This window comes from Pogona vitticeps, chromosome 2 (assembly GCF_051106095.1).
Source record: "Pogona vitticeps strain Pit_001003342236 chromosome 2, PviZW2.1, whole genome shotgun sequence".
Lineage (NCBI taxonomy): Eukaryota > Metazoa > Chordata > Lepidosauria > Squamata > Agamidae > Pogona > Pogona vitticeps.
Genome location: NC_135784.1, coordinates 246,974,428 through 247,107,455, shown reverse-complemented (window position 1 = coordinate 247,107,455; position 133,028 = coordinate 246,974,428). Strand labels below are relative to the sequence as shown.

Below are 133,028 nucleotides of genomic sequence, written 5' to 3'. Positions count from 1 at the left end.
TTTAAAAAACTGGTCATATCATGCAAAGGCCGACTTGAATCAACCTGGCCCTTTTTGCTCCTGAGGTGGATGATTTTTCCCCTGCTGTTGAGACAACTTCTTTTTTTCAAGGGGGAGTGATTTGAATGGTGTCTTCCCCAGGGTGATCAGTTGTTATGTTCTCCAAAAGGACAGGAGGCATGACTATGAGTGATTTTCTCGTGATGTACTAAATTATGTGTGGTGCTTTGGACAATGGGAACACCCACCCCTGCAATCTTTCTCTCTGGTCACCCCCCCAAATTTTTTAAAGAAAACAAATTACTGAGTTTAGCACTAGATTGCTTTATCACTGCACTGATATATTAATTTAGCTCTAGATCACCTCTACACAGAAAAAAGAAAAAGACATACAAGTCAAGATGAAAGGGAAACGACTCCGACAAACTACAGCAGACTACTGTGGGCTGTGGGTCTAGTGTGTATGCTGGTAGCGAAACAATCTGCAGTTTCCGTGCGATCATCTAATCTGAACAGAGTTGTAAAATAGTTTGGGAATCAAGCTGCAGCAAAGCCGAAACACTCAGATCCAGCTTGCCAATATAATTGTAGTTAGAGATGGGATGTTTGTATTCGTATCCCTGGGGATACGAATACAAATATTGCAGAAACAGGTGGCAGGCAAGTCCAGTCCCTTTCCCCCAGACCAGCCCATCCAATTATGGGTCATTGTGCATCGTGCACTGCCAGCAGCAGCCCCGTCGCACCAATTGTGGAAGCAGCCTGGCTGGCATGTCTGTGCCACCTCTCTATGCTGCCGCTGACCACTCGGCAGCTGAGTGGAGAGACTCATCATTTTGCACACACACACACACACACACACACACACACACACACACAAAGAGGACTTGGTCATAGTTCTTCACCTTCTCTCATCAGCACAATGCTTTTGACAGTGAATCTAGCTTTGATTTTAAGTTATTTGCACATCTCCCTTATATCTCAGGAAGGCCTCTAGCCTTTTGTTTTCTTGAAGTGTTTCTTAAGAATGTAGTCAATTTAATGTGTGTCTGCACTTTATTTGCTCTTTTTAAAGAGCACTCATATGTGGAGGTGAATTGGTTGCATCAGAATTTGGGAAGTGGAGTTTTAAATCCCCACTGAGCCTTGGCTGAAAAGTGGGCTACCATATATCTACTACCGTATGTTATAGCCACCCTGGTGTAGTGGCTTGGGATTGGACTTGGGTTCTGAGAGGTCTGAGATCTTGCCCTCACTGAGCTATGGAAGTTGCTGGGTAACTGTAAGCAAATCATTGTCTCTACGCCTGACCTGCCTCCAGGTTTGTTGTGAGGACCTGCAGGGTTCTTGTGAACATATAGTGGAGAAACATATCTACACCTGGAAGTTGCTGAAGAAAAGGCAGAATATTCAAGGAAAAAACAAACAAATAACATATGCTGTGCTGTTACATATTGCAGTGGTGCTGTACATGGATAAAATCAAGACAAGGTGGGTCCCAATTTCCTCTAAATATAAAAACTCATTTATAGGAACATCAGAATTCCCCCAAAAGTCCTCTGAGAAAATACTATAAAGTCACATTTCAGATGTTCAGCTCACTAGCTGATACTGCTCTGCTTGTCCAATTATGCCCATGACTCATTTTCTCTAGAGCAGTAAAACACGCTGTTTCTTTTATGCATTGCCCTCACCATCTATTGTTGAAGAGTCCTTATTCCACAGAAGCTAACCACTTTTGCAGATTCTATTTAGGGGAAAATGGCAACAAAATTGCTTTAAAATGGTGCATCAATCCTTTGTGTCAGCAACAGGTCACATAGAAAGTAAAATGTTGGTACGAAACCATCATGTGAAAAACTCATATTAATTTATTCAGGTTATTTGCTGCCTTCGTGACTTTACTGAGATATCTGGATGTGTAAACCTTATTTGCCAATTGCTGTGAGTGCGGAGAAAGCACAAGATCTGATTTCTTCTAAAGCAAATACAGTGGTGCCTCGCTTAGCGAATGCCTCGTTTAACGATGAATTCGCATAGCGAGGGGGTTTCCCGGGAAAATTACTGCCTCGTATAGCGAGGCTGTCTATGGAGGAAACTCACATAGCGATGTTTCCCCCATAGGCCCCCGGCGGGCGCTTCGGAGCGGCCGCGGGAGAGGTCTCCCCACGGCCCCTCCGAAGCGCCGGCCAGCCTGCAGGCATTCTCCGGGCGGGCGCTTCGGAGTGGCCGCGGGAGAGGTCTCCCCGCGGCCCCTCTGAAGCGCCAGCCAGCCCCAGCTGGTACCCTATCCGCGCCGCCTACCCGAGCCATTCTCGGACGCCTGGAAGTCCGAGAACGGCTCGGGTAGGCGGCCCGGGCAGGCTACCAGCAGCGGGGACAGAGGGGGGTATCCGGAAGGTTTCCAGGCGAAAGCCTGGAAACCTTCCGGACACCCCCCCACCCTGCAGCCGCCGCTTGAAGCCTGCCCGGGCCGCCTACCCGAGCCGTTCTCGGACGCCTGGAAGTCCGAGAACGGCTCGGGTAGGCGGCCCGGGCAGGCTACCAGCAGCGGGGACAGAGGGGGGTATCCGGAAGGTTTCCAGGCGAAAGCCTGGAAACCTTCCGGACACCCCCCCACCCTGCAGCCGCCGCTTGAAGCCTGCCCGGGCCGCCTACCCGAGCTGTTCTCGGATGCCTGGACGTCCGAGAACGGCTGGGGAAAGCAGCGCGGGGAGGCTTCAAGCGGCGGCTGCAGGGTGGGGGGGTGTCCGCTCCCAGCATCCCCCCACGGCTTGGATCCAAGCTGTGGGGGCAGGCTGAGAGGGTGGTGGGATTGGGATGCCTTTCAGGCATCCCAGGCTTGGATCCCACCCGCCGCCGGTTACCCTAACCGGCGGCGGGTGGGATCCAAGCCCGGGATGCCTGAAAGGCATTCCAATCCCACCACCCTCCCCCGCGCGGCTTGGGTCCGAGCCGCGGCGGCTACCCCAGCCATGGCCGGACTCTAGGGAGTCCAGCCACGGCTGAGGTAGCCACCGGGGGTCAGATCCAAGCCGCGCGGGGAGGGGAGAAAACCAGATAATCCATTCCAATAGGAACGGATTATCCGGTTTTCAATGCATTCCTATGGGAAATGGTGTTTCACATAGCGATGGTTTCACATAGCGATGTGTTTTTTTGAACGAATTAACATCGCTATGCGAGGCACCACTGTACAATGTCCTTTTCTCAGAAAGTTGCACAAACCTGGCAGTTGTGACTTACAAATAAAGGGCCATAATACGCTATGTTGTATTATATAGTGACCCAGGTGTAGTGCGAACAATAAATATTTTTAACTGATTTGTTTAAAAGACTGACACTGAAAATCTGTCTTGCTTATTTATGTATGTTTTTGTTGCCAATCACATTATAACATTAAGCAAGGTGCTGTTCATTGCCCCCCCCCAAAAGGAAATAAGAACTGGAAACCTACATTTTACTCATACTTTTTAGTTAGTTTGGTAGGAATTTGATGTAAGGCCTATAAAGATTTTAATAACTGACCCTTGGTTTAAGGAACACCTTGTGTGGACTATCTTGTGCTGGACCTTGTTTTGAAAATCTCAAAATAGAAAATAATGCCAGCAAGGGCGTGGGGGCAGATGGACACTTTGTAGCAAAGCAGAAACAGATGGGTAGCTTGGAGCAAAGAGAGATTGGTAGATTGCAACTTCAGTCATTGTTCATATGAAATGATTGGCATTGATGACTAGGGTTTGGGAGAGTTGCAATCTAAAAACCTCTGGATGACTACAGGTTGCCCATTTCTGACGTATAGAATTTTTCTCAAAAGACTTTGAAAACTGAGAAAGGTGCAAATACAGTTTGAGTGAAGACATGGAAGTTGTCTCTAGAGCAGTGGTTCCCAATCTCGGGTCCCCAGATGTTCATGGACTACAACTGCCAGAAATCCTGGCCAGCAGAGCTAGTGGTGAAGATTTTAGGGATCTTTAGTCCAAGAACATCTGGGAACCACTGCTTATCTTGGTTATCTGGTTTCTGCGTATCTTGGGCAATGGGGATGGGAAGGGTTCTGTTGGGCAAAGGCCAACCTGTGGGCCAGCCTAAAAGATCCTAGACCTAGTAGGGCAGCTGCAAACAGCTAAAAGCTATGAATAAATTATCTCCATTCCAAATGTTGATCAAAATCAGAGAAGTAGCTGAGTAATTTTGGACCCTGGATTTGCCCACAAGGTTATGGGGGTTACCTTAATTATGAACCCTATGCTTAACATTTCTCTGCCCCCACACCCATCCACCATCATTTACAAGTACAGTGGTGCCTCGCTTAACGGGCGCTCCGTTTAGTGACGAAACCGCGTAGCAATTAACTTTTTGCGATCGCGATGTTTCCTATGGGGTTTTATCACATTGCGATGATTGGTTCCCTGTTTCGCTTACAGAGAATCACAAAACGATGATTTTTAAACAGCTGATCGGCCATTCCAAAATGGCCGCCGGGTAAAAAAGTGGCCGCCCGCTATGTTTTCGTGCCGATTCCTCACTTAAGAGGCAGCGAAAATGGCCGCCGTATGGAGGATCTTCGCTTTAAGGTCAGTTTTTTGCCCATAGGAACACATTAAACAGGTTTTAATGAGTTTCTATGGGCTTTTAAAAATCGCATAGTGACGAATCGCTTAGCAGTGATTTTTGCTGCACGGATTAACGTTGCTATGCGAGGCACCACTGTATACTTTCAATGTTTTTCAGCAGAGAAACTACATTCAGAAATGTTAGCACATGTACACAAACTCCTCCCCCAAAACTGTGTGAATTAAACAGAATTTGCCTTTGCTGTCCTGATAGCAAGCACATGCATAATAAGTACAGTTGTGTTGTAGAAGAAGATCACCTGTGCTTATTCATAACCATTTTTTTGTGTAAGCATTTAGAGAGGGAAATTTTTAATCCTCTGCTAATTGCTTTAAAGATTGATGTTCATATTGTTGAGAATGGGGAAATTGATGTTAATAATAATAATAATTTTTGAAAAAGATATGGGCGTGTATAACTAAGAATTCCCTAGTATTTAGAGACAGGATGTGTAGAGGTAAGAGAATGGATACACAATGTTTCGTGCTTCTTTCAACTATATATTTAAAGTGTAATGTTGATAGGGTGCAACCTTTAAATATCTGCAAGATTTTGGGTTCCTCATATCTTTTGTTTATATTAAAAATAACCTAAGCCACCTGGCACTTTCATTAGTAGACTGTATCAGTTTGGAAATGCAAACAGTGTGTGACATGATAAAAATGTAAATAAATTTCAATGACTTCATCTTGGCATTTCACTCATAGAATTTCTGCATAATGTAACATGTTTCTTTAAATATAACTCTATAACTGGTTCTCAACTGAAAATGAAAACACAATGTGGTAGATACGGTGACCTCATGGCATCTACTAGAACTTGCAGAGCTCAGTAATTGACAATAAGTTTCAAATATTGTTGAAATAAGGTAATTAGAAGAACATAAGTATATCACTCTGCAGTTTAATATACTTATACAAATTCTTTATCAGTTTAATTTCCATAAAAGATTATGTCTAACAAACATCACCTATCTATAGTTGATACTTCCATATTATTATAATATAATTTGCCCTAAATAGTACAGTATTCCTTTCCATTAGTTTGAGAACACATCAGACAATGACTTGAGGGACAGGATGCAAAATAAAAAGGTGAGTTTAGGGCTTTATAGGTTAGAACCAGTACTTTGAATTCAGCCCAGAAATGGATTGGCAGCTAATGTAACAGGCTGTAACAAGCTGGTTATGTGATCCCCCAGTTAGCAATCTTGCTGCTAGATTTTGGACCTTCTGAAATTTCCTGACACCTTCCGTATGACATTACAGTAACCCAGCTGTGATATAACTAAGGCATGTGTCACCATGGCCAGATAAGACCTCTTCAGTAATGGGTACAGCTGGCACACTGGTTTCAATTGTGTAAATGCACTCCTGGCCACTGCTGAAACCTGGGCATCCAGGCTCAGAGACAAATCCAGGAGCACCCTCAAGCTGCACATCTGTGTTTCCAGAGGGAGTGTATTCCATCCAGCATGGGCTATATCCCTGCTTCTTGATCGTCTTTTAGACTGACCAGGAGCACTTTTGTTTTGTCTGAATTAAGTTTCAGTTTATTTACCCTCATCGAGACCATTACTGACATTAGACACTGATCTAGAGACGAAACAGCTTCCTTAGATTTCGATTGCAAATAGAGATAGAGTTGGGTGTCATCTGCATTCTGGTGACATCAAACACCAAAATTCTAGACAGAGCTGCTAGAGTTTGGCCGCGCCTCTTGAGAGGACTACCATATCTATGGGCAGTGGCTACTGGCAGAGACTGGGGAGGTGTAGTTGGGGGGAAGGTGTTGTGACAACCCCAGACCTACTGGGATATGCCACAGTTTCACTAAGCTGCCACCAACCATTCCCTGTAAGGAGTCACACAGACCAGGAATGGATTTTTAACAAACAAAGGAATAAGGTTTATTTAAATAACACACAGGGAAAATAAAATGATCAAGTGAATAGGATACAGTAACGTGGCTTAGTCTCAATCATACATACACCAGTTTGGTTCACACAGAACACCTTTAAATAAAGCACAGACCCTGAACCTATCAGTTCTGGCTACCCATACAGACACCTGAACCTATCAGGTTGGTACTGACTGACACACAGTAGTACCCTGTCTGACACACAGACTCCCACACCAGCTCCTTCTCTCAGCTTCTCCTCCAGCTTCTAAACTTCTCCACACAGGCTTCACATATATATACAGTACAGCCCCTCCTCCTGATGTCCCGCCTTCCACTCCCCATAGGATGGAACTTTCCCTCCAACCCATGACAGACAGGTAACATCAGTGCTGTATGTAACACCTCCCCTCTTTATAAGTTGTTTTGTAGGGGGAAAGCTAAGGTGCTTTTCTCCAAAAAACAACCTGGATCCAAAACATACAAAAACAGTTATACAATACCATACAATACCATACTTACTTTAGGATAAACATATCAATTAAGCATTTAAACATTTACCATTTACAATACATCAAGTTACCTTTATTCATACCAACCAAGCATGTTTAATAAACAAGTACATTTAACCTTTTGGTCACCAAAATATATACATAGTCCATGTTTCTTTCGCCGTCTTCATTCTTCGGGTCTTCTTGACAAGGCGTCAGCAACACAGTTCACTGACCCTCTGACCACCTTCACTTCAAAGTCATAGTCCTGCAGGTTTAAAGCCCACCTCATAAGTTTACTATTGTGGGATTTCATTGTCTTTAACCATTGCAGTGGTGAATGGTCAGTGCACAGAACAAAATGTCTTCCCCAGATGTAAGGCTTGGCCTTCTGGATCGCGTAGACTATGGCCAGGCACTCCTTTTCCACGGTTGCCAAATGTCTCTCATCTTTCTGGAGTTTCCTACTCAGGTAGGACACTGGATGCTGGTCACCATTTTCATCCTCCTGGCAAAGAACTGCTCCTACCCCGCTGTTAGACGCATCGGTGTAGATGACGAACTCCCGGTCGAAGTCTGGAGCACGCAGCACTGGATAGTTGATGAGGGCCTCCTTCAACCTCTGGAACGCCTCCTCACAGTCGCTGGTCTACGGGATGCGGTCATCAGTCTTCTTCCTCGTCAGATCGGTCAGCGGAGCCGCAATCTCGCTAAACCTCGGGATGAACTTTCGGTAGTAGCCCACCAACCCAAGAAATGATTTGACTTTTTTCTTGGTGTTGGGTCTAGGCCAATCACGAACTGCTTCTATCTTGGCCTCTAGGGGTTTTATCACTCCTCCCCCTACTATGTGACCCAAGTATTTTATTTCTGGGCTACCCAGCTGCAGTTTGTTCTCTCTGCAGAGCCTAGGCCAAAGCACTCCCTCCCCTGGGTTAAAGTGCCTCTCCCTGCCTTCCTGGTCATCCCAAGCTTTCTTTCTGACCTTTTGAGCTTGCAGGTTTTCTGCTGCTAGCTCTAGGTTTCTCTTTAGGTCATTCCTTAAAGAGTCTATATATGTCACAACATCTGGTGGGTCATCCTGGGTGATCTGCTCCCAATTTTGTTTGATTAAATCAAGGGGCCCTTTCACCCTTCTCCCAAACAAGAGTTAAAACGGACTGAACCCGGTACTGGCTTGTGGCACTGATCGATAAGCAAACAAAAGGGATTGCAGCTTCTGGTCCCAATTGTTTGGATTCTCTGCCAAGTAAGCCCTAATCATGCGCATCAGAGTCCCATTGAACTTCTCAGTTAACCCATTACTTTCAGGGTGATAGGCAGTGGTTTCCTTGTGTTTAATTCCACAGATTTGCCATAACCGTTTCATGAGCTTCGATGTAAACGATGCGCCCAAATCTGTGATTATTTCTGAGGCAAATCCCATCCTGGACATATACCCCACCAAGGCATCTGCCACTGTGTTAGTTTCAGTGTTAGTCAAGGGAATGGCTTCAGGGTACCTCGTGGCATGGTCCACAATGGTGAGAATGAACCGGTTCCCCCTCTTTGTGGCCTTGGGCAAAGGTCCCACAATATCCACCCCTATACATTTGAACGGAGTGTCAATCACAGGCAAAGGGCACAACTTTGCTTTGGTCCTGTCACGGTTATTCCCCTGCCTCTGACACACATCACATTGTTTACAGAACTCCTTGATCTGCTTCCGTTTTTCAGGCCAGTAAAAATTCTGTGTAATTCTCTGTTGTGTTTTGTTCACCCCTAAGTGCGCAGCAAACATGTCAGAGTGCCCCCTTTGTAAGATCATGGGGCGATACTTTTCAGGTACCACTAGCTGACTTCTGATCCCATCTCCCCCTTTTGAGATATTCCTCAGGGTCTCTCTATATAAAATTCCCTTTTTCTCACAAAATCTCACTGGGGTTTCAGGTGTTAGCTGAGCGTCTGTCACCTGTTCAAAACACTTCTGGAGAGTGGCGTCTGCCTTTTGCTCTTGGCCAAATCTGCTGTCCGTGGTCAAGGTTTCCACCACAGCTTTGGAACTCCCCCCACCTGCTTCCGTCTCGGGCTCTCCAATACCCCCTTGAACTGTCCCCGTGGTGGCTTGTGAGCGTGTAATCACTAGCACCCGTTTCACATGTTCAGCCAGGTCATTTCCCACGAGCACGGCTGCTGGCAGAGTCGATGAAATCGCTAGCCGCCAAACTCCCCTCCAGCCTTGAAAGTTCACAGGTACCTCAGCTACTGGCAGCGAGATCACCTGTCCCTCAATCCCTGCCACCTTTATGCTCTCATTCGGGATTATATACTCCCTAGGAATAATATCTGGATGGCACAGGGTCACCTGGGAACAAGTATCCCTTAGCCCCCTATACTGATGGTCAAGTATTCCTACGTCCACCCCTGCGGTCTCAAACAACTGCGAATCTGTCCTCACTAGCAAGCAGCGCTTGACCTCCACAAGAGGACCATTTTCCTCAGCCTGATCAGCAGATGTAACTGTTCCAGATTGAGTAGCCATGGCAACAGGCTCCCTCAGTGACAAGGAGCTTTGCTCTTTCTGGACACAGAACACAGCTTTTGGCTTGGTTCCACTCAAATCATGAGGCACATTTCCTTTTAGCTGCTTTAATTTCTCACACTCTGAGATTAGATGGCCCTTTCCTTGACAGAAATAACATTTTCTGCTGTATTTTGAGTCTTTCTCATCTTGTTTTGGTTTTCCCTCCAAAATCTGAGGTCTTGGTTTCGTGTCTGAGGGCTTCCCTTCACCATGGGCTCCTCCCCCTTGCTGGTTTTTTCCTGGTCCCTGAGAGTACTTGCTGTAGGTTTCTTTAGGTTTACCTATAGATTTCCCCTCACCTAAGGGCTTTCTTATTTGGGAAATAAAATCTGCGATCTCGGCCGCCTCTGCCACAGATTTCGGTTTCCTTTCCCTCACCTGGAACTTCAGTTCCCCATGCAGGACTGAATAAAACTGTTCCAGCGCTATCAAGTCTTTGAGCTGCTGGAAGGTCTCTGTTCCCTCCTGAGATAGCCATTTCTCTAGCAGCCTCACCAGTTGGGCCCCCACTTGAGTAAAAGTCTGCTCTGGTTTTTTGGTGAGTGACCTGAATCTTTGCCTCAGCTGTTCCGCATTTATCCCATGTCTGGCAAACACCAGTTTTTTAAACTCTGCAAAATCTTTTAACAGCTCCTCTGGCATCTCTGCATAGACTTCTGCCAGGCTGCCACTGATTAAAGATCGCATGATGGTCATCTTCTCAGTTTCCCTTACTGAGAAGTCCACAAACGCTCTTTCCACGAGGGAAAAGAACACCTCAGGGCAATCTCCCTTGTGGTATACAGGGAATTTCTTCAGGTCAGTTTTAGACAATTGGCCTCCCTCAGAATCCCTATTGTTATTATTGTTCTGATTCATCAGTTCCAATTTTCTTAACTCAAACGCCATTTTCTCTCTCTCCAATCTTTCTTCTCTTTCCATTCTCTCCCTCTCTAATCTTTCTTCTCTTTCCATTCTCTCTATTTCGAATTGTCTTTGCCTTTCCCTTTCCTCCCTTCTTTCTCTCTCTAATCTTTCCTCCATTTCCCTCACCCTCAGTTCATGCTGTTGGGCTATGAGCATTTTCCTGAGTTCTGGGTTCTGTTCTCCCGTGCTGTCATCCTGCACTGAGCCAAATTCATCCTCAGAACCTTGGTCTACCTGGGGTTCCCTCACTTCACCCATTTCTGCCATTTGGCTTCGAGTCAAGGGCATAATCCCCCCCCAGAACAGGCTGCTTTCAAAAGTCAAGCCTCAAAATAAAGCGACCACTTTTTTTTTCTTTTGCCTCAGAACCAGCCTTCTATAGATTGCTGCTGTTCTTCAGCACTAACTTGCAACTGTTGCCAGCCAGAGTCCACCCCCCTCTGCTAGGCCTCTCAGCAGACAGGCTAGATCACTGCTATTTCACACAGTTTTGCCTCAGCTTTTTTTCCCGCCAAAACAGGTTGCCTCAGAGCTCCCTAATCTAGTCCCACCAATCTGAGGTCACACGTTCTTCCACTAGCTTACCTCCCCGTGAGGTAAGCCTAGAAGATTACCTACGCGCTCTCAGATTGTCCCTGACTAGACCCCCCTTGCTCTGGGCACACTTGCCAAGGCTTTGCTGGACCACTGGACAACTGGACCAGTCGTATCCCACACGCTGGACACCAATCAATGTGACAACCCCAGACCTACTGGGATATGCCACAGTTTCACTAAGCTGCCACCAACCATTCCCTGTAAGGAGTCACACAGACCAGGAATGGATTTTTAACAAACAAAGGAATAAGGTTTATTTAAATAACACACAGGGAAAATAAAATGATCAAGTGAATAGGATACAGTAACGTGGCTTAGTCTCAATCATACATACACCAGTTTGGTTCACACAGAACACCTTTAAATAAAGCACAGACCCTGAACCTATCAGTTCTGGCTACCCATACAGACACCTGAACCTATCAGGTTGGTACTGACTGACACACAGTAGTACCCTGTCTGACACACAGACTCCCACACCAGCTCCTTCTCTCAGCTTCTCCTCCAGCTTCTAAACTTCTCCACACAGGCTTCACATATATATACAGTACAGCCCCTCCTCCTGATGTCCCGCCTTCCACTCCCCATAGGATGGAACTTTCCCTCCAACCCATGACAGACAGGTAACATCAGTGCTGTATGTAACAGGTGTCTTTGCCAACCTCCTGCAAGAACAGCTGACTGCCCATATACAGCAGCTTTGTTGTGGGACCCCGTGTCTGGCACATCTGTGCAGTGTCCTAGAAGTGGTAAAGGAGATGGGGCTTTGCTCCTCCCAGTGAAGAGGCTGTACAGGGACTCAGTTCTCACCCACACCCACACCCAGGACAGTAGGAATGACATGAACACCCTGGTGTTCTAAAGTTTTAAGTTTTATGATTCAGCCTGGTTGGCCCTTTAAAAGCTCTGTTGCTCTAATAAAGAGCCTGTTCCAGCAACTACTCTTTGTGTTGTTCTGGGGGAGCTGAGTGTGCAGAGGTGTGTGCTCACACTAGCTTATCAAGCCACTTGAAGACGATTTTGAAAATGGACCAAATAGGGTTGCTTGAACTCCAACACATGATTTAGATGTGAGGATTGCACAAAATGCCATATCACACCTCCACCTGATCCCAAGCAACCCAATTCAGCTTGTACCACTCCGCTCCAAGAAGCCAATCTAGATGAATCCTAAATTGTACTTTTGAATAAATAGGATCTTAAAAGGTAAAAATTTTGAGGAGAAAATAAAGTGTTGTAATTAATGCAGGTTTACTTAATCTTAGAAGTTCAGTATTGTACTAAACAAAGAGAAAAGACAATTTGAGGAAACATATGCTTTTGAAGTATACTACAGAGGCATAATGCCAAGGGGGGGGGAATGCCATGCGTTCTACTTGTTTATGAGTGATTGATTACAATTAGGGAATATGTTTCTGTCACAGCATTGTTTAACAAAGAAAACAGAAGACATTTTAAAAATTTGAAAACACGATCGGGAACTGCCTGTTCCCAAGGCAGTGAGATACAGCTGAAAATCAGAATAAACACATTTTACTCTTTATTTTATGCATTGATAGCAAACATAACCAGGTATGTTCACTGAACAAAAGCTTCAGGTGGGTGGTATGATACTGAAAACATTCGTAAGCCGAAGTGGGCAAGAAACAGCTCCTGAAGTCCCCTGATAAAAAGAAAAAAAAGAATCAAGAAGCCACAGTTTCACAAAGGCACTGAATTTACACATTGTGATGTATGCATGAGTGGCTTCATCTGAATAGCAGGGACTATGATTCATGGAACAAGCATTTCAAACTATAACATATTTTTAATGACCTTTCTCTCCTCAGTGTCTATTAACATGTGTTCATTAAAGGGAAGAGGTACAGTAATAATAGCTCCAAATTTCTTTGACAAGCAGAAGGGGCTGATGTCATGAGAAGAAGGAAGGAAGGAAAGTCACATTTGCCCCTCTCCCCTATATTCTGTATCCTGGCAGGACTGCAGCGAGGAATATTATTTCTTTATTTCTTGAATCTTTATTGAACAAACATAGAAACAACAACCACAAGAAACTACCACAGATTCCTCGCTAAAAATTTATACTCGTATGTAGTACTTTCACATCACTGTAATCTGCATCAGATTAGAACATCACATGGGAGATTGGTGGAAAATAAGTCTTGCTGTTAGATACTTTCCCGTGCTTTCCTAATGCAACCATTCATAGCACAAATGCCACCATGTGTTCTGCTTAACTTCTGTGCTCCAACAATTACATTTAAAATCTCTTTTAGTGCCATGTTCTGCGGAAGTGTATGGAAAATAATGGTGCTCCAGTTTATATTTCTACCAATTTTTGTAGGAAGAACTAGACAAACCTGACCTTATAATGTCAAACATTACCATTTAACGTGTTTCATGTCTGACAAAGTCTTTGTTTAACTCACCATATGATTAGTCTTGACTAATGTCATTGCTGTCTATCTCAGACATCTCACTATATGTCAGGAGATAAATATCTATTAACAAATAAGGTAAGAGCTATAAATGTAGACTAGACTGGGGTGAGTGGGAGAAAAGATTAGTAGCAGATGGAATAAAGTGTGACAGTGAGTTTCATAGGCTCTAACTTTACATTAATAGTTACATGACAGCGGTATATTTAGCCAGTGTTTCCCCCCTCTTACTTTAGCAATGTGACCTGGACAACATAACTGTCTCTTTGCCAAAACTATTAGACACTCTCTTGATTCAGAAGCTGGAAGCCCTATTGGATACCTCTTGTTTCAGTAGTATTTCAAATCAGTTTCTATAACTTCAAAAATATTTAGAGTGAATTCTGTTCTCTTTGCCATTCTGTCTCTTAAAATGAGTGGGATGAAATAAACCGTTGTGAACAATGAAGGAGTTCTGTATATGGAAAACTTTGCTTTCATCCAAATCTTCTGACTCATACTTGAAATGCCATTGCAAAGGGAAGGAGTCACTGGGCATTTTGAAAACTGTACTGTGACACTAAAAAAGCAACACACAGTAGAACTTTTCCATTTGGTTATTCTATAACAAAGAAAGGTATTATTCAGACAGAGAATTATGATTGAGAAAAGCTACGTATACACACAGAATGTTATGGTTTTTATTAGCCACTTATATTACTATTATGTAGTGACCGAGATCTACTAGTAATTCACACTAGAAGTAGGCCCACTGAATCAGTGGGCATTTGCTAAGTCAACACATCCATAAGTTGCATACATTCAAATGGGCCTACTCTACTGAAATCCCTTACCATTCTGCCTTTTTTGCTTGCCACTTCATCTCTGGAATCCTATTTCTTAGCATAGTAAGTCACAGTTAAGGTAGGCTTATTTGGATCAATAGGACCTATAGAGGAGTTGAATCACTAAATCCTTACTGAGTCAATGGGCCTACTCTTGTGCTATATAACAGGATTTTGGCCATTAATTTCTTTAAATAGCATGTTTGAAGCTATGACCAATATGGTATTCAGTATTACATGCACAGACCTACAATTACAGAAGTTGCCAAGGAGAACTGACAGGGCCATATGATCAGGGATACAATTGTGTATGCCTGGGTCTTTTTCTGATTGTAATGGCAGTTTCCACAGTTGGAGCTCCGTGACTGTAAATATTGACACTGACATTCTTAGTTAGATTCAACCATTTTCCAACAGTGCATGAACCAACTCCCTCATCAAGCACAAGAAATATACAGTATATAACATTAAAGTGGTAAGTAGTCCCATGAACACTGACAAGCCTTCTCACTACATGTTCTTCATTCACATTCAAATAAGTTTACTTGGTGTTAAATATGACTATAGTTATTTTACTAATCCAGTTGCCATTTAACATTGCAACAACGCTCCCTTCTCTGCTTCCATTTGTCACCAACAGAGTCATCTGTTCTGAGACATTTTATACTTTCAATTAAGAAAAGGAAGAAATTCTGAGAAGTTATACTGTTCCTAAACTTTTCATTAAAAGGTCAGCATGAGAGCCAAAGTCATCATGCCTAATTTCAAAATGACCCCCAAAGCATTTACAGCCAACATTCAAGATGTTTTCAAAGACTATAGTTCATCTTTCATTTTGGATTTACTCATCACAGGGATTTCAAGGTAAGAAACATTCAAAAGTGGTTTACCACTGCTTTATTCTGTGCAGTATTCAAAAGAGTTAGCCTGAATGTCACTGCCACTGTGAAAGATCCCCCACCTTCTGATGGCACTACTACCAGTTTTCTTGACAACAAACACATTATTTCTTCCAAGAAGTAAAAAATGCCCTTCCTTTATCATCATTTTAAGGGCAACTACAGATAATCCAAGAGTGGTTTGGGACTTCACACACCTGTTTATGCTAAGTGGGTACTTGTAATCGTTTCCCATGCCCAAAAGAGAAGAGGGAAGATGAATGTACACACCCTTACATCTTTCTATTCTTCTCATCCTATTTGTGTTCACATTCTCTCACTAGCAGATAAGCATACATACATACTCTTTGTCTCTCATGTCTACATATACATAGCTATGTAGGAGAAATGTAATGACATTTCAGCTGTTCAGACACTTAACTTCTTGAGGGGGAGTCTGGGATCTCTTAAGCCATTTCAATGATGGACTACCATTCTTTTCCTTCAGAAAATCCTGATACTTGCCGTGTCTCCAAATTTAACTTCCTCATTGGCACATTTGGAGATGCTGCCTTTCTATATAATACTGTAGTGTGTGGATAATGATTGTGAAAACAATAGTGGCAACTATTGTAGGGCTGCTGAAACTTCTCACTTCCATTTTCCTCTTCATGCAGTGAATGTGTGTTGCTAGAATAAACACTAGACTGCCTTAAAAAGTTGAAGTCTTGCCCTAGTAATGAAAGCAAAAAGGGGCATGAAGTCTGAGAGAGCAAATATGTTGACAGTATAGGTGGTCTCAGACTGGAGCTGGAGTATAGTTCCAGTCACAGACTGCCCCATGGTGATAGCGAGACAAGTTAAAAAAAGAGAGAGAAGTATATTGTTAAAAACATTAAGAATATGACTTTGAATATACCAAAAATAAATAAATAAATAGTAAGATTGTGGTGAATAGTTGCTCCAAAAATACATTAGGGCTTATTTTCAGGGGATGTTTTATTTTAGCCATATCTTCTTATGGTTGCTGCACAATGTTGGGTGGCAGAGTTTCACTTAACTGGGACTTATTTTGGGGGTAGGGCTTATATTACCAGCATTCTGAAAAATTACACTAGGGCTTATTTTCAGGTTACATCTTATTTTTGGGGAAACAGGGTATTTGACATCATAGCCATAAAGTCATAAACACCCATTTCTTTCAGAACTTTCTTTAGCTTTTCATAATCCACAAAGTAAAAGGCTTTATAATGATCTATAGGGGCAAACAGATTTTCTTCTGAAATTCTTTGGTATACTCCAGTTGCAGTAGCCAATGACTGGAATCCTATTGCTTGCGCAACTTTCCATTGCCAATTGTAGCTAACTGATGAGGTGCTGGGGTGCATCTCAGTTGTGTAAGGAGTTCATGAGGAGGCAGGCAACTGAGATGCACCCAACACCTCTTCAGTTAGCCTCAGCAATTCATGCAAACCTCATGTGAATACCAGTAGGATTCTGTATTTATTACATTGTATTTATTAGCTTTTGTTTTTCTGAATTCAGCTTGAACTACCATCTGGTATCTACCTGTGCATGTATTTTCTATCCCCTATTGGGTGGTTCTGGGATCACTGGTATTTCCTAAACTATAGTCAAATAGGCTTTGGGTTTTCCTTGGAATTGAGTCCGTCCAAGACGCTCAGCGCTGTCTGGCCCAGGGAGAGAAGCGTCTGGCTCCCCGCTTTGGCAGTTGGTCTCGCGCCCCGTGTGGGGAACCGGTGGCGAGAATTTTGTCTTCGCGCGCGAGATCACGTGTTCGATCGATCCTGAAGCACGCTGCGGAGCCGGCCCGCGCTCTCCCCGCGCGGATGTCACGTGACGGCGCGTTCGGGGAAGGAGGAGGAGGAAGCCACGGATTCGGGAAGGGGGGGCAGCCGCTGGGTTTGGCGCGGGCGCGTAAACAGGTAACATGGCGGCGGCGAGATGGACTGTGAACCTCCTCCACCGTCGAGGGGGCTTCGCTGCAGGAGCGTCCGTAGCTATTGCTACCGCGGGCTCCTCTTCTTCCCCCTCGTCCTCCTCTCTGGGCCGTTTGACCCTGAGGAGTTTTGCACACGGGCGCCGTTCGACCCTCTTCTCAGCTATGAGAGGTTACTCTTCGGAGGCGAAAGGCGGGGAGGAGGAGCTGCGGGTCCGGTACTTGGACGACGACCATAAAGGTAACCGCCGTCTCCGCCGCCTGAAGGGGCGCCTTTTACCTCCCGGCTGGCACGTGCTTGGACTGTCATGGAGCCACTTCATCTGGGGAAGGATATGCCCTCCCTCCCCAAACAGAGTCGCTCGGCGCCGCATTGGCCGGCGCTGGTTAGCTCTGGGTAGGGCTGAGGAGACTCCTCGCCGTGACGTATCCCCTCTCGTTGTCCAATCAGCTGCCCGTTTCCCAACGAAGGGATGACGTTGCGCGCTGCCCGTGGAGCCCGAGGGTGGGGGGCGCGGCTGCTACGTAGGCTCGTGCTTGTGGGAGCGGCTCCTCTGCTTGGGAGGCTGTTGGAATCTTGAGGGGGAGCGCGAGGGTTTCGTACCCGCGCCCCAGCGAATTGCCTGAGGGAAATATCCTTGAAAGTGCAGTCTCTTATTCTCACACTGAACTATCGTGTCTCGGACGGCTTCTGACAAGACAAGATTCCCCCCCCCCCCGGAAGCAGCAGTAAGGCTAGGAGAAGTGGAAGGACCTGGCAGGTGGATTGACGTGCTTGGGCGCTGTTAATGATTAGACTTTGGGGGTGATCATTGATTCATAAGCTTGCCCTAAGTGGGAGGCAACTTGGTGGCTTATCGCAAAATAGCATCCTTTGGGCTGTTCCTTAATTCTAGCCAAACCTGCACATGACCTTAAATGCATAGGGAAGAGTACATTTCATTTTTTAATTATTATTTTTTTTTGGCTTATGGACATGTAGAGGTTTACCGCCATTCAGTTTGTTGCACCCTTACATTTGACATCCATTCCATATCGGAACTAAAATAATAATAAAAATAAACTCCTGCACTTGGCTTATGCACTTGCAATTCTTTTTTCAATGTAGTGTTACGGGAAATTTACAATAGCATCTAGTTCTGGAAAATGATGTGGTTGTCTGGAATATAGTAATCTTGCCCACACTTTCAGTAGAATAAATGATTTTGGACTCAGTGCCTTAGGTACTTTTACTTTTGAAAGTTTGATCTAGTTATTCTGTAGCACATGTGTGGGAATCTGCTTAGTACTTCTGTATGGTTAGGGCTGCTTGGCAGTTTGGTTATGTCCACATTCAGAAGTTATCCAATCTAATCAGCAATTCTCAGAGGAATATATGGGTTAAAATGCTATTCTTCAGATTTCACACTTCACTAAAATTTGCAATGTATTTCTCAGTTCAAAAAACATATCAGTTCTAGCTGATAACTTACTGCACAAGGTTGTTGATAGCATGCACAATGATACATGCTCTCCTGAGTTCCTAGGAGAAAATATTTAGTAATAATTCAAGGTTGTATGAATCATGATTCCTAAGTAACATTACTCTGTTAAGTGCAACATGATTTTAGTTCCCTTCGTATAGCATAATGTATTCTCTTGCTCCCTTTGATCATTTTATTGCTTCAAGCATTAGAAAAAAAAAACAGGTTCTGTGCCTACATCATAGTTAAAATGGTTCTTCTCCCTCTTTTTTTCAATGGCAAGCTTAAATGTTGTGTGAAAGTTCTGTGTTTGGATCACTTGACATTTTTTCTTTGCCTAAAAGTAGCTGTGGAAAGGGCACTTGGATTGGAGCCACAACAGATTGTTCCCACTCAGCTGCTACTACATGCAGAGGGGGAGGAAAAACTTTGTTATGGCCACATTATTAGTTGAATTGCTAGTCTGTTAGTATGTATATGTATACGTTAGGCTATGATAAATTTTAAAAAATTAAGTTTAAAACGAAGTAAGCCAGCTGAAAAAAACTGTCTATATACAATGACATCAAATCTCTTTCTCAACATGTGGCAATTAAAACAGTGAACTATTGTGTAGCAGCTGTGAAAATTACATATCTTGTGTTAGAAATTAATGAGAAACAAACTTGCCAATACTATAGTTCCTTTATAGAAGTCTGTGGTGCAAACACATTTATGGCACTGTATAGTTTTGGTTACTGCTCCTTAAAAAGGAGACTGTTGAACTGGAAAGGATGCAGAAAAGGGCAGTTAAATAAATGATCCAGGGATTGAAAAAACTTGCAAATAAAAAGGCTATAAAAAGTCAAGTCAAAGGTTATAAACTTACATATATTGTGTAGAAAATATACAGATATATTTTTCTCATTCACTGTACTTATAATCAGTGAATCTGAATGTGAGGAAGTTCAGGAATTAAGGGAAAAAATTACTTCAAATAGCACTGAGCTAAACTTTTATAAAATGTAATCTTGGCCAATGTTAAAATGAGAATGAGGCAGATTCATTGATATTAAGTTTATAATTAGTCACTAGTCATGATGACTATAGAAAGTACTGTATGTCTAGTGTCAGAGACAACATTCCTCTGTATAATGAGTCGCTGGTTAAATGTGTATAGGAGAATTGTATTGTATGCATGTCCTGTTTGCTTATGGGTTTCCCATTTGGTGGAATGTTTGACTGCAGAGCCTTTGGGGAAAAAGGGAAATAATCCCATCTATTAACTTCACTTACCTTCATCTGCATTCTTACAACCCAAACTAACCTCCCATTGTTCCTGTTAAGTCATGACAGATGTTATGGGTTTTAAAATGTCTTCTATGATTGAGCATGTTGACATTTAATTTTCTCTTCCTTTAAAAGGAATGTTTTAAGTGTAGGTGTTGCATAGCTCTTTAATCTTGGCTATAGAAGAGCCTCGTGGCGCAGTGGTTAAATCGCTGTACTGCAGCCAAAACTGTGCTCACGATCTGGGGTTCAATCCCAGGTAGCCGGCTCAAGGTTGACTCAGACTTCTGTCCTTCCGTGGTCGGTAAAATGAGTACCCAGCTTGCTGGGGAGGCAATGTGTAGCCTGCATAATTAACTTGTAAACCGCCCAGAGAGTGCTTGAAGTACTATGGGGCGGTATATAAGCAGCACACTTTGCTTTGTTTTGCTTTGCTTTAAAGTAACTTAGTCTATAGTATGCATTACAGTTCCCAAATTAATAAAAGATAAACTTTATATATATTCAGATATTTTATGAGCCAGTTTCCAATAATTGTGTGATTTGATTTTTTCAGTAACAATGTATACACTACCTAATTAAAGCAGTTACTAAAGCAGCATCATGCAGCCTTGAAGGGCCCAAATGTAGCATCTATAAGACTCTCACTCTCTCATGATTTTTTTTAATGGCCTAGAAAGTCTTCCTTTGCTCTAAAGGGCAAGAGAGGTAATTTTCCTATGCTTTGGAGCTCCCAGCATTCCTGTATTTGGCACCTTCCCAAAAGGAGTATGCAAATTATTTTTGTTTTAACTGTTAGCGGGTGTGAGGAGACTTCTTTAGTAAGAACAAAAATCTTTAAAATATTTTGAGGGTGGGTCCATGGGAACAGGTGGGTCATTCTTGTTGGTATATATAATTGTACAACACTGGATGTGTATATACTCTCTCTCTGTATGTACAGTGGTACCTCAATTTACGAACTTAATCCATATTGGAATTAAGTTTCTACATCGAAAAGTTCATAAGTCGAGGCAAACTTTTCCATTGGAATGCACTGAAAACCATTTAATCTGTATCTGCTATTTTCCGTTCATAGGTCAAGGCGCTGTTCGTAGGTAGAGGCATTAGTTCCCATAGGAACTAATGCAAAGCCGGTTAATCCATACTCTACCACTAGGGGGCGTTTTTTTAAAATTTTTCTTCTTCTTTTGATCTAAGGTGAACTTAGGTCAAAAAAAGGGCAGGAAAGTTTTTTTCTTTTTTTTCCCCTGGTTCGTAAGTTGAGGCTCTGTTTGCAAGTCGAAGCAACTTTTTTTCAACGGAGCCATTCGTAACTGGAATCGTTCGCAAGTAGGGACGTTCGTAAGTTGAGGTTCCTATGTATGTATTATGTATGTACCCTATTTCCCTGAAAATAAACTTGAAAATAAACCCTAGTATGATTTTTCAGGATGCTCGTAATAATACCCCTACCCCCAAAATAAGCCCCAGTTAAGTGAAACGCCACCCTCCACCATTGTGCAGCATTGTGCAGCAACCAGAAGAAGATGACATGACTATTTGAATAAATGTAGATTGTTGTACATGAAAAAAATAAAACGTCCCCTGAAAATAAGCCCTAATGTGTTTTTTGGAGCAAAAATTAATATAAGACCCTGTCTTATTTTCGGGGAAACACTGTATGTATGTATGTATGTATGTATGTATGTATGTATGTATGTATGTATGTATGTATGTATGTATGTATGTATGTATGTATGTATGTATGTATGTATGTATGTGTATACATATACTGTACATGTTTGTATGGAAAGGACTAGAATGTAGTATTTGTATAGTGAAGCACTGTGATCAATTAGAATGTGTCTGGCGTCAGCCAGGTACAGTGGTGCCTCTCTTAACGGGCACTCCGTTTAGCGATGAAATTGCTTAGCGATGACTTTTTTGGAGCGTTTTTGCACTTCGTTTAGTGATGGTCCCTATGGGCGATTTTCGCTTAGCGGTGGTTGGGACCATGCTTCGCATAGCGATTAAATGTTGGGTCCCCTGTTTCGCTTAACGATGGTTTAAACAGCCTCATGTTTGCTGTTTTTTAAATGCTTTTCTGTTGTTTATAAAGTTAAAGTTTACTGTTTAAAATGTTTGAAATCATAAAGTGCACTTAATAAACCCTTTGTTAACCAAATTTGACTTTGTTCTGACTCTTTTTTAATTTGTTGTTGTATTTCCCCCCCCCCATTGAGATGCATTGAATAGGTTTCAATGCATTTCAATTGGGGAACCGCGTTTCGCTTAGCGATGTTCCCTATGGCGATTTTCGCTTAAGGATGGTAATTCGTTCCTATTGGAACGGATTATCCGGTTTTCAATTCATTTCAATGGGAAACCGCGTTTCGCTTAGCGATGAAATAGCTTAGCAGTGATTTTTTCGGAATGAATTAACATCGCTAAGCGAGGCACCACTGTACATATATAAAGCAAGTGTTAGCAATCTCTCAGATAGGGTCATAACATGAAATAGAGTCAGATATGTAATAGAGTTAGGATAGGGACAAATATGTGATAGCTTTAACTACAAGATTTCTGTGCTCATATACAATACATCTTGATAGCAGGTGAACCACTTAAAAGATGCCATTATTGTTCAAGTTTCTGAAGAGTTGTGAATCTTCTCTAATGAGAACAGTGGAGAACAGTGAGCTGACATGCTGTTTGAAGGAATGAGGGGAACTGGTAAAACCACTGCTTAAACATGTCACTTACCTCAGAAGGTAATAAGGGACACTATAAATTTGTTTTTATTGACAACAAATAACTAATTCATGATGCTTGCATAGTAATAACTATCTATACAAACCAGGTTCTATTTCTGTTGGTCAATACAGGTGTAGTTTTGAAAATACGGAAATAAGTCATCTTATGTAGAGAACTGATTCCCATAATTTTCTTTCTTCTTGTGTACAGGAATTGTTGTACTTGGATTAAACAGAGCACATGCAAAAAATGCGCTTAATAAAAATCTTGTAAAAATGGTAAGTTGAAGATTCTCTAATTCTCTAATACCTATCTGAAATATTGAAAGTCACATTTGATAACTTCCACACCTTTTCTCTGTAGATATCAAAAGTTACGGAAGCTTTGAAAACTGACAAAAAAGTACGGACGGTTATATTCCGAAGTGAAGTTCCTGGGGTATTTTGTGCTGGTATGCAGATTTCATTTTTACTATGCATTTGAAAATCCATAAACTATTAAAACGCATTAAAGGTGACTGAAAATCCAAATTTTATTTCAGCAAATAAACCTAAATAACTTATAGGTTTAATTCATATTAGGACAGTAGCTTTTATTAGGCCAGCTTGATGGTCACAGAATATTTTAAGTTTCTAAGTTCTTCAGATAGGCAGAACATTTTAAAAAAGAGGAAGTGGTGAAGGTGAAGGCAAAAGGGACAGATGTTTATGATGTGCAGTTTGCATCTTTTCACTATCTTGAATTGGAAAGTAGGAAAAAGCTACAGACATTCAAATTAGATTTTACTTGCTTCCTTTTTCCCAGTAGTCATTGGCCCCTTGGGAGAGACCAATAGATCTAAAATCATGTCAGTTCTTGTTAGAGCATCATTTGACACTGTTAAGGTGCTATATTCAACGTGCCAGCAAGTTTGGAAGACTCAACAGTGGCCAGAGGACTGGAAAAGATCAGTCTACATCCCAATCGCAAAGAAGGGCAGTGCCAAAGAATGCTCCAACTACCGTACAATTGCACTTATTTCACATGCTAGCAAGGTTATGCTCAAAATCATGCAAGGTAGGCTTCAGCAGTATATGGACCAAGAACTCCCAGAAGTACAAGCTGGATTTCGAAGGGCAAGAGGAATTAGAGACCAAATTGCCAACGTGCGCTGGATTATGGAGAAAGCCAGAGAGTTCCAGAAAAACATCTACTTCTGCTTCATTGACTATTCAAAAGCCTTTGACAGTGTGGACCTCAGCAAACTGGCAACTCCTTAAAGAAATGGGAATGCCTTACCACCTTATCTATCTCCTGAGAAACCTATATGTGGGACAAGAAGCAACAGTTAGAACTAGATATGGAACAACTGATTGGTTCAAAATTGGGAAAGGAGTATGACAAGGCTGTATATTGTCCCCAGGCTTATTTAACTTATATGCAGAATACATCATGCGGAAGGCTGGACTGGAGGAATCCCAAGCCAGAATTAAGATTACCGGAAGAAATAACAACCTCCGATATGGAGATGACACCACTCTGATGGCAGAAAGTGAGGAGGAATTAAAGAACCTCGTAATGAGCGTGAAAGAGGAGAGTGCAAAAAATGGTCTGAAGCACAACATAAAAAATCCCACTAAGATCATGGCCACTGGTCCCATCACCTCCTGGCAAATAGAAGGGGAAGATGTGGAGGCAGTGACAGATTTTGCTTTCTTGAGCTCCATGATCACTGCAGATGGTGACAGCATCCATGAAATTAATAGACGCCTGCTTCTTGGGTGGAAAGCAATGACAAACTTCAACAGCATCGTAAAAAGCAGAGACATCACCTTGCCAACAAAAGGCCACATAGCCAAAGCTATGGTTTTTCCAGTAGTGATGTATGGAAGTGAGAGCTGGACCATAAAGAAGGCTGACCACTGAAGAATTGATGCTTTTGAATTGTGGTGCTGGAGGAGACTCTTGAGAGTCCTCTGGACTGCAAAGAGAACAAACCTATCAATTTTGAAGGAAATCAACCCCGAGTGCTCACTGGAAGGACAGATCCTGAAGCTGAGGCTCCAATACTTTGGCCATCTGATGAGAAGTGAAGATTCCTCGGAAAAGACCTTGATGTTAGAAAAGTGTGAGGGCAAGAGGAGAAGAAGATGACAGAGGATGAGATGGTTGGACAGTGTCATCGAAGCAACCAACATGAATTTGACCCAACTCTGGGAGGCAGTGGAAGACAGCAGGGCCTGGCGTGCTCTGGTCCATGGGGTCACAAAGAGTCGGACACGACTAAACGACAAAACAACAACACTTTTAAAAGTGGACGAAAGCACGCCAGGCCCTCCTGTCTTCCACTGCCTCCCAGAGTTGGGTCAAATATATATATATATATATATATATATATATATATATATATATATATATATATATATATATATATATATGACCCTTCTCCTTTGACCCAGCTAACACTACTTTTATCTATATTTCTGTAACATTGCTCCGTCTTTTTTTTGGGGGGGGGAGTGTTACTACAAGCAGTCAGCTACATAAAATAGAAGAGCTTTCTCATATATATATATGTTTATGTACTTTATTTGTAAAATTCTGTTATATAGTCAGTAGTATAATTTAGAGAGTGCATAAGACTTGATTTTCAGTAGTTCCAATCTAAGCTGATTAGTATCGTTATTGGCAATATCAAGTACACTATATCTTGAAATGTGTTCTTATTTATTTTATCCTTTTTAAACTAAATCTACAGTTATCTTTAAAAATCTGGCTTGTCATTACATTTGAACTTGTTCTGGTGATTATCTGCACTTTACACATGGAAACTTGTGATCCTTCAGATGTTTTTGAATTGCATTTCTCATCAATCTTAGTCAGTGATGAAGTGTAATGGAAGTTGTAGTCTGCCAGCATCTGATGGGCTGACATTCTATCTTTGATAAAAGTCTAAAAAGTCATATTGTTGTGACTTGTGTTGCTGTTGATCAGAGGAAGAGTTCTTATAAATACCATTTGCAGTTTTTCTGTGCATCTTCTTGTAAGGTGTATCCCCCAAGTAGCCACTTATCTGTTTATGGGGTATTTTCTTTGGGATCATTCAGTATCTGTTCTGTCCCATAGTCTGGCTATCCAGCAAAATCGTAGTATTTGAAGGGGGAGATATTTTAATTAATTAGGCTCCCTTCTTTCCCTTTCAGCTGCCATCAGAATGTGCAGTTAGTTTTCAAGCTTTAATAGAGGGATAGATTTGAGCTTTTTAACTGAACACTTATCTAATAACATTTGGCGAGTTAGGCTGAGAGTTCGATTTTCCCCACTGTACCTCTTGGGAGAAGAGTCAACTTGTGTAGTTTTAGGCAATCAGCGTAGTCCCAGAGTGTCCACAAAAAACTGGATTGTTAAACCACTTCTGAGTACTCTATGCCTAGAAAACCCTGGGAAAAATAATTGACAGTACATAATTATTATTTCATCTAGCAACACTGAAGTAATAGTGATCTCTGTTAAGATAGGTTTTTCACTGCTTGGATTAACTGGACATATGGAGTAGTTTTGCTGTGGTATGAGTGGTTGGTTTATTTTGTTTCTTTTAAAATTTCAGTTTTGTTTCAGTTTTTTCACTTGTTAAGCATGCTTTTTATGTTCTTTTGGCAAAAGAAAAGCATACTTAGTGCATCACCAGATTTTTGTCGTCTTGGGTTTTTAATATACGTCTTAGCTATTTTTGTAACATGAGTGGGATGATTATATGAAACATTTGAGTCACATTTAATTATGCATACACGTACATTTGGTCTACAAAGTATAAAGCTTCCTCTCCCCCCCCCCCGCCTGCCCCATGTGGACAAGTGGTTTGTTTTTAGACTAGATAAAAAGATTTAAGAACTATTATAGCTCAGTGGGTAGGATTGCTTGGCTGCAGAATCAGTGGTAGGGAATTCAAATCTTTCCTGTTTCTCTTGGGAGACAGGCAACTGAGATTACCTGGAGTGTGTATGGTCTTCGGGTTATGCCCTTGCCACCTGGGTGGCCTTGGGCAAGCTACCCAGTCCTGGAATGCCATTGGAAGGAGAGATTGGTATACCACTTCTAAACGCAGAAAATTGTATGAGCATCACCGTAAGTCAGAAATGACTTCCCAGCACATAATTATAGGGCTTCCATACGTGGAGGTGATTTAACAGTACACAACAAGAAGACTTAAGTAACTGTCTTTTTTATGCATTAAAGATATAGAAGTTTGTAACAGCTATAATTTACTGCAGTTTCTGAAGTGAAAAATAAACATGACATTTGATACAAAATCTATTCAGTTGGATAAATGTTTTCAAGTTTGACACTCGTCATCATGCTGATTCTTTGGGAAGGCCTTATTCTTTCCCTCTTATGTTTGTATTTAAAACTAATTGTTCACAGGTTTATTCTGCCACATTAACAGTTCAGGAGATACATGGACATATTTATGCCATCAAGGTTTTCATGGTTGTTTTCAGTTACTTTAGACTAAGAAATATTTTCTAAATGAACAGCAACACCCATCAGGTAGACAGTTTTGTTCATATTCTGATCACCTTTCCCTGTCCCTATGTGTCATTCTTTTAGAGACTGGCTAAAATAAATGCATCAATGCATTGGTGTAACTTGGAGCAGCAAGTAGCTGCTGATTAATAGTGCCCACTTAAATTCCTGGTTGCGCTCTGAACTACACAACACATTTCCCCCTAGGAATTCAGTCAGGGACTTCTTAATTAGCAGCTCTTTGCTTCTTGGAGTTACTCTAGTGCACATAAATATTCACTTAGCTTCTGGCCTGAGAATAGCATATATCTGTTCTATCAGTATGTTTCCTTAAAATCCGTGTTTCTTAGGGTAGGTAGGTCTGACAGCATAAGCCAACGAAAAAAAAAACAATACTGTATTTAAAAGTTGTATGCTATCAAGTCAATTCTGACTTATATAGACTGTTTCCAGGGTTTTCTAGGTAGAGCAGTGGTCCCCAACCTTTTCCAAGCTGCAGTCTGGTTGGAGGGGCGGGGTCTGTGTGTGTGTGTGCTCTCATGCATGTGCGCATGGACGGGGCACCCATGCACGCAGGGGCACTCATACACACATGGGCGAGTGGGTGGTGCACCTGTGCGTGCGGGGGGAGTGCGTGCAGGGGGGCTGGAGATCTATCTGCACAGCCCGATCCTGCCAAGGCTACAGCCTAGTACCAGGCTGCAGATTGGAGGTTGGGGACCCGTGAGGTAGAGAGTACTCAGAAGTGGTTTACTAATCCCTTCTTCTGGGGGGGGGGCATCCTGGGACTGTGCAGTTTGCCCAAGGCCACACAAATCGGCTCTTCTGGGATGCAGCCAGTTATCAATTTGTGGAAGTCGTGTTGTACAGTATAGTGGTGCCATATATTTTGCACAAACACAGTAAACAAGATTCTACAAGCAAAATCAAAAGATGGGAGGCCGAAACAAAAACTTATAACTATTAAACTAGACCTCAGATCAGTACAGTGGTGCCTCAACTTACAAATGTCCTGACTTACGACCATTTCGAGTTACAACCAGCTCTGGCTGCAAAATTTTGCTTCGAGTTGTGGCTGGAGCTTCCAGTTACAAACAGAAAAAGGCGGGAAATTCAAACTGCTAACCGTTGGTAGGAGAAGAGACTGCTTCTTTGTAGCTCTTTCGCCCCAACGGTTAGAGTGAGGGTGACCGGAGGAGGCTTTGGACTGCCTGGTAAGTTAAGGTGCTGCTTTCTGCTTTTAAAAAAACTGTTCTGGGTGGGTTTTGCAGTGTGGTTTTGGGCTGGGGGGTTATGTTTCTGTGCTGTGATGAGTCTTGTGGGGTTTGGTTGTTGTGGGTTTTTCGGGCTTCTTGGCCGTGTTCTGAAGGTGGTTCTTCCTAACGTTTCGCCAGTCTCTGTGGCCGGCATCTTCAGAGGACAGCAAACTGTCCAGTTTGCTGTCCTCTGAAGATGCCGGCCACAGAGACTGGCGAAACGTTAGGAAGAACCACCTTCAGAACACGGCCAAGAAGCCCGAAAAACCCACAACAACCATTAGATCCCGGCCGTGAAAGCCTTCGCGAATACCTTGTGGGGTTTGTTTCTTTGTTGTTGTTTTTTCTTCCCATTTCTGATGGGCCTTGGGGGGTTTGTTTGCTTTTGGGGGTTTCCCCCCATTTCCGATGGGTCTTCGGGGGATGCTTGCTTTCCCCTCAGTTCCGATGGGTCTTGCATGCTTCACTTGCTTTCTGCTTTGCTTTTTTGCATTTCCGATGGGTCTTGCACGCTTTGCTTGCTTTTCTCCCCCCCCCTTCGGCCGGAACGGATTAAGCACATTTCTGATGGGTATTGCAGTGATTTGTTTTTAGGGGTGGTGGTGATTTCTTTCTTCAAACGGAACGGATTAATTGCATTTCAGTTCATTTCAATGGGAAATGATGTTTCAATTTGCAACCATTTTGAGTTACGACTGGAGTTCCGGAACCAATTAAGTTCGTAAGTCGAGGCACCACTGTACCAAATTTGGCACAGATGTATAGAAGGTTTGCTCTTGCCAAATTCAGGCGTGTGCAAAGGGTTTTCAGGTTGTGAATTTTTTTAAAAAAAGAATGCTATTCTACATCCCCCCCCACACACGCAGAACCAAGCTTGCTGAAAAACAGCCCTGACAATTGCTTTGTGTTTGGGTAAGAGTGGTTAAGGGCCTCCTTGAGGATTTTTAAAAGCGGGTGGAGTTGGGTGCTATCAGCACACTGGTGGTACCAGACCATAAAATTCTGGACAGCCTCTTTCAGGTTTTTCATGTACAGTATATGTGAAGTAGTACGGGGAATCATGGAACCCTGAGACACTCCACAGGTGAATGGTCAAAGTGTTGAACAGGAGTCCTTCGGTACCATTCACAAAGTGACACCATGCAAGGGAAAATCCCAGAAGCTGACTCCTTTTTTCATCAGTTAACCACTTCTCACCCAAACACAAAGCAATTGGCAGGGCTGTTTTTCAACAAGTGTGAATAGTAGTGAGCAGAAGAGGGGGTCTTGTAGGCTGTCTTGACTGCTGCCATTAGTTTTGTCAACATTCAGGCTGTCCCCTGCTACCATGTTTCCCCGAAAATAAGATAGGGTCTTATATTAATTTTTGCTCCAAAAAAAGTATTAGGGCTTATTTTCAGGGTATTTTTTTCATGTACATTTATTCAAATACAGTCATGCCATCTTCTGGTTGTTGCACAATGGTGGAGGGCAGGGTTTCACTTAATTAGGGCTTATTTTGGGGGTAGGGCGTATATTGCGACCATCCTGAAAAATCATAGTAGGGCTTATTTTCAGATTAGGTCTTATTTTCAGGGAAACAGGCAATGTAAAGCTTGGCATCCTTTTTCCTGCTGGCATTGTGGGCATGATATTTGCAGCAATGTTGGGCCATCTCCTAGCTTTTTGAATTGTCGACATAGAGGCACAATATCCCACATTCATAAAACATTTTTAAACAATTGAATAATCTTCCTTTACAGGCAACAGGTGAAAGACTTGTATATACTGTATATCCTTAGGCCTTCCCTATGTGATTTATCATCTACCCTTTTGAGTGTTTCAGTGTCAAGAGCATGCCAATCTCCTTGGCTGCAAGCTGGTTTGAAACCAATTGTTAGTGCAGGTATAATGGTGTGGTATGTGAATATGAAAATGGAGGGGAAGAATGCATTTTCTTGATAGGATTAGATGGGTGGAGGAAGGACTGCATGAGATATAAAAGACACATTCAATATCCTAACCACTTCTAGCGGATTTGAATTATGATTGCATTAGGATTTTAAATACAATATCAATTATCTCTTTTTAATCTGTCTTAAGATGTCTAGTATGTTTTAGGTTCTTGCTAAATTATTAATATATTTGTTTATTATTAACACATGTATGATTTTGTGAAGCGGATAGTAGCCATTGATGGTATAAAGAGGGCTAATCATACATGTAGGTTTTGCTGAAAATGCCCATACAGTGGTGCCCCACTTAATGATTACCCCGCTCCACAACGAATCGGCTTAATGATGAGGTTTTTGCTATCACTTTTGCGATCGCAAAACAATGTTTAAATGGGCAAAATCTGCTTGACAACGATCGATTCCCTGCTTCAGGAACCGATTTTTCGCTGAACAGTGATCTAAAAACAGCTGATCGGCAGCTCTCAAAATGGCTGCCCGCTGTGCAAAACAGCTCCCTGCTGTGTTAAGGACAGATTCCTCGCTATACAGGTGCCACAAAATGGCCGCCCTATGGAGGATCTTCGCTGGACGGTGAGGTATTTCGCCCATTGGAACGCATTGAATGGTTTTCAGTGCATTTCAATGGGCTTTTAACTTTCGCTTGATGACGATTTCTACAGTGATTTTGCTGGAACGGATTATCGTCGTCAAGCGAGGCACCACTGTATTGCTTTTACATAAAGTATGAATGATGCCATTATTGTTTATTTGCATGGGTGAAATTTGATTATGTGTATAATCAGAAAATGTAACTTACAGGTGCGGACCTTAAAGAAAGAGCCAAAATGCACTCTAGTGAAGTAAGCTCTTTTGTCTCAAAAGCAAGAACAACGATCAATGAAATGGGTAAGTGAGAATCTCATTAGCATATTAATAATTGTCATTAAGTCTTGATATGTTATGGACTAGCCAAGGATGCTAGTACTTAGTTTTTAAATAGGGATATAGTGGTGTTTAAAAGTAAAAGTTATAGGTAAGGTAGTTACATGCAGATAGTTTTTTTAAAGTAATGGCTGTAATGAAATTACATTTCAGGCATAGAATAAAAAAGTACAGTAGTTAGTTCATGGAGTAAAAAGTCATTCCAGTGGTTTAACACATCACGTTTTCGACTCACTTAAAAAGTTACTTTTAAAAATGATTTTAAGGCAGTTTTAGAGACATTTGAACAAGACCTTTTCTAATTTCCTTCTATTCTCTTATCACTCCTTTTTAAAGAAAAAGATAAGAGTAATGAAACATACTGAACAGCACAAGAACTTATACATTAAGTTAGTTTTTCAACTTTGCAGTGTGTGGCAACAGTGGATTAATTTTCAAACTATCAATTAACAAAAATGAACTTTCTAAATTCTGGGAAGTAAGAATTATGACATTTCTTAAAGAGAGTTAATTAATTAATTAATTCAATTAATGATTTGAAAGTGTGTTTCCCCCCTGCCAGTATAGAGAGTACAGTGGTGCCTCGCAAGACGATTTTAATTCGTTCTGCAAAAATCGTCATCTTGTGAAAAAATCGTCTTGTGAGGTTCCCTATGCATTGGTCTAAAAAAAAAGTCTTGTGAAGCACGGTCATAGAAAAAAAGTCTTGTGAGGCACCATAGCGATTGCAAAAAATAATCGTCTTACAGGTTTTTCGTCCCACAAGGTAATTGTCTAGCGAGGCACCACTGTACTGATTTTGCCAGTGCACTGTTTACACATATTTCTATTGGTCTTTGACAAATGAAGTGGACAAAACTCTTGAATGTTGCTTGTGTTCCATAAAAGGATAGATGTGCTGCTGTTCAATAGAAAGTCCAGCCTAGTGGCTGGATCTAGCCTGTTTTAAAAGGGATTGTGCACCTGAAAAATCCTTTGTATAGTTTAGAAGTACTATATAACTCTACACTAGCCCAGGATTTCTATGTCACAGACATCAATGCCATAGTTAAAACTTGTAGAGACTACAATAGTCTGTTGTGTGGGACTACTTTTAAATATCCTATGAAATTTTCCTCTAGGGTGGATGCAATAGCTAGGCTGCTAACTGTAGCACCATATAGAGATACGTATTGTTACTTTGATACTGAGAGATCTGCACTGGTTGCCAGTTGCTTTTTGAGTCCAACTCATGCTGTTCATTTTAACCTTTAAAGCCGTAGTATGTTGGGGCTTGGCTGTCTAAATGTCCTGTTTTGAATTTGTCCGTATAATTCATATCTTGAAGCCAATTTGAAAGATATACAGGATAGGGGCTTTTCCTGTACTGCTCACAACTTGTGGAATGAACTTTCGTTGGAATTACATGTAGTTCATGCTCTCATTGCTTTTACAAAGGATGTGAACAGACACATTTTCAATTTTGTTTTTAAACATATTTAATGATTGTTATGATTAAATAGTTTTAATTGTTTAGCTGTTTTCCAGATATTAGTTGACTGCTTTGAACACTCTTTTTAATTGGAAAAGTCAAATAAAAATAAAGAATAAAATATGTAAATGAACTTTCTGGGAAGTTCTGGGAAGTAAGGATTATGGTATCTCTCAAAAAGAGGAAATATATTTAAATAATTAATTCTCTCTTATGAGTAAGTGAAAACAGCTTCACAGAATTCTCCATGTTGCTTATAAGCAATGAAATATGTGTGTAGGAGACAGTTTTCTAATGGAGACAGGTGAAAATTTTGTGTCTATTTGAATTGGAGAAAAAGTTTCTCAGAAAGCATTTTTGATGTTGAATGAAACAACTACCAAAACGTCCTGTTCAGAAAGAAATTTCCCAGCTAGCACCAGGGCAGGAACTGTAACCAGGGGGTGAACCACTATAATAATGAGTTTGGGTGGAGGTAGGCTTGTAAGGTGTGTATAAGTCAGGTAGAAGTCCCAAACGGAGGAATTATGGGATTTATAGTCCAGGAAATCTGAAAATCCCGTTTCTACTACTTGCCAAGGGCATTGCTTGGTTCCACGATATTAAAACAGTACAAAATGGTTAAAACAGCCCCAAATTTGTATTATCTAGTTGTTGTTATATTTTCTGATTTCATTCTATTTTATTACTACTTTTTACTACTATTAACAGCTCTGAGTCACATGTAAAAATTACAGCAGCATACATCTTTTTTCTAAAGATAAAGAATAAGCCAGCATATTGAATAAGCCATATGTTGATTTATTCAATTTGCTGGCTTATTCTTTATCTTTAGAAAAAAGATGTATGCTGCTGTAATTTTTACATGTGACTCAGAACTGTTAATAGTAGTATGTATGTATTATGTGCTATAAAGTCAGACTCTAATAGGATTTTCCATACAAGTGAGATATTTAAGGAGTGATTTTACCAGTGCCACCCCAACCCCCAGTGAGTCTCTATGGTGGCATTTTGGAGCCAGGCCTCCTTGATCCTAGTCTATCATTCTGTTCATTATACCACATTGGTTGTTGCACTGGGTCCTATCAATATAATTTTTATTTAGTTAGTTCTATATTTAAAACATTTATAGCCTACCTTACATAAAAAGAACTCAGGCTAGATTGCAGAGCCCAATAAAATGATTTCAAAGTTTTTAAAAATTAAAATTTATCAGTTTAAAATGCAAAATTAAAACCTGTATGGGCCATGATTCTGAAGCCCCAAAGGCTCTAACAAATAAGTATGATTCTGATTTTGCACCAAAATGATGCCAATGTTGGCACCAATTAAACCTCCAGGGGCTGGGCATTCCACAGTTGGAGATGCTACAGCCAAGAAAGCCCTCCCCTAGTGAGCTGTTCTCAATTGTGGGACATGGAGGTGGGCTTCTCCAACAGATCTTAGTGATCAGGCAGGTTATATATAGAGAGGTGCTTCTTCAGATATCCAAATCCCAGGTTATTTAGAGGTTTGTAAGGCATTGTCAACATATTGAACTGAGACTGGAAGCATATTGGCAGCCAGTGTAAATCCTTCAGAACTGCTGCATACTGCACTTGTTGCAACATCTGTGTCATCTTCAAGGGTAACCCCACATCTCCCAATGCTACTCTCCCTAGATAGGAGTGGAGGCACTCCCATTCCATGGTTCCTGTCCAAGAGGTTATTACGATTGGTGGTATCAGAAGCTGCCAAGAGGTCCAGGAAAATCAGCACACTCTCATTGTCTTTAACGTGGAGCAAGTAATCTGTCAGGGCAACTAGAGCTGTTTTTGACACCAAACTCTGGCATGAAACCAGACTGAAATGGTTCCAGAGAATTAGTTTCCCCAAGAATGCCTGAAGTTGCCTGGCTGCCACATACACAAGTACCATGCCCAAAAAGGGGACATTTGCAATGGAGTGGCGGTTGTCACATACCTCTGAGTCCAGAGAAGTCCTCTTCATGAGAGAGTGCATCACCACCTCTTTCAAGATAGGTGTTTCACTATTAGAAAGAAGAAACTTGTATTTCCGGAGTGAACAATGGAATGGCGTGAGGAGAGGCAGTCACAGAGTAATTAGCAAGTCCTTTGTTTGGAGTTTGGGATGGAAAATTCCAATCATGCTATAAGGAGGATGGTTGAAACCACATCTCCTTAGCTGACTTTGACTCACCCCATAGAAGCAGACTCAGCACTGATATCTGCCAGGATTTGAGACTCTGACCTACAATGTTTCTGCAATATCCATGAAAGGATGATGCCCCGCCTAGGAAGTGAGATTTTACTCACAGAAGCTTGCAGTTTCTGTGATTTTTTAAGTGGTTCAACAAAGGTATCACCTTACTCCTGCACTAATAGAAAGAGTTTCTCTTTGAATGCAATCCTGGGTATAAGCCCACTGAAATTAGTAGTACTTAATTCTGAATTAAAATGTAGAGAATTGTACTGCTGTAGAGTTTGAAAATCAGGAGCCTTGTGGTACAGTGGTTAAACTGCAGCAAAGATTCTGCTAACAACCTGGGTTTGATCCCAGGCCCAGGTAGCCAGCTTGAGGTTCACTCAGGCTTCCATCTTTCCAAGATCAGTAAATTGAGTGCCGAGTTTGCTGGGATGGCAGCAATGTATAGCCTGCATAATTAAATTGTAAAGCATCCAGAGAGAGCTTTAAGTACTATGGGATGATATCAGCACACTTTGGTTTTTTCCCTTTTTTTCTTTCCTTTTTCTTTCTTTTTTAAAACTTTAGTAGTATTTTAATGTTTGATTCATATAGTTGTAGCCATACAAGTCAGCTGAGCAAGTAGAAAATTTGCAAGATCCTTATTTCCTATGGAATATGTTGAATGAATTGACAATCAGAGAATGGAATTTCTCTTTTTTGGGGGTTGTTTAAGTGGTTCATGCTTGTAATTAGGTTTAAAATTAGAAGTATATTATAGTGATTTTTTTTAAATAAAGTAGTATTTGAAGGTATTACTTTTGTACTATGGCCAGATTATCTTTAAAGATGGTAACTTCTCTAAAAGTGTGGTCCTTTTTCTCTTGCAATGTAGACCATAGTTTAATGTTTTTTGCAATTCTCTAAAAATTGATTAGTTATATATTATAAAACAGATAATATATAAGTGTTCAAAGGCTTTATGTTACATAAAATAATGTGTTTTAAAATTATGAAGTTGTAATATGACAATGAATGCTTGTCTATATAGAAAACTTTGAAGTGTCTGTTTTAGGAGTAAACCAGACTCTCAAATCTGTTTTCGAAGGTGTATGTAAAGAAGTAGCCATAAAGGCACTATTTAGTGCTAGTAGTTTGATGTTTGAGGCCTGTGTTAAGAATGTGCAGTGCAAAGCATGTTTTAAAAATTAATTTATAACTCAGTTCAGTACTTTGTCCTAAACTGAGAATACTAGAGTGCATTCTAATGTTGAGAACCACTGTAGCAATCACTATTCCGTAGTCAGAGATGTATAGGAATGCTCCCAGAATATTGCCTGACCAGTCAAAACAGCATTCCATAAGCTGTTACTGATAAGAGTTTATAACTTTTTTAATAAACATTTTATTAGTTTTTCAATCTATCTACATTAGTTTGTGCTTGTCAAACATCGTGTTACATATTTTGCTTACAATTATTTGTTTTTTACATCTCAGTGTCTTCCCAGTTATCTCCCAAATTCCAAACATCTTTCAAACATTCAAACCATTCATATACAGTGGTGCCTCGCTTAACGATTGCTTCGTACAACGAAAAATTCACTTAACGATGGCTTTTTCAGAGTGATCTTGTGCTTCACTTAACGATTTTCCCTATGGGTGATTTTCGCTTAACAATTTTGGGACCATGCTTCACTTAACGATGACAGTTTTAGGTCCCCTTGTTTCGTTTAACTTTTTTTTTACAGCCCCGTTTTTGCTATTTTTAAAATATTCTAAAATGTTTAAAAATGTTTAAAATGCTTGGAATCATTAGTGCACCTAATAAAACCTTCGTTAACTTAATTTGGCTTTGTTCTGAGTCTTTTTGAATTTTTTTGTGAATTTTTCCCCCCATTGAAATAGGCTTCAATGCATTTCAATGGGTTTCGCTTAACGTTTTTTCCTATGGGGATTTTCGCTTAAGGATGGTAATCCGTTCCAATTGGAACGGATTATCCGTTTTTCAATGCATCTCTATGGGAAATGGTGTTTCGCTTAACGATGTTTTCACATAGCGATGTTTTTTTTGGAACCAATTAAAATCGTTAAGCGAGGCACCACTGTACATATTTTGATATATAATATGGCTATTATCATAAAATTACTTTCATAATATACAATATTCTCAAGTCTTCTAATAGCATTCTTATTAAAGGTAGTTCCAGATCCATACTCCAGCTCTATATCTAATTCAGTTTACCCAAAATGAAAGACCACCATATTACATCTTTATCCTGATCAGGGCTCCCTCATTTCAATTCAATTCTACTTTTTAATATAAAGAATACTGTACAGTATACCCTTTTACAATTCTCGATGTTAAACATATACATGTTTTCCAACATTTAGGGACCCCTTCTCGTTTTTCCCTTTTTCATCTTTCTAAGTAATTCCCTCTCATTTCCTTATTTTCACTTTGTGTTTTTGTGTCTCTAAGCATTATGCCATCTTTCATGTCCTCTGGAATTATTTTGTGCGTCTGGTTTATGTCCACTAGCTCTTTAAGCACTTGGTCTATCTTTGATGGATTTTCCAGGCTTTTTTTGGTTAATTTTACTATTTTTGTCCCCTTGTCTTCCCTTAGTACTCTCCTCTGGTCCAAAATTGAGGTTTCTTTTAGGTTGGTTTCCTCCAGCTCCTCTTTTGATTGGCATACATCATCTGGCACATTTCCTTCTTCATTGTTCTCAATTGCTTGTTGACTATACTTTTCCCGATGTTGATTGGATAATTTTGCCTCTTGGTAGTGGGATCTCACTATTTCTAGTATTGTTTGAAGAACAGATTTTGTTTCCTCCCAAAATTGTCCTTGTGCCATTCTGTTCCAGATGCCCAAAAGCTTAAGCCAAAGTTCAAGGCCCCCAAGTCTCACAGTCCAGTTCGATGTAGAATGCAGTGGTTGATGGCCTAATTTCCATGGGTTTATGCCAGCTAGTCAGTTTGACTAAATAGGCCTGGACCAAAATTCAGAAGCACCAAGTCTTACAGTTTGTAGCCATGTCCTGGTAGCCTAATTCCCACATTTCTGCATCGGCAAAAACTGAGATTCCAAATCTCTGGAGATAGTTCCAAAAGGTTCACTTTGGGCCAAGGTACCGTTTAAAGAAAAATCCACTTTAGAGTTAATTTTATCCAGCCGGGCATAAAAAAAATCAAAGAGAAATGAACAGGAATGTTCAAGGTCAGTGTTTCTAGGCGTTATGTCAAAAGAGTTCAGGTAGACAAAACATGAGTCGAAACTTATCTAGTAATAACTTATGAGAAAATTCCCAAATTATAATGTTCTTAAAGTATTTTTAAATGTATTTGAATGAGTACAGTAGTTAATTCCAATTAATCTTCATAATATTTTTAATATCAACTATCCTCTCTCCAGATTATCTGCCGCTAATAATTCATGAGAGTGATAGAAGGTTCTTTTTCCTATATATAGGAATTGTAATGTCCAGGGGTAATCACAAGCAATTAGTTATCTCACCCGTAGTAACGTTGATGTTGTATCGCTTGATTGTTGTTCTCATTAGTCGGCTGCCGACGACTTGCAAGCAAAGGTTTGCTTGTTTCTGCCCGTTGGCTGATTAGGGAGGTTCCTGGATTGAACGGAGGTGACCACCGTCTCCCCCGTGATCAACAGGCTCCCCCCCCCAGTTCACCACCTCTCCGGGGTGGTTCCGACACCGTATAGTGTCCCAAGCAGGTCAGAATTTCAGCCCAGGGGACAGAGCTCTGTCCTTCTGCTGCTGTCTCATCGCTGCGTCAAGCCGGAAGTCGAGAGTTGATAACTTTTGAATAGGTTTTTGAATCAGGACCATACATGCCAGAGTAATAATAGACAGTATGGACATCTCTGTGCCAAATTTGTAGAATGTTGGACAAGTACTATATTTTACCATGTATAGGCCCCCCAATGTATAAAATGACCCTAATTTTGACCCTTGACGGAGGCGGAGGAGCAGTTAATGGGCAACTGCTGCTCCATCTCCTGCTGCTGCTGTCTCCGTTGCCTGTCCAATTACTTCCTCCAGTGCGATTGCTGACTGCCTGCCGGGGCTCACCTCCAGCTCACGTCGCTGCCTTGTCCCCTGCCCTAAGGAGATTGTGGGAGGAGGTGTTCTGGCAGTGGCAGCAGGAAGAGGCAGCCGAGCGCGCGTGTGTGCTTGTTTGCCTCCGCCTCTGCCTCCTCCACCAGAGGGGACAAGGTGGTGACATAAGCTGAGCCTGTCAGTCCCAGTGGAGGTGGTGATCGGGCGGGTGGGGAAGGCAGCAGCAAGAGGTGCCCGAGCGTGTGTGAATGCTCCTTCAACTCTGCCTCCTCCTGCTGCTGCCTCGGGGCCACCAGAGGGGACAAGCAGTGAGCTCCAGAAGAGGCAATTGGGCAGCAATGGCGGCAGCAAGAGGCATCCGAGCGCATGCGCGCAACTTCTTCCTTCCGTGTATAAAACAACACTCAATTTTTCCTCCCATTATTTTAGGAAAAAGTGTCATTTTATACACAGAAAAATACGGTACTTTAGATTTCTAATTTCAGTCTCAAAAACCTTTCTAATCCTCCGTGACCTCATTTTGCTTCCATTATTTCATGGCTGCTAGCAATTTGGTAGTTATTTTTGAAACACCTACCACTTCTTCCTGAAAAGGAAATGATTCCTGTGACTTTAAAAAAAAATTCAAGCTGATTTGTTCTGTTTTTTTAAGAAGATACAGGACCTTATAGGTGTTTGATTTATATATAAAACCTTTTATATACTCTGGTTGTTCTGGGCAAGATGGTTAACCGGACCATCATCCTCACTGCAGAGGGGGAGAGGGAGAGAGGAACCACAGAGGGAGGGGAGGAAGCACAAAGAGCATAGGGCCATAAAAGAGGGAACAAGAGAAAGGAGCCATAGATAGAGATGGAGAACTTCTCTGGAACATTTTGTGGCTGCAGGAATCCAAAGCAACTCTTCTCCTTTGTACATTTCATTCTTGCTTCCTCAGAGGAATTGTAGCCTAGGCCCTAGACCACCCACTGGCCTCTTCCAGTCTAAATCTGGTGTATTACATGTTGTTAATCATTTGCTTTAAAAGCCAGGAAATCCAATCCTTCAAAAACTCTGGTTTGAACATGGGATATTGGTTCTGTATACACCAGGAAACAGTTCAATAGTGCTTTGCAATACTGTGCCTGAACTTCCAGCAGGAAGAAGGATGCCAAGCTTTACATAGCAAGCCAGATTGAATGCTGACAACACCAATGTCAGTACTCAAATGGTTTGCAAGAACTTGTCTCGTGCTCAATACCATTCACAGACACCAAGCAATTGAAAACCCCAAATCCTGACTTCTTTTTTCCATCATTTCACCAAAAACACAACACAATTGCCGTGGTTGTTTTCCAACATGTTCTCTAGCTATTTACTGCTTGGGGCAATCAGGCTGCTTAAAAATTTTTTCTCTGTTAAGTATGGATACTGTATCTGAGCTAGCATCAAATGTCTGCTTGTAGTCAGTAAATCACATCAGCTGATTCAACAGAACAATCATACATGTAGGTATACTGATCCTTGATCTGACTTCAAGTGTGTGCAATGGGGTGACCTTCAGATTTCAGTTTGTGTGCTTTGTGGCTTCAGAGAACAACGTGCTTACTTTCCATCTGCACAAAGAACTCTCCTTCATTTAGCTCAGTGGTTCTTAACCTTTTTGAAAGAAACGCCCCCTTGAGCCATTGAGGAAGTTATCATCGCCCCCCTCCCTGAGGTGATGAAATCTTACCCACCCACCCACCCACCTACCTACCTACCTACCTAGTCTTCCTCCCCACCCGGGTGTGAGGCAGCGCTTCACGGGGCAAGGATGAGGACCCAAGAGACCCTTTCCTTCCACCTGATCCACACTCAATGTTCCCCTAAAGGAGGAAGGCGAGACATGGCAGGTAGAAAGAGCTGGATCATCTGGCAGCAGCAGCAGCACCGGATCTACTGCCAGCACTGCGGCTGCAGTTGCCTTCACAGGTTTGGCTCACTCCAGCGCCCCCTACCGCCCCCCTTCTGTTCTTTCGCCCCCACACCGCCCCTTTTCGTTCTACCGCCCCCCTGAAAAATGAAATCGCCCCCTGGGGGGCATTATTGCCCACGTTAAGAACCACTGATTTAGCTGACCATTGGTAGCAGGAGAACTTGACTTTAGTAGGCTCTGGTTGGTAGCTGTTACTACTGATCTAATCTTAGAATCTGAAATGCCATCCATGTGCCAAGCAAAAAGGGATGATGCATAGATTTCTGTGTTAGGGAGGAGTCCAGGGGAATAATTGACATTATTTGTTACTGTATGAGACTTTTCATGGTAAAATGGTAATTCAGGAAGGGGGAAATACATCATAGATGTCAACAAAGACATAGGTTCCGCAATGCCAAAGTCTCTGACCATCAGCCAGCATAATTTAGAGGATTTGACTATCCTTCCAATGATTCAAGTAGAGCACCAATAAACATTATTTGGCAAAGAAAGATGCGCACTGCACATATCCCATGGTGATTTAAAATCAGAAGGTCAAATATATTGCACTATCTCCATTACATAAATGATCTGCCTTAAACATGATCCCAGCTCAGGTATTTACTGGGAATAGAAAGTTTGTCTACTCATGTGACAAATTGTATGTCTTCACAGCACCTCGGTATTGTGAGGCATGACAAAATGTGGAATATTATTCGTTGATATTCCTCAGATTGACACGAGCCATATTATATTAATAACAGTAATTTAATAGTTAATAACTCATAGTTTTTATAAGTGGAAAAGAATAGGCTCCTATTCTAGAATTTCCTTTAAGCTTCTTAGAACTGAGGTAAGAATAGTTGTCAAACAGTCTAGCTGATGGTTAATTGAGGCTAACCATCAAACAAAACTAAATCAACTTCAGTTTCATGTTTGATATTTATTCCAGAGCCAGGTAAAGATAAGTTCAGAAATAGTCAGTTGCTTTAAAAATTAATTAAACTACTATGAGGTATCTAAAATCATCTTCAGGATTCTCAGAATGACTCATCAGTGCAGCTGGCATGTAGGGACTTTACCCTGGTCTAATCTTTCTTGGGTTATTACAGTGTGTTAGATGACAGAGATATGAAGAGAAATGCAATGAAGATTTATACTTTTGCCACTACTTTTCTGTCGGTACTCTAAGAATATCTTTAGAAAACTAGTTGCTAATTGAAATTGGAAGTACCACCTCAATTGTGCTGTTACAAACATCACCCAATATTTATTTATTTTATTTTATTTATTTAATTTATATGCCACCCACAATATCCGAAGGTCTCTGGGCGGCTTACAACAATTAAAATACAGTAAAAAAGATAAAACAATTAAAATACAATTAAAATATATACTCTAAAAATTGCCATCAGGACTCACAGTTGATATTATTTCAATTAGAAACCTTCTGGAACAGGAAGGTTATGACCTGGCACGGAAATTTCATCAGCGTTGGCGCCAGACGAATCTCAGTTGGGATGGTGTTTCATGGTCTGGGGGCAGCTGCAGAAAAGGCCCTTAGTCTACAAGCCATTCTTTTTACCTCCTTGAGGGATGACTCTTTCAAAAGGGCCCCCTGGCTAGATCTTAACTGCTGGGTAGGTTCACATGGAAGGAGGCGGTCCTTCAGGTATCCAGGGCCCAAGCCGTTTAGGGCCTTATATGTCAAAACAAGCACTTTGAATTGGGCCCAGGCAGAAACTGGTAGACAATGTAATTTAAACAAAATTAGCCTGATGTGTTCCCTAGCAGCCCCACCACTCACCAGCCACGCAGCTTGATTCTGAATCAGTTGCACTTGCCGGACCATCTTCGAAGGCAGCCCCTCATAAAGCGCATTGCAGTAATCTATGTGAGATGTTTCCAGTGTGTGTGTAACTGTCATGAGCCTCTGCTTGTCCAAGTAGGGCCATAGCTGGTATAATTTCCACAGCTGAAAGAAGGTGCCTCTGGCCACTAGGTCCACCTGGACTTCCAGAGTTAGATTGGGGTCCAGGAGCACCCCCAGGCTGCAGACACTGTCCCTTAGGGGGAGTGCAACTCTATTCAGGGCAGGGAAATGGCCCTCTGGCCTGTCTGGTGAAGCACCCACTAACAGCACTTCCATCTTGTCTGGATTGAGTTTCAATTTATTAACCCTCATCCAGTCCATTATCAGGTCCAGACACAAGTTCAGCACCGAAACCGCCTCACCTGGATTGGTGGGAAATGAGAGGTAAAGCTGAGTGTCATCACCATATTGCTGATTCTTCAGCCCAAATCTCCTGATGACCTCGCCCAGCGGTTTCATGTAGATGTTAAACAGCATGAGGGACAGTATCGAGCCCTGACGAACCCCATGACATAAACGCCTTGGGGCAGAGCAGCTGTCCCCCAGCACCACTCTCTGGACATGGTCAGTCAGGAAGGAGCGGAACCACCGTAAAGCGGTGCCCCCAACTCCCAACCCAGCCAGCCTATCCAGAAGGACACCGTAGTCGATGGTGTTGAAAGCTGCTGAGAGGTCCAGGAGTATCAACACACTCCCCCTATCTCTCTCCCAGCAAAGGTCATCGTACAGGGCAACCAAGGTAGTCTCCGTACCAAAGCTGGGCCTGAAACCTGATTGAAATGGATTCAGAAAATCCATTTCATCCAGCAGCGCCTGGAGTTGCCCAGCCACACCCTGCTCCAACACTATGCCCAAATAAGGGAAGTTCACCACTGGTCAGTAGTTAACCACCAGTCTTGGGTCCAGGTTAGGCTTTTTAAGGAGTGGCCGAATTACTGCCTCTTTCAAGGTGGTAGGGACCGCTCCCTCTCTCAAAGAAGCGTTCACGGCCTCCTGGACCCAGGTGTGAACCCCCCTGGCAGATCTTCCAGTTAGCCAAGATGGGTAAGGGTCAAGTGGAGTGGTGGTAGAACGGACAGATCCAAGCACCCTGTCCACATCCTCAGGTCTCAACAATTGAAACTCATCCATTAATGTTTGACCTAAGCACAGCACACTGGATACATCCTCTGATTCTGCAGAACGATGGAGTCCAACCCACTGCGCATTTGAGTGATTTTTCCCTCAAAATGAATGGCAAACTCATCACAGAGAGCTGATGAGCAGTCTGGGACCTCCACTGGATTTCCTGGTTGAAGAAGATCCCGAAAACAGCTCTGTTGTCACCTGAAACAGCTCTGCTGGACGACATTCTGAGGAAGCAATACAACTGGAGAAATATTGCCATTTCGCTAGCTGTATTGCTACAAAACAGGCCTGATAATGGATAGTGTTCAATTGGACTCCCAGCAGGATTTCCTCCACCTGCGCTCCAGCAGTCTCCCCTCTCACTTCATCGCCCTCAGTTCAGAAGTATACCAAGGAGCTGTCTGGGCTCTGCGGGCGAGGAGAGGGCACTTAGGTGCAATTGTGTGAACCGCCTGGGTCATCTCCCTATTCCATAGGGCGACCTGAGCTTTGACAGGAGCGCCGACTATATCAGACAGATAATCCCCCAGAGTTTTCAGGAAGCCATCCGGATCCATTAGTCTCCTAGGGCGGAGAATCTTTATAGATTCCTCACCCTTGCACAGGGGAGAAGAAGCTAATAGACTAAACTTGAGCAGGAAGTGGTCTGACCATGACAGTTGGATCACAACCAGCCCCTCCACATCCAAACCACCATTTTCCAGTCTCATTGAGAAAACCAGGTCCAAGGTACGGCCCTTCTCATGTGTTGGGCTGATGACACATTGAGACAGCCCCATGGTTGTCATGGCAGCCATGAAGTCCTGAGCTGCCCCAGTCAAGGCAGCCTTGGCATGGATGTTGAAGTCCCCCAGCACCAACAGCCTGTGAGTCCTCAACACCAGGTCCGAGACTACCTCCGTAAGCTCAGGCAGGGAGATTGTTGGTACGCAGCAGAGTGGGCAGTACATCAACAGAATCCCTAATCTGTCTCGTAAGCCCAACACACAATACAGGCCCTCAAGACCTCTTCTCAAAGGGATAAGAAGTCTGGACAAAGAGATATAACTCCTATAGACTATAGCGACTCCCCCTCCCCAACTCTCGGAGCGACATTGGTGCTGGACCAAGTACCCAGGCAGACACAGCTGGGAGAAGGGAACACTACCCTCCTCTCCCACCCAGGTCTCAGTAACACATACCAGGTCAGCACCCTCATCCAGAATTACATCATGGGCAGTCTTATTTTGTATTGACCTGGTGTTCATAAACAGCACCATGTGGCTCAAGAGTTTGTTGATACGGTTACCTGATACCATCTGGTTGGGGATAGGACTAGAAGAGAGGATAGATATAAGATACCTAACCTCTCTTCTCCTACATGGGCATGTTCTACCCCCACCACCATTCCTTCCCCTACCCAGCACTACCTCAATGGCTGCCTCCTCCAACACCCTCCCCACTTCCTGTTCCCTCAGACCCACTGTCTCTACTGTATATAAGCTGATCGCAATTGATAATCACAATAAAAACCCCTTCTAAAGCCCCTCCTCCCCCTCCCCAGCCTGTTGAGGAGGAGGTGGGGCAGCCAGAGGCAGCAAGGGCCCAGTCCTGCAAGTCTGAGGGAATCCAAACCAATCTCCCCCAGGAAGGCTGGCAACTGGCAGCAGCACAGCCACACTGTCTCTCACTCAATGCCTGAGGGACAGCAGATGATGAAGACTCCCCCAAAGGTAGGAATGCAGATCTGGCAGGGCTCTGGCTTATAAAGCCCTTTATCCCCTTTGAGCCAGGTGGCTGATGTTGAGGAGGAGGTGGGGCAGCCAGAGGCAGCAAGGGCCCAGTCCTGCAAGGCCGAAGGAGTCCAAGCCAAACTGCCCCAGGAAGGCTGGCAACCGGCAGCAGCACAGCCACACTGTCTCTCACCCAGTGACAGGGACGGCAGATGAAGACTCCCCCGAAGGCAGAAATGTTGGTCCTGCAAATGATACAGTACTATTGTTAACTAGCAGTTTAGAAGAGCAGCAAAAGTTACTCAGTAAAGTCAGTGAAATTAATGATGAACAATATAAACATAAATGTTAATGAAACAAAGTTCATGGTAATCAATAAATAACAAATACCTCAAGAAATGCAATTAAAGATTGAAAATCAATGTATAGAGAATGTTGACAAATTTCACTATAGCGGCTTGGAATTTGGTTGAATGGTCATAATAGTAATTCAGTGCTGTCTAGTTAATTCTGACTTACAGTAACCCTTTTCGGGGTTTTCTAAGTAAAGGATACTCAGAAGTGGTTTACCAGTCCTTTCTTTTGGGAGGGATTTTTGGGACTGTGCCATTTGCCCAAGGCCACACAGGCTAGCTGGGCGGTGCACAATGTGGAATTGACCTCCCATCCTCTGGCTCCATACCCAGATGCCTAAGTCACTGATCGTAACATGCAATAGACGGATCTAACTAGAAAAAGGGCCCCACATAGGGTAATTTGGAAGGAGAATCAAGAAAAGGCCTTTAAAATGCTTAAAACTATTATTTGTGAGTTACCCACCCGGTTCACGCCTGACTTCTCTATACCCTTCACTTTATACACGGATGCCTCCGATCGGGGTCTAGGGGCGGTATTGGCACAAATTAGGGAAAATGTAGAGTACCCCGTCCTTTATCTAAGTAGAAAACTTACGCCCAGAGAGCAAAGGTATGCGGTTATAGAAAAAGAGGCCCTGGCCATTAAATGGGCCACTCATAGTCTACGGTATTACTTGCAAGGGGCTCCTTTTCACCTGGTGACGGATCATGCGCCGCTGCAATGGTTGGAGCGTATGAAGGATACAAATCCCCGGCTTACCCGGTGGTACCTGGCGTTACAACCCTTCTCTTTCTCAGTAAGGTATCGAAAGGGGTCGGCGCATGCTAACGTTGACTATTTTTCTCGGCAGGGTCCGTGGGCGCGCGAGGATGAAGAGAGTGCGGCCCTCTCGGATGGGGGGGTATGTGAAGGGAAAGACCAGAAGCTCCGGGTCTTTCTCGTAGAGCCGACTCTCTTAAAGACTTCCAAAATGACCCAGACTAGTCCTCCCACCTCCCCTGGTAGTAAGAAAGAACAAGGGGCCGTCGCACAGGAGTCAGGAGGAGCACCACCGGAAGGGAAGGTGTCATGTGCGGTGGATACCAGTGACTTGGAGGAAGCACTCAAGGGGTTAATGGCACCCGGTCCGTATAAGGAAGAATTGGAGGGAAGAAAGGAGGAGGGGTTAAAGAGGGAAGAAGGAGGGCTGGGATATATAACGGTGAAGCGGGATGATATCCCCGGTGGTTGGGAGATGGTCTGGATAGAGGATCTGTGGACCAAGCGTTGGGAGCAGGTGCGTGTGCCTCGGGAGGAGGCTGAAAGGAGACGTAAAAAGGGTCTGATGCAGAAACCTTCTTACTGGGGGGAGACTGAGGCCAAGCTCTGGCGTAGGAAGCTGGCCGAGGCGAAGGAGGCGAGTGAAAGAGAGAGGGCGGCCAGGCAGGCATGGCATATAGAAGAGCTGAGGAAGATGGGCTGTTACCTGGTCCCTGGAGTGCCTCGCCAAGAGAAGGAGACCTCTCGTGGGGGTGGATTGGAGATGAAGAAACCCTCCCATTGTTGAGTCCATTTGACCGAGAAGAAAAGGACAAGTTGTTGGGGGAGGTCCCTGTTGGACCTTGAGACTCTGAACCTGTTAAATCTGTTTTTGATACCTCATGGATACCCTTGCCCGAGCCTGTTGCAGGACAAGAGAACAAACCAGAATTGCCGGTAAAGAATGACGTTCCGTTTATTCCAGTTATTAAAGAAAAGTTAACAGCAGAGAAAGCAGTGTCGACTCCTTCTTGGGAAGAGCGGGAAGCCCCAAATAACGAACCCTCACACCAGGTTGAGGATTTTGTGTCTTGTAACAGGACCTTTTTGGTAGTGGCACCTGTTATTGAACAGTCTTGTCTGGGAATTAGTCATGTGTCATTTCAAGTCAGCTTTTGATGGCTGCTGAAAACAATTTTTTTAACAGAAAGTTGGACTGTGTATCAATAGTTGATGGCTGGTGCAATGATTTGGGTTTTTCCAGAAAAAGTAAAACTGGAAAAATTTCTGATGCTCTAAATAATGTTATCTTATTTAGCATGTTTGGTTTAAATATTCAAACACATAGTTTTATGTAGAAATTGTTTTATTAGAATATTTGTAATATAGCATATATTTTCTTTACATTTAGCAAAAAAAAAAGTGACCACCTGACACACGCACACTACTTTTAAGGACACATATCTAAAGAGAGTGGTACTTGATATATCTTACATCAACAGTTTAATTCTATTTTGCTGAGTTGTAACTGTAGTACCTTCAGCTTGCGCTAACTTTAGAGATCCATGGGTTTTTGGAAGTGAGCCATCAAACTTGGTATACCAGTTGCTTGAGTCTGTTACCTGTTTTTCTCCTGTTCTTCAACCGTTTTTTAGTTATGCATACTTGAGATTGAAATACAGTGGTGCCTCGCTTAACGGGCGCCCCGTTTAACGAAGAATCCGCATACCGATGCGGATTTTGCGATCGCAAAAGCGATCGCATTACGATGTTACCTATGGGGAAAAATCGCTTTGCGATTTTCCCCATAGGCACCATTTTCCCCCAGCTGACCGGCGGGGGCATCAGAAGGACCGCGGGAGAGGGCTCCCCTGCGGTCCTTCTCAAGCTCCCGCCGGTCAGCTGGGGGAAAATGCAGGTGGGAGCTTGAGCGGGGAGGCCTCTTCCTCCAAGGAGGCAGCGGCGGCCGCTCATCCGAAGGCCAGGCTCGCTCCTCCCGGGCCGTGGAGGGGGAAGGGGGAAGAGAAGGAGCCCCGGCGCGGCCGGGCGCTTGGCTCCTCCTCCCCCTTCACCTCCTCCTCTTCAAGCCGGCAGCCGGCTGCCTTGTTGCTTCTGGGCTGTGGAGGGAGAAGGGGGAAGAAAAAGACCCAGCACTGCTGGGCGCTTGGCTCCTCCTCCCCCTTCACCTCCTCCTCTTCAAGCTGGCAGCCGGCTGCCTTGTTGCTTCCTGGGCTGTGGAGGGAGAAGGGGGAAGAAAAAGACCCAGCACTGCCGGGCGCTTGGCTCCTCCTCCCCCTTCACCTCCTCTTCTAGCCGGCAGCCGGCTGCCTTGTTGCTTCCTGGGCTGTGGAGGGAGAAGGGGGAAGAAAAAGACCCAGCACTGCCGGGCGCTTGGCTCCTCCTCCCCCTTCACCTCCTCCTCTTCTAGCCGGCAGCCGGCTGCCTTGTTGCTTCCTGGGCTGTGGAGGGAGAAGGGGGAAGAAAAAGACCCAGCACTGCCGGGCGCTTGGCTCCTCCTCCCCCTTCACCTCCTCCTCTTCCTCTTCAAGCCGGCAACCGGCTGGCTTGTTCCTCCCAGGGCGGTGGCGGCGGCGGCAGGGGAAGGGAAAGGGCCTGGCGCTTGGCTCCCCCTCTCCTGCTTCTGGCTACTTTTGAAACACCCGCCGGCGAGCTGGGGGGAAATGCCAGCTGATCGGCGGTTCCAAAATGGCGGCCCACTGTTTTCTGGAGATTCCTCGCTTACCGAGGCGGCGAAAATGGCCGCCCCTATGGAGGATCCTCGCTGAACAGTGAGTTTTTGCCCCATAGGAACGAATTAAACAGGGTTTGATTCGTTCCTATGGGGTTTTTCTTTCCGTTTAGCGATGTTTTCTTACAGTGACGTTAATCCTGGAACGGATTAACGTCGCTGTGCGGGGCACCACTGTATTTTCTAGCAGTGTCTTATATTTCTTTGCTGCTTTTTGTCTTTTTTGCATGATTGTTTATCCTTAGTTTGTATTGAAGTATTGCCATTTTGTTAAATGTCACTTTAGAGTAAAAATAAGCCTCTGACCTGATTTGGAAGCTATGGATAGTAGGCATGTTGAAATGGAAATAGCAAAACCTGCTATTTTAACATTGCTTTCTCATTCTGAAATTATAGTTATGTGTTTTGCTTTGCAGGAATTCCAAGATTGGCTTCTTCCATATTTTACCTTGAAATTTCTGTTGCAGGCCTTCATTTACGTTGAATGTACTTGCAGAAAGAAAACATTAATAGACTTACCCTTTTATAAAAGCCACTAGAAACTTGTTGCTTATTTGAAATTGGGGAAAAATAATGTTTAAAATCAGGTCCTTGATTAATATAAGTATGTCAAGGCATTTTTCATCTTAGGTGATAAACCTGTACAATGCCTTGGATCCATTCCAGTCAGGCTTCAGGCTTCGCCATGGCACGGAAACGGCATTGGTTGCCCTGTTTTATGACCTATTGAGGGAGGCCAACAGGGGCAAAATGTCTCTGCTGGTCCTCCTCGATATCTCAGCCACCTTTGATACTGTCGACCACAGTATTCTCCTGGGGAGGCTCTCTGAGTTGGGAATCGGTGGCCTGGCTCTTACCTGGCTTGGATGACTGTCCTTCGAGAGTGCAGATTGGAGAGAGTTTTTGGCTCCGAGGAGCCTCAGTTGTGGGGTTCCACAGGGCTCAATTATCTCTCCAATGCTATTTAACATCTATATGAGGCCACTGGGAGGAGTCATCAGGGGATGTTGGGCTTCATGTCATCAATATGCTGATGATATTCAGCCCTACATCTCCTTTTTCCCCAAAAACAGTGGATGCTGTTTCGTCCCTTGAGCGCTGCCTGGGTGCTGTTCAGCAATGGATGCAAGTGAATGGACTGAGACTGAATCAGGGCAAGACGGAGGTCCTTCGGGTGGGTGTCCCAGACATCAGTGGTCTGGGAAACTCCCACTCCTTTGGATGAATGACTCTTACCACCAAGAGTGAGGTTCGCAATTTGGGTGTACATCTGGCCCCGCTGCTCACCATGGAGACCCAGGTGTTGTCAGTGGTCTGTTCTACACATTTCCACCTTCGGCGGATTGCCCAGCTGCATCCCTATCTTGATGTGGGGGCACTCACCACTTCGGTCCATGTGCTCGTAGTCTCAAGATTAGACTACTCTAATGTGCTCTATGTGGGGCTGCCTTTGAAACTTGACACCAAAACTTCAGATGGTACAGAATGCGGCGGCCAGACTTCTTACAGGGGTGAAAAAGTACCATCATATTCCCCCCACATTGGCCGCCTTGCACTGGCTGCCCATTCAAAAAACAGCTGGAATGGATTAATCGGTTTTCAGTGCATTCCTATGGGAAATGCTGCTTTGACTTAAGAACATTTTGACTTACAGCCACCGTTCCAATATGGATTAAGTTCTTAAGTCAAGGCACCACTGTATTAGTTTTAACTGTGCACTCCTGGTCACCATTGAAACCTGGGCATCTAGGCTCAGAGATTTTTCCAGGAGTACACTTAAACCGTGCACCTATGTTTTCAGAGGGAGTGTAATCTCATCCAGTGAGTTCCTTGGTGTGCCTTTTGATAGACCATGAACACTTCTTACCTTATCTGGATTAAGTTTCAGTTTCTTCACCCTCATCCAGTCTATTACTGATTTCAGATACTGATTTAGTATTGAAATAGCTTCCTTGGATTTTGATGGGCAGGAGAGTTACAGTTGGGTGTCATCTGCATATTAGTGTTACCAAACCCTAAAACTCCAAGCAACCCCTCCTAGCAGTTTCATGTAGAGGTTACATAGTATAGGGGATAAAACAGAACCCCCAGGGACATCAAAGGCCAATCAATGGCCAGGTTGTCAAACAGAAGTCCTCCAGTACCACTTTTCATGTTCTCCTCTCCAGCAAGGACTGGAGCCATCGTTAAACAGTGCCTCCAAGTCCCATCCCAGAGAGATAACCCAGAAGAATATTGTGGTCAATGATATCAAAAGCCACTGAGTGGTCTAAAGGAACTAACAGGGACACACTCCCCATGTCCAGTTTCCTGCATAGGTCACCCACCAAAGCTGTCTAACCAGGCTTGAAGCTAGATTGAAATAGATCTAGATCAGGGGTCTCAAACTCAATTTACCTGGGGGCCGCTGGAGACAGAGTCTGGGTGAGGCTGGGCTGCATCAGATTTTCCGCCAAGCGGAGCAAGAGCCCGAGGAAGCTGCCCAGGAGTTTCCTTAGCCTGGCTGGGGCTCTGAGGAGGAGGAGGAGGGGCGCGCAAGCCCTCGTCACCAGCCACGATCCCCTCTGGCTCCTTCTTCACTACTACTACCACCACCACCACCAAGACGAGGACGTGGAGAAGAGAGGGAGCGCCGGCGACTACCAAGCCGGGGGGGTTGAAGGGCACGACATAATTTATTTTAAAAACCTTCACAGAATCGCCTTGCCAAAGGAGAAAAGCCCCCATTGGTACCTGTGAAATTAAACAGAATGGGGTGGGCCCCCCACAGGTGTGCACATCACACACACGGAGGTCCGGCAACCTTCCTCTGAGAGCCTCCCTCAAAAAAGGCGCACTCAGCAGCAGCAGCTACCCCCATCACAACAGAGGAGCAAACTTTGCGAGGCAAGCCCAGGCAGCCTCCAGAGCTGAGGCAGCTGAAGCAGGATGACGAGGAGGAGGAAGCACTGCTGGGTGCTGAAGCGGCCGCTGGCCGGGCTGGTGCTGCGGGTACCGAGTGAGAAAGAGAGCCAGAGAGCCGCTTCCCCGGAAGAGGTGGTGGCAGCAGCAGGTACTGTTGGCGGCTTGGAGGTGCTCTTTGAGGACAGGCCGGGAGCGAGCTGTGCTCTCAGGCATTGCTCGGCAGTGGATCGGGCGCTTGGGGAAAAGGGCCAGCAGCGCGCCTCGCTTGCCGGCTGTCTCCCAAGACAGTGCCTCTTACACCCTCCATCCGGAACTGCAGCCTGCCAGCTGGCAGACAGGCGGACTGGCTAGCAGGCTGCAGTTCCGGATGGAGGCGAGACTTGTTTTTGACTCTTGACAGCAGAGGACACATGGGTGCTTCAGGGGGAGCAGGCAAGGCGGGAGGCACAAACTATTGTCCAGCGGGCCGTATGTTTTGAGACTTCTGATCTAGATAATCTCATCTAGCAAGGAATCCTTGTTGCTGAGAAACCACAACTCACTCTGTCACCAAGAACGGAACATTAGAACCTGGCTGGTATGTGTGTGTGTGTGTGTGTGTGTGTGTGTGTGTGTGTGTGTGTGTGTGTGTGTGTGTGTGTGTGTGTGTGTGTGTGTGTGTTTGTTTGTTTGTTTGTTTGTTTGTTTGTTTGTTTATTTGATTGATTGATTGATTGATTGATTGATTGATTGATTGATATCCCGCTCATCTGGTCGGATTGACCACTCTGAGCGGCTTCCATAAAAATATACAATAAAGCATTAAAAAGTATTACAAATAAAAATTATTACAAATAATTATCTAATACCATGTGATCCGAGGAGGGCTTTTTCAACAATTGTCTTACTACTGCCTCCTTTAAGCATGCAGGCTCCTATCCTGCTGCACTGAATATACTGTATTCTAAGCTTTATTTGGATATAAATATTTTGATGCATATCTTATTTGCATATACCTTTCTGACATTTCTTAAATCTTAAAATAGAAATGTACAGCTTTAGCATACCCGTGCAATTGTACATGAGGTCTCTGCTTCTGTAAATCAAACAAAGGAAGTTATACAACTTCTCAATTTGCTCAGTGTGGTATTGATTCACAATGTTACAAATTAATTTTATGAAGTATTTTTTTTAGATGGATTTTGTTGCACATCATTGAAAAATTATTCATGGCAGAGTGCTCAACAGTATATGCTTATATTTTTTCACATTTCTATTATGTCTGCAATCTAATGATGCCAATTTAAGATTGGGAATAAACTCTTTCACCACCAAGTTAATTTGTTGGTTCACTGAGATATGCCTCCAACTTTGCTAGCAAAATATTCGTATTATATTTTAAATAGAGAGTTACAGTTTTGAATCTATAACGGATTAGAAACAATTGCTAACTAAAATGAATTTATTTGTGTGATGTTCCATAAAATGAAATTCACCTTTACACTGAGCCTTAAGCTGCTGTATGGATCCCTAGTGTGCTCATTTTAAACATGTAGTAAGTGAGGCCTCGGTTGAAACATGAATATTGTGTAATATATAGGTAATTGTTGCTTAACTAGTGTTCTACATAAATAATACAGAGAGATTTAACTGCAAAATTACAGTTTGAGATGTCATACTTTTTCTTATTTGGATCAGTTGAGTGTTGTGAAATTAGAGCTCCTAACAGCCAAAGCCCTACTGACCCAGATTCAAGCATATCTGCTCTTATATCTGTCCCCAGGACCATTTCCTTTCTACTTCTGGATATATTATTGCTTACTGAAGCACTCCCAGATTGAGAATAAGTTGGCATCTGGCTTGACAGTGTGTCCAGGGCTCACAAAAGATGTGCATTCACAATCTGTTCTGGCATACCTACGTAACCTCTTTTAAAATGCCAAAAAAGAACCACCAGAAAGTTTTTACAGTGGTATGGTTAGAAATCCAAGATGAGACATCTCCTTCTGAGAACAGACTTCTATGTCCAGTCTTGCAGGAGGTGATCTGATATATCCTATGTCATGTGGAAAACACCCCTCCCCCCCCCGCCAAATTGTAGTCTTAATTGTAGGATTGCATTTAGATGCAAAGGAAGTGCATAAGGGTTTGAAAGCAGCTTGTCACGATTTGGAGATATGCTTGTGCTGGTGGTTTGAGCAAACAAAATTCTTTTTTTAAGCCAAGATGATTATTTAAGCTTTCATCTTGTGCTTTTATTACCATATAGCTAATGCAGCTGTTGCTGTTGAAAAGTGAATGTCAGCTATCCATGGGAATAGCTAACATAGTCAGACACTGTAACTGCAGAGTAAAATTTGAAGTGGAATTTTTCAGCTGTTTTCCACTCATGGCTCTGACACACTGTTGCTTCTAAGTTGAATGTAATTTATATTATCCTTTTAAATATATAATTAAGTATTGTTGATTTATTGAGTTTTTCTGAGAAGAGTAGTCATGTTAGTTTATTGTAGCAAAAATAATTAAAAGCCTTATGGCATATTATCAACTAACACATTTAGTATTAACTTTTGTAACTATAACAGATGTTCACTTCACACATGCAAATTGTCAATTGTAAATGTTGATGTCAGAGAGAGCTGAAATACAGAAAGTACAGTGATAATTATATTTACAGCGACCTTACATCTGTACAGTGACCTTTTACAACACATTTTTGGGTAATAGATTCTTGGATTGATGAGCTGATTAATGTATATAGTGTGACAGAAAGACATTCTACTTGTTCAAAGCAGTGGAAATAGACTTAAATTTCTTAAGAGCAGAATAACAGCTGTTCTGGATCAGATCTATTTGTTCAGCATTCCTATTCCTTTAGTGACCAAATGTATGCTTACAAGATGCTAGGGAGGTTCCTAGGAGGAAATTAGTTCAGTAGTACAATACCCTGTTGCTTGGGATGGAGATGGGAAAATTAACATAAAACATTTAAACTGTTAGTGAGCACAATATCTGTCTCATTAAGATTTCAGAAAGAGTTAACTGTTTAAGGTAGCTATACCGCATGTCTCGAGCCTGATTTGCAGTGAGAAAACTGGTAACATTTTTCTACTGAGTTTGCCATTTGCAGTGTGGAAACTGGTAACGTTTTTCTACTGAGTTTGCCATTTCTCCTAAGTCTTATAGAGAAGGATCTTGATAAATTCTTGTTCAGCTGTTTCACATTCAGATGTATCTTGGAAATTCCTTTGCTTGAGAAGATGCATAAAGGTCAATGACAAGTGTCCTGGGAGCCTGAAGTGTTCCTCTGCTTACTAGAAGATCATGGTGTCTGTTGCTTTAAAGAATGTCAACATGTTAAACCTATATTCATATTTCTAATCTCAGATTTCTGTTGGTTCTTTAGTACAGTGGTCTCCAACCTTGGGCCTCCAGATGTTCTTGGACTTCAACTCCCAGAAATCCTGGCCAGCAGAGCTGGTGGTAAAGGCTTCTGGGAATTGTGGTCCAAGAACATCTGGAGGCCCAAGGTTGGGGACCACTGCTTTAGTATAAAGACTGTTAATTTTATGTAAGATGCAGTGGGATGTTGATGGCGATTAGTAGTGTCTTAAAAAGCACGATTAAATTAGTGTCCAGTTCTAATAAACAGTAATGGTCCGTAGATAAATATTATTCGCTTACCCAGCATATAGAGAGAGATGCAGGAACCGCTCCCTGATGACAGCTGCTACTCACAATGGTAAAAAGTAATTGTTAAGTAAGTGTTTTAAATAACAAAATCATCAAGCCATTTAGTTTTTCTTTATCATTAATATCCCAAATACTGTACCAGATATCTGTGACAAGAGCTTAGATTACAAGAGAGATGCTGGGCAAAATTGTGTGTGTTTATAGCATATGTATGTAAGTAAAATTATGGCAGCATAAACTGGGCCTACACCAGAAACAATTAGTTTAAACAAATCAAAAATTTCATATCCTCTCCCTTTCAGGTTGAAGCTTCCTCGGGCTCACGTGTCCTGATTAAGCCTTTTGTAGCCTTGGGATGGAGGGGAATGAGTGAGTGGGAGACTTTGACAATCAGAAATTGCTGCTGCAATTTTACTATTAAAATGCCCCCCCCAATCCAGTTAATGCTGGCATAACCTTACAACAGAATAATTTTGTCTGCTTTCATGGGGAAAGCATGGGCAATGTAGTATACTTGCAAAGAGTACTGACAACCAGCTGAGGGCTAAAAGTAACATACTAAGCAAATGACTCCAGTATCTTTGTGGTGCTTATTGCTGCTTTCCCTTTCAGCTAATCTTCCAGTACCAACTATTGCTGCAATCGATGGCATTGCATTAGGCGGTGGCCTGGAATTGGCTTTAGCCTGTGACATACGAGTAGCAGGTAAGACTTGGTCCTATGTTTACAGTTGCAGCACTTGTAGCTGGACGTCTTGTCTTAAGTCTTGCTTTGGAAAGTGATTTTAATTTTTATTAATCAACTTTTAACCTGCACATGAAGTAATGACACATTGACCTAAATCGTATTGCAAAAGTTACTCCTGATGAAGTATGATGATGTGATCAGGGGTGATTTCTGGTAATTACAGACTGGTACAGTGGTGCCCCGCATAGCGAGGTTTATCTGTTCCGGATTAACCTTCGCTATGGGAAAACATCGTAAAACGGATCCAAAAAACCCATTGGAACTCATTAAACAAAGTTTAATGCTTTCCAAATGGGCCCAAAACTCACCGTTCTCCGATGTTTTCCCTTGTTCCGGCAGCCATCTTGGGTGTACTGGCGGCCATTTTGAGCGTCCCGGTGGCCATTTTGGGTGTACCGGTGGCCATTTTTTGTGTTCCGGTGGCCATTTTGGGTGTACCGGTGGCCATTTTTTGTGTTCGGGCGGCCATCTTGGTTGTACTGGCGGCCATTTTGAGAGTCCCGGCGGCCATTTTGGGTGTACCGGCACCCATTTTTTGTGTTCCGGCGGCCATTTTGGAACCGCTGAACAGCTGTTCCCCCATCGTAATGCGAGCATGCCCTTGCATTAGCGATGGGGAAATCCTCATCGCAATGCGGATTCATCGTTCAACGGTGCACTCGTTATACGAGGCACCACTGTATTTGTATGTGGTTCTCAAAAATCTAAGCAATGAAATGATAGTATTTTGAGAGGCATCTTTAAGAGCCTAATGAGCAAAGAGACTATGGGTCTCCTATTCCTTTGGACTTCTGTAGAGCTTAGCCACTCCGACATATTTCCTTCTCCTTCAGATGAATAATGGTGGCTCCAGACTCAGACTTGCACATGTGAGCATTGAAACTCCTCTGAGGATTTAAATTTTTTTGCCTGCAGCTCCCAGAATTCCAGCTAAAGAAATTCCTGGCAAATTCTGGGAGCTGCAGTAAAACAATATCTGAAAGTCCTATGTCTATCTTATGTACCTCAGAAACTAAAAATGGAATTATTCAAAGCTGCTTTCAACAACAGACCCTCCAGAATGCTGTAATTTTTTCTCTTTTCTTTTTGTAGGAAATTTCCTCTTTCTGTTATGTATCTCTGTTATTTATCTCTGAATGTATGTTATGGGGGAATCCTCTGGGGTTTTAAGTTGCACAATGTTGCCTTTCTATATCCTTCATGGATTGCTGCCTTGTTATGGTGAAGGGGCTTGAGTAATTCAGAGAAACTATGGGCTATGTCGTGCAGGGACACCCAAAACGGACAGGTCATAGTGGAGAATTCCGACTAAACGCAATCCACCTGGAGTAGGAATTGGCAAGCCACTCCAGTATCTTTGCCAAGAATACCTGATGAACATAAACAAAAGGCTAAAAGATATGATGCTGGAAGATGGCCCCTCAGGTCGGAAGGCGTCCAACATGCTACTGAGGAAGAGCGGAGGACAAGTACAAGTATCTTCAGAGCTAATGAAGTGGTTGGGCCAAAGCCGAAAGGATGCTCAGCTGTGGGCGCACCTGGAAGTGAAAGGAAAGTCCAATGCTGAAAAGAAAAAGACTCCATAGGAACCTGGAATGTAAGATCTATGAACCTTGGGAAGCTGGACATGGTCAAACAGGAGATGGCAAGAATAAACATTGACATCCTGGGCGTCAGTGAACTAAAATGGACGGGAATGGGTGAATTCAATTCAGACGATTAACATATCTACTATTGTGGGCAAGAAGCCCATAGAAGAAATGGAGTAGCCCTCATAGTCAACAAAAGAGTGGGAAAAGCTGTACTGGAATATAATCTCAAAAATGATAGAATGATTTCAATACGAATCCAAGGCAGACCTTTCAACATCACAGTAATCCAAGTTTATGCACCAACCACCAATGCTGAAGAGGCTGAAATTGACCAATTCTGTGAAGACTTACGACACCTTCTAGAACTGACGCCAAAGAAAGATGTTCTTCTCATTCTAGGGGACTGGAATACTAAACTAGGGAGTCAAGAGATAAAAGGAACAACAGGGAAGTTTGGTCTTGGAGTTCAAAACAAAGCAGGGCAAAGGCTAATAGAGTTTTGTCAAGAGAACAAGCTGGTCATCACAAACACTCTTTTCCAACAACACAAGAGGCGACTCTACACATGGACATCACCAGATGGGCAATACCAAAATCAGAATGATTATGTCCTCTGCGGCCAAAGATGGAGAAGCTTGATACAGTCAGCACAAACAAGGCCTGGAGCTGATTGTGGCTCTGATCATCAGCTTCTCATAGCAAAATTCAAGCTTAAACTGAAGAGAGTAGGAAAAACCACTGGGCCACTCTGGTATAACCTAAACCAAATCCCTTATGAATACACAGTGGAAGTGAAGAACAGATTTAAGAAACTAGATTTGGTGGACAGAGTGCCTGAAGAACTTTGGATAGAGGCCCATAACATTGTACAGGAGGCAGCAACAAAAAACATACCAAAGAAAAGGAAATGTAAGAAAGCAAAGTGGCTGTCCAACAAGGCCTTACAAACAGCAGAGAAGAGAATGGAAACAAAATGCAAAGGAGATAGGGGAAGTTACAAAAATTCGAATGCAGAATTCCCAAGAATAGCAAGGAGAGACAAGAGGGCCTTCTTAAATGAACAATGCAAAGAAGTAGAGGAAAATAATAGAAAAGGAAAAACCAGAGATCTGTTCAGGAAAATTGGATATATTAAACGAACCTTTTGTGCAAAGATGGACATGATAAAGGACAAAGATGGTAGGGACCTAACAGAAGCAGAAGATATCAAGAAGAATACACAGAGGAATTATACCAGAAAGTTTTGGATATCCCGAACAACCGAGATAGTATGGGTGCTGACCTTGAGCAAGACATCCTGGAGAGTGAAGTCAAGTGGGCCTTAGAAAGCTTGGCTAACAACAAGCCCAGTGGAGGTGATGGCATTCCAGTTGAACTATTTAACATCTTAAAAGATGACGCTGTTAAGGTGCTACATTCAATATACCAGCAAATTTGGAAAACTCAGCAGTGGCTGGAGGATTGGAAAGGATCAGTCTACATCCCAATCCCAAAGAAGGGCAGTGACAAAGAATGCATCAACTACTGTACAATTGCACTCATTTCACATGCTAGCAAGGTTATGCTCAAAATTCTCCAAGGTAGTGGACCGGGAACTCCCAGAAGTACAAGCTGGATTTCGAAGGGGCAGAGGAACTGGAGACCAAATTGCCAACATGCGCTGGATTATGAAGAAAGCCAGAGAGTTCCAGAAAAAATCTACTTCTGCTTCATTGACTATGCAAAAGGCTTTATGTGGACCAGAGCAAACTATGGCAAGTCCTTAAAGATATGGGAGTGCCTGATCACCTTATCTGTCTCCTGAGAAACCTATACGTGGGACAGGAAGCAACAGTTAGAACTGGATATGGAACAACTGATTGGTTCAAAATTGGCAAAGGACTACGACAAGGCTGTATATTGTCCCCCTGCTTATTCAATTTATATGCAGAATACATCATGCAAAAGGCCAGACTGGAGGAATCCCAAGCTGAAATTAAGATTGACAGAAGAAATATCAACAACCTCAGATATGCAGATGATAGCGCTCTGATGGCAGAAAGTGAGGAGGAATTAAAGAACCTCATAATGAGGGTGAAAGAGGAGAGTGCAAAAAACGGTCTGAAGCTCAACATCAAAAAAACTAAGATCATGGCCATTGGTCCCATCACCTCCTGGCAAATAGAAGGGGAAAATATGGAGGCAGTGACAGATTTTACATTTTTCACTCCATGATCACTGCAGATAGTGACAGCAGCCACGAAATTAAAAGATCTCTGCTTCTTGGGTGGAAAGTGATGACAAACCTCGACAGCATCTTAAAAAGCAGAGACATCACCTTGCCAACAAAAGTCCAAATAGTCAAAGCTATGGATTTTCCTGTAGTGATGTACGGAAGTGAGAGCTGGACCTTAAAGAAAGCTGACCGCCGAAGAATTGATGCTTTTGAATTGTGGTGCTGGAGGAGTCTCTTGAGAGTCCCCTGGACTGCAAGGAGAACAAACCTATCCGTTCTAAAGGAAATCAACCCTGAGTGTTCACTGGAAGGACAGATCCTGAAGCTGAGTCTCCAATACCTTGGCCATCTCAGTTTGACCCAACTCTGGGAGGCAGTGGAAGACAGGAGGGCCTGGCGTGCTCTGGTCCATGGGGTCACAAAGAGTTGGACACGATTAAACGACTAAACAACAACAACAACACCTTTCTATAAGTTGCAGCTTTTCATTGGCAACTCATTGCCAGCTTTAGGAAGAAAATGGGAAATAAATAAATCCACTTCAAGCGCTATATTCACAAATTAGTCTGATAAGAAAAGGCTAACTGATTGAAAAAACTTTTTCCAGGCAGCTGTTTTTCATACAGAAGGTACTGAATTCTTCTGGTGTTGCTTAGTGATTCTGGAGAAAAGGAAAAAGAAGGCAAGTAGTGAGCAGAATCATTGTCACCTGTTTCTGCTCTACTAGAGTCTGTTTCCTCACAATGAGCCACTCCCATCATCTTTTGTAGCCACCACTGATAGCTGTTGCTCATCCCATTGAAGGCATAAGTTTAGGGGTCATGTATATCATGTTTATTAGACCTTTGTTGGAAGATGTGGAGGGGTCTTTTTGCATCCGTTTTGCATTCTTGAGTAAAAGGAGCTTGAGGAAAAAAATGGGTTCACAGGACATATATGTAAGAAAAAGATTAATAGGTAAAGAAAACAAGGGAAAGGAAAGGAATTGGCATACGTTAGCTCATGTTTTGTTTTGGCTGAACAAAACCTACATAACACAATTTAATAATTTGAATTTTATGTTTGGTAAGCATTACTGATACATGTTCCAATGAAATTATCTGAACGTGGTGTTCTTTAATAATTATTACCATGTGCTGTGGATTCTGATATCTGATTACCCTTTCCTGAATTTTCAAATTATAGAGTACTCAAAGTAGTTTATTGTTCCCTCCTTGAAGTGTTTTGGAATTGTGCAGTTTGCCCAGGGCTATATGGGCTGTCTTTTCTCCTGAGAGACACAACTGAGAATTGAATTCCTCACCTCTAGTTCCACAGCCTAGCTCCTTAAGCTAACCAGCCACCAAACCTGGCCTTTAGCCTGTACAGTAGGGCAGACTATAAATGTAATAATTAAATTGCATTCCTGTTTTCAGTGTCTTGTTGTGTGACACTTGGGGTTTCTTCTTGGGGACCCTATCTTATAAACTCCGATCATAATGTCAGATAATGAAACAAAAATATGTGTATAAGAATAATATTTATCCCACTATTCCTACAAGACTTTTGCAGTTGTCTTAAATGAGTTCATTGCATTCAGAACTTTTACACAAGTTCCTGTTTATTTTGTTAAAATCGATTTTACAAGACTTAACTTGTTCCTTTCTTTCTTTTTAGCTACTTCTGCAAAGATGGGTCTAGTTGAAACAAAATTAGCAATCATTCCTGGTGCAGGTATATAATTTTCTCATGTAATATAACAGTTTTTCATGGTGTATGTGATTTTTATTGTTAATATATTACATTTCCCCAGTGAGGTATCCTGTCTGTCTGTTGGTCAGTTTGAGGTGTTTGTACCTTGTTCTGGGTTGTAATGTGAGTTCAGTTAGATGTCCATTCTGCTGTCTAACAATCTTCCTCCCTGAAGTAACAGAGGAAGTCACATTGATGATGTTGGAGACAGAGGTCTTTGGTTTTAGGAGGATTTCAACACTGATGCCAGGTCTACCATGTATAGTTAAGCTCAGGAGTTCAAAAATTATTTTACCGTGAGATCAAGTTAACTCACAGTAGGATTCCTCTAACAATGGAGTTAGGTTCAGGTCCTTCATTAGGCAGTAGAAGGGCAAACACAGTGGAGCATTTTTGCTGGTACCAAGCATCTATTCTTGCCATCTAGATTTGGGCTTGAAAGACTAAGTGTGATTGTGTGGGGTTACGTTATATATATAAGCATGAAGTGTGACATTTGTGCAATGTTTACTATGTTTGTGGATCTGGAGCAACATGAAATAGCTTTAACTCTAGGCTTAAACTGATAGGTTTTTAAAATAGTTATTCTTCAGGTTATTGTTCCCATTGACTGCATTGAAAGCAATTACTAGTGGGGAACTTGCCTGCATTCAAAGTTTCCTCTAAAGCAGTGGTCCCCAACTGTTTTTGGTCCGCAGACCGGCTGGGGAAGGCAGGGCACCCCTGCGCTCGCGCGCATGTGCGAACAGCGGCACGGTGCTTGTGCAGGCGTATGCGCTTGTGCGTATATGCAAATGGCGCGGCTGCAGTTTGCAAACAGCCTTTGTGGCGGTGAGTGCGTGTGGGGGTGGGAGGTCTGTCTTTGTGGCCCAGCCGGGTTCAGGCCACGGACCAGCACTGGGCTGCGGACAGGGGATTGGGGACCTCTGCTCTAAGGCACACATGCCTCTACCTCCTTCTGTGCAGCTTTCCTCCTCCTCCACACAGCCATTGTTTTCAACTCCTTTGGTTCCAGTTGTGATGGAACCCTATGTCCGTGGGGGGGAGTCACACATGTTCAGGGGTGAAGTCGCACTAAAGAGAGGCAGAGCTCTACCCAGTAGGGCTGAAAATTAGAGGGTACTGTATTTTTCCGTGTATAAGATGCCCCCATGCATAAGATGCCCCCCACTTTTCGAACCCAAAATTAAGAAATGTAAGTGGGGCTTAGCAAATGTAGGGTAAAAAGGATCAAAGTACTGCAGGATGGCTTTGATCCCTGCTTTTTCCCTTTGTTCTAAGCCCCGCATGGCTTAGCAAAAGGAGGGGGAACGGGATCAAAGCAATTCCATGACTGCACAATCATTTTGATCCCTTTCCCCCTTATACAGCCACAGGATTGCTTTGATCCTTCACCCCTCCTTTTGCTAAGCCTCATGGGACATAGCAAGCAGAGGGGAAAGCAGGGATCAAAGCGATCCTGCAGCACTTTCATCCCTGCTTTCCTTTTGCTAAGGCTTAGCAAGTGGAGGGGAAAGCCCTGCAGGATCACTTTGATCTCTGCTTTCTCCTCCACTTGGTTTTTTCCTCTTCAGCTTACTTCCGTGTATAAGAGGACCCTCAAATTTTAGTCTAAAGATTTTAGACAGAAGTATAATCTTATACATGGAAAAATATGGTACATTACATGCATTGAAAAGACATGCTACTAGTTGCTCTGAAAAGTTCCAGTAAGTTGACAGAAGGAGAAGGGGCAAGGAGAAGAATACTTCTCCCTCTCTTTGCAGATTTCATGTCAGCCCCACTTTTTCTTCATTTATTAAATTAAATTGTTCTTTTGTAAGCTACAATTGCTCCTCTTGCTGATCTTTGTGTAAGCTTCATTCAAATTAATGTTTTGAATCTTGATTAAGCTGGATAGTGGCAAATAGGGCTGCTGCCAAAGCTGACTACTGTTGGGTCATGTTTAGGATTAGCAAAAGAACAGAGAGGGACTTCTATACCAGAAAGAAGAGGAGAGTGATTATTTTCTCAGTGGCTGACTTCTGAAATACAAAATCTGGCTTGTGAGGAGACAATATTATGTATCAGCAGGACCTTGTTATTGGGAAATTTGTAGTTGGTTGTTTTTCTTCCAGAAACATTTCAAAAATTCCTATTTATTGCCAGTCTCCAACAAATAGTAGACTGCTAAAAATACTAAAACATCTCCCTCCACAAAGTTTTTTTTCCTAAATAAATGTTGCATTGATGAATATGACTGATAGTTTTCAAATGAAAGTAAAAAATCTAGATAAATTCAAACTTTACTTCTTGTAAACATGGAAAATTTAGGTAACTAAAGTAGAACTGGATGTGGCCCAGAATCAGTTGAACAATTATGATAAATATGAAGGCTTACTGTGCAACCTAATTATTTCTCAGCATTGCCAGTCTGTTGAAAATTTAGTTTTATTTGCATTTTACAATGGTTGATGTTTGTTTTGTTTCTTTTTAAATAAATAGCCCCAAGAGAAATTGTTAATAGTGTAGAAAGCAGATGTTTTAACAACCACTCTTGCTTCCAAGTAATTAAACAAAGTATGCAGAGTGTTAATGGGAATAGGTGGATTAGTTCTGCTTCTGTAAATTAGGGTGAATTGTGGTTTTTGCATGCTCCCTTCTGTGTTTTTTTAAAGTAAAAATAAGACTTAATTCAAATGAATTTCTTTATAATTGACGATATATCTAGCAATGATGCTTCAGAGGCAAAATATGGAAATTTTATTCAGTTTGCGAAGTTGTGGAAATTATTGTTGTATGTTAGAAAGCCTAATCTAATGCTTAATGTCATGATCTGTTGCTTGGTATACTAACCATAATGAATTAGGGTAACTTTGAGCAGCTACTGTAGCTACCTACAAATCTGGTAGCAAATGGTTCTGGCCCTCTGATAAGTTGGGCACTTAGCATGTTCTGTCCCTAGGATGCTCATTTGTCACTGTTGTTAAGATATAGCAGGGGTCTTTGCATGCTGTCCTTTACCTTAGAGCAACTGAAAGTAAACTTTGGCTCTTTTCACAACTCATTGCATATCCCGGAGGATTAAACAGAGATATATTTGTGTCGAGATTTTTAAAAAGTAAGAAGTAGCAGGATTTGCTCGTTTTTATGTTTTGAACACAAAAGTAGAAATGAAAGAAACCTCTGAATCATCCACAAGAATGCCGGAAGACTTGGAGAAGGGAATAAGTAATAAGTAGAAATACTTATTAGAAAACATGTTTGCTGAGAAAATTTGTGTACCTCTGATTTTTAAGCTTTTAATATATCAGCTCATAGAGTGAAAGGGAAAACTACTTTGGGTTTGTATTACTGAAATAAAAAGACTTCCAAGGAAGCACCTGCTAATGTATACAGTTTCTGCTAATGTGTCTAAATAACATCTTTGAATTGCAACTCAATATAATGCCATGCTGCAGATGACTGTGGCAGACCTGTGCATGTAAATACAGTAAATAAGGTATGTGTGGGCAGCATACAGTTAAACCTGAAAATGGTATGCTAATGAAGAAGGTTGATATGCTAGTGAAGGACGTTGAGCCCTCTACCATCACCTAGCTTACTTCCCTTAGAGAACCTCCCCATCATTTTGAAAAAATTCCATGCCCATGACACCATATTTAGCTTTAATTTGACAAATTGTTGAAATAAAGATCAGCATAACCCAAAATATCCATGTATATCTTTTGTGTGTGTGTTAAATTATGTAATTACATTAAATGAAAATCCTCTTGTAATCACCTGTAGCTAGTAAATACTGGGCTTTGCTTGAAAAATTTGGTGTCACATACACGTGTTTGTGGTCTCACTGTACGTAAAGAATTCCATTAGTCTAATCTTTTTTAAAAATACAAATAATCAACTAAAACATTACAATCTACCAAATAACATAAGCTAGAAATAACTATAGAATGAACTATTGATTGTTCAAAGGTTTCACTTGCACAGAATGAACATTTTTTCCATTATAGACCAGAATCCTGTTGGTGTTGACAAAAGGTTTTTCATAATCTGCTGCAGCTAATTGAAAAAGTGCCAAGGATGTGCCTGATCATGTGCCCCAGCTATGCAACTAAGGTGCACTCTGGAACCTTGTCAACCACAGTTAACTCCAGCAAGTTACTTAATATCTTATTCAAACACCAGTAGGGTCTGAAAATCACATTGATTCTTGCATTTTTGTTCTGACAGTGTCAGTTGAGTCAAAGTTGGTAGTAACTCTAGCGTTGTCTGAGATTGCTATAAGGTTTTGCATGAATAAGCCAACTCAGAAAAATAATTAAAAAACCCCATAGAAATGTGGATGATTGTATTGCTTCATGATTTTTTCATAGTTAGCTGCAGCAAATGTGAAAATGTGAATTCCAATTTTGAATATTCTGGTTAAATATTTAGAATGCCATTGTATTTTAGTGGCCTGTGTATTGCTTTAGAACTCAGGAGAGCTGTGTTCAAATCCCCACGTTGCCATGAAAACTCAGTGGTGGAAATGGTAATCCTCTCCTTGAAAATCTCCCATACCTTGAAAATGCTATTAGGGTTATAACTTGACAGTGCATGACAACTGTGAAGAGTATACCCCAAACACACAATTATTGGAACAAAACAGTCTCAAATTAAACCAGTAGTGGCATTGCCATAATTATTTCCACATAGGCCCATTTCTATTAATATCTGATTTAAGTGCCAGGAATTAGTATTGTTCTTTCTGTACTGCAACAAAGTCCAATAGTCATTATTTTCGTTACAAAACACCGAATTTTAAATATGTAAATAGAAATCAAATGTTTTCTAAGAACTAATGAAATGAGAATGCCAATGTCAGAAAAATTCTAAATATTTCCATCTGTTTATTACTTCCTCCACCTTTTTTTTTTTGGTATGGACCAGTTTGGCTCATGGCACTGACTCCTAGCCTTGCATTCTCATGAATTGTTTGCTAGCTTTTGAGTAAAGAAGAGAGAGAAAATATGCTTCATTGATTCCATGTGTCATATAATTAAAATTTCATCTGCATAAATCTTACATTGCTTGATTTCTTAGAAAGTAGCATTGGTTTGGTTCCTTTATTGTTGATCACGTCATGATGTACAGTGGTGCCTCGCTTAATGACGTTAATTTGTTCCAGCGAAATCGCTGTAGAGTAAAAATGTAGTAAAGCGAAATAAAAAAGCCCATTGAAATGCATTGAAAACCCCTCAGTGCATTCCAGTGGGCTGAAAACTCACCGTCCAGTGAAGATCCTCCATGGGATGGCCATTTTCACTGCGGGGAGCCATTTTAAGCAGCCGGCGGCCATTTTGAAACCCGACGATCAGCTGTTTTTGATCATCGTAAAGCGAAAATCGGTTCCTGAAGCAGGGAACCGATCATCATTAAATGGAAAAAAAAAACAATTTAGAACAAAAGCAATCGCAAAAACCTAATCGTCAAGCGATTTCGTCAGAGTGAGGCAATCGTTAAGCGAGGCACCACTGTATTTTGGGTTTTATTTTCATAGAGGATATGTTTAAAATTGTTCTTACATTCATTTACAAAAGAGTATGTTTAAGTTTAACCTTGAAATAATTGTGTGCCATCAAGTTAATTCTATAAAATTTGCTAATTTGTTCTCAGTGTCTTTAGTGTTTAATTTTTATCACTGTGTGAGGTTTTATCTATTGTAAACCACACAGAGTAGTGCCTTGGTACTAATGGAAGCAGTGTACAACTTAAAAAAAAAACACAAATAAAATAAAATAAAATAAACCTTCCTCCACACCAGTTCTCCCTCTACTACTAGCACCCTCCACCTTGATCCAGCAGTTGTGGTTCATGCTGTCATCTTTACCCTTTTATCATATACAGGAAGAACACATACAGTACTTCCTATTCCAACACCCTAAGCCTGATTTGTTCATCGTAGAGGCCTCACAGACTAACAAAAAACAGAAGCTTCACTCCTACCTAGTGGATAGAGAAGGTTGAAAATCGGACATAATTGTCGTTTTTACTCCTCCACCTCCCTGGCTTTTGTATTAATAATTACCAGGCCACTACCGCTACCTACTAACAGTTTCTTTGGGAGAAATGAGAAGATTTGCTAAATTAGTTTTCAGATTGCAATGTCTTTCCATGCTGAGGCTCATAGATTAGTGAGTCACCAGATAAATTCTGCTTGTCATATTGTTGACATGCATCCAAAGTCACCCACACAGGGGTCCAGGGGAGATGATTGGTCTGTCAGTCATACCAATATTTTACAAAAACTCCCTCCCCCAAAATCATTACATGACTAGACTTGAAGATGTTTGTAGGTCTTCCAGCATTTAGAGCCTAGTGTCAATCACAGTACTTTAAAAAGGCTATTCATGTTTATACATTATTTTAGTATGTCAGCATCAGTCCTGCCTGTTTGTACTCTTAGTGGGGGATTTTTAGTGGGTGGGGAGTGTTTGGGGAATTTGTATGTGTGTGCATGTGGGTCTGGTCTCTGGGTGCCTGTATGAATTTCGTTGTATGGATATGCCATGAATATATTTAAAATGACAATAAATTATTGGAGGTATATAATATTCTACCCCTTGGCCACTACAATACAGAATAGCATATGTGCTATTATCTCAGCAGCTCTAGTGTCATATGGGCAGACCCCCTGACTGCAGGGTATGCCATGGAATTGCTCTTCAATTATTGCAAAGGGCATTAACCCCTGCTAGAAAGAAGGATTTCCTATACTTGGACATGGACCATATGCTCAAGTAGGGACCATGTGCATGACTAGATGAATGGGGACCTAAAGCTGTAGGGGAACATGATTTGTTGGACATAGCTAACAAATTCTGCCTGTCAGAATCTTGGGTCCTTCACTTCAAGATCCCACAAAAGACAAGGACAGAAAATTTTGGGGTTATAACTTTTCTCCAAGAGGAGGTAAATGGATCACTGAATGGTGAGAAATAGTTTCAATACCAAAGGCCAGTACCCCAAGCCTGACTTGTCAGTGAGCACAACCACCTTCCTCCAAGTTAACGGGTGGTTTAAATGCACATTTAGAAGCATCCAGAACATATCTAGGAAAATAGTCTTAAATACATTTGATGAAAGAATATGAATCAGTAGTCCACAGTAGGCCTCCATATAAGAAATGCACAGCTAGTTTGACTTTAAAGACTACAGCTACAATAGGGACAAACCTGCCCCCTTTTGTGGCAAAGGAACAAAATAGCTGTTTTGCTCTAAGTTCAGCTGTAGCTGAAATGAATTTCTTGTGCACCACAGATTTAGTAGACCTGTGTGAATGCCTTAATATTTATAGTACTCAACTTGATCAATTGGATGACCTGTCTTTCAGCGGTCTCTAATTTTTTTTAAAGACCAGCAGCATAGACTCTCGGTAAGAGAGTGTTTTTAAGTTCATTGCTCCCACTTGAAGTCAGTGGTGCCCTGTGAACTTCTGAGAGACCATGCACCAACATCATCTATAACAGGAAGTAAAATCCAGTAAAACGTCAATAAGAATAAAAAGAATTACATAGCTGTGTGTGCTCATAAGTCTTGATGGGTAGAGGGGTGCCAAAAGGTCACACAGGTCTAGACATGATAAGTCTGAGATGTTGTTCAACTCAAATGTATTAACCAAACTAACACTAAAACAACACTGTCTCAACTGCTTACACACTTTCTGGTCTCCCCTGGGCCAAGCCTGGTTCAAACCTGCACCTAAATTACAGGCTGGGGAGTGGTTAGCTCATCCTTTCCTGGTGTTTGTAAAGAGGTTAAGTCCTAATTGTGCCCCCATAAATGTCCTTGATCACAGTAGGAAATTGACAGCTCCCAAATGACCAGCACCTCTGCTTCCATGTGTCAGAGGCATTTGTACTGCCTTTGTCTTCACCACCACCATAGTTGTGTTGAACTAGGGGCCTTTGGCATGGAGTCGGCAGGGGGCTGGCTGCACCTCTGTTGCACTGTGGCATCCTTCAGCCAGCTAAAACATGAAGCTTTAGAACTTCTTTGGGTTTCGCGAAGGCTTTCACGGCCGGGATCTAATGGTTGTTGTAGGTTTTTGGGGCTCTTTGGCCATGTTCTGAAGGTTGTTCTTCCTGACGTTTTGCCAGTCTCTGTGGCCAGCATCTTCAGAGGATTTCACACAATCTTCATCTCCTCTGAAGATTCCAGCCACAGAGACTGGCGAAACGTTAGGAAGAACAGCCTTGAGAACACGGCCAAAGAGCCCGAAAAACCCACAACAACCAATAACTAAGTCTGCTTGAAGCTAGGCTAGGAGTCCTCCCTCTGCTCCTCCTCTCTACCCTTTATACTTTTGCTGTCCCCTCCTCCTTTTTAGACTCTTCCAACCTCTATGTCCTGTTTTGCCTTTTCTTATCCTGCCCTCCTTGAGCCTTGATGTTTCCAGAAAACTCATTGTTGTCTGAACTCGTAAGGCAAGCTCCTCTCAATTACTTCTGCTCCTCTACCTACATGGATGACCCATGGGTGGGCAGTATCGATGCAGCTATCTGCTATATTACTGTAGTTTTTCCTTCCAGCCCTCTTGTCCTTAGTGTGCTGCTGCTGAATGCTCAGTTAATTGAACAAAAAAACCTATATAATTCAGGGCTTAGTGTTATTCTAGCATGATGGTATGTAATGCATCATTAGTACCTTACTAGATGAAGCCAGACTGATTGATCTGTTCCACATAAACTCTTCTTGGTGGTGCAGCAGCTTAGACCACAAGGTGGACACGAGGACAATAATAGCAAACAGAGGGCAGATTGGTTTGTTGTACCGCATGTTCCACTGTTAAAAATCTCCTTACCAGAAGTGGCAGAGGTGATATTGATATCAGGTGTGCTGTTGAAGTATCCCCGGTTTGTGATTCTGGATTAGAGATGGGGATGAACTTCAGTTTGGGGGTTCGTGCCAGTTCATAAACATGGCACTGTGTTCCCTTCTTCCACCTCCCTGGCTGAATCCTCCACTCACCAGCTGGCATGTGCTCCTTATCTTTAGCTGTTCAGCCAGTCGCTGCCAGGAGCATGGGCTTACATGACCCATCTCATTGGCTGATCACCCACTCAGACAAGGAGGCAGGGCAGGGCAGCTTGTGCTCCTGCTGGGGACTGGCTGAACAGGCAAAGAGAAGGAGGAGAGGAGCACATGCTGGCTGGTGAGTGGGACATTGGCCAGGGAATTGGGAAGGGAATTGTGCTGTGCCTACAAACTGGCATGAACTTCTGAACCAGGGTTCATGCTTATCTCTATTTTGGACCTTGGGTAATGAAGCCCCTCAGGGCTCAGGGGAAACCATGGGGGTTGTCTTAGTAGCACCATGAACATGCATATGATGGGATCTACTTTGTACTTAATTTTCAGTTTGGTTAGCAGGATGCAGGGGTGAAGAGGCTAAATTCTTCTGATTCTATTTAGTGGACATTGATCAAAAAGTATGCTTTCAGTGTGCCAGTGATGACATATTATACCATCTACTGTAGAAACTGAATTGTCTGGAGAAAATGAAGATAGGAGACACTGGGCTACAGTGACTCATCATTACTGAATGATGGATTTCAGAAGGTTATGATTTAGGGCTTTTGCTCATATTGTGCTGCCATTATCTATTGAGGGGCCCTCTGATGCTTAATATCTAAATGAAACTACAGTACTAGGAGAGAATGTCCAGAGCTTTCTAGTGCAGTGTTGCCATATGGCTTCCAGTATATTTCTCACTAATTCTAAGGGAGGCTTGAATCAGTACACCATTGAAGTTTTCCCTGGAATTAGGGACTCTTGAAACAATGCATGATATTGACTGGATGTCAGACAAAATAATTAAGCTTAATCTAAACAAGATGGAAGTGCTAATGGGAAGAGGGAAACTGCTCTGGAAAGAGGTATTCCAACAATTTTCTAGTGGGGAATCTTTTCTTTCAAAGAAGCCTGTTTACCATTGAAAGTGCTTTGTTTTATAGACCGCCTTTCTCCTGATAAGAGGCCCATGGCGGCTCGCAATAGAATTAAAAACATGATGAGTTGAGCATTAAAAAACAATTAAACTATATGCTAACTAAAATACAATTGAATAATTAAAAGCAAGTAAACATTAAAAGCTATCTTAACTTTAAAAAGGCATTCAGGGACTCAATCATGATTGTTAAAAGCCTGCCTGAAAAGATAGGCCTTTAGCTGTCGGTGGAAGGATAAAAGGGAAGGAGGCCATCTGATCTCCTGAGGGAGAGGTTTCCATAACCTAGGAACTGCTGTAGAGAAGGCCATCTCTCATGTCCCCATGAGCCATTCCTTCATGGGCAGTGGGACCGAGAGGAGTTCCTCCTTCGATGATTTTAAATGCCAAGAAGGCTCATATGGGGAGATGCATTCTTTCAGGTAGTCTGGACCTAAGCTGTCTAGAGCCTTATAGGTAATGATCACCTTTTAGATAGATGTGCAAGCCAAAATGGCTGGGAGGGCTTTTCTTCAGTTTCATTCTGCAACTTGTATAGAACAGCCCTTGAGCTATGCAGAAACTAAAGTCAGTGCAAACAAACAAACGAACACCTCCAAAAAAAGACACCAACAGCGTGGATGTTGGCAGTGGCCTAGCCATATCACAGCAGTGCTTTATCTAGGTTTGCTGGACGTCTTTTAGCCTAATGTCCTCCATCTGGCAGGCAAAGAGAAAAACCTTTAAAATGTCAGGCTTTTGTATATTTTATGTTATAATTTTGGATGGGAGGGGGAGAGGTGGAAGGACTCCGCCTCCCCCTGTCTTGCCACGCCCCGCCCATTAACCTGCTGCTGGCACTGGAGTGCAACCCTCACCCCCTTCTGCTGCAGCTGCTCAGCGATCCGCCATGCCCGCCCAGCCCACGTGGAGAAAAGCAGCGTGAGCAGAGTGCTGCCTGCCAAGCCAGGCAGGAGCAAGCAGCGGCCAAGTGCATCGATGGGAAGGCGAGTGCCTGAACTGTGTGTGTTCAAAGTCCCTTTCAGGTACTCCAACTCCCATACTCCCCAGCCTTAAACTTATGACCCTCAGGGGAGGGGAAGCTGCCTTGTTCGGCTTTGCCCGGTGCCTCTTTCCCCATGCCTGTGCCAGAGCCTTGTTTGGGTGTCCAGATTAGCAAGGTTGCCTCTGAGCCTGTGTAGAGTGCAAGCATCCAGTGGATCCCACAGCCGGGCCAAGGTGGGTTCTGGTACAGTTGGTTGTTTAAATAATGTTTTTTGGTAGTTTGAAAAAAAGCCTCCATTGAATTTATTTTTATTTTTTAACATTGACTGTTTCTTGGTCAGTTCACTGTGTGTGTGTTTAGTCGTTTAGTCGTGTCCGACTCTTCGTGACCCCATGGACCAGAGCACGCCAGGCCCTCCTGTCTTCTACTGCCTCCCGGAGTTGTGTCAGGTTCATGTTGGTTGCTTCGCAGACACTGTCCAGCCATCTCATCCTTGGTCGTCCCCTTCTCCTCTTGCCATCACACCTTCCTAACATCAAGGTTTTTTCCAAGGACTCTTTTCTTCTCATGAGATGGCCAAAGTACTGGAGCCTCAGCTTCAGGATCTGTCCTTCAAGTGAGCATTCAGGGTTGATTTCCTTTAGAACTGATAGGTTTGTTCTCCTTGCAGTCCAGGGGATTCTCAAGAGCCTCCTCCAGCACCACAATTCAAAAGCATCAATTCTTCGGCGGTCTGCTTTCTTTATGGTCCAGCTCTCACTTCCATACATCACGACAGGAAAAACCATAGCTTTGACTATTCGGACTTTTGTTGGCAAGGTGATGTCTCTGCTTTTCAAGATGCTGTCAAGATTTGTCATCGCTTTCCTCCCAAGAAGAAGGCGTCTTTTAATTTCAGGGCTGCTGTCTCCATCTGAAGTAATCATGGAGCCCAGGAAGATAAAATTTGACACTGCCTCCATATCTTCCCCTTCTATTTCCCAGGAGGTGATGGGACCAGTGGCCATGATCTTAGTTTTTTTCATGTTGAGTTTCAGACCGTTTTTTGCACTCTCCTCTTTCACTCTCATTACAAGGTTCTTTAATTCCTCCTCACTTTCTGCCATCAGAGTGGTATCATCTGCATATCGGAGGTTGTTGATATTTCTTCCGGCAATCTTAATTCCGGCTTGGGTTTCTTCCAGTCCAGCCTTCCGCATGATGTATTCTGCATATAAGTTAAATAAGCTGGGGGACAATATACAGCCTTGCCGTACTCCTTTCCCAATTTTGAACCACTCAGTTGTTCCATGACCAGTTCTAACTGTTGCTTCCTGTCCCACATATAGGTCTCTCAGGAGACAGATAAAGTGGTCAGGCACTCCCATTTCTTTAAGAACTTGTCATAGTTTGCTGTGGTCCACACAGTCAAAGGCTTTCGCATAGTCAATGAAGCAGAAGTAGATATTTTTCTGGAACTCTCTGGCTTTCTCCATAATCCAGCGCAAGTTAGCAATTTGGTCTCGAGTTCCTCTGCCTCTTCGGAATCCAGCTTGTACTTCTGGGAGTTCTCGGTCCACATACTGCTGAAGCCTACCTTGCAGGATTTTGAGCATAACCTTGCTAGTGTGCGAAATGAGTGCAATTGTTCGGTAGTTGGAGCATTCTTTGGCACTGCCTTTCTTTGGGATTGGGATGTAGACCGATCTTTTCCAATCCTCTGGCCACTGTTGAGTTTTCCAAACTTGCTGGCATATTGAATGTAGCACCTTAACAGCATCATCTTTCAAGATTTTAAATAGTTCAACTGGAATGCCATCACCTCCACTGGCCTTGTTGTTAGCCAGGCTTTCTAAGGCCCACTTGACTTCGCTCTCCAGGATGTCTGGCTCAAGGTCAGCAACTACATTGTCTGAGTTGTCCAGGATATCCAAATCTTTCTGATATAATTCCTCTGTGTATTCTTGCCACCTCTTCTTGACGTCTTCTGCTTCTGTTAGGTCCCTCCCATTTTTGTCTTTTATCATGTTCATCTTTGCGCAAAATGTTCCTCTAATATGTCCAATTTTCCTGAACAGCTCTCTGGTCTTTCCTTTTCTGTTATCTTCCTCTATTTCTTTGCATTGTTCATTTAAGAAGGCCCTCTTGTCTCTCCTTGCTATTCTTTGGAAGTCTGAATTCAAAGTCAGCTCACTAAGAGAGATTTATTGGCAAATTTTATTGATTATAGATTTAATTCAGAACGATTCAAATGAAACATTCAATACATCCTCCTCTGTCCTCTTTTTTGTCTTTCTATGTCCTCCTTTTGGTACCCATGTATCTGGCAACCTAGCTTTATCAGATATACTGGCTCTCGCTATACCTCCAGTCACAATGAAGACAACTTGGTCAAATCTTATAATTCTAAATAAGTTGGGACCTGGGTATCTGAAGGATTTCTTCCTTTTTCACAAACCTATCTTTGTACATCAGGATAAATGATTTTGCATGTCCTTCTGCCTCAAGGTGGGCAAAGTACACCCCATGGGCTATATATGGCTACTCCAAAGCATTTTTTTTTAACTCCAGGACAAACATACCCCCCCAATGGTAAGTTTCTGCTCCTGGAAGCCTCTATAATCTGTGGGTTTTTAATTAATTATCTTGGGGAGTCTCCTAAGTCTCCCCCATTTGAAAAAAGGGAGCCAGAAGTGCCCATCTAGTGTTTCCAGGCCCTGTGCAGTTCTCTGAGGGAGCTGGGTGCATGAAGTTGCCCATGCCTATTCAGCCTTGTGAGGCAGGACAAATTGTGGTGTATGGTTGGGCTTTTTAATCAACCATGCCATGGAATCCTTTAGCATGGAAAAGTTGGCATTCTTCACAGGCAGTTTTGTCTGAACACATTTTCTGTGATAGAATTCAAGGAGTTTTGCTGTTTATGTTACTTGGGGAGGGCATGCTGCAGTTTTTTCATATATATATGTTTATATGCTTGTGAGCCAGTCTTAAGATTCTTGTGGTAGATAGTGTGGGAGAAAAGTAATGTATAATGGGAAACGATTAATTCAGAACACATTTCTCTTGTGTTTTTTAAAAATATTTAAATGCAAAAGCCAAAAACGTTCAGATAAAATAAGTAGTAGATGTTAACAATTGCGCCTATCAAAGATATGTGTCATAATGAGGAGGAATAAGGGAAAAGAGACAGCAAAGGGTGGAGGGAGATAAAATAATTCATGAACATTTAACAGAGAATATTTCAAGATTTCTAGTTTTATGAGCCCTTCTTCCCAAGTTTAAACTGGGCAGGTAGGAGAGCCTGCCTGTTATTTGTTCTGTGGTGCTACTTGATCTGGCTAAACTATAGCAGAAGTAATGTCTCAATTCAACTCCTTTTTTCTGGTAAACTACAGGAGGAACGCAAAGGCTACCTCGTACAATTGGAGTGTCTCTGGCAAAGGAACTTATATTTTCTGCCCGTGTAATTGATGGTGAAGAAGCAAAATCAATAGGATTGATCAGTCATGTGGTGGAACAGAATGAAGCAGGGGATGCTGCCTATAGAAGAGCTTTAGCCCTGGCAAGAGAATTTTTACCTCAGGTACAGTCCATCTGTTCCATTGCAGTAAAGGATGAACAAGTGATGAAGAAAAGAATTGTGTAAATTAAGAAAGTTACAATCACAAACAGTAGGTAAATTCCATTATAATTTAACAAATAGAAGATAACCCTCTTTGGTTTATCTATTTAAATTGGTAGTACTAGGGCATAAAAGGCCTCCACAATATCATATTTATATTTTGAATACATCTTTTTTGTTATAAATTTTGACATAGAATTAAAGTGAAACTTTTGAGGTTTCTGTTATTGCTAAAGCTCAGTCCTTCCAAATTTGTGTTTACTTCTATTCATTTATATGAATATCAGTAGAACAGGGCATGCTTTTTTTTAAAAAATGTCACCATGGTGAATTTTTTTTATTTCTTTGTCTCTAGACTCCCCAGTTCATTTTTCCAAACTAAACTCTACAGATTCTCTGCATGAACAAACTGTATTGAACAGGCACTCTGTAGCTGGAGGCTCAAATTCTAAACACAAGCAAATTCCATTAACTGATGGGATTTGCATGCATGTGTATGTGTTTAGGTATGTAGCTTTACGTATTCTTGAAAAATAATGTATTTATAAGTGTTTGTACTGAACTGTGATTCGGTTGCTTTCTGATCTGGGTGTACTGACACAGTACCAAGCTGATCATTTAGCTTCTCAATGCTACTTTGGTATGGGATGGTGAGGAAGTATTGCTGTTGTTTGGCACAGTTGAAATAATCCATCACCTATTTGGTTTGTTAAATAAATTAATAGAAAAACAAGAACTGAACCTATATGTAAAACCTATATGATATGTAAACAATCAGCATTAATTAAACAAAAGTTTAAGTAAACAAGTGGACAAAAGTTTGTCCACTTGTTTACTTAATGCTGATTGTTAATTCCAGCTAATGCTAATCTCAGGGTGAAGTTTTATATAAATGCATGTGGTTTGTTCTATGTACCTTCCTGTTTTATGGAATTTCATATGCTTTCAAATGTAAAGAAAACAGGTAAGGAGTACCTCACATAAATATATTATGAATGCAAGAAATAATTGAAGAGGAAACAGTGTGAAACATGCCCACAATCCAAAAACTTCTCACTTATGGGAAGAGGGGAGTGGATATTTTGTGGAATTTTGGAGAAAAGCTGTGGAGATGATATAAGAAATTAGAAATATAGAATATACTTTATTTATTTATTACTTTATTTATTATTTATTTATTCTTAAACTGAAACATAAACATAAAATACATAAACCAAAATACAAATCGACTGTGTTTCCCAACACCATAATCGGGATCTCTTGCAGTAATCCTCTTCTTCCTCTATCTTTATTCTTCTTCTTCCTTTATTGTCCTCTTCTCCAAAACTGCATTGATTCTTGATTTGGAGCTTTCCCTTTTCCACTTGTTAGCACATATTCAAGAAATCTGTTCCATATATCATAGAAATTATTCTTTTTGATCTCTCCTTTCTTAACTTTAAATTACAAGTTAACTTATCATTTATAGCAATGTTCCATATTTCATTATACCATTGTTCCATTCAAAATTCAAACTTTGATTTCCAATTCCTAGATATTATTAATCTGACTCCTGTTAATAAATTGGTAATCAGTTCTCTAGTCATCTGATCATATTCCACATTCTCAAATATTGATAACAGAGCTATCTCAGGATTAAATTCTGTATCTTTTTCACATATGTCATTTCTTTTAAGATTAGTTTCCAGAATCTTTGTACTTTTTCGCATTCCCCCCACATATGAAAGTACTGTATGTACCAATTTCCTTCTCACATTTCCAACAGATATTCAGATAACTAGTGTTAATTTTATTCAATGTTGTCAATGTCAGATACCATCTTAAACCCAATTTGAATTCTTTTATCTTATTCTCACCAATATAAATTGTAAAACCCTCATTTTCCACATCTTCCTCCATTCTTCATCTATTCTTTTTCCAGTTCGTGTTCCCACACTAACTTCAATCTTTCTTTCTCAGTCTCTTCTAGATCAAACAGGAATTTATACGTTTTACGCAATGCACCCTTTACTGAATCAGTCATCTGAATATCTTCATAGAAATTGTTCATACTTCATATATTCTCTGCCTTTATTATACTTCTTTACCCATTCATTAGTCCATCTTTCTAATTGCATATAATTCAACCATGATATATTCTTATTTTGAAAGGTTTGTTTCATTTGAGCTATCAATCTCATTTTATACAACCAGTCTTTTAATCTAATCACTTTTTTCTTTAAATTATTCTGCGTAAACTTTCATATTGGCAGGAAAATCCTCTATTTCACTAGTCCTAATGGAGAGTTCAACAGACATGCAGTGGTGCCTCGCATAGCAACGATAATCGGTGCAGCAAAAATCGCTGCAAAGCGATTTCGTTGCTATGCTATACTAAAAAGCCCATAGGAATACATTGGAATGCGTTCCTATGGGATTCAAACTCACCTTTAAGCAAAAATCAATGCGTTCCTATGGGCTTCAGACTCACCTTTAAGCAAAAATCCTCCATACGGTGGCCATTTTCGCTGCCTGGTAAGCGAGGAATCTGTCCCAGAAAACAGCAGGCAGGCTTTTTGGAACTGCCGATCATTTTGGATCGGCAGCCATTTTGGAACCGCCGATCAGCTGTTAAAAAATCGCTTTGCGATGATCGGTAAGCGAAACAGGGTACCGATCATCGCAAAGCGATTTTTCCCCATAGGGAACATCGCAAAGCGATCACAAAAGCAATCGCAAAAAGTTAATCGTGATGCAATTTCATAGTTAAATGGGGCGCCCGTTAAGTGAGGCACCACTGTAAATTCTTTCTATACTTGTTCCAGACGTTTAACATAGTCTTTAAAAATGGGTTATTAATTTTACTTATTTAGTATTTGTTAATCATATCAAATAGATGTTTTTCAATATCCACCTTAATTCTGATGATTCCATTTTCCACCAATTTAACCTTTCTGAGTTGTATATAATTTCCCCAATGAACAACTGATTAGCCTCCTTTTTTGTTGTTTTATACCAATACATTTTATTTATTCTGGCTCTCTTCCCTTCATTAGAATATTTATTAATCATTCCTTGACAAAATTAAAATCATCTTCTATTAACTGTACTGGTAACATTCTAAATAAAAAATTAATTTTTGGTAGAATCTTCATTTTTATCATGCAATCCTTCCAAACCAAGAAAGTTTTAAGTTAGTATATTCCTGTAGTTTCTTTTTAATATCTCCTTTTAATTTATTATAATTATGTTCCTTTATTTTTGAGTATCTTTTACTAAATCTATACCTAAATATTTAACTGATTTACATATCTTAAAATCATATTTATCAACAAACATTTCTTGTTCTAGTTTATTATGATTAAACAACATTATTTCAGAATTTTGCCAATTTACATGTAATCCAGTAATTTTTTCAAATTTTTCTAAATGAATTTTAATTTTATCTATACTTTCTAATGGGTTTTTCAGTGTCAATAGGGAATCATCAACAAATAAATTAATCTTTATTTTATTATTTTCATCCATACTTTTAATTAAGTCATTCCTCATTGCAGTTGCTAATATTTCAATAATCAAACAAAACAGAACTGGAGAAAGAGGGCAACCTTGTCTGGTGCCTCGGCCTAGAGCTATCTGCTATGTCTTACCATCATTAACAATTACTGCAGAAGTGTTCTCCAAATATAATTGGTGTATTACCCCCCTAAATTTCTTTCCAAAACCCCAGCCCTTTAAAATAATCTTTAATGTTGGCAATTCTACACAATTGAATGCCTTAAAAATAACTAATGATAAAATGCCTGCCTTTGATATATCTTTTTCTATATTATATATAATATGCAAAACCCTCCTAGTTAAATTTTCCATTTGTCTTCCCTTTAAAAACCCATTTTGATCCTTTTAAATATATTTTGTAATAAACGTATTCATTCTATTTGCCAAGATTGCAGTAAATATCTTTGCATCTTCATTTAATAATGAAACAGGTCTATAGGAACTTGGGTCTGTCAGATATTTATTGGGTTTTGGAATGAGAGTTGTTAATGAATATTTTCAGGAATCTGGTATTTTCTCTCCTTCCAATATTCCATTATAAAGTATTTTTAACTTGGGGATCAGTATTGATTTAAAAGCGTTATAATATTCTGATCCCATTCCAACAAAGCCTGGAGTTTTACCATTTTTTAGTTTGTTAATAATCTCTGTAATCTCTTCATCCTTTATCTCTTTTTCTAATTCTCGTTTATCATTCTCTAATACTGTAGTTTATTCTTTAATTTTTCTTTAATATAATTTTCTATACCTTCTTTCAATGTACTCTTACCTTTATATAAATTTTGGTAAAATTCTTGTAACATCATTAATTTTTCCTTTATTAGGCTACAATTCTTTCCTGTTTCTGATTACTTTAATTGTGGTTTTTGATCTTTAGTTTGAGCTACCCTAGCTAGAAGCTTTGAGCTTTTATTACTATACTCAAAAAAAAAAAATCCTCTTCCAGTACATCAAATCCCTCTGGACCTTTTCTAACTCTGTGCTTTCTAACTCTCTCCTTTTGGCTTGAATCTCTAATAATTTCTTATTACCTCTATCTATAAAATATTTACTTTCTAAATCTTCTAATGATTCTTCTATTTTTTATATTTTCTTCTCTCAGTTTTTTATTCTAGATGATTCTCTAATGATAATTCCTCTCATAACTCCTTTCATAGTGTCCCATAACACTCCTGTTTTACTCCCACCTGCTTCATTTATTGACCATATTTCCATCCATTCTTTCTTAGCTCCATCCATTACTGTACATCTGTATACTGCAAAATATTGGAATCTATTCTTCATCTTCTAACTTCTCTGTAATCTTTCTTAACTTTCACCTCCATCATCATCTATGCATGAGCCGTTATTTTTATCACATTAATATTTGTATTGACTACTTTAGAAATTAAATGTTGAGATATAAACATGAAATCTATTCTTGAATACCAAATGTCCTAGTATCCCATTTTTCCAAGATATTCAATAGACTAGAGAAATCTTACTATATGCACCTTAACAAAATACTGTTGTATGATTATAAATGTTAAATGGAACATTTGAAGTCACAAATAGAAATGTGTGTCTGTTTTTAATTTTAGGGACCAGTAGCAATGAGAGTTGCAAAACTGGCCATCAATCAAGGAATGGAAGTAAGACAATTTGTTTCTGCTTGCTGTCTAAACTTATTGTTTAAAGGACAAAGTAGATGTGAGACCAGTATAACATGATGTGGCTTGCAGTTGATTTTGAAGATTAAGGGAAAGTTTTAAAATATAGTTAGAGGAGGCATGGACACCGAACCTTTTTCATCATCCTCTAGAAGCTTTTTAGCAATTCTCCTTTGACTGGGAATTGTTTCTCGTCTGAAAAGCCCTCTGGGGGAAAAGAATCTAGAAAGAGGGGTGGCAGAGTCTGTACCTGTGCCACAATATATGCTTCTTGGTAGCTGGGATCAAATTCTGATGAGCAAGTGCACCATCACATCTAGTTTTGTCAATTTAAGGGTTAACATGTAGAATTTGTGTTTCCCTCATCTCTTCAGCTTTTCCCTTTAGCAGCTTTTAGCAAACATAGAGCGGCTGGGAAATTTTATACCCTGAAGTGTGATTTCTTCATACTGTATAAGCAAGAATTACTCTTTTGTTAATAATATCTTCTTATCAAAGACTTACAGTTTTCTGTTTGATGAAAGATAACCTAATTATTTTCTTTCCTAACCTTCTGTGCCAAGGGTAGCACAAAAGTGCCTTAACACTCTGCACATAATTGGAGTATTGAAAATGTGTTTTTATGCATAAGAATTGAAAAATGTTGCCCCAAATATTAATTGAACAATACCCTTTTCACTGTTTCTGAAAGGCAGTTTGTTAAAATATTGGCATATTCTATCATACAACTGTATGAAGTTTTGTTAGTGGTCAGTGTAATCTCATATAAATACAGTGGTGCCTCGCTTAACGAGCGCCCCGTTTAATGAAGAATCCGCATAGCGGTTTGTTTTTTGCGATCGCATTGCAATCTTTTTAATGGCAAAAAATCGCTTTGCAATGATCGGTAAGCGTTTCGCTTACCGATTTTCGCATAGCAATGTTTTAAAAAACAGCTGATCAGCGGTTCCAAAAATGGCCGCCCGCAGTGTTTTCGCGCCCTTTTCTTGCATACCAGGCAGCGAAAATGGCGGCCGCATGGAGGATTTCCACATAACGGTGAGTTTTTTGCCCATAGGAACGCATTAAATGTGTTTTAATGCGTTCCTATGGGCTTTTTTGCCCTGCATAGTGACGAATCCACATAGCGATGATTTTTTCGGAACGGATTATTGTCGCTATGCGGGGCACCACTGTACATGGAATCTGTTTAACTCATAAGTGAACTATTGGCATGGGGTGTCTCAGAAATGCCTTTATAAATAGATCTCTCCAGTTGTAACTTTCATTTCATGTGTGTAGGTTTAAATGGGGACTGCATGCTGTTTATTTCAGAAGTTGGCAGAAAACTTGAGCTGCTTTGTAGACTTGAGGAAGGTTTAGGACACACTTTAGATTTCAGTATTCTTGTCACATATCATTTCACTACCTCTCATCATGGGCTCAGATTTTATTTCCTTTTTTTAATATAAAACACAGATTTTGTCACTTCAGACAAATATAATTCAGTAAATTGGATGTAGTATGCAAATAAGGAAGTTTTGAAATGGCATCTGAAAGAGAAAGATACAGAAATATAAGATAGCCACTTTTAATCGCCTAAATCAATTTGCAAACTGATGTTAGAGCTGTGTATGCTGCTATAATTTTAACATAGCGAAACACAGAATGAAAAATGTTGATAATGTAATTCTGCAGTGATAAAGAAAACCATATAAATGTATGAACCTGGTATGTTCAAAATCTTTTAAAATAAATATGAACATTTGGCTTAGTGTTGTAGAAGTATTTCTCAAATAATTTGAGTTAATTTTTAACTGCATTTCATATTTTTGTTCCACAGGTAGATCTGCTAACAGGCTTGGCAATTGAAGAAGCTTGTTATGCTCAGGTATGTAACTGATACACTTTTCAATAACCAGCTCCTCACAACAACCTTTCTCAATCAAGGATTGTGAGTATTCCTCCATCTCAGATGATCTGGTAATTTGTGACTTACAGTTTCATTCCTAGATGTGTGACATTATGTTCTTGGTAGTGCATATGTTTGCTTATAGAGATCTGCAGATGTTTCTTTGGGAATTTTGTATTTTTGTCAGAATGAAGAAAATAATTTATTCATGCACTTTGCACAGTTGCTGGATGATGCATCATCCATTTAGTGTCTTCATGTTAGAAAGAGTGGGAAGTATCCCCATGATTAGTTAGAACAGCTGCTAAGCTTTCATTAGATTGAGGAACAATTCAACAGTATTGTGGGTGCCCAGGAGAATTATATATTTCAAAAATATCTGAAAAGTTCTGGAGAAGTACAATTTCCAATAATGTCAAGGCCCAGGATATTGTTGTTATTGTGTTCCAAGTGTGGGTGAGGGTGGGGAGTTGGAGAGGAAGAGAGGTAACCAAACTTCTTTATATTCTTGATAGTTTCTTTAGCATAAATTAAGCCTGAACTTCAGACAAATCTCTTGGCCTATGCTGGGTAAAGTCCAAATTTTTGCCTGCTTTTGGCAAATCATTTCCAAATTATCCTGGAAAAGCTTACCTATTAATAATCAGGTGCCATATAAGTTTTTTAATTTGCTGTGAATTTACCACAGAATCTTTTCTACTCCGTGTCTAATAACATAAAGAAATTACTGTAGAGCTATTTTCTTGCATTGAGATGATCTCAGTGCACAAAGAATATACTAAGTGAAATTGCCCTCAGTGCACTCTCACACCCTTGCACTGACAATCAGCAAAATATTGGCTATAGAAGATCATGATTGATTTACAGAAACTGCAGAATACTTTGCAGTCATGGCTCAACTTACAGTTTTTTCTGAGCTTTATGTACCCATATTTTTCGCACCATAAGACGCACCTTTCCATAAGACGCACCATTTTTTTAAGAAAACAGGAAAATATAATCTGTTTTCTTCGCTCCATAAGACGCACAGACTTTCCACCCCCCTGTTTTGTGGGAAAAAAGTGTGTCTTATGGTGCAAAAAATACAGTATATATGGTATGAATGGAATTTAACAGTTCTAGGCAGATAAAAGTTTGCATGGAAATGTGACTGACTTATAATGTGGCAACTCAAAATGACTTTCTTCATTTTAGACAATTCCAACAAAAGACAGAATTGAAGGTCTTCTTGCTTTTAAAGAAAAAAGACCCCCTCGCTACAAAGGAGAATAGAAAAATCAAAAACAGATGCCTTTTAAAATGCAAATGAAATAAACATACTGCTGGAAGGACTTTTCAGCTGCCTTTTGCCTCAGAACGTGGAATATTGTTACCATGAAAGTAAATGTAATCATCCATAATTAGATACAGCAGACACCTGCACTCATGACTTAATTGGTTCCCCAATGATGCTTATTTAAAAAGCCATTATTAAGTTGAACCCACTTTCTCGTTGGGGCCAGTGTAGAAATATAGGTTTAGTTCCCGGGCAGTTCTCAAGCCCCAGTTCCAACATCCTCTTTGCTCTCTTGTCAACTTCTGCCATCTTGTTTGTGCCTCCTGTTCCCTTATACAGTCTTCTCTATTTTCCCATCCATCTTCCATGGACTTGTTCGTTCCTTCTGTCCCTCTAAGCTATCTTCTCTATTTTCCTATCTGTTCTAGGCTGCCTTGCTTGCACCTTCTCTGCTGCTCAGTTACCTGTTCTGTTTGCTCTCTTGTCATCATGCTGGTCATAAAGATTGTAAAACTGTATTTTGGACTCTAGTGAGAGGGCATTGGGTAACAATGAAGTGGTTGTTGAAGCAAGGAGTTGCAAAAAGAGTCATCAGAAGTCTGGGTCTGCTGTATCTATAATGTACTCAATTTGTATTTAGTCTTATGGTTTCTAAAGGCTTCTCTGTATATTTTCAACAACATTCAGTTGTTGAGCACTTTAATTCCATATACTGGATTTGAACTGCATATTTTATCAGTTAAAAATTTACATTCCTAATGTAAACAGAGCTTAAGGTAATCATAAGAAGTGTAAATCTTCTGCTGTTGTAACAGAATAATTTAATCCTTCACACCAAACATATGAGCTGTATCACATAAAGTTTCTCAATGAGTCTTTAATATATATTTTAAATCATGTTTCTTTTAATTGAATTTATACATTTACTAATAAAGTTAGCTGAACTGACCAGAGGAAGTGGCTGAAATTCTATTGCTTTTTAGTAAAAGGCATAATATTCACACCTTCCCAGCCAGTAATTAAAGAGTCTTTGTTAGGATTCTCAAGCCTGCCCCAAGCCAGTGAGTTGGTGCACTCCACAGAACCACAGTAGTGGCTGTTTAATTACTAGCTGGGAAGGAGTAAATGTTAAACCTTTTGTGCAGAGTATCAGGATTGCCGCAGATATATGAAATATCATATTTGTTCATGACTTCCATTGATACATTAAATTCTTTTGGAAACCTATTATATTGTGGTGTTGCATAGTTGAGGAGAATTAGTATATTAATCAAAGAATGCTTAAATTAGGCCTCCAATATCAATGGGATTTTAATAATAAGAGGTGATGTTAGATGTTGCCTAGAGTAACATGGCATAAATTATGTTTTTTTTCCACAGACACAATGACAAATGCATTTTAGAATGAAGTACTGTCTTCCTAGTTGTGCATGTATGACTGTTGCCTTCTTTTTATGACCATGATATTATCATCTCTGCATTTTCTCTAGCAGCTACATAGCTGAAGTGTATGACTGTAAAATTTATATCTACAGTTGTGCTAAATGGGTCTTATTATAGTGATTTATGAATTAGCTCCACTTATTTTAATTTCTTTAACCGTTCGAAATTTGGCCCTTTACAAGTTCTAATATATTAGAATTCAAGGTTTACCCTGAATGGTTTGTATCTTACCCCCTGAGATTTAAATGCCCGTGGATATTCCAGCAATGCTAATATTTCAAACAATCACAGCTAATACGCACTTCAGAAAGCATATGTCATAGCAGAAATTCTGTAGGAACAGAAATGCCACTCAGTAGCCACAACATTTCTGTAAAAGATAGTTTTTCATTGTCTCTGGATGAAACTAGATTATACACTCATCATATAATCAGAAGCAGGATTTCCTTAAGTGCGAAGAGACATCTGTTTGTCTTAGCATGACCATGTCACTTCCTGTATCTTGCAAATTACTTTGCTTTGTTTGGGTAACTGGTTGTCAGGAAATAAATATGGGTTTCAAATGCTCTTCTGATTGCTCCAGCCCTGAGAAGCACTCATTGTCAGAACACAAACATGCTATCACCTTTTAGTTTCAGGCACAGCTTCTTGTATTGCAGATTGACCCTGATTCTGCCATTTCAGATCTCAAAAGAAAGGTTGTTCCTCAATCTTGAATAATGTAAATAAATGAAGGAGTGGAACTAGCCAAAAGAGAGTACATTAGCAGCTGGCTTAAAGGGGGATGATTTGTGTCTGAGATTGACCTGTGTGTCCTTAGTCATCAAGTGTTTTAAAACTGGAACCTTGAATTGGATCCAGAAGATTATAAGTACAGTGGTGCCTCGCATAGCGAGGTTAATCTGTTCCGGATTAACCTTCGCTATGCTGAAGCATCGTTGAACGGGGCAGGGATTTCCATTGGAACGCATTAAACATGGTTTAATGCGTTCCAAATGGGCCAAATACTCACCGTTCAACGAAGCTTCATAATGGCCGGCAGCCATTTTCGCGCCCTCGCCTCGCTTAACGAGGGCGCGAAAACGCTGCACGTGGCCATTTCCGGGCTTCCGGCGGCCATTTTGGCCGCCGAACAGCTGATCGTCGGGCTTCATTTTGCGAAGATCGGTAAGCGAAACGCTTACCGGTCTTCGCAAAGCGAATTGTGCCCTATAGGAAAAACGTTAAGCGATCGCATTAGCGATCCAAAAAAACGGATCGCTATGCGATTTCGTCGTTATGCGGTGCGCTCGTTAAGCGAGGCACCACTGTAGTCTGTTTGCTGCAGTGCAGGATGAATGTGTTCTTGCTTCCCCCATATCTAATATTAGGCAATATGTACTCACTGAAGCTTCTACAGTCATCAGTCACATATAAAATACATTGCACTAGAGTAATATAACTCCAGTGTGGCAAGATCCCTGTCTTCTGGAAGGAGTGTGGAGATTTAATAATAGAATGTCATTTTTATGAATCTTTTTAGTCAGATTTACAGAACATGAATCATTCCTGGAATTTTGCTGAGATCAACCTTTATTACACTAACTAAGAAGGAAAAAGCCAAAAGCTTGCAGTAGCTACAGAACAATAAGCATAATGAGCGATTTGCATAAAGTTTTCATTAAAATAATGCTCCAAGAAATTTACAAGTGAGAAGAAGGAAAAGAAAACATGCAGTTGAAGAACCAAGTTGAGAGCGTGGAGCATGCTGATAAATATAAACATACCTTAGAATTTGGTTCAATGAACAGTTGATTCATGGCCATATAATAAAAGTAAGAATAGAGATGGCCGGAGAAGTTTTCTTAAGATGAAAGCATAATATGCAATAAAAACTTCAAAAAGCTAGCCTTGAGAAAGTGCTTTGTATGAGGCCATAGCTCTGATGTATGGTGTAGAATTACAGACTTTTAACACAGGCAGTTATGGAGAGGATACAGACATTTGGGTGGTGTGGGCCTACCACAAGATGCTAAGGATTCTTGGATTAAGAGGTTGACCAATGAAGATGCACTAAGACAAATTCATAACAGCCAGAAATCATAAAACACATAAAATTCAGAAAGCTATGTCATAGAATGTGAAACACAAAATACAAGTTGTTATGGTTCATTATTCAAAGTAAAATGGATGGGTAAAGAAGTTCAAGAAGGAGAAGAACCTGAGACACAGCACAACATGATTGCAGGCTAATTCACACTTGTCAGAAGGAGAGCTGTGCTGACGAATATCCACACTGGACACTGCAACTTTGGGGAAGCAGTTGACAACAATGTCATTGATTTACATCCACCTTAGCATTGGCTCTTGCATGAGGAATGGATCCTAACATCAGCTGATGTGATTGCCAACTGATGGACCACCACCACCACTGAGGAAGAACCCCAAACGACAGGAAATGGGGTTCACTTTGTAGATGCAAGCCATCTTCCATCATTGGGGAGCAAAGAGGGTGCAATAGTCCCTGAGCTGAATGTGTACCTGGTCTCTGTGCCCCATGATACCTTAATAGGACTGCTGCTTGGAAACGACCATAGATTCACTGTCCTTCCCTCATCCTACAGTGGGGTCTTGACTTACGAACGGTTCTACATACAGACTTTTCGACTTACGAACCCGCCCAATAGGAAATTACATACTCAACATACGAACTTCCCTCGAGTTACGATCAGGAAAAAAGTACCCCCTCCCTCCCCTTAAAGGCTTCTGGAGGGGGAAAAAAGGTCAGAAACTTAAAAATAAATAAAAGTCACTTACCAGGCCTTGGTAGCCCCCGAACTGCAGGAAAAAGAGCAGCAAACAGATAAAAGCCGACATCCAGAAGGGAGCCTGGCAGCCATTTTCTGCTTTTCTCTGCTCCTGCCCCCTCCTCTCCCCACCTAACAGCTGATCGGCTGGCTCTGAAGAGGCTTGGGGAGGCTTGCTCAGCACCTAAGAAGCCTTCCTGTGTGTCTTTGTTCTGAAAAAATCAGCACAACATGCTTTAAAACATGGTTTAAAATTGGCCTCGTTGAAAAAAAAGATTTCAGAAGTGCTTTTAAAACTGTTCCCTGCCTCCCCCTCCTTTCCTGAACTTTTCTTGACCTAAGAAAAAAAGAAAAAATATCCCCCTCTAGTGGCAGAAGGCGGAATAGCAGCTTCCCATTAGTTTCCCATTAGTTTCTATGGACGGAAAAGAGCAGATACAGATTAAATGGTTTTCAATGCATTCCTATGGAAAATGAAGATTCGACATATGAACTTTTCGACCTACGAACCACCTTCTAATACGGATTAAGTTCGTAAGTTGAGACCTCACTGTATTTGGATGCGTCCTCATAGCCAAAACTTCATACCAAAATTGTGACAATAAAAAAGAAAATGTATACACCAAGCCCTCAACCAATAGGATAACACTGTTCTCCAAAGGAGCGCTGCATTGGGCTGACACTAGTTGGGGACAGACCACTTTTTAAAGTCTGCTGGGTGGACTGGAAACTTCCCCACTCCGGTCATCCCAAGAATGCCCAGCACTAGCTGTTCTGCAACTGGCCTGGGAAAATACTGATAAAAGGGGTGAGGTTTGCTGCAAAGGCCCCTGAGGAGGGCTGCTGTTCTATGCCTGCTACCTGAAAAACAGTCCTGGGGTAAGTCCTGGGCCCCTGCTTGTTTTAAGCTATCACATCCAAAGGCAACACAGCCATGATAATGTCTAGCCTCCAGTAGGGGAGGAAGAACAAGAAGAGTAGAATCTATTTTCCAAAAAGTGTTGTTAAGTAGCATTGTCTGCTGTTACAGCAATATTATATAGTTATACTCCATTTGTACAGTGATAAAAGGACAGATCGATATAAAACAGCAAAAGCTTATTAAAATTAACCTTAGACCATCTACTTATATGAACCTTGATTGTATATGCTGCAGTGGCTTTATCATATTTCTGGATGAAAAATCTGTGCAGATACTAATGTTATGCTTTTATCATGCCCCCCTTATATAAACCTGACAGATTGTTTAATGCTCTTAAATCACTGATAAGGCATTATATGGGAGTGGAGGTAGTAGAGCAAAGTTATGTAACATAAGCAATAGTGATTTACTGTATTTTTTGCACCATAAGACTCACTTTTTTCCCACAAAACAGGGGTTTGGAAAGTCTGTGCGTCTTATGGAGCTAAGAAAACAGATTATATTTTCCTGTTTTCTTCTCCTAAAAAATTGGTGAGTCTTATGGAAAGGTGCGTCTTATGGAGCGAAAAATACGGTATACTCGTACTGAAGGATCTTTGAATTCAAGCTTGTGTGCTCTCTATTGAAGTGAACATTAACACCTGGTTTACAATGCTTTAAATTATTTCTCTCTAGATTAATTGTCTCAGAACATGAATGACTAGCGCTTAATTTTCCAACTGTATTGTTGTATTATTACATTAAAACATCTGAGATATGACCTGTTAACTGTTGTGAAGTGCTCTATTTTCATTGGAAATCAGGGTGATCTGAACATTGTAACCAGATGTTACATCTTGGAATTTACTGCTTTCTATAGTTAGAAGTGACAGCTTAGAAAGTTGCTTTTACAAAGTGCGGAAATAGTGGCATGCTTTGAGTCCCAAACATCATGTTACCATTGCTTAATTATGAGTGGCTTCAGCATGTTATTCTATTACAGTATATTCTACAACCAAAAAAATCAACCTTTCAATCCCAATCTTGTGGGGATTCTGCCTTTTTAAAAAACTCCATGTATAAATATGTCTGTAACTAATTAACTTCAATTTTTTTAATGACTGACTGCTGATTAATTAGTAGGATTGGACTTTTTTGAGAGTGGAGTCTGGTCTGCGTGACAATTGGAAAGTTAGATCTGAGAATTTGATAAAGAAGAAATTCTGTTTTACAAGTTTGTCAGGAGAAGGAGTCATGCGCTGGAGCCTGTATAGGGAAATCTGTCTAGAGCAGCGGTTGCCAACCTTGGGTCCCCAGATGTTCTCGGACTAAAAACCTTACAAGCCTTCACCACTAGCTGTGCTGGCCAGGATTTCTGGGAGTTGTAATCCAGGAACATCTGGTGACCCATGGTTGGGAAACCACTGGTCTAGAGAGCTTAGAATGTGTGTGTCAGAAAGATTGAAAGTCTGTAAAGAAAATTTAAAAACAAGAGAAATGTATTTACATTTTCTGTTCTTTTAACCATTACCATCAGCATCCTAGAACCTATCTTTCACTTCATATCTATTGCCTATGGTCCCTCAGTAAAAATCCTATTTGTTTAAATCAGACTCTCTCACTTTTAATTTGTATGTAACTAAAAAGTAAAATAGACAATATTACACTCTGGGCCATGAAAAGCTACATTCTACCAGTAGGAACAAAGTGATGAATTTAAAATAAAATAAAAACCCTTTGACTAAACACCCGACTAATCTAAGTTGCCGGCTTGGGGCTTAAAAATTAGGACCGGATAGAATGGGCAACCCCGAAATACTTGGCTGTAGTTTTGGGGAGTGATTGTCTCCTCAGGTTAATGCCTTCCCTGGTGGCACCAAGGTGGGATGGCAAAGTTTTAGAAGTTTATCAAGGTGGTGCTTTGCTGCAACCCATCTCAGGAGTGTATGACTGCTTGTGTAAAAACTACTGAATAAGGTCATTGTCTTCTCACTGGGAAAGAAAAGTCATGACCCCCCCTCCCCATATCCTTATATTTGCTTGTTCTCTTTGGTCCAGGGACTGGGGGGAAAGGCTGTAGTGTAAATCCAAATAAAAATAATGCATTGAGTGTGCCTCATGAAATTCACAAAGGGAAGTTTTTGAAGCTACAATAACCCACACATTGTTTTTGGATGCTATTGCTAATGTGAGGTTTCTTGATTTGCTGTGGGTCTGTGATCTCTTCCCCTTCATGGATTGCTGCCTTGTCGTGGCAAAGGGGCTTGAGTAACTCAGAGAAGCTATGGGCTATGCCGTGCAGGGACACCCAAGACGGACAGGACTTAGTGGAGAGTTCCGACTAAACGCAATCCACCTGGAGTAGGAAATGGCAAGCCACTCCAGTATCTTTGCCAAGAACACCCCATGATCAGAAACAAAAGGCTAAAAGATATGACGCTGGAAGATGGGCCCCTCAGGTCGGAAGGCGTCCAACATGCTACTGAGGAAGAGTGGAGGACAAGTACAAGTAGCTCCAGAGCTAATGAAGTGGTTGGGCCAAAGCCGAAAGGACGCTCAGCTGTGGACGTGCCTGGAAGTGAAAGGAAAGTCCAATGCTGTAAAGAAAAATACTGCATAGGAACCTGGAATGTAAGATCTATGAACGTTGGGAAGCTGGAGGTGGTCAAACAGGAGATGGCAAGAATAAACATCGACATCCTGGGCATCAGTGAACTAAAATGGACAGGAATGGGCGAATTCAATTCAGACGATTAACATATCTACTATTGTGGGCAAGAATCCCGTAGAAGGAATGGAGTAGCCCTCATAGTCAACAAAAGAGTGGGAAAAGCTGTAATGGGATACAATCTCAAAAATGATAGAATGATGTCAATACGAATCCAAGGCAGACCATTCAACATCACAATAATCCAAGTTTATGCACCAACCAGCATTGCTGAGGAAACTGAAATTGAACAATTCTATGAAGATTTACAACACCTTCTAGAACTGACACCAAAGAAAGATGTTCTTCTCATTCTAGGGGACTGGAATGCTAAAGTAGGGAGCCAAGAGATAAAAGGAACAACAGGGAAGTTTGGCCTTGGAGTTCAGAACGAAGCAGGACAAAGGCTAATAGAGTTTTGTCAAGAGAATAAGCTGGTCATCACAAACACTCTTTTCCAACAACACAAGAGGCGACTCTATACATGGAAATCACCAGATGGGCAATATCGAAATCAGATTGATTATATTCTCTGCAGCCAAAGATGGAGAAGCTCTATACAGTCAGCAAAAACAAGACCTGGAGCTGACTGTGGTTCTGATCATCAGCTTCTCATAGCAAAATTCAAGCTTAGACTGAAGAGAGTAGGAAAAACCACTGGGCTACTCAGGTATAATCTAAACCAAATCCCTTATGAATACACAGTGGAAGTAAAGAACAGATTTAAGGAACTAGATTTGGTGGACAGAGTGCCTGAAGAACTTTGGATAGAGGCTCGTAACATTGTCCAGGAGGCAGCAACGAAAACCATCCCAAAGAAAAGGAAATGCAAGAAAGCAAAGTGGCTGTCCAAGGAGGCCTTAGAAATAGCAGAGAGGAGAAGGGAAACAAAATGCAAGGGAGATAGGGAAAGTTACAGAAAATTGAATGCAGACTTTCCAAAGAATAGCAAGGAGAGATAAGAGGGCCTTCTTAAATGAACAATGCAAAGAAATAGAGGAAGATAACAGAAAAGGAAAGACCAGAGAGCTGTTCAGGAAAATTGGAGATATTAGAGGAACATTTTGTGCAAAGATGAACATGATAAAAGACAAAAATGGGAGGGACCTAACAGAAGCAGAAGACGTCAAGAAGAGGTGGCAAGAATACACAGAGGAATTATATCAGAAAGATTTGGATATTTTGGATATCCCGGACAACCCAGACAATGTAGTTGCTGACCTTGAGCCAGACATCCTGGAGAGTGAAGTCAAGTGGGCCTTAGAAAGCCTGGCTAACAACAAGGCCAGTGGAGGTGATGGCATCCCAGTTGAACTATTTAAAATCTTGAAAGATGATGCTGTTAAGGTGCTACATTCAATATGCCAGCAAGTTTGGAAAACCCAACAGTGGCCAGAGGATTGGAAAAGATCAGTCTACATCCCAATCCCAAAGAAAGGCAGTGCCAAAGAATGCTCCAACTACCGAACAATTGCACTCATTTCGCACGCTAGCAAGGTTATGCTCAAAATCCTGCAAGGTAGGCTTCAGCAGTATGTGGACCGAGAACTCCCAGAAGTACAAGCTGGATTCCGAAGAGGCAGAGGAACTCGAGACCAAATTGCTAACTTGCGCTGGATTATGGAGAAAGCCAGAGAGTTCCAGAAAAATATCTACTTCTGCTTCATTGACTATGCGAAAGCCTTTGACTGGGTGGACCACAACAAACTATTGCAAGTTCTTAAAGAAATGGGAGTGCCTGACCACTTTATCTGTCTCCTGAGAAACCTATATGTGGGACAGGAAGCAACAGTTAGAACTGGTCATGGAACAACTGAGTGGTTCAAAATTGGGAAAGGAGTACGGCAAGGCTGTATATTGTCCCCCACCTTATTTAACTTATATGCAGAATACATCATGCGGAAGGCTGGACTGGAAGAAACCCAAGCCGGAATTAAGATTGCCGGAAGAAATATCAACAACCTCCGATATGCAGATGATACCACTCTGATGGCAGAAAGTGAGGAGGAATTAAATAACCTCGTAATGAGGGTGAAAGAGGAGAGTGCAAAAAACGGTCTGAAACTCAACATGAAAAAAACTAAGATCATGGCCACTGGTCCCCTCACCTCCTGGGAAATAGAAGGGGAAGATATGGAGGCAGTGTCAAATTTTATCTTCCTGGGCTCCATGATCACTGCAGATGGAGACAGCAGCCCTGAAATTAAAAGACGCCTTCTTCTTGGGAGGAAAGCGATGACAAATCTTGACAGCATCTTGAAAAGCAGAGACATCACCTTGCCAACAAAAGTCCGAATAGTCAAAGCTATGGTTTTTCCTGTCGTGATGTATGGAAGTGAGAGCTGGACCATAAAGAAAGCAGACCGCCGAAGAATTGATGCCTTTGAATTGTGGTGCTGGAGGAGGCTCTTGAGAATCCCCTGGACTGCAAAGAGAACAAACCTATCAATTCTAAAGGAAATCAACCCTGAGTGCTCACTGGAAGGACAGATCCTGAAGCTGAGGCTCCAGTACTTTGGCCATCTCATGAGAAGAAAAGAGTCCTTGGAAAAAACCTTGATGTTAGGAAGGTGTGATGGCAAGAGGAGAAGGGGACGACCGAGGATGAGATGGCTGGACAGTGTCTGCGAAGCAACCAACATGAACCTGACACAACTCCGGGAGGCAGTAGAAGACAGGAGGGCCTGGTGTGCTCTGGTCCATGGGGTCACGAAGAGTCGGACACGACTAAACGACTAAACACACACACACACAGTGATCTCTTTTGTTAAGACTGTTACTAATGTGATGAACAAGTCTGTATCCCTGTGCATACTTACATAGATTTCCAGTGTAGTGCCCCTTGTAACTACGGAACTATTCCTGCAACAGAAATTGCCAGGCCCCCATGCAAGGTACAAACAAAACACCTCAGGGTCACTATTCCCTTGGAGCTGGGGGGAAATCTTCATAAATAATTAATATGGTGATTAGTCACATGCTGGCTGTGGAAATTTTATTGTGTAAATTCTGTCTACACAACATTGGATTGTAGCAATTGCAGAGCACCACGAGATCAAAGAGGAGAGGCTAAATTATTTGTGTATCATTCTGAATTTCCAGGCAATGCTTTTCTCATGAGGATTATGACTATAAGTGGAATACCCTTTGTACATTTTTCTATCATTTTGTTGAATTTAGGAATGTTCTTGGCTCTCCTAATTGTACCAGAAAGAAGATCTCAAATGTTGTAGTGATAATGTTCACTTTAGTCAATATCTAGGGACAATCTCTAGGACCAAACCCAAAGCACAAACCCCTAGACACTGAACTTGACAATGAGGAAGGAAGTGGTGAGAAGGAAGGGACACTCAAGTATAAAACACGAGACACAGAAGGCAAACAAAAGGTCAGCCATAAAGGGCTCAGATGCGTGTACACTAATGCTCAAAATATGGGGAGCAAACAGGGAGAACTTGAAGTCCTAGTATGTGAAGGCAGGTATGACATTGTTGCCATTACCGAAACTTGGTGGGACAAAACCCAGGATTGGAATATGCTGCTAGAAATATATAATTTTTCAAAAGAAACAGACCTAACAAAAGAGGAGGAGGAGTTGCACTATATGTAAAGAATTAATACTCCTGTACTGTTAAGACCAAAGATGAAAGCCTTCCTGAAGCTCTTTGGGTGAATACTAGGGGGAAAACGAATGACATAGCTGTAGGCATGTAATACAGGCCACCTAACTAAGCAGAGGAAATAGATGAACATTTTGCAAAACAATTAGCTGAGATGTGTAGGAAACACACCACTGTAGTAATGGGGGACTTTAACTACCCGGATATAAATGGGGAAACCAACTCTGCAGTAAGTGGGAGATCCAACAGGTTCCTGACGTGCCTGGCTGACAACTTTATCATCCAAAAGGTGAAGGAGGGAACTAGAGGGTCAGCCATGCTGGACTTAATACTTACTAATAGTGAGGAAATAGTTGAGGGAGTGGAAATTGTAGGAACTTTAGGAGAAAACGACCGTCTCATATTAGAATTCAACTGTACCAAGTCAAACTAATGTTCTAGATTTTAAGAGAGCTGACTTTAGCAAACTAAGAGATATAATAGGAAGAATTCCATGGATAGAAATCCTAAAGGGAAAAACAATTCAGGATGTGTGGGAAACCCTGAAAGGCGAGATAATAAAGGCCCAAACCAAAACAATACCACAGAGAAAGAAAAACAAGAGACGTCTGACAAGATTGGCGTGGATGCACACAGAGCTCTCTGACAAGCTAAGGGACAAAAAGGGTAAGTATAAAAAACTGAAAAAGGGGCTCATAACTAGAACAGAATGCCAGCAAATAGCTGAAATCCGCAAGGATGGAGTCAGGAAGGCTAAGGCTCAGAATGAGCTAAGACTTGCAACAAATGCCAAAAATAACAAAAAAATGTTTCTTTCAACATGTAAGGAGCAAGAGGAAAGTCAAGGAAATGGTTGGTCCACAAAGCGGAACTGTGTAAATCTTTTTTGCATCTGTATTTGTGCAAAAGGAAAAATTGGTCCACCCTGTCAAAAGCAGCACTGTGGGAGACAGGAGAAGGTAGTGGTAAAAGAACACCTAGCTGCTTTGAATGAGTTCAGGTCTCCTGGACCAGATGGTTTACATCCCAGGGTACTAAAAGAACTGACAGAGGTGATCTCAGAACCACTGGAAGAAATCTTTGAGAGGTCCTGGAGCATGGGCAAACTGCCAGAGGACTGGATGTGGTTCCAATCTTCAAAAATAGGGGGGAAAGTGGATCCAGGAAACAACAGACCAATCAGCTTGACATCAATACCTGGGAAAATCCTGGAAAAATAATAAAGCAGCAGATTTATTAGAAAATAATAAGGTGATTACTAGAAGCCAGCATGGGTTTGTTAAGAACAGGTCATGCCAAACAAATCTTATTGCCTTCTTTGATAAAGTGACTAAATTAGTAGACCAAGGAAACGCAGTGGATTTAGTATAGTTAGAATTTGGTAAGGCATTTGATAAGATAGACCACAACCTAATTAGAACAAAATAGGGTAGCACAACTACCAGATGGAATTGCAGTTGGCTGACCAACACGATCCTCAATGGAATCACATCTGCGTGGAGGGAAGTGTGCAGTGGGGTCACTCAGGGTTCTGTCTTGGGCCCAGTGCTCTTCAAAATCTTCATAAATGACTTGAATGAGGGGATTGAAGGAGCACTCATCAAATTTGCTGATGACACAAAGTTGCGGGGAATTACTAATACTTTGGAAGATAGACTCAACATTCAGAAGGATCTAGACAGACTTGAACATTGGGCCCTATCCAATAAGATGCAGTTCAGTGGTTTCTCCTGCAGTTAGGCAGGATAGGTGGTACCTGTCTCAACATCAGTACCTGTGAGAGGGATTTAGGTGTCCTGGTGGACCACCACCTAAGGATGAGTCAGCAGTGTGCTGCAGCTGCCAACAAAGCCAACACAGTCCCAGTCTGCATCAACAGGGGGATAGCATCAAGATCATGGGAAGTGATAGTACCACTCTATACCACGCTGGTGAGGCTGCACTTGGAGTGCTGTGTCCAGTTCTGGTCACCACAATACAAAAAAAGACACTGAGGCTCTGGAAGGGGTGCAGAGAAGAGCAACAAAGGTGATAAGGGGACTGAAGGCTAAATCCTATGAAGAATGACTAAAATAACTAGGTATGTTTAACTTAATGAAGAGAAGACTGAGGGGAGACATGATAGCAGTCTTCCAACATCTGAAAGGTTGTCATAGGGAAGAGGGCATCAATTTATTCTCCACTGTACCTGAGGGTAGGACAAGAACCAATAGGTGGAAACTCGTCAGAGGGAGATTCAACCTGGAAATAAGGAATTTCCTGTCGGTGAGAACCATTAAGCAGTGGAACAGCTTTCCTCAGGATGCTGTGGATGCCTGATCGCCGGAGGTTTTCAAGAAAAGATTGGACAGCCAGCTGTCTGGGATGGTATGAGGTTTCCTGCCTTGGGCAGGGAGTTGGACTAGAAGACCTCCAAGGTCCCTTCCAACCCTACAGGATTTTATGATTCTATGATAGTCCTTGATTTTTTTTTCCAGAATTGTAGCTTGCTTTATTTGCTTGCTTGCTTGCTTGCTTGTTTTGAGCTGGCAGTTAGTGTATATGTGCTCATGTACCTTCAACTGAATAAATGCATGGGCCAAAGCTACTCATTCCCCATAAGGAATGATGGGGACACTTATTGCCTTCCCAGTTGAGAAACAATGGGAAAGACTGGATTATACATTTACCTTCAAGATGTATCTGTGCAGTGATCTCCAGTAATGAAATATGCTACAAGGACAGACACATGACCAAGACATACCCCAGGAATTGCTCAGCCACAATTATCTATGGCAAATTATGCTATCCTTATGCTAACACAAATAGGATTCTGCCCATTAAATCTAAACAGTAGAGATGAAAAATGGAGAGAAAACCAATATGTTCATTGAGGTCAACCACTGCTTATTTTTAGTGGGAAAGAGCTAAAATTAATGGAGGAAAAGAGCTAAAATTAATGGAGGAAGCACACAGAGTGAGAAGAAATCCTAAGGGCTGTGACAGATACACAGCCAAAGAAATATGCTGATGTTGTTTAGACAGCAAACCTACATATGTGTACATACTGAGAAGTAGCTCCTACTGAGCTGCATAGGTCCTACTCCCAAGTAACTTGATACAGGACTGCATCCTAGAAGAATATCCTTAGGGCACCTGTGTAAACTAATTCAAAGGGGGAAAGGTAGGTTCAAGAAAAAAAAAGAGTTCTTCATGTGTGCCTGTATTGTGTGTTGGGCTTGCGAGACAGATTAGGGATTCTGCTGGTGTACCGCCCACCCTGCTGCTTACCAGCAATCTCCCTACCTGAGCTGACGGAGGTGATCTCAGATCTGGTGGTAAGGACCCCCAGACTTTTGGTACTGGGAGACCTCAACCTCCATGCTGAGGCCACTTTATCAGGGGCAGCTCAGGACTTCATGGCTGCCATGACAACCATGGGGCTGTCTCAACATGTCATCAGCCTGACTCATGAGAAAGGCCATACACTTGACCTAGTATTCTCTATGGGACGGGGGGATGGTGGTCCGGATGTGGTGGATTTATCTTTGACTCCGTTGTCATGGTTGGACCATTTCCTGGTAAAATTTAGACTTTCTGCCACTACTACCCTCTGCAGGGGTGGGGGATCAATTAAAATGATCCACCCCCGGAGACTTATGGATCCTGAAGGATTCCTGAACGCTCTAGAGGAGTTTCCAGCTGATATGGTCGGTGCTCTTGTCGAAGCCCAGGTCGCCTTGTGGTACAAGGAGATGGCCCGGGCGGTTGACATGATCGCACCTAGATGTCCTCTCCCTGCCAGCAGAGCCTATAAGGCTCCATGGTACACAGAGGAGCTTTTGGCCATGAAACGGTTGGGGAGGCGGCTTGAGTGCAGATGGAGGAAATATCGCTGCAACTATGACCAAACACAGCTTAGAGCCCATTATCGGGCCTACTCTGTGGCAATACGGCTGGCGAAATGCCAGTATTTCTCCAGCCATATTGATTCCTCGTTGTGTCGTCCAGCACAGCTATTTCGAGTGGTCCGGGACCTTCTTCAACCTAATGGTTCGTTGGAGGTCCTGGACTCCTCATTGGCTCGCTGTAATGAATTTGTTACACACTTTGAGGGAACAATTGCTCAGATTCGCAAAGATTTGGACTCCACTGTTGATGCAGAGCCCATGGTTGTGTCCAGTGCTCTGGACTTATGTCATAATTTATTGGATGAGTTTCAGTTGTTGCGACCTGAGGATGTGGACAGGGTGCTTGGATCGGTTTGTGCCACCACTACACAACTCGACCCTTGCCCATCATGGCTAATAAAGAAATCTGCCAGGAGAGTTTGCACCTGGATCCTGGAGGTCATCAACTCCTCGTTAAGAGAGGGAGTGGTTCCTGCCCCATTAAAGGAGGCAGTGATTCCCCCACTCCTAAAAAAACCCCTAATCTGGATCCAGGTCTAGTGAACAACTATCGTCCAATAGCAAACCTCCCTTTTCTGGGCAAGGTGTTGGAACGTGTGGTGGCTGAGCAGCTCCAGGCTCTCCTGGATGAAACGGATTATCTAGATCCATTTCAATCGGGTTTCAGGCTGGGTTATGGGATGGAAACTGCCTTGGTCGCCCTGTTTGACGACCTTTGCCGGGAGAAAGACAGGGGTAATGCATCCCTTTTGATTCTCCTGGACCTCTCAGCGGCTTTCGACACCATCGACCATGGTGTCCTTCTGGACAGACTGGCTGGGATGGGAATCTGAGGCACTGTTTTACAGTGGTTCCGTTCCTACCTGGCTGATCGAGTCCAGAAGGTGGTGCTGGGGGACAGTAGCTCTGACCCTTGGCGGTTGCATCATGGGGTTCCTCAGGGCTCTATACTGTCCCCCATGCTGTTCAATATCTACATGAAACCGCTGGGGGAGGTTGTTAGGAGATTTGGGCTGAGGAGTCAGCAATATGCTGACGACACCCAGCTCTACCTCTCATTCTCTACCAATCCAGGTGTGACAGTCACCGTTCTGAACTCGTGCCTGGACTCGATAATGGTCTGGATGAGGGTCAATAAACTGAGGCTCAATCCAGACAAGTCTGGAGTGCTGCTGGTAGGTGCCCCGCCAGATAGGTTAAAGGGCCATTTCCCTACCTTAGATGGGATTACACTCCCCCTAAAGGACAGGGTCCGCAGCTTGGGGGTGCTCCTTGATCCTGGTCTGACCTTGGAAGCCCAGGTGGACTCGGTGTCCAGGGGTGCCTTCTTACAGCTGCGGAGAATATATCAACTCTGCCCTTACCTGGATGAGCAGAGCCTGGCAGCAGTCACTCATGCACTGGTAACAACCAGACTGGACTACTGCAATGCGCTATACGTGGGGCAGCCTTTGAAGATGGTCCGGCGACTGCAACTGGCACAGAACCAGGCTGCGCGGCTGGTAAGTGGTGCCACCGCACAGACTCGTATCATGCCGGTTCTGAAAAATTTACACTGGCTGCCGGTTGCTGCTTGGGCCCAATTCAAAGTGCTTACTTTGACATATAAAGCCCTAAACGGCTTAGGACCTGGTTACCTAAAGGACCGCCTTCTTCCATATGAGCCTGCCCGTCCTCTAAGATCAGGCCAGGAGGCCCTTCTGAAGGTGCCATCCCTGAAAGAGGTGAGGGGAATGGCATGTCGAAATAGGGCCTTCTCGGTTGTTGCCCCCCAACTTTGGAATGCCCTCCCTAGAGAGATCCGCCTGGCTCCAACACTCTTGGCTTTTCGGCGCCAGGCAAAGACCTTTCTGTTCAGCCAGCATTTTAATTAAACAATATTCCCTAGCTGGCCATATGAGCAGCAGGACTTATTAATTTTAATGTTTTAAGAATTATTTTAATATATGCTATTTTATATTGTCTTTTAAAATGTTTTTAATGTTTTTAAATTTTAATGTTGTACGCCACCCATAAGCCACTGGCAATGGTGCGGCTAAAAATATTGTAAATAAATAAATAAAATGTGGATCATCATCAAGATACACAATCTTCTTTATAATCTTGTGGGTGTGTCATGTTCATTTCTATGGAAAGTTTTAGGTCACTGCAGAATTTCAACTGTAATACCATGTACAGTATGCCAGTAGTAAGTGGTCTTGAGAAGATAACAATTGAAGGTTGTAGTGTGTACATATGGACAGTATGTCCTGCAACATCCTGTAATAAGATGGTTCACTGATGCTTTAAGAGACATTGTTCCCTTTGTTCTTGCTAATTAAACCATGGCTCTACAGTTACTTCTGCAGAGTGCTCTAGAACTGTCATGCACAGCAAAAGCCTTTTTATTTCTTATCTTTATCGTGTGCTTGCTTATCTGAAAATTTCCACAAAGTTTCTTTTTGATAGTACTTGCAGGAGATTAAGTAAGGGCTCCTCAGTAATGTGACTGCTCAATACAACTTCAAATGCTTTTGTTATGTGGTGAGATTTGATGTGCCATGGATTCCTTTGGCTGACTTTGTTCCCTTGACCTTTATACTCATTTGGCTCATCAGGCAATCTTATAAAAATGCATATGTTTTCTCTTACACGAATGCCAGGAATTGTTTTATTTCACTCCAGCTGAAAGAGAGGCTTTTCTAACGGACAACAGAAATATGTCTGAGCCAACTTGGCCTGGTTATGTTTACTATAGCAGAAAGTAAAAACTTCAAAGCTTCATCTTCAGACTTGGAAAGAAAGCAAGTTTGTCTTCTTTCATATCATCAAGTTTAATTATTGCCAATAAGCAACAGTTGGCAGAAGCAGCCTTTCATATGGTTCCATTACTGTCTTAGGAAAGGTCGGCATATGTTACACAAACACTTTTTCCATATTCTGTAACCTTGTACTCTGATCACATAACACATGTTTTAGAACACATTATGCAATGTTATGCTCCTGATTAATGGCTGCTTGCGCAAGACGTTTTTCATTAGCTTGAATGATTGTATCCTGGGAATGATTAACTTTGTGACATAACTCTCATTGCATAAATATGGAAGAGTCAAATTTAACTCCAAACCCATGTTTCAGGAGCAACTGAGCAATTTCTACTGGGTGATATACACGATTAACAAGAGCTTTCAGTGTTGGGGATGAAAGCAGCGCCCTGTTTAAGGCAACAGCATAGATTTATTTTTGGGGTGTCAAAAGTGTCCCACATGACTAATATGCAGAGTTGGTAACAGCAGCAGTGCATTGAACCTGCCTCCTCAGCTATAAATACGTTATCAATCTAGGAAAAGTCTGCATTTGTTCAACGCCCACACTTCGCAATTGGTATCCAGTGTTCAGATCACTTTGCACAGAGCCAGTGTTGACTTCACTGACTTCCTGTTTGTTTCCAAGACCAGGATATAGATGGCAGTCGCCTGCTGCTCCCAAACAAAACTACCCATCAGTTGTAGTCATTTGAAGTCCTACTTGGTGTTTGGCCACTGGGGAGGCACACTTAGTGGTTAGACATGACAGACCTTTCTTTGTGGCAACATTCTACTTGTAGAACCTCTTCCACAAACACTTAACTGGTCCTGTAGTTTTTGGCAGTTCACTCCCAACATTTTTAATCCACCAAGCTTTCTAGGGTTTTTAAAGACATTTGTTAATCCTTGCCTTTTTAAAATATATTTTTATGTTGTTATATATATTTGTATTGTTTTCATTCTTTTACTGCATTAGAAAGCATATCTCTAGTTGGAAACCACCATGACAACCCAAAGTCAATATATACATATTATAAGAAAGGAAAACTCCAAACATTTCAGATCTATATTGATAGTTCAGCTGGATAAATTACGTGCAAGCATTGGTAAAAAGGTCTATGTTAGTTATATGAAAGGTGTTACTGTTGGCTCTTAATCAAGTAATACCAAGGTGAATAGCTGTCTGCATTTAAAGGGGTACCTGGCTTTAAATCTAGTAGTTCTCTATTATAAACTGAACAAAATTCTGGGATGGGGATGGGGATTGTAATCATCAAAAGTAAGCCCACTGGAACTCTAGCAGAAATCCAGTTTGTTAACAGTTGCCAATACATGAACCTGGAATGACTGATATATATTGCCACTTTCTTACAGGACTTAGTACTAGTCAGTAAGATTTTGGAGACGTTGCTACACTCTTAAATAGCTGTTTATCTTACTGATCATTCCTGGTGTGACTCTTCCAAGCAGAAATACTGTTGTAATATTCTTGTATATTACTATTGAAGATTCAATGAAATGTTTTGTATTTTATTATGAAGATCCTTGCCAGCTGCTTTCACTTCAACGAGTGATACTTATTCATGAGAGTCATCTATGAGATGTCAGTGCCACTATTTGGGAGAAGGGCAAGTGGCTTGAGTGAGAGATGGAGAATCTGGCATCCATATTTCTGCTGGCAGAGGCAGTTTAAGTATGCTATCCTGTTACTCTCGTGTTGCATTCTGCAGAGTAAGCTCAGCCCAAAGCATTTTTTTTAAAAAAGTTAAACATTAATTTGAACTATGTTGTTCTTAAGAACTGAAGCAATACCTCTTCCTGAATTCCAGTTCCAGCAAGCAGTAGCAGCAGTGAGTAGAAAAAGGAGATTCTATTACCATCATCTACCAGCGCTACACTCCCTTTATAGCTAAGAGTCCTCACCCCCGCCCAGCCTGCCCGTCTACGTGCAGAGTCAACTAGTCTTTCAGCAATGATGACGAAATGTCATGCCTTTCTTCCTGGAATAGTACGCAGATAAGAGGCCACTTGTTATGCTGGGGTTTCAGATGAACTCCACCAAGGGTTTCAAAACACTATGTCACAATTTGATTTGGTTTCTTTAGCAACCAGCTTATTACAGAAGCTTTCAAGAGAAAAGAGAAGGTTTTTTCTCCCCTGCTGTGGTTTAGCTGTTTTCAGCTTTCAGGCTGTGTTCCATGGAGACTTTTCACTTTTACATAATCTCTTGTTATTGTCCCCGTGACCCAGCCGTGCCTGCCTAACCAGTCCATGTGAAAAACAATTGCTTGTAGGGTGCAAAAAATGGGATGGTTGCTATGTGTTGTTATAAAAAAGAAAAGCAGGGTGTTTTCGTTTTTTTTTTTTTACTGCTTGAGGTCTTTACTACTGGTTTGAGAAGCTGAGAGGGAGCTGAGTTAAAGAGCTTCCTAACTGTGGTGAAGGTTTGCGATGAATAGACAACTTCTTGTGTGGAACCAACATGTTCACAACACAGAGGGTGGCTCTTTATGTGGTCAAGGCAGCCTCCCTTAGAAAAAAAGAGGATGAAAAGAAATGTGTGGTTTTGTAATTATATAGCAGAGTTCTATAAGGATTTTAAATCATAGTTTTATGGGGTTAACAGTAATTTATCTTCAACTGAGGACCTGATTGATATAATTCTGAGTATTTGGTTTATCTATGAGATACACATGATCCAATTTTCTTTTTTCATGTAAGAGCCGATCCTTTGTAAGTTTATTCAATAATGTTGTTGTATATAGTGAATTATTGATGAAATGGTCCATAGACTTCTTGAATAAAATCTGACTAACTGTGGTGAAGGTTTGAGTGTTGAAGTCCTGTTTCAACCTGAACCCCACCATAAGACTGAGGACTATGTCCCATGCAACTCCTTACAGATTCTCCTCGTACAGACTGGACCCCTCACACTCATTGTGTGCCTCTGAAGCTGCTGCAGCGGCTGCTCCAGCCTCATCAGTCTGCCCAGGAAAGCTCTGGCATCTCCTCCCACCCAATGTATCTCTGCCTAATTCAGACTGTGATGAGTCCAGACCATTATAAGGACAAGCCTCAAAGTCCAGAAAATGATTTTTCCCAAGCTTTGGATGTGCAAATAGTATAATAGTGATGAGGATTTACAGGTTTGCTGCCCTTTCCCCTCCTTTTCTTAGCAAGGCTCCTGTGCTTTAAACAGCAAAGTGACAAGCAGACCTTCAGAAGCTGAATCATACTCCATAGATGTTTTCATGTGCCAGCAAACGTCCACTGCAATTTTTGCTTGTCATGTAGCTGTTCAAGACATGTAAGCCTATCCAGGGAAGAAAAGCAATCCTCATGACTAAGGTTGTCATGATTAGGATATGAGCAGCTGATACAACTATAGAAAAAATTGCAGCTCTCAATAAAATTATTAGTTAATTTGGGCTCTTGCAACAACGAAGCCCCAAATGTCAGTATTTGAAGATGAATTCAGCACTTCATCTGGTGACTTCCCATGGATAGCTGTGGACTTCAGATAGGATTCAGGCCTATATGATGGTGACAGTTTTACTAACATATAGTCACATAATGTTCCCAATGAGGCAATGCAGTGATATGGCTGCTTTTTTCCATTTCTCTGTCTGTCTCTGTCCGTTTCTCCTGCCTTTCTCCCAAAACTGGAACAGAAGGTGGTCACAACATGAATAATTTTACAAAGTGCACATAAAAGTGCACATACAACTATTAAAACATAACCAATTTAAAAGCATTTAAAGCAGAACAGTAAGGCCTGCAAATTAAAAGTCTCCTTCTCAACAACCAGTTAACTGTCAAAATGCTACCTAGTTAAAAAATGGTATTTTGGATGGACAAACAGGCAGGGATAGCTTAGCTTTCTTCAGAATTCTGCAGCCTGATAACAGCCATGAAGGAAGTCTTCCTTTATGACCCCACCTAATAGATGTGGTGGTGCTGCGGGTTAAACCTCAAAGCCTCTGGGCTGCAAGGTCGTAAGATCAGCAGTTTGAATCCACCCAATGGAGTGAGCGCCCATTGCTTGTCCCAGCTCCTGCCAACCTAGCAGTTCAAAAGCATGTAAATGCGAGCAGATAAATAGGTACCACCACGGTGGGAAGGTAACGGCGTTCCGTGTCTAGTTACGCTGGCCACATGACCACAAAAACTGTCTATGGGCAAACGCTGCCTCTATGGCTTGGAAACGGGGATGAGCACCGCACCCTAGAGTTGGACATGACTAGAGTAAATGTCAAGAGGAACCTGTACCTTTTTAATGTACCTCTGCTAATCTGTTGGGTCTTTGTTCTTCCTTATATGCTGTATAACACTGCTATCTGTGAAAAGTCTGCTCTTGCCTTAAAAGGTAATTATTATGAACTGTGGGTCTACCTCTACAAAACTTTGAATTTGTAACATGATAAATCTGTTAGGCTTTAGGATGCTGTATGAATATTGGTTTTGTCAGAATATTATAGCAACCCACTTGGCCTGCAACATGGTTTGACTAGATCTGTCCTAAAAAGCTGAGCCCCACTTACATGACCCACATAACTAAACTGGGACCATTTTGCTTGAGCCTGCAATGCTGCACCTTTAATTAAACAACATCAGTAGCATCAAATTGCACTCCCTGATGTCTTGAACAGAAAATGAAGGTATGCGTTATGTGCACAACACTTGTCTCTGCTTAAAAGAGAAAGGCAGAGACCTTTATTTCATTTTGTTTTGTTGTTCAATAATCTGATTCTGGATTAACAAAAAACACATTTTTGAGGAGCTGTAGGGGGGATGGGGTGGCATTTTGAAGCATCTTTCTCTCGGCTTCTTGGTGTGGCATATGCCATCCTGGTTTAAAGAGTTCTTTTACAATGAAAACAATTTAAAGACAAAACGTGCCGCTGATGTAGTCTCATTCACACAGTAATTCTCAAGTGCAAATTGAAAGTTACAGCTTGAAGGGATGTGCTGGGAAGAGAAGGAATGGTGTCTGCCAGCAGAGGTCTGGCAGGACAGTGTGGAACACAAGCAAGTTCAGGTATGGCTCAAACTATGTTTTATGAAGAACAGGTTGTTAGAAGAGGTCCTTAACTGCTGAAAATGTCTGACAGTCACAGCAGGAGTTTATCACATCTCACATGTTTTATAAAATAGCTTGCTTTGTTTTGTGATTGGTCATTGGGAGGTAAGCACATGCTTTGTTTGCAAGTATAATTGCTCATTTAAAAAGATCTGCTGGAATCATATCTCTGGAACACTAGTATCAGAATCTCAGTATCTAACAACACGATTATCTGTCATATAAAGTTTGGCCAGTACTCTCTTGGGACAAAAAAATGCAAGGACTTGTGTGCTAGAGTTAAAAATGCATTCAGATTCCAGTCCTCTGTGTTCCCTCCCTTCTGTATTTTAACTACATGCTCTGTCTTCATGTAGTTCTACTGTATTTAAACATAGCACAAGAGGATTAAAGCAATGCTCTGTTTCCATAGACTGATCTAGAGTATTCAAAACAGAAGCCTCAACTTCTAAAGGAATCAGCACTTTAATTAGATGCTACAATTTATACAAGCACAAAAAAATACAGGACAAGATAATACAGCATTGTGATATACAAAGTTATGATATAGTCTTGTTAATGATGCTGCAATGTAATCATCATGCATTTACCTGATCTGTCCAGGCGAATTTATTCCTTAACGAGGACTGCAGCCTAAACTTTTAGAGGCTGATATTGTTTTTGTTGTTGTTGTTGTTTAATTAGGCACCAGCATCATCCACCCAAGGTATATGCCTGATTCTCTTGTTGTTTTGATAAAATGATCACAGGGTACATCTGTCTCCCATGTTTGGTCTCAGTGACCAGAATCAGCATTAACTCTATTTACCTGCTCTGTGTCCTATCCTACAGTAAAGAACCAGAAACAATTTGTGCCATAAGACATATCCATAGAATTCGCCACAAGCCTACAAGAGAGCATTATGTCAGGCTGTGGGATAAACTGGTATGTATAATTATGCCATGTGAAATGGCATTCAAATGATACGCCATTTCAGACCAAGTTCTTAAAGAATCATCCGTCTCTCTGGCATATGTTATAATAATTCAAGAGTGTATAATGCTGTCCTCAGTGTGGAAGGGATTGTCACTTTCGAACTGGCCTTCTCAGCCACAATAGACATTGTTCCAAGACCTCTATTCAGAGCACATTACCATAGTCTCTCAAGACTGAAGGATGCCTACATAAAGTATAATGATGTAATAAAAGACTTTCTCTGAGCAGAAAAATACAAGGTTCCAACTTCCTGGAAGACGAGAAAACACTTATCCTTCCAAATAGGAAGCTTTCATGTTCCGACAAGGAACTTCCAAACAAATCCTCTGCTTATCTCCTGATAGTCAATCAGTAAACAAAAACAAGCTAATTTGCAACTACAGAAGTGTGGAAACCTCATGGTAATAAAAACAAATTAAGGATGCTCTGCTTCTAATTAGGAAACTGGCATCTGCTGCTGTTTCTATCCTAATAGTGAGTAAGCAACAGAAGAGATACCACCTCTTCAAGATATCAGCAGTGCTTTGGGTTCCTTTGTTCCATGATGCAAAATTGGAATTATTCTGTTCACAGATGAGTAGACGATTAAAAAAAATTACTACAAAGCGAAATACAAATCTCTATTGCCATTTAAAAAAGCCGTCATCCATGTAACTACGCAGACTCAATAGACACTGGTCAAAGTCCTACTGTGAAATACCAAGAGTGACACAGTGATTTTCACAATTTGTTGGTCATCAGTCACATGCAAATAATATAAAATAACAAAAGGAACTGGTACATCCGTTGAAATCTTAGGTGCTTGGGGCTTACTGGGGACAATATCATATAAATAAATTCATATATTTAAAAAATCTGCAGCAAATCTTTAAATTTTTAAAGTAAATTGTGTTAATATTCTTGTCTAGAGTATTGCAACAATATGTTAAAATTAGAATAGGTGGATATTGGAAGAATACTTCATTTATTCTATAGTCATAATATTATCTATACATAGCATGTTTATCTATATATGAATTTATTTATATGATGGTATCCCTAGGAAATCATAATGTTGTAACCGTAATTCTTTTTAGATACCTAACTCACTGAACTATTTAACTGCTTGATAGTTCAGTGAGTTAAGAATCTAGCTGTGGAACCAGAGGCTGAGAGTTCAATTCTGCGCTGTACCTCCCAAAACAGCCAGACTGTGCGGCCTCGGGCAAGCTGCACAGTGCAAGGGCACCCCATGGAGAAGGGAATAATAAACCACTTCTCAAACCTCTGGAAAAGGTCACCATAAGTCAGAACAGACTTGACGGCACACAATTAAACCCTACTGAAATGGGATGGGCTCAGGATGAACAACATTTCTTCTAGACAATAGGCATAATCCTATTACATCATATATAATGTTATAGGATTGCAAAGCAGCAATTGAGCAAGCAATTTGAGTCCTTTTGCTGGCTACCTGTCACATGGCCCACAATCCTCTAGCTGTACAATGGGGCATGTGACCGATGTCGTAGTACAAAAATACCAGGGGAACTGTAGTTGTAAATACAATGTTCTTTATTTCTGTGTGTAATGTCCAATGCATTTTGGCTCATCGGCACTCTTCAAGGGCTGTGCAACATAAAAAGAACTATAGTTACAACAGTAACTTATACGTCCGTATCCTAGGGTCACCGAAATGTAAAAGCTCACTGTTGGTTTGATTTTTAGTGGTCTTATAAAGGTATCATCTACTCTTGCATTAGTGTAATGTTAAGGACTGTACACCTTTCCTCCCCCTTCCCCCCAAATATGAATGTAGTGTTGACCAGGTGAACACATCCTTCACTGTTAATGATGATCAGCTCCTAATCTAGGAGCTGTGCTCAGGATTATGCAAAAACTAAGTAAACTATATATGAGACCCTCAGTTTATGCCAAGCCTCTAAATACATACAGTATATTGTTTTCTGTGCTTCTTAGTAATGCTCCGCATTCTCTTAAATCTAGCATAATTTAGGAACTCAGAGTGTCTTAGATTCACACTAGTGGCTATGAGGCTTCAAACCTCTCTAAAATGAACGTCAGTCTCAACATGATTTCAAATGGGAATGTCCTTGCTTTTGATCTTTTTAGATGACCTCATGTAGAACAGGAACATTATGTATGTTATGACTTACTGGAGGTGGAAAATGGATATCAGTTCATTATTGTTTTTTTGTGCATGCAACCCATTCTTCTGAGTGTAGTTTTATTAGCAGAAGCAGATGGGCATTGTTTTATGTGTGTTTTTTTGGTGCATGTTGTTTTTTATTATTATAAAAAATGCATTACTATTTCGGTCTTATTATTTAGAGGAATAAAAATAGTTTGGGCTTACTGAACTCTGCAAAAATACATTGTCAGCACATTTCTTTCCTGAGCTGAAAACAAATCTGTCAGCGGTTTCTTTATGTTATGAGTACATATGCTTTTCGTCTTTAGATACTTTCTTTAAATAAAGTGCTTTTGTGATGGAGTCCGTTTAATGTGTTAAGTGTCAACAAATTGCCAAACTGTCTTATAAAGGCTCTATGTCATCTTGATGAGGTCAGCACTCTGGTTAATGTGGAGGAGCAGCGATATGAATTAAACTTCAAAGTCTGAATGGTCTGAAAGTGACATATTGAAAATAGATGTAACAGAATTCCAAGCACCCTCTACATAGAAATGCAAAGCTAAGCAAAGTAAATTTTGCTTGTATAAGAATGCTTTTTCAGTTTTTAAAAAAATCATCTGTTTTCATAGTATTTAGGCAACTTCTGAATTCAGCAGATTATCTATTTAGATGGATTTGTTACACATAGAAACATTAAGATTTAGTACTGCAATAAAATACAGTGGTAATATCTGCACTGTAGGCCACTCTTTAGAGTGGGCTACAGCTCCTCTGCGGCTTACTTTTAATATCTTATGTATATTATTGTATTGTATTTTATTGTATTGTATATTATTACTCCTGTAATCCATCCCGAGTAGACTCTGTCTAGAGGGGCGGGGTGTACATCCAAATAAAGTAAAGTAAAAGTAAGTATCTTGCCTGATGAAGGGACAGTGTTTCCAAAGCCTGTGCAACTTTTATGCCTTTTTTGGTTGGCCTACAAAGGTATTACCTCATTATAGAGTTCAAAATCTATTTTGCACCAATACAGGTCTCAGTGCTTTTCCTTGTGACTCTCTGGATATCTAAATTAGCTGTTTAACAGTGGGATGTACAAGAGGACTTTTTATCATCAGAGACTGAACATCATCAAGCAAAAGAGGTACAGCTACACCCTTGGGCTACAGTGATTTTCTCTCCTCATCCATCACTTCCAATTCACAATGGTTTGTGTGGACCATTCGTACCTGGTGAAACCTAGCACCGTTGTGTCACTTGACGAGACCCCTTTCTTTGTCTGCCACATCTCTCTCCCACTACATCTCTGGACAATAAGCAAACTACAAGAACTTAAGTTCATCTTTTCTGCTCATCTAATTCCTTTCTCTTCCCACAGCTTATTTTCAATATGTCACCTGATGAAGGGGCAGTGTTTCTGAACACATCTACATTTTTGCATGCCTTTTCACACTTGTAAATTTTTTCCTGCTGCTGTTGTTGGTTTATAAAGGTGCGCCGAGTTTGGAATTTATTTTGTGCCAACATGGCTATCACTGCATTTATTCTGTCGGGATAAGACTTCTGCTGGAGTTGCAACTGCAGATGTAACTTTGTTTTCCAGGCTCACTAAATGCTATTTCTAGGTAGCCACATGGTCCAAAAGTACAGGAGGAAGCTGAAGGAGGGTCAAGCTATTGATACCATGTGCCTCATCAGACAAACCTGGTTACCTACCCATGCTTGTCTGTATATGGTAAACCTGAAATTGCATTGAGACAGTCTGAGCAAGGAAGTATGGTGCTGAACAGTCACAAAGGACAGGGAATGAACGGACTATTTCAATATTTCGCATAGAGTTTCAAACCCTCTAATCCTAATCCAGAATCTGCTGAGACTGAATAGGTATGTTCAAATAGAAAATTCATAGCCTGCATGCTTTTTGAGATGGAGGAACTTCTCATAAATACTGTGTTCTGTGGTCTTTGGAATTAGCTCAGTTGGTTCTGTTTCCCACATTCTTAAAGCATGCACTCTTGATTGTGTAATCTCATTAGCCACCAAAATAACAGTCAGTTCTGCAATCAAAGGGCCCTGTCCTATACCCCTGCAGCTGTTCAGTGAGTGCTCAGAATAGATTAGAGGAGTGTTTCAGATCAGATGCTTTACACATCTGCCCTTCATGGCCTAAGATATCACATGCACTTGCACCTTGCACTCATTAATAATATCTGCTTCACAAGTATTTTGTCCATGGCATCAGCTTAACTCTCAACCAGGAATTGATGTGACACTAACTTATCATGCTGCAAATTAGAAAGGTTAAATACTGTTTAACACTACACTTCAGAGTCCTCCAAACTATTAACAATGAGAAAGTTTTGCCTTAATTCCTGGAAACCAACTGTCTTGGCTCTTACAGTGAACAAATTCTACTCTTGTGTCCTCCTTTACTGCCCAGGAATATAGCCTTATTTGGAATAGAACCTATTATAATGAAAATGCAGAGAGATGCATGTTGGTTGGCCCTTAACCCAAGGCTAGTCTGACCGGTTGTTTAAAATCCCTGCTTTTTAACACAGAACAAACAAACAAACCCATAAACATTAGAATACTGAGCATCTCAAAACATTACACACCTGAACAGCTAGGAAAAACTAGACACATTTAAACTGCATGAATTGCTATCAGGGTAATGGTATTTCATGGCTACTGTACAACTAAAGGGTCAATAACATGACAGAAATGTGCTCCTGTCTCTAACTCTGACTGCTGTGCTTGTCCCAGTTATTCATGCCTGTAATGGCATGTAGAAAGAGAAGAAACTGTGAGCTATGTGTACTGCTGAGTAAAAAGGGCAGCAGCTTTAATAAATACTCAGCTTCTGAAGATGCACAAAAAAGAGACAAGAATGCAAGCATTAATCACACAGATATACTATATGTGCATATCTTAGAACAAGTAAAAATAATACAAACAGTCTTTTATGTTTGTTGTGGGTTTTTTGGGCTCTTTGGCCGTGTTCTGAAGGTTGCTCTTCCTAACGTTTCACCAGTCTCTGTGGCCGGGAACCTTCAGAGGACAGCACTCTGAAGCAACTTTTGTGAAGCAACTTTTATGTTGCTCTATTTTAATGAATATGCTAGATATACATTGGGAGACTGGCACACAACAGCCAGTAATCCAGGTAATCATTGTGGCCTATTAATCATTCCATTACAAATCTTAATGTTGGGTTAGATGAGGAGCCCTTCTGAGACCTGAAGCCCTATATGGGAACTCTTGTCATTTGGCTCAGGGGGATTTTGTGCATTAGAAGACCCAGAATTCTGGAGGTTCTGGGAGTTGTGATTAAAATAAGTAACTTTTTCAGGCTTTGGAAGGATCAGAAGAGTGTAATCTCCCCTTCGGTTGCAGCAGGCCACGTTAAACCAAAACACGCACATAGAGACAGATACAGAAATTGATTTATGGGAATTCCTCATGCTCAGTTGTTGTGGTTTTTATTTCTCTACACATTTTTATCTGCAAATTCATACAGCTCTCAGATTCAAAGACATCAGTCTCTTAACTCTTATGGGAACCATAATCCAGTCATGTCACAAAAACATTTCTCTGCCAAATTTATATGCATTATTTCATAATAAAAAAGTGACACTGCACAACTCACTTACCCTGAAAGGAAAATATCTTTGTGAAGAATTCTATAAAGCAATCAAGATTATAACAACCCCCCCGAAAGCTTTCATAAATCTTGACTTTTTGAGCAGGCTATAGTGGGCAAAAACATAAGGGAATGGATTCTATCCATGTAAGCAGCAAGCCTCATGGTCTTCATTATGGATATCCTCAGAGAAGTCTGTCAGAAAAACTGAACAATAATAAGCTGCATAATAAGCAGACCAGTGTTTCCTAATCCTTTTCAACCCCATTTTATAATAGCCAAGTAACCTGCAACCTCCCTATATATTTGCATATAAAAGGCATTTTAATGGGGCAAAAATTACAATTGATGTTTCAGAATATAATTCTAACCTAATATGTTAATATTAATGTAACAATACATAACTATGAGGGGCTGTAAATTTGCCTCTACCAGATAAAATCCGAGAAGGAAAAACAGTGTCAATACACTTTGAGTTTTGTTTACTTTTTGGGAAGTCAAAATGACCCTCCATGTCTCCCCCCCAAAAAAAAAACCCTCAGTGAGGATCCCCCTCAAGCTCAAATAAACACCTCCCCCCTGGGCCACTCCAAGGTTCTCCTCCCTCATATTTTTGCCTCTCTTGTCTTCCTCCTCCATGACTCAGGTGGCACCCACTGGCACCTCCCCATGTAGGTCCCCTGATCCTTCACTGTGCCACCATTGCAGCAACCAGAAGAGTGGGAGACTCAGGTGGAGTGAAAGGTACTGCTGACACCACTGCAGAAACCACTTGTCAATCCTACCACCATCTTGAGCATTGGTGTTCCTGGCACACATCATGTGCTCACCTCATTCAGGCCTCTTTCAGCCAGGCTAATGGTCAGGTCCAAAGGGCTGACATCAGGCCTCCAAAGGTGGATTTGGAGGAACAGAGAAAAGTGAGCAAGAGCGGCTCTTTCATAGGGGGTATGAGTGATAGACATGCATAAATGGAAAATCCACCCAAAGGGGTATATAAATAGCTAAGAATGCTAGGTTGCCTCTGTGGGTCAAGAGGATTAAAATAAAACAGTATTGTGGATACCATATTTAATATAATAAATATAAAAATTAATTGCAACTAAAAATAACCATGGTGACCTACCAGAAAATACTTTGAGACCCCCTTGGGAGTCACGATCCCCCAGGTTGGGAAATCATAAAGTAGACTGATTGCAGTGGAGTGGAACAATAGAGATAAGATTGTCACATGCCCATGTTGAGAATGTTCTGATAGAAATGAAATACACAGACATATAGATCTAGAACTCCAAAAGATCTCCTGTATAGAGAATTAGTGACGGGAAATCACCCCAGAGGGAGACTATAGCTGCGATACAAGGATATCTGCAAGTGGGATCTGAAGGCCTTAGGAATGGACCTCAACAGATGGGAAACTTTGACACCTGAGTGTTCAGGCTGGAGGCAGGCGGTGCAGCATGGCCTCTCCCAATTTGAAAAGGCACTTGTTCAGCAGGCTGAGGCAAAGAGGCAGTCCTGAAACCAGCAAAATCAGGGAGCTGGACAGGGGGCAGATTGTATTTGTCTTCAGTGTGGAAGGGATTGTCACTCTAAAATTGGCCTTCTCAGCCGCACTAGATGCTGTTCTAAGTCCACTATTCAGAGCACATTAGCATAGTTTCTCGAGACTAAAGGATGCCTAATCAAACAAGTCCAGAAGGCCAGTTAGTCCAACTTCCTGAACAGCAAATGAGAGATGTTACCAGCTTCCACAAGTTCCAACCCATCTGGTCCACAAGCAGAAGGGAAGGTGCAAGGTATCTATCTATCTATCTATTCTCTCTCTCTCTCTCTCTCTCTCTCTCTCTCTCTCTCTCTCTCTGCCTGCCTGCCTGCCTGCCTGCCTGTCTCTGTCCGTCCGTCTGTCCATTTTATTTATCAGTTTTATTGCAACATTTCTATACTGTTGCTGTACCAAAGAACACATCTGGAACATCACAGTGTATGAGAAAAATCAAAACAGTATGTTTTAGAATCACAGCCAATCTGACCTGGAAGAAAATATATTCCTGACCCTGACAGCATGACAATCAATCAGATACATAGCACAAGCATAGCAATCTTAAGATATAGGACAGATGCACCCTCTCCACTTCCAACACACAAATTATCAGTGTGCTACTTGTCATATCCAGTCCCTGATCCTCCAGAGGAAGTTGGGTAGAATGAACTAATGTGAACTAGAGATTGATTGATTGATTGATTATTCTATTTCTACCCCTCCCCTCTAGACAGAGTCTACTCAGGGTGGCTTACAAAGAAGAATAAAACATTATAAAATACAATCAAATAAATCATCAAAGTATATGTAAATCATGGGGATTTACATATACTTTGCATACTATGCATGGGGAAAATTTTCATAGTATTTTGGTTGAATTCTTTGGGGAGGAAGGCTAACTGGATTTTCCATGTAATAATTTTGTTTTACATGAAAGGGAAAGCTTATTTTGGGTTTCTCATTTGTGTTTTCTGGCATTTTGAAATCCCTAAAGAACTTTTAAAAACTATTCCAAAAAAGCGGAGGCAAGGCAAAAGAGAATCAATCTCTCAAAGCAAGCAAAAGTACATGAAAAAGAAAAATCATCACCAGACATATACAGGCACTAATTTACACAGCAAGCCTCTGAAGTGCCCACCCCCACAGGCCCACAAAGATGCTGCTCCAGAAAAGATACCTCTCCACCACCAATTCCCTGCACAGTACAAAAAATACTTAATTCACCCAGCAATTCAAAACACAGTAAAACACCCCTGTGGCGCTAATTAGAAAAGAGGAAACAACTGTATGAGTTCAGCTTCACCCAGCCAGTACAACAAAGATAATCTGGGCCTTGGTAGCAGAATAGAAAAAAGGAAAGGAAACAGCCAGTCAGTGGGGCATTAACTGCCTGATGCCTATCCAGCCAACAACACAAGAGAAATGCCCCAGATGGTGCCCAACCCAAAACAGTGAACACCCACACAGAGCAGAAACACACTGGCACAGTCAAAAAAAGCTGCCCACTGACTTCCCCAAGAAGCAAACAAAACAGTCCCTCCAAAATCAAATAACCAAGTAACAATTTTGTAAAAACCACAAATCAAACAGGAAAGTACCCCACTACCAACACAGGGAAAAATATAGCAAATTGTAAAAAACACAAAACCAAACCTTCTCCCCAAATCAAGAAAAGCAAGCAAGCAAGCAAAGTCAATCAATCTTCCACGAAACAAAAACTACTAGAATAAGTGAAGATTTCTCTCCTCCTACTGTGTTTCCCTGAAAATAAGACAGGGTCTTATTTTATTAATTTTTGCTACAAAAACACATTAGGGCTTATTTTCTGGGGATGTTTTTCTTTTTTCATGTACAACTATATTTATTCAAATACAGTCATGTCATCATCTGGTTGCTGCACAATGGTGGAGGGTGGGGTTTCACTTAACTGGGGCTTATTTTGAGGGTAGGGCTTATATTACAATCATTCTGAAAAATCATACTAGGTCTTATTTTTTGGAAAACAGGGTATCACTTTATTTGTTCAATTCCTTTTTAGTGCTGTAATAATTTATTGTTTTGTATCTTGGTCTAGGTATCAAGTGACACATTCTTACAGGTTATGGAACAGGATAATCATGTGCCGAGGCACACTCATTTTACAGATTCAAAATTCCCACTGTCCCCTAGACATTCCAACAGACTGCTGACAACCTTACAATACTATTGGATGAAATATTTCCCAGATGACTTGACAAAGAGTGAAAGAATGAGCACTGAAAGAAGGAACATGAAAGAAACACAATAGTTTTGTGTGTTCCTTTTGTTAAACAGAAATCATTTGTGTTTAAGGGACTCTCTTTTGGCACTTGACAAAACAACACAAATTACACACACAAAAGGAATCTTTGGGGTTTTAGTTTAGTCACTATTGTAAATAACGGAAAGAGCATCCTTTCTTGACCCAATTCCTTCAATCTGTCAGAAATTCACCCTCAGAACCCAGTTCTAATTGAATGTGTGAAGAGAGGAATGGTTCTAACATTAAACAACACATCCAATTTTATTAAATTATTCCTTTTGATGCCCACTGATTGCTTTAACCTGAACAGCTCACACACTTTTCTATTTAATTATTTTCATTAGCAATCATTAAATACCTATCCGTGATGATGTAAGAATCCAGGAGGTTGACCACTGTTTGCTTAATCTAGTGCTCTGGCTGGTTTTGGATTTCCCATAGCTCAAAGAAAGGCACTTCCCGAATCCTTCCGTGTGCATTCTTTTGTCACAGACAGAGCCAGTCCTGTCACTCGGCAAAGAGAGGCGGTGACTGTAGATGGAAGATGGGAAGTGGCAACAAGAAGGTACTTGAGGTGAGAACTGTGTGCCATGCAGCCTTTGTTATGTCTTCACTGCTTCCTTCAGTACAGTCTATCCATACACACCTCATCTAATTTGGTTTTAGTACATGGAATGGTGGGAAGGCTTCCTTTTCCTCAGGCAACGAAAAAGGATTGGCAGAGATGCCAGGGACTGAAACCAGAAACCTGCTTCTGAGAGTGTGAGCTCCATCACTAAGCCATGCCTTTTCCCTAGAAAAGAAGTTAAACATGAAGGAAGGAACATGGAAGAGTAGCTTCCTTGAATGCCAGTTCCCAAAACCATGAAGTCAGGATGGCCAGCAGACATTGTGACTGGTAAAATCTGGGAACTGTGGCATAAAGAAAGTAACCAGGCACAACCTCCTGGTTCTTCAGACAACGGTTTTGAGCTGCTTCAAGGAAGTAGCCACAGTGACGCAACACAGGACAATGCTTCTCAGAGGCTACTGAACAGGAATATGGCATTTGATTAACAGCAAGCACTGCAAAAATGAAGGTTAATCTAAATCTGTCTATGCTGCCAAAACGGAGACAGATTTTGGGCTTGTAATCTATAACTTCAGCCTTGTGGCTTGTAAATCAGCACTTCTATTTCAATAAGAAAATGTTGATTTCCTATGAAGAAGTGAACACTCCTTCACTAAAAATATCTTTTCTGGATTGTGGCTTGTGGCCTGGGTGTCTAGGCTTTTATTCTTTCTAAATATATTCTATACAGCTTTCTCATTGTGGTTGTCAATTGGTGAAATAACAGACAAGGCGGCACAAAATCAGGATTTATGTCTAGGAATTATAGAGAACAAAGTTGACATCCTCTGAATTACAGGGGGAGATGTCTATTGAACAGTCACTCCAAATTTTTTTATATATATACAGTATACAGAAAGAAATAGGAGCGCAAGCATTCCACACTGCAGACAAAGTTAAAGAAGCATCCTCTTAAACTAGGGACACTACTTAGTTTACTGCATAGGCTTTTCTTAGATGAAACCTTCATTCAAGCATTCAGAAAGGGGTTGAGGTCCCTGTCACATGGAGAGGCTCCAAGTACAGGGGAGACTCCCCACTTCAAAACTGCTGCCCCCTCCCGTCATGGAGGAAGGGAGTGGAGCTTCCAGTTTCCTTCCTTCATGTATTCAAATGAAACCTTTTTGAACACCCGAATAGGGAGGATGAGAAAACAGTCCTCAAATGGGGCTAAAGATCAAGATACACTAACTGTGTGATCTGTATATCCCACTGTTGTCCTGGTCACCTACCATGAGGAGAAACTTCAATGCATCCCTCAGTGATCCATGGCCTCCACCCCCAAACAAGAGAATAGGCATGCCAGACATTCACAGACTACTGTTCAACAGGCCATTAAGCTCCATATAATCAAACTGCTTCTGTGCAGAGACCCCCGTTTTACCATTAGAACACAGATGAAAGCAATCTGTCACCAATCAGAGTGATTTGCTAGCTAACATACACTGTCAATTCAACATCTACAACTTATGCATGTTGGCCAATTGTACCCACAGGGACACGCCTCTCCACTACTGATGCTCCATGTTTGGCAGGTACCAATTCTCTTGTCACTGAAACAATGGGATGGCAAAGAACATGTCCATTGAGCAACTTGTTGTTTTTGTCTGGATGGTTATTTCAGTTTTACGACCACTTAACACATTTTAATTATAGGTCTTAGAGGAAACACAAAACATTACATTAGATAGATAAATAACATAAAACCAACAATGCTGCGTGTGGTTTGGCTGCCACCATTCATGGAATAAAGTAACTGGGCACAATCTTCCCCTTTCGCCTCCCAGTTCTTCAAACAGAGGTTTCCAGCTGTCATGATGATGGGATATGTAGTTAGGGAAGTGTCATGATGATGGGACATGTAGTCAAAGAAATGTAAAATGGAGTCAGAAAGGTTCTGTGTGAAGATGATTTGAGAGACATTGAAATGTGTTTTTCTAAGCATTGTGAGAGTGTTTTCCTGAAGATTGTTACATCCTGGTTCAAGATAGCGATGAAGGCCAAATTGAGAGGCCCGTGGAAGACTCAACATTCCAAACTGGCTGCAGAAGAGATAAACAACACCTGGACTCTCATGGGAATAAGGGGAAGAGAGAGGTGGTACAGCTTCTTAAGGTTAATTGGTTAACAGCCAGAAAGGTCATGAAGAAGGGAGGAGTTAGAAAGCTAGAAAATGGATGATGGGTTATGTGAATGTGGTTTGATGGTCCGCGTGTTGTTCTGTTATTGATTTTGACTCCATGATGATGGGAGAGAAAGACTTGATTGAGAAAGGATGTAAGTAACAAGAAAGAAGGAGGTGGGGCTAGCCCACTATAGCCAACCTTAATCAGCTTTTTAGTGTTTATTATTTGAAATGGGAAATAGTTATCTTATTTAACTGCAAATGATCTTTGAATATGTTCTTGATGCTAATGCTTATGCAATATAAACTGATTTCTAATGAAACTCTATATTTGTAATAAACATTAATTATAAAAAATTTCTACCAAAGGTCTGGTCTCTTGAACAGCAGGGTCTGGCTAAATCCAGAAGGTGGAGAGGGCCACAAACTAGCTATCATTTAAGAGTCCTACCTAACTGAGCTTTAGTGAGTTCTAAGGAATCACAAAGCCCATGTGCCTGTATTTGCAAAGTACTGGTTAAGAGTAAAGTGTTCCTTTAAGGGCAGACTTGTTCAAAGGGCTTACGCTACACACTGCTGATGTCTTGGGACTTGCCCCAGCGCAAAGGTGGTAGATAAGTGGCCGATCGAACTCTCTGACCGAGTGCCAGTGACCCTTTAGAGCAGTGGTGTCGAACTGTGGCCCTCCAGATGTTCTTGGACTTCAACTCCCAGAAGCCTTCACCACCACCTCTGCTGGCCAGGATTTCTGGGAGTTGAAGGCCAAGAACATCTGGAGGGCCACAGTTCGACACCACTGCTTTAGAGGGTCCGGTGCATCACACCAGCTGCTTCACACTAGTAGCCACAGTGACACAATGCTTCTTAGAGGCTACTGAACAGAAATATGGCATTTGATTAAGATCAAGTGCTGTGAAAAGGAAGGTTTCTAAATTCATTTATCCTTCCAAAATGGAGACACATGTTTGGGTCGTAAGCTATAACTTCACCCTTGTGGCTTTTAAACTGGTATTTGTGAATTGTGACATTTTGAACAAGTGTTCCAGAATCCACATGGAAAATAACATGCGTCATGACAGAGGGATGGTATTGTTACATGGGCTACTTTGTATTAAAAGTGTCAACATGCATCAACATCTCTCAGCCAGAGAAAGAAGCAACTGCTTCTTGGCCGGTTATATGCCTAATGTCTGACCCTGATGGTCCCTGGAGTTAAAGTGTTATTGGGAGAGGTCCGAAAATATTGCCAGTGCCCCGCCATGCTGTCACAGGCCCACAGCCAGGCATTATCCATATAGCTAGCTGCAACGTTGTTGCTGATATGGGGCGACCCACGGCAGCAAGAGGAGGAGGTTACCAGCAGATATAGCAGCCACTGTCATGGCAAGCCCAGAGAGCTGATTAAGACTGCTGAGAGCAGGAGGCAGTGGCAGCTTTGTAACTCCTCCAAGCTCCACTGGAGGTGGCTGCCTTACCCTGTGCAATGGCAGGGCCGGTCCACTGTCAGCAGTGGGCTAGTTTAAGAAATGCAGAATAAACTTGTTTCCAAGTTTATGGTAAAAGCCGGAGTTCTCATAAGGAACTGCTATGCCCTGGCATTTGCTATTGGAGGCAGCTGTCTTACTTTGCCTAATGATAGGGCCAGCCATGGTAGTGCTGAATCTGGTTGACTATTCATCCTGAACCCAGCCACTGCGAAGCTTTTAGAATGCCATTCAGTCCAGGTGCCTTAGGGAGGTGTTGTTCTAAGCAGAACTGTGTCCTGCCTCTTCCCACCACATCAGTCCAGCAAAGTCTTCTTCCAGCCTTGAACAATAAACAAAGCATTGTAAGCACAGGGAGATCTGGGCCATATATAAAAGAAGACTTATGGCAACTGTTATTCTCCTGCACTGATATTTCACAAAAAAACAAAGCAAAATTCGGTACTCTCATCATCTCTCACAAAGTAGGTTAATGTCACTTATGTGAAATAGGTCATGCAGGACGATAAATGGTGCGGCTTCCAAAGCAGCATTAATCATAACCTTACTTTAGTTGTTTAATTACTGTCTTTCAAACTTTTTAGGCAACTTGCTGCAAAGCCCCAATGTTTGCTGGGCTTTGTTTCCTTAACTAGGACAGACAGGCACTTTCATAATGTACGTAACAGGCATGTGGTTAATTATAACAATAATCATGCACCAAAGCACTTTGGCGTTATTATATAAACTACGTTACATCAGCTTGTTGATAGCTTGGTTTGGATTTTACAGAGTGAATAGGAACAATAATCAGAATTGCTCTCATTACAGGAGGCCACAAGTATAAAAATAGCAAGAGCTGACAAAGTCATTATTGTACAATAGAAACGTTATCACTCTGTAAAATCCCAGTCCACGCTGGAGTACCTGGAACAGGGCCAGCCCACATCTTATTGACTCCAACAGGATTCCGATTTCAAATTGGCTCCTGTTCAGGCCCATTTGCTTCATTGGTTTATGGCTTGGGCTTTGATTGTTTGCAAGCCCGAACAATGGGCCATGCACACAATTGCTTTCCTTTGTTTCTGTAGAAAAATATATATAATAAATCAAATCCCACAGTTGTTGTGCTGGATCTTTGGCTGAAGTCATCAAAGGCCACAATACCTATGTTGACAATGTTCTGGGTTTCTATTTTTGGTTGCGTGGTAAATATTTTGCAAGTTGTGGGTGTGGCAAATTCTCAGAGAAGCCACAAGAGTTCTGCTTTCGTTAAAGAGCTTTAGCTTTTGTAACTTCAACTTGCTTTTACAAGCCCTTTATTTCCCCTTTTTTTTTTAACTGCTGGAAGGATTATGCAACTTAGTTTGCAAAAAAGGGCAATGAATCATTATTACCTCGCTCATTTGTTGCCTTTGACTTGTATAACTCTCCCCTAGTCGAAAAGAACAGAAAGTGAATGTTTTTGACTTGCAAAAAGACAAATCTTATAAACACTGTTTTAAAAATATGCTCATGCTCTCACTCTCGTTCTCAGGTGCATAAAGCAAATAACATACACTCTGAATGTCTATGCATTTTCCTTAGTGGAGTTGCATTTTGCTGATTCATTGTGGGTTGTCATTTTGGAGGCTCTGTGCATTCAGGATGTTAAGCAGCAGGATCAGCACTGTTACATTTTGTGTATGTTGCAGCCTTTGCAATTACATTTAGTGACAAAATTCGTGGCTCTTTCCTCTGAGGAGACTTCATTTCTCATCTTGGGTGATGGTACTATAGTGTTCATTTGTTTGATCGTTAATGAAAATGAAAATGTTTCTTTCCCCAGATAAATAATAGTAGGAGATCCCACAGCATAGGCTTTGCTTTTTAACATCATGGCTGTTGCTGTTCCACATTTGTGCATTTGAAGGCTGCCCTATTCTCAAAGTACAAGGCAGTTAACAAAATTATAACAAACAAGTGCTTTCAATTTATAGTTACTACATGAACTAATAGTCTCCAAAAGCTTGTAGCATTCATAGCTGTGCATAGGTCTTTTAAGCTCAAATACTTGAAGAAAGGCTATCATTCAGAGGAGGGGAAGGATCTGTTCTCGATAATCCCAGAGTGCAGGACACACAACAATGGGCTCAAGTTACAGGAAGCCAGATTTCGGTGGAATATCAGGAAAAACTTCCTAACTGTTAGAACAGTATGACAATGGAACTAATTGTCACTCCGAAGCTGGAGGCATTCAAGAGAAAATTAGACAATGATCTGTCCAATCTGCTTTGATCTGGATTCCCACACTGAGCAGAGGGTTGGACTTGATGGCCTTATCGGTCCCTTCCAACGACATGATTCTAGGATGCTACATTGGAATTTGATTTGCAGAGGTATTTTTGTTTGAAATGTAGTCGCTGCTCACACAGGGGCTATGGATTGATTCATACAGGATGAAGAGTGCATTCCAGCCCACAGCACTCCCCCTTCTTCCTCAAAGAATTGTCCTTTGAAGAAATTGATCACGTTTCTTCTGTGTAGTTCTTCGGTTTATTGTTTCCATTTTCTCTTAATTTTCTCCTGACCATATAATGTAGTCTTTCAGCATCCCTAATCTTGCTTTAAATTTTCCTTTGATTTTTATTGGAAAAGATTCCTCATTTTTCCTTTGCAATGTTCTCGTCTGTTTCTATGCAATCATTATTACAGTAGTTTTCTTTGTCCCTTCATGCATCAAGGCTTTTATTCCCATTTGAATTTTGACATGGAGTTTGTTTTTCTTGTTTGCATATTTTTTTGGTAATATATCTCCTTTTAACCCACAGTTCTTCTGGTTTTTCAACTATAATAATGTAGACTGGAGCTTCTCCATCAACTGTTTCCAATTATGTAGTATTTTGATTTCCGTATTGGTCATCTGTATGTGCAATAATTTGTTAAGTTCCGCGAAGCAGGTACTTGAAATAAACAAATTGTTGGCTTCACATAATTCTCAGAAATCCTGTTGGTTAGCATAGTTAAGTCACATTAGAGTAGGATCATTGAATCATTGGGGATTTGGAGAGTCAAATGGCCAAGTGGTAGTTACAACTTATTATGCCAAAGGAAGTCACAACTAGATTAGGCCCATTTGAATCAACAGAATTTAGGGAAGAGTGGACTAACCAAATGCACATTGATTCAGTGAGGCTGCTCTATTGAGATTTACTACACTAAAGTAGGAATTACACATTTGCGGGTTATTTGAAAATCTTATGGTGAAACTTTGGCAAATGATTATTATTAAAGACTTGCTGGATTGTTCATTGAATTAAGTAACTCACTGTGGACCCAGAAGATGGGAGTTCAACTCTGCATCCCAGGAAAGACAACCTGTGTGGCCTTCGGGAAGTTGCATAGTCCCAGGATACCCCTAGAAGAAGGGAATGTTAAATCAGTTCTGAAAACTCTCTACCTAGAAAACCCAGGAAAGGGTCACCAGAAGTCAGAACTGTCTTGATAGCACACAATTACTCTTAGTATTACCTGCATATCAGAATGAAACTGCTTGAAACACACAACACTTTGGTTGTTCTGGGTTTTTTGGGCTCTTTGGCCGTGTTCTGAAGGTTGTTCTTCCTGACGTTTCGCCAGTCTCTGTGGCCGGCATCTTCAGAGGACAGAGGTTGCTGTCCTCTGAAGATGCCCATGGCCACAGAGACTGGTGAAACGTCAGGAAGAACAACTTTCAGAACACCGCCAAAGAGCCCAAAAAACCCAGAACAACCATTAGATCCCGTCTGTGAAAGCCTTCGCGAATATACACAACACTTTAATGCATGTGTTTCATGCAGCTGGATGGCAGTTGTGGTGGTGGCTGAGGGGTGATTGGGTCTCCTCATCCATCATATATGCTGCTAACCCTGATGCCCCTATGCTCTTCAGCCATCATTGTCCAGCTGACCACAGAGTAAGCCCTACTGCACTTTGAAATGGTTCCTGACAACGGCGGATGCATTTTAGTCTAGTATTTCAGTTTTGACCACATTACCTTGGTAGAACTTGTCAGGAGGCTAGAGGCTAGCTTCCTCCACACAGTATTGCTTTCAGTTTCTCTGATATACCCAAACATCCTCATGGGGAAGGCACTAAGTGGGATAACTGTATCTATGGTCATGTCCCAGGCCAGAAATTGTAAGGGTCAAACTATACATTAAGGGAAACCATATTTTCTGTTAGAGCTAGCTACACATTCCTTGTAGGTTCACACGTCCTTCAAAGCATGATCAGCCTTACCAATAAGGCCTGTGTTTGTCTCTCCATAACTAATGACAAAATAATAGCACGCTAAATGTGAAATGAGCCAAGCTCTTCCAAGGAACTTCACTTCTAATGCCATGGTAGCTGTCCCGTCCAGTTTGGGCCTGAATTAAACTTTGAATCCAAGTACCTTTAGTTCTTACCAACCTTGGACCATTGCTTTTGAAAAGGATGTGTCTGGAACTCAGTTTCTATTTCACAGGGAAAACAGGGGATTACAGGCACTACAGTTATAGGTTTAAAAAGGAATTTAGATTTCTGTGTTTTGTTGTTATTAGGTGCAGAGTCCAGTTCTGTGTGAGATGAAGAAAGACCTAGCAGCTCTAGCAAAATAGCACACTGTTCCATTTCACCAATCTACTGCATCTCCCCCTTTTTAAACATTAACAGGGCAGTTTATTAACCTTCAGAGTCCACTGAGCAATGACCCAGATCCAGTCTACATGTTGCAGCATGCAGAAATACCCCCCTGCTCTTTGACTGTGTTGTTAGACACACTTAAGAGTAAAGGCATTGTAATCAATATCACATGAATTAAATTTCTGGAGATTATGGTGTGTATGTTCAGTAAGTTTCTCCTAGAAGTTTTAGGGAACCCTAAAATTGTGAATTTCGTTGTATGGTATACTGTGTATATACTTACAATGACAATAAATTATAAATTATTACATTCTGGCTTGCCTTAGGAGGACCTATGTGCCCCATCACTTTGCATTGCTACTTTCCATGTTGCCCGTCACATTTCAGTGGTTCATAGTGTAAAGCTATGTGAAGTCCATTGTGGTAATGGCTTGCACCAAATAAACACAGCACCATTAAATCACTGGGACTTGAGTACTGAGTACAGTTGTTCAAAACATGTTGTCATCAGCACAGGGCCCTCAAGCTGTGATTCTGAAGCTGTGATTCAACTCTGCCTAAACCATTGCCTACCTGCCAGTGTGTTGCAAATGATATGGACATTCAGAATGACAGCTGGCAAGCAGGAGGTCATCTCTGTTTGCATCATTTCTCAGAATCCTGTCTAGTCTGGTGCAGGGTTTAATACAGTTCAGATTGTGACAATAGACAAGCTGTGACTGCAGTGGGAATACCAGTTTTCTGGCCTCTCTACCTGAGCTTGTCTTACCTAACTGCAATGGAACCTTAGGCAGCCTAACTGTATCTTTTTCAAGGCAGGTAGTTGGCTACATAGCCTGGCTTCCATATCAGCTTCTCAGTCAGCCTGCTGAATATGAGTAGAAGCTGGGTGAGCATCTCATTAAAAAAAAAACGTTTTGGCTCAAACTTTGCATGTAACTATTACATTTTCCCCTTGGGCACACAGACAGCTCAATGTCTCTAGAAAGCTTTCTTCTTGATTACATTCCATTTCCCTCTTCTGCAAACAGATGTCCATTTGTTGTTGGAGTGATCCATCTAGGCCAGCCTCTTTTAATCTGATGTCCTCCAGCAACAGCCCCCATTATACCAGACCATTGGCCATTGCTGGATAGTGGTGATAGCCACTGGAGTTGCTATAACAGGAGGGTTTTGTGATCCCTGTGACCAACCCCAGTCAACAAATTGGCTGCTGACAGATGAACTTGTTAGTCTCAGATTTCCCACAATACTTCAGGTTCTTGTAAAAAAAGAGAGAGAGAAAAGGATTTGTGGCCCCTTTGAGGCCGATTGAGAATGAGTGATTCTTGTTCAAGCTTTCTTGGACTGCAACCTGCTCTTTGCAATCCACAAATGTTGACACTGAAATAAATATTTTAGTTTTAAAGGTGCCCAAAGCCTTGTTTTTGTGTGGTGACATATGTGCTGAAACAGATCAACATGACCTCACCTTGTTGAAAAAACATGGTATCAAATGCATCTTCAGGCATTTCCACAGCTGCATGTCCAAATCAAACTGTTCACTTTATAAAAATACATTTAGTCATAGAGAGGTATATGGGTGGCTAGAGTTGGATCGGGATCATTAGCTGACGAGCTACTAGAAGAAGAGACTAACTATTTGGCCATGGACAAATACACATTTGCTGATGCCATTGAGTACATACAGGGCTGGATTAAGACATGCAAACACCCTAAGCTATGTAAGACTTTAAAAAGCAAACTGCATTAAATGAATCTCTCCCTTGCTGTTTGCGTTTAGAGGCCCCTATGACTACGATCAGAAGGCCACATGCAGCTCCCTCCATGGCCAAAGTGTGTGCCCCATCTTCATCCCAAATCATTTTATTTTTACTTTTTTTTTGGAAATTGTCCTCATGTCCTCCAGACCTCCTTGAACTGTTTTAGGCTGGCTGGCTGGGGGCTTTTTCAAAACTGAGCACAATGTAGCACAGCTGACCAACCAGCTAAAAGTTGTTGTGAAATTGCTCCCTGCAGCCACTAGAGGAGGTATGTGTGTGTGTGTTAGTTTTTTTTTTTTTAATAATACTTTTAGGGAGAGTGATGGGCACAGAAGTAGGTATAGCCTTTCAAGGCTTGGGGATGGCATGTGTACCCCTTCATATGAAGTTTTTCTAAAACTTATGATCATGTTAAGTTTTGGAAAAAGTGTTAGGCACAGTCCTCAAGGATCTTGGGGGGGGGGGAGTGGGATGGGTTCAGTTTGTGGCCCTTCCATGGCTGTCTACTTGTGTCCATATTTGCAGTGAAAACAAGGAGCAGGGACACTTCTTACTCCATCCATGGGTGTACTTGGTCAAAAGAAACATAAATAGACTGCAATGCTGTCTAGACAGATCTGGTGTGGACATAAATCCTATTCAGGCATTATTCAATCCAGGGGTGTGAACATGCGGAGCACCTAGCTGAGTCCCTCCATTTTCACATTCTTCAAAGTTACAGTACCTAAGATGGACAAATAGAGGCTCCTGCTTGCATGTAGATGCTACGTGTAAACAAGAACCCTGAAAAATCTGGGTGCTTGCTTGTATGTACAATCCATTCATGACCAGGACTTTTCCACTTGCCAGATCCAGTGCTCTAATCATGATGAATGTGACCACGGTCACAACACCAATTTGAATTGGACTTGAAGAGAGCTATAGTGGACCTTCCTTTTGAATAAACATACATAGGCTGGAAGAGAGTAGTAACTCACAAGCAGAGCAGGCATATTGACTCAGTGGGGAATTAGGGATTCAACATGTATGTAGGTTCCATTGATTCAACAGGCCTACTCTAGATGTGATTTACTGTTGCATGTGTTACTGACTTCTTTTAATCCACCATGTCTAGCACACCATATGATATAACTCTTCTCTGTCATGGTATGGACATGATCATACCCTGAAAGCTTTTAGAAAGTCAATGTTCATGTTACATAACATTTCTCATTTATGGTTTCTATTCATGGGAACAAAAAGAAGAAGAATCATCATCTCAACCCCTCTTGAGAATGTCACTAACAAGAAAATACTCACAGATGAAATGACTGAAATATTTTTCTTCAAAAGCCAGACGTTGTAGTAATTAAGCCAGGATAATTAAAGGAACAGTGCTAATTTTAGTGGAAATTAACTCTGCTTTTCTCCAGATGGCTAGTCATTTCACTTGACTATTCATTATAAAGTTTATATTATGTAAATATGATACACACTAGTCAAACCTAAGTGGTTGAAGAAGACTCAACTTGCCAAACAAGTCTTGTTATTGAGGTATATAATAAAAAGTCCATATTCTTGCTAATTCAAATTAATCCTCTTCGCTCAATGCTAGAATAGAAGAAACAGTGGGTGTCTTGCTGCACTCTTCGTTTATCTGTATTGATTGTCTGTTTAGCAGAGGCCAAATGTCTGTTCAGGATAATTGTCAAGCTAACGACTTGCTTGGTTGAGCTGCGCAACAGACACCATAAATTGCCCCTGCTGTTCATGAATTTTGGCAGGAACTACACAGTGCAGATAACCTGTAGGAAGTTTTTTTTATTGGATGTTATCTGAAAACAGGTGTGAACCTGCTTGCTTCACTCATCCTGCTTTAATGTGAATCCTTGCATTAAAGCAGGACATGGATCAGTCCTCAGCCCACAGGCTGGCCAGTGCTGGGAGGTTTCCCACCACAACTGACAACACCAGAGTAGGGGAAGCCTCATTGGCTAGTCACGTAAAGAAAAAGGAGCTGCTGGAACTGCCTTCCTGTGCCCTGCTGAAACAACATCGCAAGCCAGTTAGTGCTGAGGTGGCCGGGACACCTCCTTGGCACTGGCCAAGAAGCAATGCTGTTCTTGGGTGGCTCTTTTTTGCCACACGTTGAGCCCCAACCCAGTACGGCCATTAGCTGGGAAGCCTCCCAGCTGACCAAGCGCCAATGCCTACTTTTAAAAATTGCACCAGAGCTTGCATTATGTGAAATGACTGAAGTTACTGTGAAACCATTTCAGTCCTTTATGAAAGTGTAGCTGTGGCCTATGATTTCATCACCCCCCTGCCTGCCTGCCTGCCTGCCTGCCTCTCTCTCTCTCTCTCTCTCTCTGTGTGTGTGTGTGGTGTGTATGGGTGTAGTGTGTTTTCTTTTCTTTTTTGCTGTTGTTTGGAGCACATTAAGAACCAGAACCCCGGATCTGCAGTTTTTAGCCCAGCAGTCATAGGCAACCTTAAAGCACTGTTGTTGGTAGTTATGATTAACAGTTATACAAACTGGAAGAACAACTGGGTGTAAAATGATAAGAACTGGGATAAATTAAAAAGAACAACTGGGTGTTATTGATAGGCATTTTATAGAAATATTTTTGATACAAGATTTGTAAATAGTTGATTAATGCGTTGGTAAGCAGGTATTAAAACCAATTCAATCAATCCAAAAGTAAATCAGGATGGTGATGATGTGCAAAATCTGTACAAAACCTTAAAAATCAAGTTTCCACATATACCATTTCTAATCTCAACTGTCTTGCACAATTAAGAAGATTGTGTAATCTAAAACTTACAAAAATAACAGCTAGAGGGTAAAGCAATACCTTGCACAATCAGGATAAGGACAAGAAGGAGCACATTTCAGTGATGGGTTTGGAACCATATTACACACAAATAAATAAATGGCAACATAGACCATGAACTGAAGCTATGCATCATTGTGGTTCAGGTGTGGTGTCAAATATGATTTAATGCTACATACATACCTGAAACTTGTGTGCACTGATTCCTTCCCATCTTTTATGAAAACAGACAGCCCAGAGGTTGTCATTTCATTTAAAGTAGCAAATTATGGTTCATGGGTCCATCAAGGGAAGCGCAAACCATAGGGCTTGCTTGCTTGCCGATCAATTGATTGATTGATCGATTGATTGGTAGTGGTGGTTCAGGCAATAAAAGTGCCTAAATTCTGATTTGTCTCAAACCAGAAAAGTAAAAAACACCCACCTTGTTCAGTGAAGGGACACGAGTTTAAGAGTCATGTCAGCAGACATTTTGTAGTGAATTCAGAAGTGCAGGCATCATAAAGCTTGCTATAATCCTATATATACCCCAAGGAGTGTC

General features: G+C 41.4%; 1 protein-coding gene across 5 annotated transcripts; it reads left to right on the top strand.

The window, feature by feature from the left end:
• Window positions 1-17,046: 17,046 nt before the first annotated feature.
• AUH (AU RNA binding methylglutaconyl-CoA hydratase) lies at window positions 17,047-86,506 on the top strand. Of its 5 annotated transcripts, XR_012084376.2 has the most exons (11): window positions 17,063-17,414; window positions 22,852-22,919; window positions 23,005-23,092; window positions 31,154-31,240; window positions 56,698-56,790; window positions 62,296-62,352; window positions 76,700-76,887; window positions 77,282-77,432; window positions 82,044-82,094; window positions 83,935-83,982; window positions 85,198-86,506. XR_012084376.2 is itself a non-coding variant. In XM_078386209.1 (10 exons), the coding sequence occupies exons 2-10, from the start codon at window positions 22,917-22,919 to the stop codon at window positions 85,273-85,275; spliced, it is 693 nt and encodes a 230-aa protein (XP_078242335.1). In that variant the 5' UTR covers window positions 17,047-17,159; window positions 22,852-22,916; the 3' UTR covers window positions 85,276-86,506. The 5 variants fall into 5 exon arrangements, 4 of the variants coding, with proteins under 4 accessions (XP_078242335.1, XP_072848484.2, XP_020653207.3 ...); XM_078386209.1 differs by lacking the exon at window positions 77,282-77,432 and having other exon boundaries at window positions 17,047-17,159; XM_020797548.3 differs by lacking the exon at window positions 77,282-77,432 and having other exon boundaries at window positions 17,065-17,414.
• The last annotated feature ends 46,522 nt before the right edge of the window (window positions 86,507-133,028 follow it).

Coding starts and splice junctions, on each gene's coding strand:
- AUH (XM_020797548.3), top strand. CDS start 17,165: ATGGCGGCGGCGAGATGGACTGTGAACCTCCTCCACCGTCGAGGGGGC. Junction 17,415..22,851: donor CTTGGACGACGACCATAAAG/GTAACCGCCGTC, acceptor TCTTGTGTACAG/GAATTGTTGTACTTGGATTA. Junction 22,920..23,004: donor ATAAAAATCTTGTAAAAATG/GTAAGTTGAAGA, acceptor TTTTCTCTGTAG/ATATCAAAAGTTACGGAAGC.